This window comes from Bos mutus, chromosome 17 (assembly GCF_027580195.1).
Source record: "Bos mutus isolate GX-2022 chromosome 17, NWIPB_WYAK_1.1, whole genome shotgun sequence".
Classification (NCBI taxonomy): Eukaryota; Metazoa; Chordata; class Mammalia; order Artiodactyla; family Bovidae; genus Bos; species Bos mutus.
In genome coordinates, this window is record NC_091633.1 from 8,333,199 (window position 1) to 8,477,377 (window position 144,179).

Consider the following 144,179-nt stretch of genomic DNA (forward strand, 5'->3'; position numbering starts at 1 on the left):
AGCCATATTCCCTATGGTGTTTCACCACCAACAACAATTTTGCTCACTTAATTAATTGGGTATCAGAACCTTAGAACATTTCTGAATCTTAATAATGAAGGTCTTCAGCAGATTGTGTTGATAAAGAAACACATACAGGCTTGAATATAAACCACTGTAATTATTGTTTTCTTTATATCTCATTATCCACTTGAGTATTTAAAGCACACACGTACACACAAAACCACACCAAACATTCAAATACCCTGAAACTGTGGAGATAGCAATCCCAGGGTTGGCTAAGAACATGGTACCTTTTCTACGTGGACACATGGACAGCTTGCACACGTGGCCCAACCCACCGACACCACACTCTGCCTCAGCCTGGCCCCCTGCTCACAAATTATTCCAGCCAGTCCCGTCCCGGCCCCACGCCCACAGGCACACATGCAAGCGTCCCCACCGTGGTCCCAAAGGCATGACACAATTCCTATTCCATCGCTCAGCTCTTCTAAAAGGGCTCCTTACACCTTTTTTTTCTCAGGCATGCGCTCTGAGAAAATGGAAATGGAGAGGGGTTCCTGCTAACCCAGGAGCGGGGCAGGCCTGGAAGCTCAGTGTCTGGCCCAGGACTAGGCAGCCTCTGGGTTTGGACGCAGCCTTGGAGCCGCTGCAGGGGGCGTGGGTGAGTTTATGTAGAGGGCGCACAAGGACAAGCGACACCATCAAAGCTACAGCAGACGTCTGCTTCCTTCTTGGCCCTTCTCAGTCTCGGTATTCAACAGCACCCTCTGGCCGCAGCTCAGCAGAATGCAGTTAGGACCGAAACGCAAGAGGAGGGAAGCCCTGAGAGGGAGAGCTACATACAGAAGAAGGGAGAAAGGAAGGGCAGGAGCTTCAGGGATGCTGGCGGGGGGGTGGGGGTGGTAAGCTGTCCAGCACAGGACAAGCGGGAAAGCAGAGGATCACACAAGGCGACACGCAGGGCGAACACTCCCCTCTGGGCTCCCTAGTCTGTGTCCCGTCTAACCTTGGGTAAGCTGCTGAAATTGACAAGAAGGAACACTCCACAGCATGTGTGGCTCCTTGTCCTGGACACCCTTGTCAAGTATTGACCAAAACCTGAAATATGACATCAAAAGGGATGAAGGCCATAGATTCTATGTGTGTAACAAAACCGCAGAAACACATGCTAGTTTAGGTTAGATTATAATCATCTGAAGCACAGGATAACCAAGAAGCAAAATTCCATTCTGGTACAACCACCCAATTTCTAGAAAAGAGAAAGAAAATGATTCAATATGAGCCTTTTTTTTTTTTGGACCAGAAGACTCAATGGGAGGGGAAGGGTGGGAATACGAATCCACGTGATCTTTCAAGTCTTCCTTTTGTACAGTCATTAAGATGACCAGGTTTGTGCTGCAGAGAAGTCAGCACCGTGTGGCTACGGCTCTGTTCTCAGATGAATGTTTATACAAAATAATATCTTATCTTCATTTAGTTTATAAACATACACAGTGCTGTCCCTTTCAAATTAAAGGAAAAAAAAAAAAACCCACACACAAATACTGCAAAGTAGCAAAATATAAAGGAAAAAAAAAGCTACTTTTGGTTTTGGCAACATTAAAAAAAAAAGAAATATAAAAAGCAATGTGGCATTGGTCCCTGTTTGTAAAAAAAAAAAAAAAAAAAATAGAAAGGAAAAAAAAGGTGCTTGGGCAGGACACTGAATCAGAATTGGTTGGGTTTCTAAAATTCAGAATATCTGGGATTCTCAAAGTAGCACTTTTGTCTTTTAGAAGTTCACAAGTCACATAACACTTAAAACATCAAAAAAAGTTTTCTGGTAAAAAGCTCAGCTTTTAAATCACATTTTGTTTCTGCAAATTTGGGAGACGAATTGAGTTCTTACTGGAACGTGGCCTGTCGCTGGTCGACAGATCTGAAATGGAATGTCTCCAAAGGCAGTGCCTCCCTTCGCCCTCCCCGGGACCACGCCTTCCTGCTCCCATCTGGGGGGTGGGGTGGACCTTCAAGCTGCGATCTTCGCCATCTGCTGTTCTAACTTGGAAATACGCTCGTCTTGATTGCAGATTGTGTCTTTTATAGATTTGATCTCTTTTAAAATCTCATCCAACTTGGCTTCATTTTGCTAAGGAAACAAAAAAGGGGGGAGGGGAGAGGGTGACTAAAGGCAGCGAAGTCCAGCACAGGCAGCACGTATGGGGCGTGAACGGGATGTTCTCCTTGGAAGTAGCAGGTCGCAGGCTGGGCCTCGTAGGAACGCAATGAGCGCTGGCCAGTTCCCCTGACCCCACAGCAAAGCAACTGTGCATCATGGCTCCTGGCCCCTCACCTGTGCACCTGCCTGGATGGACTCTTGGGATACAGTTAAGCTGTCAGAAGAGACTGAACCCTGCAAGGCTGCCCCACATTCTAGACAGCCCCGTCACCCTCCTCAAGCAGGAACACCCTCTATGGGGCCAGGGTGAGGGTGACCTTCTAGAGGCTGCCGAGCACCCATCAGCTCCTGCGGAAGGTCCTTCCTGGGAATGACATCCCCTGCCCTGTGGCTCCTCTAAGAGCCTGAGTTTCTCCCTCGTGGAGCCGATTCTTCGGGAGGAAACCCTGCTGTCTCCAAAGTCACGGTGCCTCAAGCAGCCTCCTTGGCCACAGCCTGAGGGCACCTGTCCTCTGCTTGCCACTCCTCTCGTCATCGACAACGCCCGGCCCTCCTGGCCCCCAGAACTCCCTTCCACAGCCTGCTGACGCCCCACTCCCTCCCCTCCCTGGCTTGCCCCTGCCCTCCCCAGGGCCACACAGGTCTTCACTGCCAGCCTCTGCTCCCTGACATGACTCTTGCTAAGATACCCAGGGTCATCTCAGCCTCTAAGTCCCACTCACTCCATCACTTGAACACCCAGCAACTCCTACACTCTCTCACCACTCCTTCCTTCAGGGACCTTCCTTCCGGGACCTCCTGTCCCCAACAACAGTAACAGGCTGACTTCTATTCCAGTCATCATAAAAAAAGAACTAAAAGAATCAAACCCATAAATGCCATGTGGTCAAGGTAGTTCCTACAGATAGCGCCTGTTATCACAGCTGAACCCTGCCTGCCTGGTGGGGACAGTACTTGCAGAGGCCCAGGGCTGGCAGGCGCCTCTGGAAGGACCAGGCCCGGACAGCCCACTCCCCCAGGCCGGGCGGTCCTTACCCCACTGGCCGCATCTGCGGTCTTCTTGGGGATGCTGATCAGGTCGCACTTCTTGTTTGCTGTGGGCTTGCTGTCCAGAATGTTCTTCTTGACCACCTTGAGGTCCCTGTTTTTTCCAGGGATGTATCCGTCCTTCAGAGAGATGAGGAGTGGATCGGCATTCTTCCCCTCGAACCACTCTTCTGCCTCCAGGGCCGCCTCAGGCCCTGCCGTGTCGGGGTACAGGTCATCTTGGAAAAGGTCAGACTACATGACACACAGAAGAGAAACTCACAGGTGAGGAAGAAAGGTGTGGAATGCTTAAAATTCTTTTTAAACACAGATCACCTAGACAACTGGGCACTTACCTTTCTGGGGACAGTCATGATAATAGGCTCACACTTTCTCTCGTGAAGTTTGAAGAATCTTCAAAAGAGAGATAAAGGCAAAGTTGTATTAAGTGAAACAGGCCAAGTAACAGGCTTAGTAAGCACTCTTGTACATGCTGCGTTTGCCCATCGCCTCATCTGACAAATCCTGGTGAGCAGGGAGAACTCAGTGTTCCCATCCACAGAGGAGGAAGGGGAAGTGGGAGGAGCTATGCCGGGGAACGGCGGACAGGGCCGTGAACTAGGAGCAGAGGCCGTGCGCTACGGTGACAGTCAAGTGCCACTTATCGGGGGCTGACGAGCTGTGAGGAAATGGTTAACATCACCAATGAGGAACCGCCTGTGAGAAAACTACCAGGTTGACAGCCAGAAGACAACGAACACCCACCACTCTGAGAGTCTCCACGACCTGGATGCCAGGTCTTCCGCCAACATGAAGTGGTTGAACATTCGTAGGTATAAACAGGGTTTTTAAAAAGGAAATGAAAACAATCCTAGGAATTAAATGTTGGCATCTGAGCAAACCACATCAGGGGTAACACTCAAGAAAAATCTGGAATTATTCAGAGCGTGAGAAGAGTAGGAACACCAAGCCCCAAACCTGTGCAGTCAGCTCAGTGGTAGGAAGACAGGCCTGAGCTGGATGGCCAGCTCCACTCCCAGCCCGGGGCTTGTGTCCATCTCAGCCGGCCTTGAGCTCCTCATTCATGAAGGGGGTACACCAGCACCCACCTCACCATGTGGAAAGGGGACCTGGGCCGTGTGGTTAACACAGTGCCCCACACGCAACCAACACCCCAGAAACAGTAAACAGGAGGCGTCCTGACTGACCCACTTAAACGGTCGCTCCTCGGTATCCACGGGGGATGGGTCCAGGACGCCCCAAAACATGGGAATCCAAGGACGCTCTCAAGTCCTTTATACAAAATGGCACATCACTTTACAGTCTAAATCATTCTAGATGACTTACGACACCTAGGGTGACGTAAACGCTGGGTGTAAATCGTGTCCCACATGCCGCAGATTCGAGTTTTGCTTTCTGCAACTCTCTGGAACTTTTTCCCCTCAGTATTTTTAATCCACAGATTCAGAACGTGCAAATTCCAAGGGCTGACTATGGTCTCTTCAAACTTTTAGATGACAGTAGAGTAAACCCATTCCCAAATCCTGAATGTAAATTTAAAGTTCAGATTCAGTCTGTTTTGAACCACGTTTTGCTTCTGGCTGCCCTGGACAGCACGCCTGTTTCCCTGGCCAGGGATCGAACTCGTGGCTCCTGCAGTGGAAGCACAGAGTTTTAACCACTGGGGAAGTCCTTGAACCACATTTTGATTACTTTAATAAAACTGCAATTTAGAAGTATTTGCGACAGCTTCATTATTCTAGCTATAATTGAAGTATTTAATAGTATAGTTGAAATATTTTTTAAAAAAAAAACAACTGTGCGGTGATTATATAAAAATGGGCTCATAAAAATTTCTTTTATTTTTAAAGATGTGTCAGTTATCTGTGTGACCAGCTTAGCACACTTAGAAAAATGTCCATGTAAATGCAGTGTTATAAAGATGTGTGGTATGATCATATGTCTGATAATGTTGTGCTAGTTATTCTGTTGTTCAAAATGGCCAGCAGTCGGTTGGTACTGAGAAAAAAAGCCTGCCCCTTAGGAAAGTCACTAGCATCATGGAATATGCATTTTTAAAAACTCCACAGAGTAGTAGAGAGAAGCAGATGTTACACAACATAGATGAGCTTCCTAAGCCAACTAACCTAACGCCCACTATGGATCTCTGCTTGTCTAGTTTCAGATCCATGAGGTCCATGAGCCAGTTAGGAACCTGGCAGGTCCCCTCACAGGGCAGGAAAACCACCCCTCAGTTCCATCCTGGGGACAGGCTCCCTGGTTGCCTGCCAAGGGACACTGGCCGCAGCTGCAGCCTCAAGACAAGAGACAAAGATTTCACTAAATCAGGGTGTGAGTCACCCCAGCAAAGCCACTTAACTGCTGTATTTCAAGTTTATAATCTGGAGGACGGGGAGGGCACAGTTGGATTAAATGATTTTGAATGGTTCCTTCTTGCTCTCAAATCCCATGTTTCTAAGAAGTAAATGAGACACTAGTTCTAAGATTCTACTGCACACACACAGGCAGAAAGACTGGGCACAGCACAATCACAAGCTCTCCCAGAACACAGATGGTGTAAGCCTTCTAAATGCTCTCCAATACCGATTCTTTTACCTGGCAATCTCACATTTGTTGACATCGAGTCCCCTCTTAGGCATGTAGCCCATCCCCCTCTGAGGCTCCTTGCTGCTGAATGTGTTGAGGTAGTGGACATAAGGGGATTCGTCCGTGATCTCGAAGTAGCGGATACTGCTGTCGCCCTACAAGAAACAGGAGACGTGAGCCAAAACACCTGGCTTAGGTGGGCGTCTCACTCCTCCCTGAACTCAGTGCTGGTTGGGACTCCACTACAGCGCTGACCTCTTCCTCCCCGTAGGAGGCTTGGCCTCAGATGGTTTCACTTTCTGGCAGGGCAAACCCTCACTCGTGCAAGGCTAGCATGCCCTCAAAACGGCCTCTTCTTGAGGGCTCTGACTGTCCTGTGCTGTGTCTGACACCGAGGCAGAGTCGGGGAGGAAAGGTTCATCGCCCAAAGGAATGATTTTAACATTCCTTCATGGCACAGGTCTGAGGGCACTAACACCAGACAACAGGAGAAGAAGTAAGATTTCTCTACTGAAGAAACATTAGTTTCAGCGAGCACCCTTTAACTTCAGATTGGAATGCTATCTCACTGCAATCTGTCAGGTTCTGTGATCATTTTGCGTAGATGGTCCAGAGTTTTTTTGAAGACCTGAGTACACTAGCCTGAGTATAAATAACTATCATGCAGTTACATGAAACTGAGAATGAAGGCAGTCCTGCCTGGCAGAGGGGAGAGAAGAGGTCTGTGGAAGAAGAGATAAAGAGCTGGGCAGTACTCCACCCTCCTCTCCTTTCCCATGATCTCCATCTGTTTCAATGACATAACTATCTAAAGCAATGAAGACAAGCTAAGCACACACTGCTTTTACATACTCACAATAACTTTCCACCCAATGCTAGTAACATCTGGCTGACGATGAGGTCTATGGCTGCTGTTAACATCGCAAATACAACTTTCAAGGAAACAGACAAGATGTCAGTTTCTAACTGACCTATAAAAATGTCAAGCAGGTCTGCAGCTCACTCCATCAGTTGTGAACCAGACGTAATAATAAGACACCCCCAGCTTCACCCAGTGAGGGACTATCTGACAGGTTTGGGGAAGGGAACACATCAACAGATTTATTTTTATTAATTCAATTACTTCAACTACAAAAATTCTACATGATTATTGAGCCTACAAAAAAAGAAGGGATGCTGAGGTCACCACTTTCTAAAATGATGTAACAGTAATGAAGATACAGCTACCAACACTTTAGTCAGGCAGAGATCATCAGGCAGCAGAAAGGGGTTCCGAGTTTCGTGTGGGGTCTTCCTGTAATGACTGTCACCTCTGACACTTGAGTCGGGCTACATAATCCAAGGCCTGGCTCTTAACACAGAACTCCAGGAGTGAGAACCCTCTGGAGAGTCTCTGAGGCCATCAAAAGCGCGCATCTACAAAGCGCTCTATACAACTGCCCATCTACTAAAGCTTTGAAGAATAAACTTTTCTTCTTACAGGATTAAATTTAAGATCAAACAGGAAAATTACTGCTTACCTTGCCACATAAGTAAATGATACTGGTGTCGGGGTCGTAGAAAGGTAGCAAAACCCCATTGCTAGTGTCCATTTCATGAAGAGCAATTGGTTCCTCCATATTTTTCTGGAAGTATATATATATACACACTCACATATATGTATACACACACAAACACACGTACATACACACACATTTTAAAAGATGAATTTTCATAAGATGGTACATTCTTTCATCTCTAAGTTAGCCATTTCCCTATAATAATGAAAGTTTAAAGAACACACATGTAATATTCATATGTGTAATTACTAATGAGAATACCATATGTGATCCAGCTCACTGAAGTGTGTTGACTTGACTGCATAATTACTGCGCCCATCAGTGTGATCCCATGAGAGATGAGAGAGTCCATCTCTTCTGTGACTACTTTCTTTTTAAAGTACTTTTTTCTAGTTAAAAAAAAAAAACTCATATTCTTTAGAAAGCTAAAAGGTATAGGAAAAGTCATTGCATACACCATAATCCCACGGTCCGGTGTGGGGCAACGACTGCTTTGGCTGCTCCCCTCCGGCACACAAGCACACGCAGCGGGGTCAGACCACACATGCAGTTCAGTACTCTCTTCCCACTTGTGCTGCCATGAACACTTTCCCAAGCATGACTATTTTGATTTAGACGTTTGATCACGTTCTTTAGGAAACATTTTAACTAAGTTTAGAACCTATTTCCCAAGTCTAAAACCCTGGATTCTTCATGCATTCTTTCGAAAAACAACAGTAAACATGGACTCCTTGGAGCATCAAGAATGTACTTTTAAAATACACTCAGCAGTGAGTCTCCAGTGAGGAGGAGAACGTCACATCCAATTTAAGACAAGCGGGAGTTCAGCATATGACACCAAGAACCCTATCATCTACTGACCCATCTCAAGGCGCGCTCAGAAAAGGGAGAGCTCGAGGCTGCGAAGCGGTAGCAGGGCCGCGATGGTACATACCGGGTTCCAGAGAGCCAGCTGCCGCTCGCTCATGCGACTGAAGCCAGTGGTGAAGACATTGCCGTCAGCCAGGAAGATGGCTCTCATGGGTCGGGCTCCTTCATGTGCTTTCTCCTTCTCCTGGGTGAGAAAGCAAAGAAGCACTTTACACATAGACTGCAGGAAGGAAAAGTGAGGGAGGGCGGGGGCTCAGTGAACCCAGCTACACCCCACATGCCACTCACATCAAAGGTGTGACTGTGTGTGCGCACCTGTGTGTGCACACGTGCACGTCAGTACTGACCACCTCCCCTCCCTAAAGGAGGAGGAAACAGAGGCACCGAGGGAGCTGGCTGAGGCCCCTCGGCTGGCGAGCAAGCACGCCAGGCCTGGACTGAAAGGCTCAGCCCTTCCACCAGCCCCTGCTACCAACTCCAGTCCAGCCTCTGTAAAAACACGTGAAAGGGTTCTGCCAAACATTTGTTTCTCAAAAGTATGATAATAACCTAAAGGTGGATATACACTATGGCGTCCAGCAATTTCATGGGACAGGAAGTTGAGTCTGGTTAACCCCTTCCTTGGCCTCATCTGTTCAATGGGAGCCCACCAGCTCTGCCCTATGGAAGGTTCTAGTGGAGAAACCACACGCACAGGGCCTTGATAAGCACCAGCCACGCCTGTCGCCTGACTCATAAAAAGCAATGCTGGGCAAGAGCTACCTTCTCAGAACAGGGCTGTGATGGGGCACGGAGTAGGGGAGAAGTGACTGAAGGCCTGACTGTCCATCTCTGTCGTAATGTGTGATTTTGTGGAGGCCTGGCTCAGAGGGCAGGACCGAGGATGCTGCGCTGTGGGAAGAACGCTCGGCATCATCAGGCCCTTTACCAACCAACTGAGGAGCAGGGGAAGGAATCCACTGAGCTACCTGCAGTCCCAGGCCAGCATGCAGTTAAAACTCTGTGGGTTAGCTGATCTAGACTTGCCAAGTCTGTTTTTTTAAGGGTGATACTGTATCTTCAACTTAATTTCTTTTCACTTTATTTACTTATTACTTATTATTTCGGGCCGTGCTAGGTCTTTGTTGTTGCGTGCGGGCCTTCTCTGGCTGTGGGGAGTGGAGGCTGCTCTCTAGGTGCGCTGCGCAGGCTTCTCACTGCGGCGGCTTCCCTTGTGGAGGAGCATGGGCTCGTGGGTGCTTGGGCTTCAGCACTGCGGTCTCGGGCTCTAGAGCACGGGCTCCACAGTTGTCGTGTATGGGCTTAGCTGACCCATAGCATGTGGGCTCTTCCCAGATTCGGGATTGAGCCCATGTCTCCTGCATTGGCAGGTGGATTCTTCACCACTGAGCCACTAGGGAAGCCCTAGACTTGCAAATTCTCAATCGTCTCTCTGTGAGAAATGGTTGCCAACTGAGAGGGAGAAAGTGAAAGAAAGAAAGTGAAGTCGCTCAGTCGTGTCCGACTCCTTGTGACCCCATGGACTGCAGCCTACGAGGCTCCTCCACCCATGGAATTTTCCAGGCAAGAATTCTGGAGTGGGTTGCCATTTCCTTCTCCAGGAGATCTTCCCGACCCAGGGACTGAACCCAGGTCTCCCACATTGTAGGCAGACGCTTTACCATCTGAGCCACCAGGGAAGTCTTACCAGGAAGGCTTGGGTAAAAGCTGCACATGCACAGCTCTGAAGAGAAGGGCGCCTGGGAGACAGAAGCCCGGACAAGCCCTTTCTGATTCACAGTTGGGTCTCTGTATACAGCAAGGGCCCGTGCACTTGCAGCCCAGACTCTCTGGTCTGTGTTAAAAAGCAGAAAGCTCTCACCCACTGGAGCACTACAAATACAGGGGCTGTTGCCCTAAGAATACTTACAGCAACAATCTCCTGTTTCCTCGGATCGATTACTCTCACTTTCTTGTCTTTGGAGGCTGTGCAGATCAGACTGCCGTTCCGGTTCCAGCTGACATTGTAAATCATGTCTGAATGCATGTCGTCCAAGTTTATCAGGGCTTCCCCTGTCCCCACGTTCCAGATGATGATGGCATTATCACAGCCTGCAAGCAAGCACAACCACACCCTCAGGGATGAGAAACGCCTGCACAACAACACATCTGTGAAAATCATAAGCACAGGGAGGATAAACACACATATGTATTGAAATGAAGATGCTAATTATAAGAAGCCCCACTTGTCAGGAGTCAAAACCTGAAATGACCAAAGAAAAAACAGATTTGTGTAAAAGAAACATGGTAAAGGAAAAATACAGCTTGTTAAGTCTGAGTTCATGTGAAACAAACAAGAATACCAAGCAAACAAAAACAAAGAACTGCAGGAAAATGGAATCCTATTTTTTTTTAAATAGAGTTAACTGGGCTGGTGGACCCTGAGTGACTGTAAGTTTCCTTTTCTAGTAAAACATGCATCAGAACGAATACAACTTCTTTCTTTTCCGGAGAAACTAAAAATAAAGGGTTTAAATAACGGTTTAGGAGGCTCAAGACAAAGACTGGATAGGAGGTTACTGCAATCAATGGTGCTGTAAGACATGGTCTTGGACCAAAGCATATAAATTACAATAAGTGAACGGAAATGCCCAGCCATCTCCTCATAGCAGATTTTTATTTTCAAAAAGGAGAGAAAAATAGGCCAAGACTGGCCTGGTTTGAGAAGCACAAACTGCCATCAAATAGGCACATACATTCAGAACCTGATCCCCGAAGAGGCCACAGGTCAACTGAGCCACAGCCCCTCAGCTCATCAACCCACCTTCCCTCCATGGTCAGCCCCCTGTCCCCGAAGCCCCAAGAGGCACCATTTGCTGCTTCCAGGACATTAGCACAAGGAGGAAGCAACATAAAGGATGGACATCCTGAAGGCGAAACTCCTGTCAATAAGCCAATTCTGCAAACACTTACAAAAATTAGCTACTGATAACCAGGACAGCTAAGTTACCTAAGGGTTCAGTCAATTCACTCAGTTGTGTCCGACTCTTGGCAACCCCATGAATTGCAACACGCCAGGCCTCCCTGTCCATCACCAACTCCCGGAGTCTACCCAAACTCATGTCCATTGAGTTGGTGATGCCATCCAACCATCTCATCCTCTGTCATCCCCTTCTGCTCCTGCCCTCAATCTTTCCCAGCATCAGGGTCTTTTCAAATGAGTCAGCTCTTCGCATCAGGGGGCCAAAATATTGGAGTTTCAGCTTCAACATCAGTCCTTCCAATGAACACCCAGGATTGATCTCCTTTAGGACGGACTGGTTGGATCTCCTTGCCATCCAAGGGACTCTCAAGAGTCTTCTCCAACACCACAGTTCAAAAGCATCAATTCTTTGGTGCTCAGCTTTCTTTATAGTCCAACTCTCACATCCATACATGACTACTGGAAAAATCATAGTCTTGACTAGATGGACCTTTTTGACAAAGTAATGTCTCTGCTTTTTAATATGCTGTCTAGAGTGGTCATAATTTTCCTTCCAAGGAGCAAGTGTCTTTTAATTTCATGGCTGCAATCGCCATCTGCAGTGATTTTGAAGCCCCCCAAAATGAAGTCAGCCACTGTTTTCACTGTTTCCCCATCTATTTGCCATGAAGAGATGGGACCGGATGCCATGATCTTCGTTTTCTGAATGTTGAGCTTTAAGCCAACTTTTTCACTCTCCTCTTTCACTTTCATCAAGAGGCTCTTTAGTTCTTCTTCACTTTCTGCCATAAGGGTGGTGTCATCTGCATATCTGAGGTTACTGATATTTCTCCCGGCAATCTTGATTCCAGCTTGTGCTTCCTCCAGCCCAGCGTTTCTCATGATGTACTCTGCACATAAGTTAAGTAAGCAGGGTGACAATATACAGCCTTGACGTCCTCCTTTTCCTATTTGGAACCAGTCTTGTTCCATGTCCAGTTCTAACTGTTGCTTCCTGACTTGCATACAGGTTTCTCAAGAGGCAGGTCAGGTGGTCTGCTATTCCCATTTCTTTAGAAGTAGGAAATGGGTGAAAAAGCTGCACAACAGTATGAAGAGTTGGAACTAAATTCTGGGATGGAGACTTGACCTGTCCTCTTCCTCCTTCATCACAGGCAAATAAGTGACTCCAGCCACTGTGGATGGATCATATAGTCTTAAAATATGCACAACGCTGCAATCAACCATTCTCCTCAGCCTGTACAAGGGAGACTGGGCTTGGTCTGCCGATGATAGCCTAGGTCTGACCTCGATGAGGCAGGCAGTAGGGTATTTTCCATGATGGAATTCCACCTTTGGAATTGTTTTCTCTCCTTATCAGACTGAGGTTCTGAGTTAAACACTGGAAGGCTTCCCAGTTATAGTCAATTGTGATTTTAAAAAACAGAACCTTTTTTTTTTTTTAAAGTAGTTCTTGGTTTCAATAGGCACCAGGCATTAGATTTTTAAATTAACTCACTATATTATAAATACCTTTCATTTCTAGTTAAAAACTGGACTTCTCCCCTCTTTTTTACTGATAAAGTGAAAGACTTTAAAGTTCTACCGCTAACATTAACACTGCATTTTTAATAAGCCAATTTTTTTAAGGTACAGTTTGCATACAAGGCACTCATTTTAAGTATACATTGGTTAAGTTTTGACAGACATATATACTCATCTAGCTACTATCACAGGCGAGATCTAGAACATTTCCATCACCCAACAAAGCTCCTTCCTGTCCTTTGTACTGCTTCTATGATAGTAGATAAACGCTCATATTTTTGAACAAAGAAGAAGATTTCTTTAAGATGAAACTTGGAAACTATACAAGTGGGAAAGCAGTAGGGAACAACTAGGACTTGGTCACAAGATTCACTGCAGTGCTGTTCAACAGTGAAAAAGCAGAAACCACCTCCATGTCCAAAAACAGAGGACTAACTAAATAAACAGAGGTATCCAGACAATGGACTATTAATGGAGTCATTAAAAATATCATACAGTATGTATGAAAAGGACCACAGTGTACCAGCAAGTGCAGAAAGCAGGTCACGTGAAAGAGTCTGAACCTTCTTTGTATGTAAAATCATTTATGCACACAGAAATATCTTTTGGAAACATCAAAATGGGGTAATAATGATGTTTCCTCTGGGTGATGGGGTTATAAGTGATTTTTACTTTCTCCTTTTTGTTTATATATATTCTCTGTAATATACATGGACTACAAGGAGAAACATGGAAGTATTTTTAAAAGGAGAGGGCATATTTAACTAACAAGATCACCCCAACATCAGCAGCAATACCAGAGCTCCTGACTCCTACTCAGGCTCCTTCTAGCACAGCAGGAGTAACTACAACCGAGGGCTATGGGAGCCCCATTTAACTAACAAGATCACCCCAACATCGGCAGCAATGCCAGAGCTGCTGACTCCTACTCGGGCTCCTTCTAGCACAGCAGGAGTAACTACAACCGAGGGCTGTGGGAGCCCCCGCAGGAACCGTTGACTGCTGAGATTCACCAGAGCCACAAAGTGCTAGACGCACTAAGGGAGCGCATGTCCGTCCTGCTTCTAGACAAGAAGTCCACACTTCCACTGGATCTGCCCAAGCGGCCTTAACAGACACACACACACGGGCGCGCGAGTGCACACACGGGTTGGGGGACACCTACACCCCACTCTGGGTTCTTCTGATTTCACAGCCGCCAGCACAGTTGGAACGTATCTATTGCTCCCTCCACACGGGGCCGTGGGGAGTGACGGGGAGGGGAAAGCAGAGGCCGCTCAGCTCCTACCTGCGCTGAGAAGCACGTTGCGGGCCGTCGGGTGCCAGGCTACGATGCCAACTCTCTTTGAGTGGCCTTCTAAGATGACCACGGGCTCAGTCAGGGAAAGGGTGAGTCCGTTTTCTGGGATCTGCCATACCTGTTGGAAGAGGAAGAAAGGTGATCCACATGAAAGAGGTCGGCTTTTGTTATCACATTTACTGTGAGCATCCTGTGGGAAGCCTCGCTGTGAGTAAACAGAACGCACGGTGGTCTCTGGATGAAAGGCAGAATGTGGTGAAACACGAACAGCTGTTCTTCAAATGGAGTAGGATAACAAAGAGCAAAATATCCATAAGCTCTAAAAATGTTAGACCTCTCTGGCTTTTATTTACTATTAGTGGAGATTTTATTTTACATTCACTGTTAAGTTAAAAACTCTCCAGTTAGAAGCATACCAAAAAATTGAAAGAAAAATACAAAATGACTGAAGCAAGCACCCACGAAAAGCAGCACTGGGGTGAAAACCCCTAGGTGAGCCCATGGTCTTGAGGGGAAAGCAAACTCTATCCCAAAGGTTCTTGGGCGGCAGCATAGTTTTTCAAACATCATATTTTCTATAATTTTACATTGGGAAAATAAAAAGATACCTAATAGTTTTGTAACATGTACTGAAGAAATGTTCTCACAAAAGAAAAACCTTAATTGGACTTCATCAAAATTAAAAACTTTTGTGTTTCAAAGGATACTATCAAGAAAGGGACAAGACAACCCACAGAATGAGAGAAAATAATTTATGTCATATATCTGAAAAACAACTTTTATCTAGACCATATAAAGAACACAATGCTGCTGCTGCTAAGTCACGTCAGTTGTGTCCGACTCTGTGCGACCCCAGAGACGGCAGCCCACCAGGCTCCCCCGTCCCTGGGATTCTCCAGGCAAGAACACTGGCGTGGGTTGCCATTTCCTTCTCCAATGCATGAAAGTGAAAAGGGAAAGTGAAGTCGCTCAGTCGTGTCCGACCCTCAGCGACCCCATGGATTGCAGCCCACCAGGCTCCTCCACCCATGGGATTTTCCAGGCAGGAGTACTGGAGTGGGGTGCCATTGCCTGCTCCAAAAGAACGCAATAAGAAAAGAAAAATAATCCCATTTTTTAAATGAGCAAGAAATCTAAATATTTCTTCAAGGAAGATATACAGATGGCAAAAAGGCACATGAAGAGCTGCTCAACATTATGAGCCACCAGGGAAACACAAATCAAAAGCACAGTAACACGTCACTTCACACCCACTACAAGTCTGGAATAAAAGGACATATACCAGCAAGTACTGGGGAGGATGTAGAGAATTCAGAGCCCTCATACACTGCTGGCTAGAATGAAAAATAGTGCAGCTGCTTTGGGCAACAGTTTAGAAATTCACCAAAAGATTAAGCACAAAGTTACTCTATGACCCAGCAATTCCACTTCTAGGTATCTACCCAAGAGAAAGGAAAATATATGTTTTGCACCATACACCTATTATTATTCATCATAGCCAAAAAGTAGAAACAACCCAAATGTCCAGCAACTGACAAATGAATACAAGAAATGTGAAACACAAAGGAATATATGACCAAAGAAAGGATGAAGTTCTGACACACTGGGCTTCCCTGCGGGTTCAGTGGTAAAGAATTCGCCTGTCGATGCAGGTTTGATCCCTGGGTGGGGAAGATTCCCTGGAGGAGGAAATGGCAATTCACTCCAGTATTTTTGCCTGGAAAAATGCCATGGACAGAGGAACCTGCCAGGCTTTTCAGTCCATGGGATTGCAGAGTCGGACACAACTGAGCACGCACGCACTGACAGATGCTACAGTGTGGAGGAAGCTTGACCATGTCAGGCTAAGTAAAAGAAGCCAGTGATGACAACCCACCTACTGTAGGATTCATGCATATGAGATGTCTAGAAAGGAAAATCTATAGAGGCAGAAAGTATATTACTAAATTGCTTCAGTCGTGTCTGACTCTGTGCAACCCCATGGACAGCAGCCCACCAGGCCCCTCTGTCCACGGAACTCCCCAGGCAGAAAGTATATTAGTGGTTGCTTAGTGCTGGGGGTGTATGTGTGCATGTGCAACAGCTTAGAACATGGGGTTTCTTTCTGAGGTGGTGGAAACATTCTAAAATTGTCTGTGGTGATAAGTGGCACATATCTGTGAATATACTAAAGACCATTGAATTGTACACTTTAAATGGGTGAGCTACATGTAAATTAAATCTCAATAAAGCTGTTAAAACCAGATATTAAGTAACATTTAAGCTTTTGAAAAGGTTAAAGATTAAAACAATTATTTTCTTCTGTATTAAGTACATCTTCTACCATAAAAGAGTTTATGCAACTAGTTCATAACAAATTTAGAACTTGCCAGTGGAAAAAATCATGCTCAACAGTGGAACAAGTGAGAAATAGAATTTTCCTTTGTTGGGAGTTTTTAAGGAGGAGACAAACAACTGTGTGTTTTCAATCGCTTAGCGGAGGCAGAGTCTGGATTAGGAGTGGTTAAGGTTCAGCTCGGCTGTTGTCCTGCAAAGAATCAGAGCAAAAAGGGTGCCAGTCTGAGGACTGCAGGTAAGTCGTGAATTACGGGATTATCCATAAACCCGCCTTCTGATGGCTTAAGAAACCACCTAATTTCCCTGAATGCTCCATCAGTCAGCGGGCTTTAAGGCAGATGTGAACCAGCATGGGAAGGCAAGGGGGGTCGACCTTGCTCCTTCTCACCCCTCACCCAGACCAGGCTTCTCTCCTCCGGACAGAACAGACTCTGGCCTGCGGCCCCTCTCCTGGAGTGTGGGTGTCTGCTACCCTCCAGTGTTATCTGTTTGCTTTCCCCTGTTTTTATTCAAGGGTTTATGATCAGTAAAACAGCTCCACATTGAACTTGGCTATTTGAATGTAAAGCAGGACAGAAATTTTGAACAGAAAACACGTACTGATTTAATCAAAGCACGAAGTCAGCACAGAAACAATTAGGAAGTGGGACTTCAATGACTCAACAGGAAATGCATTTTGCAAAATGAATTCTGACCAGGCTTGGGACAGAAAGCATGTAATTCCATATGCTGTCTCCAGGTGGCACTGTGACCGCGGGCTGCCGGGTTTTCCCACAAGGATCGTAAAACCTTCAGTGCCTGACTGACCCCGATTAAATAGTGCATTTTCAAAATCCCTAATGAGGCGTGGAGTGATGGGTGGCTTTGGATATAATCAGCATTTCCTGTCTTAAACATGAGAGCTCATAACAGGACTTCACCTCTTCTTTCTCAAGCTTCTTCATCCATCTTTTCTTTGGATGGCAAGGAGATTTTAGTGATGGAGCATAATATTTACTATATACTTTTAAAAATGAGGAAATTCTTTGTCCCTTCTTTATCTCACTTTTGGCAGACCTCACGGTTCCGTCAACAAGGCTTATGCATTTCACGCAGACACCTAACCCATCTTACTATCTCGGTCACTCACTCAAGAGCATTTTCCTTGAGTAGCCACCATAACACACGCCCATTACCAGGCAAGGAGGGGAAGGGCAACTAAGCTTAGATCTTGCTCTCAAGGGGTTTACAGTCTTAACAAAGCAGAGTGGTCAGTCTATGAGACTGAAAGCAAAAGACAGCAAAGTCAAGCAGACAGCTGGAGCATGGGCTCAGGAACCAAGCAGATCTTGGTTCCACTCCAGCCCAGGCCTCTTACATTGATGGTCAAAGGGCTCAGCGCAGGGAAGCGTCAGACTTCATTTAGTGCCGTAAGGACTAAACGAATTAAGAAAGTCCTGGAACAGTGCCTGACACACAGTCAGTGCCCCCAGTACAGTGCAGGGATGTGGAATATCCTAATTCTACATATCAGCTGTATGACCTTGGGGACATTCACCTAACCTATCTGGACCTCAAGCTTCCTCGCCTATAAAATGGGAATAATAAGGAATTTGCTCTCACTGGGGTTGTCTGGAGACCAATGTGACAACAGCAATCTAAAGCACTCAGAACAATGCCTGGCCTAAGGCAGGCTCTGGGTAAGTGTTAGCTGTACTTATTACTTGTCTTTTTCACTAGGAAACCAGAGTCTACATTACCAACACGACACTGGTGTAAGCTAAGTGGAGTGAAAATTAAGTGTCACGAGGTTGCCTTCCTGCCACCTGAGTCTGGTACATCCAGGAAGATTCCCTGAGGAGACACCTCTAAGGATGAATAGGAGTTAGGTGATAGGCGGAAGCAGGAAAGAAGGAAGGGGAGAGGGAAGGAAGGAAATCAAGGATCTAGTTTCAAAAGAAAACAGCTGTAGGGAGCAATTTTCTAAAGAGTAGATGCTCCAAAGAGGCTGGCTGAGGGGCTGAGAGACAGCAGAGTAAAAAGATAACACTGGTAGGAGAGCCCCAGCAGGAGGGGACAGTGACGGGAACTCCTGTGCGAGGAGACATGAAGACAGCAGCCCTCCAGCCTCTGCAGGGAGGAAGGTGGACTCGGGAAAGGCCTGGCACACCTGTAGGTCCTTGCACATGAAGTGGACACAGCCCTGCTCGGTGCCCGCTGAGCTGGCTCACAGGCCCGCTGGCACGTGGCTCTCTGCCCTTTGCTGGGCTCCCTGCTGCAGCCACAACGGCCTTCCAGTTTGGACTGGAGAGGTCGCGGGAGTCTCATTCAGCCTATGTTTAGTTTCCCTGCGCACGACCCGGGACGCAGCCTGGTGTGGCCGCGGGCCAGGATGTCAGAGGCCAGGTCTCCGCCAGAGCTGGGACGCTAAGTGGCCACGTCAGCATGAAGAAGGGGCTTCACTTCCTGGAGCCTCGATTTCCTTGTTTGATTCAAGGGACAGCAGCAGCTCTACCCTCTGAGGGTAACTGGAAAGGTCAACACGTGGAAACATTCTGCGCCCCCAAGCACCCCCAAGCACCACCCAAAGGTGAACTACTGCGAACGGAGTGACCTTTGACAAAATGTCACCTCTCTTGGGCCTGGGCTTCCTGAGTAGTAAAATGGGACACGCTCCTGCCTCACTGCGCTGTTAACAGTGATTAAAATAAGCACCACGTGAAGGCTTCACACGGTGCCCGGCAAAATAAAAGGATCTATGTTCATGATTCTTCTTCTTGTTGGTAACTGTGACCCTTATGACCCCAATATGTAATTTTAAGTCTCAACAGCAGGATTCTTGGCAATGAAATTAATTTGTCTTCAAATTAATTCAGCCCTTTACCTAACTGCCTAATTTATGTCCAAGATATCACATGTGTGAAAGCTCTAGTTCATGCCTGGGCCAATTAGCACAAATGAGATCAGCTCTGATCTCCAGGCTGGTCCGTTAGCTTCTCTGTGTTCTGTGGCCACGGCAAGGACTCTAATACCACTCGCTCTTCCAGACACATACTCGGGGAGCAGAGAGGAAGAGAGGCATCAGACACCCTCTGCTGAACCCTCAGCGGGCATTCAGCCTGGCAGCCACTACAAGCTATCCCCTCACCTCCTGGCTTTTTTCCTTTTTTAAAATAATACTGTGTATTCCTGGCATTTTCTGTGTGGATGATACATTACTAAGGCAATGTTTTATCTTGTTTCGTTTTGAAAGAAAGGGGGTAAAAATGCCATCAGTCTTTAGGGCTTCCAGACAAAAAAGTGAATCAGTGGGTGAAAAGCCAACATGGTTCTGGAAAAAAACAACTTTAAGCCCCTGTTCAGGAATGACTGTATCACTGGCCTCCTTTTCCCACGTGAATTTCTGAATATGAAAAAGGACAGGTCCAGAGAACAGTTCTAACAGGAAAAAAGTGAGGAAAATTAAGAAAAGCGGATTTCTCTCAAAGCAGTCATTTTAAAGTGTATCTGTTTGACGGTTTTATTTCTCAAACACAGCGCAAATTTAAAGCAAACACAAAGTGTTTCCAGACACCGCTTCTCTGCTTTAATTACCCGTCATGAACTTGCTACTGGGCCAGCTACTGGAGTTACAGCCACAAAAAGGATTCCCCTCAAAGGCCGCGTTTTTTAAATGCAGAAGAAATCAACTCCAAAGGCAGAATGAAGGAAAGCGCTGATCTGAAGGGACAGGGAGAGGCTGAGACCGCAGCCCCTGCAGAGTAGCAGACCCCCCGCAGAAGCTACCTTCCAACCACCCCCGCGGGCAGGATGCAGAGTCAGGACACCCCTCACGAACCATGACACCGAGAACAACGCTGGTCTTCAGAAAACCAAGCACTGAGAGAGGGGTTCCAACGTGCCAAGGAATAGCCACTTGGCCGACGGCCCAGATGCAATCTGGACAGAATGGAAATAACAAGTCCTGCTGGATGACTGAGAGGGGCTGGAGCCCTGGGGAATGCGCTCTCATCACCAACCACGTCACTTCCACCTTTATTTCAAGGCAAAGCCCACAACAGGAAAATTTACAACAGACGCAAAACTGTCTAAACTAGGGAGCTGATCACTGTTGATGCCCACAGGAATGTTAAGACTGATTTGGGAAAAGAGAACAGTGGCCATTTAAGCCTCCTCATCTGGGACCATCAGAGCCTCCAGGTGAAGACACGTAAGAGTGCTCCTCTGCAGGAACATCCCCTCTCCCAGACTCTGAAGGAGCCAGCCAGGTGGCCCCGCTGTCTGGACAGCTGGTCTTTGCATCTGTGTTTGCAGATAAGGGACAGAGTTGAATCGACACAATTCACTACACCTACCTTGGCTGCTCTTTGTATTATATAAGGTGTGGTTATTTTCTTGGAGCTAAAATTTTCCCAAATAAAATACTCAACAGCTGCAATCTCACAGTATCAAAAAATCTGGAAAACCTAGGAGCAGAGTATCGTTTCCCGGAGCAGGGTTTATATCATTGCTATTTGCTTGCACAAAACATCACTTTAAGAAGCAGTGCACCAGGACTTCCCTGGAGGTCCAGTGGTTAAGACTGCGCGCTTCCACTGCAGGGAACACAGCGTCGATCCCTGGTCAGAGAACTAAGATCCCACACTACATGCCAAAGGAGTGGCCAAAAAACGAGAAGAAAAAAACAAGCAGGACATCAAGAGCAAACTATGCCTGCAAAATTTACCTTCAGGTGGCTTCAAGAAGCCATCTCTAAATGATGAAGGGATGTACCATAAGGCTGGTATTTCTTCTCTAAAACTGCGATCAACACTAGTATCACTGCCACAGAATCAATGCTCACACCATGAATTAACCACCACTTAAATGCAGAGGACATCATAGAATTACACCATAAATATAAAAAGCAGTTTTAAAAATTAATTTAATCATTTACTGTTCATTTGGTAAACTGGTTTTGTTGTATTTTTTCCTACTGAATTATCTGCTGAAGATATTATTACTGCCATGAATCCACTCTAAGTATACATCAAAACTCACTGTAAGAAAAATAACTCATTATATATTTATACCTTCCTTGATCCTCTCAATTGGCGTACTTGTGTGTTTATTTATTTAATTTAGTTTTTGAAACAAGTAAGGTAACTAAGGCTGAGAACACAGATATACATAGATCGATAAATAGATAGATGTGGCCTGGGACCTTCTCAGCATCCTTTCTCGAAAAGAGCTGGGCCCTGATAGCAATCTACATTTGCAGCTCCTGGGCTATCACCAGGAGGAAACTACAGCCAACTTTTCTTCTTCTTTTTTTAATTAATAAAAGCTGCTGTTTGAAATTATTTGATCTATTGTATGGTGTTTTTATCTTCAGAACAAGTGGAAAATGAGGTATTAAGAAGCAGGTGGGGTAGGAGATCAAATACTTCTTAAAAACTTTTTTTTTCAACTGCTGAGTTATTAAAGCATTTTGCAATTAGCCCGATAATATCAAATGATTTGAGGCAAATTAAGTGATTAAAATATCAGCCCCATACTTAAGGGACTAAAAAAGAGCTGGAGGAAGATTTATCCCAAATTTACAGAATGTTCACTCTGGCAAAACCAATAAAGGGGCAACACAGGAGGATTCCGGGAAGATGGTGGTGTCAGCGGCAGATCTCCCCAGGTCCCTGCAGAAAAACACAGAGCACCCAGATGACAAAACAAAACACAGGGATCACACTTACAGAAAACGAGGCGACCACCAGATGCAAGTGGGTGGAGGAAAATCACCAACAGCCACACGACCCGTGTGCTGTCGGCCTCTGTGTGAAAACCCCCTGCGGCAGCAACGGGGGCCCCACAGACCTGAGCAGAGCAGGCCGTTAGGAGACCACAACGGAAACAGGAGGGGCTCTGCCTTCCCCAGCAGTGGACGAGAACAGGGTCTTAAACAGCAAAGGTCTGCAGGGGCTGAGAAATCTAGACCCCAATATTCTCGAAGCCAGCCAGAGAGGACTCCCTTCTGAGACAGGCCCACACCGAGAGGCAATTCCAAGGAATGGAAGCAAAGCTGAGCAGGACCGAAGTAAGACGGACAAAGGAATCAGAAAGGTCAAATTAAAAGCAGGTCAGGAAATACAGAGCAAGCCGCGGTGTTCCTCAACACTACCCGAAAACGACAGAAGAGGGCGCTCTGCAGAGTTTGAACAGCTTTATAAAGCAAGCCAGCTTTTGAAAGCTTTGGAAAAACTAAATTCACATTAAAATAAGAGAGAGGGCAAAAATAAATAAATAAATAAAGGCTCCAAAACTACTATGAGAATAAAAGAGAATACGGTACAGAAATAGCACCCTGACAGACAATACAGAACACTAACAAGATCCGCGCCAAAAAACGATTTAAATACTATCACATAGGCTTCAAAAGACATTATTAAGAGAACAAGACAGGAAACGTTATAAGTCTGAACTTGAAAAATTCAAGAACAGGTGGTGGAAATCAAGAAAAAATTAGATCTCAAAGTAAAAGTACTTTAGAAACAAAGGCTAACAAAGAAACTAACAGCTGCTGCTGCTGCTAAGTCGCTTCAGTTGTGTCCGACTCTGTGCGGCCCCACAGACGGCAGCCCAGGCTCCCCCATCCCTGGGATTCTCCAGGCAAGAACACTGGAGTGGGTTGCCACTTCCTTCTCCAATGCATGAAAGTGAAAAGTGAAAGTGAAGTCACTTAGTCGTGTCCAACTCTTAGCGACCCCATGGACTGCAGCCTTTCAGGCTCCTCCGTCCATGGGATTTTCCAGGCAAGAGTACTGGAGTGGGGTGCCATTGCCTTCTCCGAAACTAAGAGCAAACAGACACAAATAACAACCCCAAAGAAATAAAAGGTAAAAAGCAGAAACATTTTAGCCTACAAGAAATGAGTAGGAGGGATGTCTCTGGTACGCCCATGCAGGGGGCCAAGGCCCGCAGACCCCAGTGTGGCTGAAGTCTACAGGTCCCGCCATGTGAGCGCACCCGAGGGGCTCCTGAGCCACCCGCTGCCACCAGGTCCAGTGACCCTGGGATGGAGCCCTCGGAGGATCTGAACCTCTCCACTCCTCTTGCAGGCATCCGGGTTCCTGACCACGCCTTTCAGGCAGGACTCGGCCCAGGCATTTGGGGGACCAGTTGCTTTCACCAGCACCAACCTCAGCCCTCACACTAGCTCTCTGAATGTCGAGGAATTCCAGGACCTCGGGCCTTGTCTGTCACTGGTGATTAGGGACCCACTGGGGACAACCAGAGCCCTGAGGTGTCAGGCTCAACTGTGGTCGACTTGCCTGTGCCTGGAAAGTCTGGCACCCTTTGCCCAGGTGTGCCCTGGAGAATACTGAGCCATCCTCCAGCAATACGGGCTGCTCCCCTCACATGGATCCTGCCTGTGAAACTCCAGGGACGGAGGCCTGGGGCCTGGTGCTGGACACTGTCGTGTCCCACTGCCGGTGGCTAGCAAGGCCTCTTTGCAGAGGCCGCTAGGGCTGCAGTGTTACTGGTCTGACCTTTTAAGGCAAAGTTTCTTTCTGAACACGATAGATAGACCAGGCCTCTGAAGCTGCTGGTTAAGCCTCACACCTGGTTAGGGAGGGGATATTTATTTATCTGTAATTTCATCTTCAGTCACAAGCTGAAGAGAGATTTTATGAACATTCCTAGGATGGCCTTGTTCTCATAAGTTTCTTCTTGTTCTGATTTCTGAAAAATAAATCACAGATTCGGAATCTAGTGAGAGCCTCTTCTCTGGTGCACAGTGGCATTTTGGGTCCAAATCAGCTAACACCATCAGCTGGTGCTTTTTAAAAAGTCTCAAGTGACCAAAGGCATGAGCTTGCGCTCCTGAAGCTGGGGCGGAGTTAGGATATGAACTGTAGAGCCAAACATGTTTCCACTGAACCAGGGGCTGGCTCTGTGCTGTGACTGCCTGGTGGAGAGTCATCATGATGGTTCAATGGTGGGAAGTAATAAGTTCTTGGCGGGGCGGGGGCGTGGTGTGCTGGGTCCAAATGAAAGAATAATGAAAAATAAACCTCTACTGTCTTTTTCAGCCCTTTTTTCTAATTTATTCATAATATAAATTGTAATGAATTATACCTACAACACTTTTATTTAAATCCAATGTCTACTCAGCAGCGTTTCTCTTTATCCAAATGTATATACCAAGTGTTAAACATAATTACTGTTGGGCATTTGAACTCTGTATTTTCTTTAATAGACAGGAGTGCTATTAAACATCTTTGTAAATGCTAAAAAAAGAAGAAGAAGAAGAAAGGTTTGGAGAGAAACTGATAAATATCAAAGCTAGATAGATAATATCAAACATCAAAGAAAGACGATAAAGCACTTGGATAACAGGAGTCCCTGAAGGAAAAAACCAAAGCAAAAGAACAAACTTTGAAGACTTCTAAGTCAAGAAAACTTTCCTGGAGGGTAGGAAAAAAAAAAGAAGACCTGAAGCTACACTGAAAGAGCACATCACATACTCAGAAACACCAACTCAGAATAACCAAAAATAGTCTAGCGAAATTTACTACATTTTAAGAAAAAAAAAACAAAAATCTTATGAACATCTAGGCAAAAATAACATATCTATAAGGAAAAGAAAATTACACCATCATCTGGTTTTTTATAGCAACACTTTATACCAAAATAAGATATTTAAATACTCAAGGAAATGCTGCAAGCCAAGGATTTTATATCCAGAAAAATTTACCTTCAAGTATAAAGGTCAGAAAACTAAGATCATGGCATCTGGTCCCATCACTTCATGGCAAATAGATGGGAAAACAGTGTCAGACTTTATTTTGGGGGGCTCCAAAATCACTGCAGATGGTGATTGCAGCCATGAAATTAAAAGACGCTTACTCCTTGGAAGGAAAGTTATGACCAACCTAGATAGCATATTCAAAAGCAGAGACATTACTGCCAACAAAGGTCCGTCTAGTCAAGGCTATGGTTCCTTCCAGGGGTCATGTATGGATGTGAGAGTTGGACTGTGAAGAAAGCTGAGCGCCGAAGAATCGACGCTTTTGAACTGTGGTGTTGGAGAAGACTCTTGAGAGTCCCTTGGACAGAGATCCAACCAGTCCATCCTAAAGGAGATCAGTCCTGAGTGTTCATTGGAAAGACTGATGCTAAAGCTGAAACTCCAATATTTTGGCCACCTCATGCGAAGAGTTGACTCACTGGAAAAGACCCTGATGCTGGGAGGGATTGGGGGCAGGAGGAGAAGGGGACGACAGAGGATGAGATGGCTGGATGGCATCACCAACTCGATGGACGTGGAGTTGGTGATGGACAGGGAGGCCTGGCGTGCTGTGATTCATGGGGTCACAGAGAGTCGGACACGACTGAGCGACTGAACTGAACTGAACTAATAAATAATAAAGGTCATAACAAGCTGCTGTCAATATAGAAGAGCTTAGAGCGCGTGTTCCCACGAGCCTTTCCTAGTTGATTCCGTCCCTTGGAACTGCTCCTCAGTATGGATCCAGCCCGTCCCAGGAGGGAGCCCTCTCAGATTGGTTTCCAGAGAACTGGGGTCTACAATCGACCAGAGGAGGAGTGTCAGATGATCCAAATGACTTTTTTTTTTTTAAACTGCTTTCAGCAATCATGACAGTGGTGATACTATTGGTATTTTTAGTGTGAGATTACTGTGTGTATACCGTGAAACAGCAAATGAGATAGATTAGAATATTTTAATTCATCTTGACTCCCTGAAAACCAGGATTCTGGGTATGAAAGAAAGGAGACAGATGCATTATTAAAGAAGTCAGATAAAAACTCTACAGTCCTGACTTTGAACTAGAAAGATTAAAACTAAGTCACAAGGTATCATATCTTTAAATATATATGTATATTCTAAACAAATTTACCACACGGTCTTATAAACAATGATCACCACAGTAACAATGAGCATCCCTAAGCACCCGGACAGTGACCGAGAAATCCCATTTTCCATTCAAAGAAACCAGGGCCTCTGAGAGAAAGGCCGATTCGAGGCGTGGGGCTAGAGATGTCCAGGATGGGCCTTGGACACTTCGACATACCAAAGAGTAAGGAAGCCACAGAAACAAGTAGGGTCATGTCAGAAGGACTCGGGAACTGCAGACAGGTTTCCATTAACAAAGACTGAATGAGCTGAGCTTTGAAAGAAGAACCGTAATGGATCAAAAACTGTGAAATAAGTTCAAATCCATGAGTTCCATATGAAATGAAAGGGGAAGAAAACCTCCAAAGGAAAAACTAATTGGTCACCTTCTGAGGAAGACCGAGAACCAATTCATTATCTTGAAAACTGGGTAAATAAAAGGAAAGAATCAAATGTTTACCCTGCTTTCCTGTATGAACTGTACTCCTGGGTAACTAAATAGATAAGAGGTAGGACCAGCTTACAACTTCTACCAGCTGAAAACTGAAAACAACTGATACCCAGTAACTGTGCAAATTAAAAAAAAGAGAAAAAAACAAAAAAACAGGCATCTTGAGACCTCGTGCCTTGAAGGAGACCAGAGCTGGAGCTCTAGGCTTGTCAAAGGGTTGGAATCTGAATCTAATCACACTCTAGGATGCAGCTGCCAACTCGCAGGGAATCTGAAAGACAGAGAAGCAGGTTGAACTGGACCATGAGGGTGCAATCAGCAGAATCTGGACTGCTGGAAGCTTCAGGTCGAAGGTCAGGCATCTTCAACAAGGAAAGGATGGAGGAGGAACTCCTCCTGTAGACTAGGAAAGACTTAAAAGACCTATCAAGCTCTTAAAACTTGGAAGGCTGAGCTCTAGCATCATCCAGAGATGCACGTTTACATGATTAAAACCACAAAGAGAGGCAAGGAGGTGAATTTACTGGTTACTTGTGGAGGGAGGGGTGGCTCAGGATTGGGGTGGGCATAGGAAGAGTCTGAGAGGGCTGGGAGAATCCCACTTCTTGACCTGGGTGGTGGTCACAGGATGTTCACTCTGTCATAAATCTCTCAATTCACTTTTTCACTTAACTGTTCAGTGTGTTTTATAACACAAAGGTGGTTTGTTTGTTTTTTTTTAAGGGCAACATGAACAATAATGCTGGAGATGAGGAGAGATGTGTCAAACACCCTTCTCTAAGAAAGGTTAAGGTTTCCTAGATTAAGATTTGGCATTGGGTCTGAACACTGTTCTTCTCCCTTAGCTAAAATGTGTCTGTAGCCATTCAAATGATCAGTTTAGCAAGGCATGTTAAATGGAACAATTCCTTTTAATAGCAGCATATTTCTTTAATATGCTTTGGCTGCCAAAATCATGAGATCACAGGAGGAGTTATTCTCAGCCAAAAGTCCATGAGAAAAATTGGTAAATGTTTAAATGGCACAGTTCAGGAATTAATTTGTGTTTATGTAAAATAATTATAATTAACAAAGCCTTCCAAACAATGTTTCTAGGTCTGGTTCAGTGCACAGAAAACCAAGAGGGAGCTACCCGAGTGCGGTTCTTGCAGCTCTCCACTGCCAAGTGAGAGGCTGCCTTAGGGAAGACCTGCTCCCATCCAGACCTGACTTCAGGACTCCCCTTCCGCGCTCAGGCTCAACCTTTCCAGCAGATGTTGGGATAGGGTTAAAAATGCATTCAAACCCATAATTACACTTGAAGGCTAAGAAGAACATAATCAAGAACAAGAAGCTTCACTTTCAAAAGTACTCCTTCCTTCCACCAAAGCCTGGTTTCACACATAACCTACTCTCAGAACCTAGGGAACATAAAGAACTTACTTTAAAAATCTTTCAAGTTGGATGTCTGTACACCTGCAGAGAAAGGACTTTCTTAATCAGGGTCCACAAACATTAGCTTGGAAACAAGCACTTGCAAAAAATTCATTACTATCTCTCAGTATCTGTTTCATGTCCCATTTATCTGTATAACCTCTGGCATCATATTTCACTGGAATATGCAATTCATGCGAACAATTTTCTCTGCCTTTTTGGTGGGGAGGAAGGTTATGCTGTCCAATGGCATTCACGGAAATATTTGAAAGTCACTTTATCTTTTCTAAAATCTTCCCAACCAAGCAGATGTGTCAACTGTTAACAAGGAAGAACACACACACACACACACACACACACTCACACGAAAGAAGAAAAAAAGACAACAGAGTACAACTCCTTGATATAAGGGCTTGTAAAATGATTTACCAAAGTTAAACTTTGATGTTGCTAAATTCTTACATAATACAATGGACAATCAAAGCTACCACGATTTTCTGCATTTCAAACCTCCTCACACACACTCTTGGGAGGCAGCATGTGAGCTGCGCTGGCTGGCGTGCCCACCACACCACGGGGACTTACCATAACAGTGCAGTCCTCCGAGCCGCTGGCAATGACCTGGTCGTTGTGTGGGCACCAGTCTATGTCCAACACTGGTCCTGTGTGGCCACATACTGTTGGGTAGGATTTGTCAATTCGACCAGTCTGAAAGGAGAGAGAAACATACCTATTAGGTATCATCAAGGCCACAGAGTCTGTATGTTTTCTCAGATCTATTTTTCCTTTATTACCTCTACCCTGAACTCTCAACACTCTACCAATGATAATGTTCATTCAGATCAGCCAACGTCAACCAATAAGAACTGTCAACTTGCATTTCTAGAAATAGTTACTACTGCTACTGCTGCTGCTACTAAGTCACTTCAGTCGTGTCCGACTCTGTGCAACCCCATAGACGGCAGCCCACCAGGCTCCGCCGTCCCTGGGATTCTCCAGGCAAGAACACTGGAGTGGGTTGCCATTTCCTTCTCCAATGCATGAAAGTGAAAAGTGAAAGTGAAGTCACTCAGTCGTGTCCGACTCTTAGCAACCCCATGGACTGCAGCCCACCAGGCTCCTCCGTCCATGGGATTTTCCAGACTGGAGTTGGGGTGCCATTGCCTTCTCTGAGTTACTACTGGGGACACTCTATCAAACAAAGGAGCTACATTTCCAGAACCAGAGATTTAATTAATCAATGGCATTAAGAGACACAACAAAAAAGAAAAAGTCTTTTTACCAAAATACAATTCTAACAAACAGCTGAATTGTAAATTATAGGTGTTTCTACTGTTTAAAAAAAAAACAAACACCCGAGTACTACTCAAAGTGTAAAATATAACCTTTAATATAATAAGCTAATACCCTTGAATATATACAAATTAACAGCTCTGGAAGTGGATGGCACTGTGAGCAAGCAAGTGAAGGTAATACAAAGAAAAGCCTTCACCACTGCTCAGGGGCTGAAGGACATAGGATGTGCCCAGGTCTCTGCTGTCTTCAATCAACAGAAGACCACTTTAGCACTCAGTCACTACAGATCCACATCGCATTAAGAGCACCACTTTTAAGATTGGTCATAGCAACCGTCACAGTGTGCTCACGTTACACACTTGAACCTAACGAGCCAATGTGGCTTACTGGACCAATTCAGTGTTAACCAAGACAAACGCTAGTACAACAGGTGTATAAAAGCCACTTCCTTTTTAAAAGCTTAATGCCAGTCCTTTCTGAGGTTCTTCTACATGTGCTAACACAGGTGGACAGAAAGGGATCACCACAGTGCAAAACCGAACCTCTCCTGTTATGGCCAATTGTCACAACACAGGGGCAGGCTTTTTGGAAAATGTTTAAGATCAGTGAATTTGGATTTCTCCACTGACTATGGAAATCTCCAGGGAAGCAGTGTGCTAAAACAGAGATCACAGGCTCAGAGTCAGAGAGATATGGGTTCAAACCCAGGCTCTCTTGGTTAAACAGCATATGATCTCAGACAAGTAATTTCTGTAAGCTTCAGCTCATCACCTATGAAATGAGTAATAATAATACTTACCTCCTAGGATTACCATGAAGAGGAAATGAGAAATGAGGTAAATCACAGCCCAGCATTACAATGATCTATATAAGATCTATAAAAAAAAATTGTAGTACCTGGAATACAGTAAACACTCAATGAAAAACTGGCACTTATTACTAGTTTTTCCTGCATAACATATTCACTCACTCCATCACTAAGAGTTACAAATGTGTGTTATCTGTGAACTTTGGGCCAGATACTGAGCTGAGTGTTGGAGACATAGAGGTAAGCAGGGAGGCCTGGCCTGGCCAAGCGTGGAATCCATCTAAAGCTCCAGTTACAGCGCAGCACAAGACGTTGCGGCAGCAGGAGAGGCCCCGGGCGGCGGGGACACAGGAAGACGGTCAGCCAGAGGCGTCGGGCTTAGTCTCTGGGAGGGTTTTCTGCTGAGAAACGCGAGTTCTCAGTTGAGGGGTGAAGATGGACCAGCCTACAGAATTGAGGCCTGGGTTTTTTCACACACTCTCCCTTTCTCTTGCAAAACTAATTCAACCCAGAGTGTGTGTGGGTCCTGAATTAGTATTATAGAGAAGCTGGGTCATATATGAGAAGCCATGTGGGTCACTGACAGGCCACAAAGCAGCAAAAGTCAGGGACCAGGTGCCAGGGCTGGGGTGTGGCATTGCCGTTTTCTCCCTGAGGCCCTGGCCAAGCCTCAGGTCCTCACCTGTAAAACGAGAACCCTAGACTTCTTTCTTCCAGAACGGATGTGAGAACGGACTGACACAATCAAGGGAAAGCACGTGGTACTGTCCCAACACTTCGAACGCTCAGAAAATGTTGCCAGAATTCAGCTGCTGGAACCCACTCTATCAGCATCCCTGACCACACCCTTCCATAAAGAAGGAACTGTCACTAAGCACCTAGGCCGGGAGTTCTCAGCCTGACTCTCCCTGTGAGCACTCCTCCCTGGAGCTCCTGCCCAGGTAACAGTCTACTGCTCAAGGTGCTGGCGGTGAACTTACACGTGTTTGTTTTCTAATATTATCATCATATTATGCATTATTATCATTATTTAAACTATATAGTAGTTACTCTCTTGAATGTGTGGTATTTTGTAATTTAAAACATTCTGAGACAGGAAGCCCAAGGTGGGACCTGATACACATTGCAACAGACATCGCAGAAGGACAGGATGCAAGAAAGACAAAAACTGAAGAGATGAGAGCGGAGGATTTTCCCGGTTTAACTGAAGGTCAAATCTTCAGACTGAAGAGGCACAAGTCCCAAGGAGAAAAAGAACAAATCCACATCTATTCACATCCTAGTGCAACTCCGAAACACCTAAAACAAAGACAAAATCTCAGACAAAAGCAGCCAGAGGGAGAAGACAAATTACTTGGAGAGAGCATGCCTAGGTCAACTGTGGGCAGACTTCTCAAAAGCAAGTACAGAAACACAGATGTGGGGGAATATCTTGGAAACGCTAAGAAAAACAACCACCTGTGCATTCTATACCCAGATAAACTATCATTCAAAAGTGATGGACGGCCAAAAAAACGAGACATTTTAAACAAAAAGATACTGAGAACTTAGCATTTAAAGACTCTTATGCAAAGAATCAAGTTCTTGGACTTATTTCAAAGATAATTTCAAAGAATTAAGTTCAAGGGGTTATTTCAGGAAAAAGAAAGTTAACCAAAAGAAAGAGCTGGGATCCCAAATCAAGCAGTGAGCAAAAAAACTGGTAAATGTGATCAGTGTAAATGAGCACTGACTGTATAGAACAGTAGTAATTATGAGTAACTGCAACAGAGGTAAGACAAGGCACATATTAACATCGTTTCCAAACACACATTAAATATTTATTTTTAAAATAACCAATTAGGATACCACAAAGTAAATCTCCAAATATACCAAGGAATCAAGATCCTAAAGTGCATGTTCTGAGTACAATGCAATACAATTAAAAATTAACAGAAAAATATAAACCAAAAATCTCCAATGCATCCAAATTACTCAATAATTCACATAGAAAATCAAAACTGGCCAACAGCCAATAGAAAAAGGTTAAAAAAAGAAAAGTGAAAGTGTAAGAAAAAGGTTAAAACTGGTCAGTAAATACATGCCGTATCAAAACTTGTAGAATATAGCTAAAACAAATCTTAAAATTCCAGACAAAATAAGCCATCTCCTAGAAAATATGTGATGTATCAAAAGTTTTTCAATAAACAGGAAACCTAGAGAGACCCAGAACCATAAAAGAACCAGTACTGTAAACTCCATATTTCACTGCCCACTCAAAACCAATCAGTTAGTAAATTCCAAATGTAACAGAGCTGGATGGTTGTACAGATGAGTTTTACCCAACATTCAAGGAAGAACTCATCTCCAACCAACATTCCCAGAGAACAGAAAATCAAGGCACACTGCTGAAGCCATAACCTAAGGAATGTACCACCTGACATGAAGGAAACCTACAGGACATAAATATTGATGCCAACATCCCTCAAAATGGGGGGAAAATGTAAACTAAACTCAGCAGTGTGGGTTGTTCTCAAAAAACATAAGTAAAAAGATATGTTGCAGAATGGGAGAAGATTTAATATTTACATCTGTATTTGTACACTATTATATGCATGTATACATAAAATGTATATCTGACAAAATCAACAACACTTTAACAGAATAAGGGGCAAATGACAGGAACAGGGATCCACAGGGAAGGAAGCCTGAAGAGCCAACAGATGTATGGAAAGCACTCCATCTCAATGGTAATCAGGGGACTGCAAATTAAAACAATAAGGTAATAATATTTGACCCCTATTAAAACTGGCAAGAATTTAGAAATCTAAATACAAGTGCTAGCAAAGATGTTGGGAAAGGGGAACTCATAAAAACTGCACCCAGGAGAGTATCCTGCCACAATTCCTTTGAGAGCAGTCTGGAAACAACTGGAGTGGAAGATGCCCACCCTCAGCAATACCACTTCTACATGGTCTGTCCCATATTTTGCACAAGAAGGGTATTCATGGCAGCACTGTTGGAAATAGTGAAAAAAGCAGAAGCAATTTAACTGTCCTTTGGTATAAGAATAAACCTCACTTACATAAAAGTTTAATACATAGAAAATAACAGTCTGTGTTACAGGTGTATGTACATGTAATAAAAGTACAAACATATGATACACAGCAACTTTGAGAAGATGATTACCTCTGGGGAAGGAAAAAAGATGAAAAGGGGAATGGTGTTTTAGCTACATCTGTTATGCTTTACTGTTTTTCAAAAACAGAGATGAAACAAACATGGCAAAATTTTAACATCTGTTTAATCTTGTGGGTGAGCACAGGAGTGTTCTATTATGTATGACTTGTTTCCTAGTTTTAAAAATAATTAAAATATAATAAGGTTGAGAAACACACTAATGCATTGCTACTAATTTACATTTTTTTTTAAATGTTTAACTTTAGAAAATTTTTCTACCTGAATTGTTTTATTTGATCTCAGGGTCTCTGCATTCTGGGGCTCTCCCTAGCAAACCACTTGTGGCATTCTTAATGGTAGAGTACAGTCACTAAGCTCTCAAAAGCTAAGGACACCAAATAATTTTTTTCAATCTGAGCTAAGAAGAGCTTTTGCTTAGGTATACAGCAATCTTGAGGGGAATCTGGGAGTACATTAATGCTGTGCTATGCGTGCTCAGTTGCTCAGTCCTGTCCAACTCTTTGCGACCCCATGGACTGCAGCCCACCAGGCTCCTCTGTCCATGGGGATTCTCCAGGCAAGAATACTGAAGTGGGTTGCCACGCCCTCCTCCAGGGGCTCTTCCTGACCCAGGGATTGAACCCAGGTTTCCCGCATTGCAGGCTAACTCTTTACCAGCTGAGCCACCAGGGAACTAATTGTTCTTATATACTCAGAAGCTTATTAAATGACTTTTCTTTTTTAGGTTAAAATTACACAACCCTGGCCAAAAGTTAATAGCTACTTACCAGTATTCTTCAGTTAAGTAAGGTACCTGAGAATAGTAAGACGCATTTCTGCATTCTCAGCTCAGCCCCAACAAGTCTACAGGATAAAAGTACTAAAGGGCCCAACATTTTCACAGGGACTTGGATGTCATTTAAAGGACACGTGCCACTTATTTCCCTCCTTTCTATTAAAAAAATCAGTAATAAAAATCATTAGTGCTTTCAGAAGACTTACATTACATGCTAAGAACTGTATGAAGATCTTTAATCTGCATTAGCACAACTTCCTGCATGATAGAGCAACTCTATTATTCCCATTTTCTAGATAAAGAAATACCAACAGAGAAAGCCAAGAAGCACAGATCGAAAACATCACTGACAATCCTACAAGGTTTCTACAGGGAAAGATAATTTCCACTATGCCATGAGGTTGTGAAAAAGGCACGAGAGTAAAGTGGAAATTATTGGCAGCTGGTCATCAGAAACCCAAAGTTAATCAAAACTGATACCCTGCAAACAGCTGCTTCCTCTGGTTATAACATCGCCCTAAATCCTTACGACAAATAAAGCAGGGAAAGTCACATCCTCCTACAGCATGGCAGGAAGGGAATCGACTCAAAGTCTGGTAGTGATAAAGGAACACAAGGCAGAGCGTGTGAGGAACACTGCCGTTTTCAGTGTGCACTGGTGGTTTCACACGCAGGATGCTCTCCACACACGGTCAGGCATCAGCCCTTGATTCCAAGGGCTTGCACATCCAAATAGTTTCTTACCCGCAATAAAATCAAACCCAAAGCACAACAACATATTTCACCCATGAGTATGTATCTTTAAAAGGGCGGAGCTGGGGAATTACAAATTGCTGAGAGCTCAAGTCCCTGGAAACCGAAGGAAACCATACAATAACGGCCTTATATGGTAAAGATGAGGGCATATCGTTTCTGAAAGTCCTTCTGCACCGGGACCTAATGCGAATGCACTTCTCATTCATAATCATGACACATCCTCATTTATCATCCAGTGAATAAACTGAGGAATCCATGTCTAACTCTAGATTGTGAAGGGCCATTCAGAAAGACATGACTACAAGTCATGGTGACAACATGGCTTACCTGCACATCTAAGCAGCAAACTTAAATGAATGCAGAGGATGGAAGGAAGACTGACAAGAACTTAATAACAGCTTTTAAAGTATCATCTCTGGCTAAACAGTGATTTAAGAACTACTCATCAATTTCCCAAGGCTTATATATAGAATAATTTCATTTACTAACAAATCAGTCCACTGTTTCATTAAGGATGCGTCACCTCAGTTACATCATCTAGAATATTACTGCTTTGCTAGCATGGAATTCAAAGCTTAGCTGAGACTAGCCAGTCAGATGTAAATTTCCTGCTTTAAATAATTGTTTAAATATATTGATTATTTACTAGTTATCCCCATCACATGCCATAGGACAACTTCTACTGTACCTCTCCAGCTAAAACTCCAAGTGATGAGAATTACCAGCAAGTCAACTTAAGTGGCGAAAATGACCAACACCAAGGTTCCCAAAGGCTCTGGCTCAGACCCCACTGCATACACCTGTGGGACATATCAGTGAAATAGGTCAGAGCACTGGCTTACAGACTATTATTATCTAAAGGACTCAGTGGCCCGCCGGAGATCCAGCAATATGAGCCCCGGGTAAAATGTAGCTCCGAAGTGCATGTGTGGCTGGCACCAGGGACAGCTGTGACAGCAGTTTCCACGTGGCGGCCCTGGCTGAGGTTGGCAGTTCCGACAGGTTCCAGCCAGCACTCCTGTAGCTGAGAACCACCAGGACACTGGCACTGTCGTTTACTCTGGATTTGGGAAAAGTTCTCAAATATTTCAAAGGGGCTATAAGCCTCAGCACAGCTCCTGGAGACTGACGCTTCACTAAACCCACAGAGTTTGGGAACACTTTCCTCCCATAGGCTTTCTTTTCTCTTTTGGGGGGGTGGTGAAAAATCAAAATTTAAGCATTAGTAAATACATCTTTGTAAAACTGCTCTAGGAAGGAATGCTTGCAATTTTAAATAAGTTGGCAAAAACATTCCTCCTTAGGCATAAAAAGTTCAACATAACTAAATATTCCTAATTGCAAAGGTATTTCCCATTAGCTTGAATAGGAAACCACAACTGATTCCACTTACATCTAATAGTATCTTACTTATGTGTCATAGAGTGGAGTGTTAGTTGCTCAGTCATGTCCAACTCTTTGCAACCCCACGGACTGTAGCCTGCCAGGCTCCTCCGTTCATGGGATTCCCCAGGCAAAAATACTGGAATGGATTGCCATTCCCTTCTCCAGAGGCTCTTCCCGACCTTACCTTTTGTATCTCCTTTCAAAAAAGAATCCACGTTTAGGAAGTGCACTCATCGCAGTCACTGAAGACACTACCACGCAATCAAAGCCCTTTGGATACATACAAAACAGACACATGCAAAAATCTTGTCACAGACGTTTCTATAAAGGAGTTCCACTCTGGGATGTATTTTCAAGGAAGCTAATGGTGTATTTTACAGGTGCAGACATTTCACCCTCCCAAAGTCTCAAAATACAACTCTGGAACGCTTCCATAAGACCTTTGCATTAATCATTTAAGTGACTGTTTCTTGATTTAAGACCGACCGCCTGACATGGTAACTGCTTTCAATCCACACATTAGCTCGCTTAATATTAAATTGAAGATGCTACCAAACTGGTGCCAAGGAGGCTCAATCTGATAATTACTGGTTACTTCCAAAAGCGACTTTTGGTAAAAGCCATACAACACTTTACCCGGCAGGCTTATTCTTTCTCACAACTAACATGTTTCTGTAAAGTTTAAAAAAAACAAAACTCCCATGGTGTCAAAAAGTGACACGTTAGTTCTATCATTCAAATCAGATATTCCTTTTTAAGATGCTGAGAGTATTCCACACACTATGTCCTTCTGGTCTACCCTCTGGATTCAGTCAGACATGCAGGCTGTTACGGGGTGATGGGTTCTGCCTGCTTCCTCAGCAGTCTCCCTCAGTCAGTCCAGTACAGGCAGCTCCCACGACTGCCCTCCAAACTTCTCATCTGCAGTCGTCTTATAATTCAGCCATTTTATAATCCATTATGATAATCTGAGTTTATTATCCAGACTGGTTACACCATCCTCAGATGTAAGGCCCAAACAGCTTCCCCCCATACCCTGGCTCAAGGAACAAAGATTTTTCCAAACTGTTCATCCCTACTTTATATTCATACAGGTTTTCATTTTAGGGAAAAATGCTGATCAAAATCACTTGACGTGTCCAAAGTTCAGTAACTATCATACTGTTGATACATCAGAAGATCTTTTCAGAGGCACGGTCATCTCTCACCACCAGCCTTGGAATAATTCCCTGAAAACTCATTCTCCACAAGGAGAATGGTAAGTTAAACATGTGCTCAGACGCAAAGGAAAAGTTTGCAGAGCCTGGGCATAAGGCCTCCATTCACACTGTGCAGAGTTCAAAGGAGTCAAAAAAGGGTAACTATTGAAGTGGGTTTTTTTTTTTTTTTTTTTTTCAACTTCCTTTTTCTTAGAGCAGTATTATTTATGTGGATATGCGTTCTATTGAAATCTCTTCAGGCCCTACTCCTCCACAGGAAGGAGCTACAGTGACTGGTGGGGGGCAGGGGGTGGTGCAGGGAGAGTGGTCCACAGGGCAAGGCTAGGCGCCCAGCAGCTGGCCGGGGAGACCAATGCACACGACACAGGGCCTGCAGACAGGCGGTCACCAAGAGTGACAGCTCATACATGGCCCAGGAATGGAACATTCTGAGGAGGTTTTACCTTAAGGGAACCAGAAACGCCAGCCTTAGGTGGAGGTGAGAGGAGGGGCTCAGGAAGAGCACACACAGATTGGGTTACCAGGCACTGGAAAGTAAGCTGGCCACCACAGCCGCCAGGCACGGTGTGGGAGCCCTCACCTGCATGTGAGCAAAAAGAAACAGTCTCTATGGGCACAAGTGAAAATGCCAAGCAAACCATTCTGGCACTGCAGGTCCTCTTTAAAAACTGGGTTGAAGAGTGAGGAGACCATTTTAAAAGTCCATGAAGAATCTGGCGGCAGTTACTGTAAAAATATGGATATTTTATCATCAGAAAGCAGAAAGGTAGAAGAGTTGGCATTTCCTGGCTCAGCCACGCCTAAATATACAACAGCAAACGGAGAGGCTCTATCTCCTAACTTCTTGACTTAACAGAAAATTTATAAAGCAAAAACCTCATCACTGCAGACAAATAATTCCATATACTACCTCTGGTCTGAGAACAAAGAAAAACTAGGAACCCATGATGAGGTAGAAATGAGTCAAAACACAGTTCAGCTTGAAAGGAAAAGCTGGAGAGCAAAAGAACTATCCATGTAAGAGCAACTACAGGAAACTAAAACAAAGTATTTTACACCCACTCAGAAAGGAGGGGAACTGGTTGCCGAACCCCTGTCCTGAGTGTCATCTCCCTGACCCTGGGGGTTCCTCCCACAGGACCCTCCACGAATGGGGAAAAGCCCCAGAACCACCCCTTCCAATCCCAGCTCTGCACTGGTTTACCCACAAGCCTCAGAGCAGAAACCCACCCTTCCTTGAAGTGGGGATGAAAACCAGAAAAATATCACAGCTCTTTTTTTTTTTCTTTCTTTCTTTAGGCAAATGCTTTGGGCTGCATGGCCAACGCAGCTGACATCTTGCAGTGGTTGTAAACAAGCGGGAGCACCAGAGCAGAGACCCAATTCAGTAGCCTGTATCATTTACTCCCGACTTATAGCTCAGCCAGAAAGGAAACCCAAGTCCCCGCTCCTCCGAGAAGGCCAACACGTGCTCATCACTGCCCTCTGGCTCAGCCTGGACTCAGCTCAGGTCCCACCCCCAGTCAGCGCGGAATTCAACTTGGCGAGAGCAGAACGTCTACTACATATGGTTACAAAGAGGCTTCTGGACAAGCGGGGACGGCAGGAGTCTGTCTACGGCACCTGGAGTCTATTTCAGTAGCGTAATTGGTATGTAGAAACCTGCTCCTCGCTGCCTGCCCAACGTGGGGTCATCGTCACATTTATACACAGAGGCCTCTGCCAGCAGCACTGCCTGTGTGCTCAGCCCGGGCTCACACGCTCCAGAAAACCAGGAAAGAGTTAAATGTTCTTTGCACTTGACTCAGTGGCTTCCCCTCACCACAGACTCCCAGATCCCACCATTCTCCAAGCCCGCTGCGCAGCCAATCAAAGCAAAGGAAGGAAACGATGCTGGCCGGCTGACAGCCCCAGAGCTCTGATGGCCATATATGGTAAAAACCACTGTCAGAGCCTGTCAGGCCTGCGGGCCGGCTGCTGTGGACATATCAGTGAACTGCAGCAGCGCCAGAGGCCAGCCAAGGAAACGCACAAAGGACAGGCTGCCTGCTCATCTCCAGGAGAGGGCGGAGGGTGAGGGGCGGGGGCGCGGCGTCATCTGCCAGGGCATACTCTGAGACACAGCCAGCCACTCGCTGTAATCAAAAATAGCCCCCGGGTACACGGTGAGGTTCCTTCTGCCAGGACTTTGTGCTCCACTGTTAATAACTGGGGGTGAGGAGGGTGTCCCCCCGGCCCCCCACCCCCAGCACGACTGTGGAGAACAGTCACTGGGAGAAAATGAAAAGGTCCTTCTGTGGCGCTTCATGTGGTAATGAGGCTGTGCGGCGCTCATGGGGCTGGCAGCTCGGGACACAATTTGGAAGTCATTGTTCTGCACCTGGTGCCCGCCACCGCCACCGCCACCCCCAGCCCCACCCCCTGGCCCTTCACAGTTGTCCGTACAACCGACAGTTAAGGTGCTCAGGGCAGCAGACAGCATCTACTTCAGGAGGCAGTGAATGGGCATCCCGGGACACATCAGGACACTGGCCCTGCGTAAAAGCTCTGGCCCGTCACACCAAAGTTACCCTGTGCCAAACGTCCACATCGGTACAAAGGGCTACCAGCATCGCCAGCCCTCTCCAAAACGGGGCACCGCTATTTGTGGGAATGGAAATTGCCTGTCAGCGGCGTACAGTCAGGGGGAGTCACAGCCAATGCAAATCCAGCAGGTGCTGGCAGTGACTGGGGGTCAGAGAGAAAAAGCGCCATCGGGAGACTGCCGTTCCTTTTGAACTAGTCCATGAAAGAAGGCACTTATCAGCACGACGCCTGGCACTTAGAGGAAGCCTTCAATGATGTGAGCTGCTGCGACTCCATCATAGCCGCTGTCTGCGTGCGAGCGCGGCGGAGACCAAGCACTTTCCGAACCTCAAGACAATTCTCAAGCTGCCAGCATCGGAGCCCTGACAGGCTAGTGTTTTTTGTTATTAAGCCTTCCAACCCCAGAGAAACAATGCAAAGGATTAAGTGTCAATTAGGCCATGGTTTCTTTTTTTTTTTTTAAATCTTTCACCCTCAGTGGAAAAAATAAATGTTAATCAAAAATATACATGTACAAATCAAATAGAGACTCAAAGTTCTAATCCACGGAAGAACTCAGAGCTCTGGGCAGTCACTCGGTCTGAGTTTCAATTTCTGCAGCTGTAGAACAGGTGTATGACAGCAACCCCACTGTATGCAAAAACCAAGACATGATGTGTGAATGGGGCCCGCCAAGCACATTGTTGATGTCGTGAATATGACATGAAGTCACCACCGCTTTCTGAAGCTGAAACAGTGCAAAGATGCTATATGGATCCACTTTTAACAATAATCCTAAAATTCAGAGCAATGCTTACTCTGGTTTTCCTTCATATAATGGTGAAGGAAAATACCACTTCTGCACTATTTATACTGGAAGTGAAGGGAAAAACGGCCCAAAAGCGTGAGATTTTTCTACCAAAAGGCTGTTCTACAGCTCCTCCAAATTCCCCCCTAATCAAACATTCCATTTCTCCAACACTAGAAAAGGTCCTCCCGACGCAGGGAGGAGGGACAGGGCTCTCCCTGGTTCTCTGCCCTCCTGGGAACAGGGCCCCTCTTCTCACCCATGAGTTTAGTGAGTTGGCTGCGCTCCTCTTCTGTTTCACCTCTGGCTCCCACGCTCAGGAGAAACCCAACTTGCAGTATTCTATCCTGGAAGACTTTATTTTCACAGACTATACATATTCTCTGTGACATCTTCCTTGACTTCTGAGGCTTGGTGAGAACTCATTTCCCATCACTGTGTCAAGAGCCCTTTAGGCACAAACATATCTCCCCACTGCAGGGATCACCGTCAACTGCTGGCAAAGCCTTTTTAAGAGCAAGAATCCAACACACGTTCTGGCAGAGCAGGTGTTCAAATGTCTCATAAATAAGCATGTGAATGAATTAATGTAATTTTTCTAAAGTACTGATTTAGCTTTCATTAAAGTTTAAACAACAAGTAGCTCTTCATATACACTTTGGTAATATTAATGAGAATGCTTTTTAAAAATAATATTTACATGTAATAAATTCATTATAAAACATTTTGAAAGAAGTACAGATAATTATAAAGAAGAAAATAATCACCTTTAGTCCCACCATCTATGTTAACATTACAGTTTTCCCCCAAAATTAATAACATAATTTGAAGTTACACATAAGGCAGACTATAACCTTATAACACATTTTTAGGTTGTATAACAAAATCACAGAACATAGGATAAAAGTACCTTGCCATCCAACATAAATTTCTCTTGCTACTGTACATAATCCCTCAATATTCATTTAAGATTTATTAAAGAATGCTATGTATCTATATATTTATCTACATATATTTTTTTAAAAGGAGAGGTGGAAAGAGTATCTAAAATTACCCAAAAGGCCTTTGAGCCTCGTAAGAGACATGGGTTCAATGGCTGGGTTGGGAAGATCCCCGGAGGAGGGCATGGCAACCCCCACCATTATTCCTGCTTGGAGAAAGCCCATGGACAGAGGAGCCTGGCAGGCTACAGGCCATAGAGTCACAAAGAGTCAGACACAACCAAAGTGACTGAGCATGCACGCAAAGGACATTTAGGCTATTTTGAGTTATTTATTTACGCACTGTGTGATCTAACATTATGAGTCAAGTAAGCATCATATTCTGAGAATACACCTGATCCTTGAACAACATGGGTTTAAACTAGGCAGGTCCCCTTAGGATGCAGATTTTTTTCAATGAGTATGTACTACAAGATCCATAGTTGGTTGAATCCACAGATGCAGAACCATGAATACAAAGGACCAACTGTAACCTTAAACGTGTATTTTCAACTGCCTGGGGGCTCTGTGCCTGTAACCCTAGTTGTTCAAGCGTCAACTGTACAATGTTTCAGTTATCATTACTGCTTAATTGTTGTTGCTCAGTCACTCAGTTGTGTCCAAGTCTTTGCGACCCCATGGACTGCAGCATGTTAGGTTCCCCTGTCCTTCACTACTTCCCGGAGTTTGCTCAAACTCATGTCCATTGAGTCGACAATGCCATCCAGCCATCTCATCCTCTGCCGCTCCCTCCTCCTCCTGCCCTCAATCTTTCCAAGCATTAGGTCTTTTCCAATGAGTTGGCTCTTCATATTAAGTGGCCAAAGTATTGGAGCTTCAGTTTCAGCATCAGTCCTTCCAATGAATATTCTGGGTTTATTTCCCTTATGATTGTCTGGTTTGATCTTGCTGGCCAAGTGTCTTGGACTGCTTAATGAGTCATCCTAAAATTTAGCTACTTAAAACAATAAATATTTCTTATCTCACAAAGTTTCTGTGGGGTCAGGAGTGCAAAAGCAGCTTATCTGGGTGGTTCCAGCTGAGGGTTTTCAAAAGTCAAGGTGTCAGCCAGGGCTGCAGGGATCCACCTTCAAGACGGCACACTCACGAGGTTGGTCAGTCGGTGCTGGCCACTGGCAGGCAGTCCCGAGGACCTCTCCATAAGGCCAACTGAGGGTCTTTACAACATGGCAGCTCCAAAAGAAACAAAGCGGAAGTCAATATGCTTTTAAGGCCTAGTCTCGGAAGCCACACTCCATCAGTTCCTCCATATCCCAACGGCGAGAAAGGTCACTTCCATTTAATGTGGGAGGAAACCGCCTGACGGCGAGACACGAGGAGGTGAGGCCCACTGGAGGCCACTCTGGAGGCTGCCGCCCACAGGGAGTGAGGCGAGACGACGGAGAGCCCTGCCACACAGCCGGCCAGCCAGCCTGCACACCACCCCAACCACCCTCCCTCTATCTGTCAGGTGGCTAAAAGCATAATTACCTGACAGCTTGAGGATGCAGCCTGAGACAAGCAGCTCAGGAAATCCAAAGTCTGATTTCCACTGTCTCAGTGAATCAGAGGTAAACTCTGAGTTGGATACTAAATATCAAGCAGCAGCACTTAGAATACTGACTACAATGAATCAAGATTTCTTCCTCAATAAATTTCTTCTTCAATAAATATGACAGAAAAGTACTCTAAAGCAGCCCTTGCCAACCTGAGTCCATGGAAGAATTAAGTCCTAACGCCCTGAGGCAGCTACTTACATAGTGGATTAATTTCTTTCCTATGCATCTACAAGGCTTAGCAATGTCCATTCCTTGAGAGAACTAAGAAAATATTCACGGAGATGATTTCTGTAGGGCCGAATTCTTTCACAAAACTCTAGTTGTAAAGGGCTACAAATGAATTGAAAAGATAGTTCATGGACATAAAGAAAGCAAGATCCCAAATACTCCCACAAAATATATGGGAGAAACATAACGATGTATAAGAAGGCAGACACAGCTAACACCAGAGGAACAAGAGCAGAGGGGAGACAGAGGCCCAGAGGGTTAGCAAAGACTGAGCCACATCCACCCCAGCATGGCCAAGAGCAGACCTGCTCTCCAAGGCAATTGCTGGGAAGAAGAAATCAGCAATCACGCCAATCCTCTGAAGTAAGACCGTCAAGGGAGGAAGGAAGACAGGAGCCCTCCACTTTGCATCCTACACCCGAGTGGGTAAGAGATCGCGAGCAAAAATTCTAACCAACTTCCTCAACCCCTGTTTAGGTTAGGATTTCCAGGTTCTCTGTGATCGGCAGCTTTAGTGTGTGTGTGTGTACACACGTGCACACACACACCTACCCACAAACACTGCCGTGTTCATGTAAGCCACAGTGGCTCACAACAGGGATGGGAGTGCCTCAGTCCCACATCATGAGTGTGGCTCCCATACTCAGGAAGGCTTGTTCAGCCCACGTGGTAGAGCGCACGGGGGGCCAAAACCTGCATGCTTCTGACATGGCAGCTTGTGCAGTTGTGGGAAAACTCCATGGCCAAAACCACAGAGCCAACTTCTGTTCGGCAAGACAGCTATTATTCATCCTCTGAAAGACCAAAGAACCAGAAAACGTACTAGGCCACACCTCGAGAAGTCATGACAGGACAGCATGCCGCAGCTTGATGGAAGCATTAAGGAAGAAACCCTGAATCATGCGTACTAATCTAAATTGCCCCACCTCGGGGCTCAGTACTTTCCACATTCCCCCAGCAGTGACCCTTTAAAATCCTATAAAATCTTCTGGACAAAAACCTCATAAACCAATACACTTAAACAAACATATTCCTTCCTAAGCTTATCTCTTGCTGTGTACACGTCAATGTATTTGTCTCTAATACTCTTTCCATTTCTAAAATCCTGGAAGACAGAGACCATGATTCTCCTAGAATCTAACCACAAGCCTCATGAGGCTGCAGTCAGTCGTATTTACTGCTGACACTAACTTTGAAGAAAAACTCACAGAGGCCATGTTTTAAAATGGGGAGCCTTTCAGAAAGAGTCACAATACATCTTAAAATCAATACACACTTATTCAATATTAATATGGACAGAAAACCTCCAAAGCACCACCAAAACCAGCCTGGCTGACTATAAGAAGGGGTAAAAACTGCAGCCGCAGAGGGCATGAGGGGAGGACGTGGCGGGTGGGGAGCAGGGGGCGACGCACATTACCAGAAATCTCTGAGATATTTATTTAAAACCATACGCATCCCCTTAAGTTCATGTTTAGAGAAATCCTAGACTGCCATCCTCACACACAGGAGCCCAACACACACCCAGAGCATCATTCCCTGCAATCTTCACTTCAAGCATCACTTCATATTACATGTGGGAATTTGGTTTTCCCTTCCCTTTAAACAAAAGCAGCACCTCATTATAAAACAATTTCAAAGTTGCCAAGACACTGAAGTTGCAGGATCTCTTTTCCAGGACAGAATCCTGTTCAGGATCAAGGGTTCAACATGCACTCGGGGTCCCTAGTGTTTTCCTCCTTCAAGGCTGCACTTCTAAAGGGAAGACAAACATCTCAGTACCAGCAATCTTCGGGGGATGGGGGAGGGTGTCAGGAAACTGACCACAATAAAAGGTAGACACAGCACTCCTGGAGGACAGAGATTACAGACGATCAAACCAACTGATCACATGCGCATCTAACCAACTGTGCACATCTACCAATGAACTATCACTTGTGAAAACGTAAAACTTATGATCCTCATTCAAATATATACTATTAAACTAAAATTAAAAGGAAAGAGATATCTGGGGGCAGTCGGCCCTACAAAGCAGGCAGAAATGTAGGTTTCCTGACAATGTGGAACAGAGTTCTATTTTCTAAAAGCACAGGTAGTAAGTAGTTAAGGGACAGGGTCTTAGGAAGAAAAGAAAGGGGAGTGTTACCTGACACTCCAGGGCTCTGGGCTAGGCCCTGCCATCCTAGCAGAGCCTTTCAAGAGCTGCTGAGACACAGGACTGTCTACAGAGGCCAAGGATTACTTTTCTTTGCTTGGCTCAGCCTTGCCTTTGGTAGAAAAGCAACCAGGAGTAAACAGGCATCTACTTCGCAAAGTTACATGTTGGCACTAAGGAGGGAAAAAAAGGAACAACAGCATTTCCCTTGCTGACTTCTGGGTAGCAAAATGAGAAGTCATATTAACATTGAGTGCCACAGGAGACGAGAAATACTTCCAAGATCATCTGGAACTGCCAAAGCAGAAAATCACTTTCGTATAATACAGAGCCTTTCACATTCCAGATAGAGAAATGGGAGAGAAGGACAGAGTGAGGAATCCACGCCCTACCAGAAGTCAGTGACCGAGGCAGCACTGAGCGGCCGGCTCCCCGACTCCCGGGCCCATGTTCCTTCCTCAACACCACACTGATCCTAAGGACGCAACACACATGCTTTAATACACAAAAATCCCAGAGTATGTGTGAACCCATTGATTATAAAATTTGGTAACCCCAAGTACTGGATTTATTTCCAATGGGTGTCACTGGGCTTAGTTCATGCCAATGTCACCTCCTCCAACACAAATTAATATTTAAGGAGCAAAGAATGCTATTTATAAGCCTGGGAAATACAGGCCCTGGAGGCTCCTCCAAAACCACCACTTTGCTCAAACATGATAATTTCTGAAGCAACTCATTCTATCCTAATTCCTACACAGTTGCTTAAAGAACAAAATGCTAAAATCTACTTATTGACCACTTCATGTTAAAAACCAAAGCACAAGATCCAGCTGGCTTTGGACCTGCACACGAGTCTCCCTTACATGGTATAAGCAGAACCCTAAGCTTCCCATGGTTGGTGAAAGCTAAAGTGGACTCACAAAGCCTTCTGTGGATGTAGGACTTGAAGAGAACTGTCTGAACTCAGAGGAAGATTAGCCACTCGGAAGTTTATTTTGGGCTTCTTAATTGGCTTGTTCCATTTCTTTGAAGCAAAAAAAAAAAAACAACCCCAAAAGTCTTAAATTTATCCTCTTGAACTCAAAAGAGATCACGGTGCCTCAGAGCCTGATCTTAGTCAACAAGCTATCTTCTCAGCTAGCCACCATTAAGACACCACTGAAAGTCAAGTTTTCAAGTGCTCCTTGCTCTTGGTGGACAAATCAACTAAAAAGTCGTGGCAATCAAATGCAAAACTGGCATTAGATTCCAAATCCCACTCCAAAATCAGGTAAGTACAGATGTAACAGTGTAATGTATTATTCTGCTGGGAAAGATTGAAGGCAGAAGGAGAAGGGGATGACAGAGGATGAGATGGTTGGATGGCATCACTGACTTCAATGGACACGAGTTTGAGCAAGCTACAGAAGTTGGTGATGGACTGGGGAGCCTGATGTGCTGCAGTCGATGGGCTCGAAAAGAGTTGGACATGACTGAGCGGCTGAACTGAACTGAATGTATTATTCACCACCAAAGCAGACGTTTTCTCCACAAAAGCGAAAGTATCTGAGTACAAAATAATTTCAATTTAATGAAGAGTCTTCTTTAAAAAATGATAAGACAACTTTGCCAATAAGAAAGTACATGTGGAGACATATATCAGATTTGTTCCCCAAAGGCATCCATGTCCTGTTTCTGTAGTGAGATGGTTCTGTTGTACAATACCACATCAATCCAGTCACCGAGGTGCAGATCAGATGCTAAAATAAAACAAGTTTGGTCATGAGCATCTGAGAGAATGAAAAGTCAAAAAAAACTGGAAGCTTTCCCAGCAGGAGTCTTCCTAAGAAAAAAAAACACCAAAATACAATGGGAAACAAACTTTGACAGAAATTCACGGACCGTAACCATTTCAGGATCACACGGCCCATCATGAGGACACACGCCCCTAACAGGCATGGCTCGGGCTCAGGGAGATCCACTGTTTCCAGCAGAGTGGAAACAGCTGTGACGTGACCCAGCCTCTGCATCCTTATCATGAGGGCTCAGGACTCACCAAACCTATTTTCCTCCTAAAAGCTAATCAGAAAATGACTCTTTCCAGGCTCTCTCTTCACAGTGTTTCCCGCCCGCCCACCCCTCCATTATTTGCAATTCTGGGATTTCCTGTTAAAGCTCACACGGACCTCATCTACAATTTTCAAGAACGGTCAGAAAGTTACAAACCGCCTATCTGCTCCCCTATATCAGAGAGGGTTCTCTGGAAGGATGAAGTCAGAAGGGAGAACTAGGAAGCCCAGCAAGGCTGAAAATCACATGGAACCACTTTCAGTAGATAGCCTTTATTTCTACCACTTGTGAATGCTGTTTAGATCCTATGCTGAAACTTACTACTGCACAGACTTGCAATTTGCATTGTTTGGGGACATTTTCTTGGGCTCTCATCCCATTTACCATTCAAAAACAAAACAAAACCAAGGAGTCTCATTCCTCATGATCACTCACACATACACACATACACACGAGTTTCTTATATATCTTTTACAATTTCTGCCCATTTAAAAACATTACTGCTTTTAAAGTTGCACTTTGGGTGGGAATCTTTTAAGGCAAGCGGATGGTTACTAACAAAATCATTAAGTCCCTGTGCCTGTCCACACTCACAGCGTCACTGTAAGAATCTTTCCTATCCATAGAGGGCATGTCCAGAACAGAGTTCACCATTCTGTTTAATGATTCTCTGTCAAAGAAAAACTAATGTGGTTAGTAAAGCGTGTGGAACTTAACGTCAATTACAGCAGAGTCTAATGGTCCCAGAAATCACACAATGCTTAGTGAACTATCAATCTCCAAAATCAATCCATTATAGGCTAAGCAGAGATTACTGGAGGGTGTCATCTCACAGGACGGAAAGTCAGATGACTTACCTTGTGCAAAGGGAGTACAAGGAACGCTCCTCCCCCGCTCGCTTCTATGATTATGGCAACGAATCTGGGATTGACAGCGCAAAAGGAACTGTCCCAGGTCACTCGAGAAACCCGGATGTCGTCGTAACACTGGTCATTTTTCACTGCTTGTCCAAATACATGCCGAAACTTGCTCTGTCGTACCACTCGCCTCATCGTGTCTGTGGGAGGACAAAAAGTAAGTTAAAATCATGCCCCTGAGAGAAAGTTTACTTTCACAAATGAAGAGCTCCAAGTCAGGGGAAAAAAACAGAACAGTAGAGCATTTTGTCTGCTCTCTTAAATGGTGGCCAAATGGCAAATCCAAATTTCCTTTAGCAGCACGTACTCAGAGAGAACTGCAAAATGCGTCAGGGAAAGAATTACAAAGAAATGAAAAATTCCAAATTCGAGATCCAGAAACAGCTCATTAGTTTTAATTTTAAGAGAAAGATCAAGGTAAAGAATGAAAGAAATTAGCCTTTCAGGGCTGGGTGGGACTGAAAAGACAATCCACTATGACCCCCACCCCTTTATGGATAAGAAAAACTCCAAAGTGAAGTCATTTGCTTGATTTGAAGCTGAGGAATGCCCTCCTCTCCCAAATTATGATACTGTGGCTTTTTCCTTAGTCTGCCAAGGTAATTTTTCCATTTTTAAGCATTTTCCCCAGACATCAGCACTCTGCCGTCTGAGAGCAGTGTCTGCTCACGAGTGTTTCCACAAGACCAGCTACAAACAGTGGAGAATTCAACACAAACAAACCGCCCTTGCCTTCAAGAGGCTTCCAACACAAGCAGAACAGTCAGAGCAACTGAGAACCACATCTCTGGTGATGTCACCTGCAGTCTGACTACTTCTGCTATCATGGGGCCAAAGCCAGGCTGAGGAAGAGAAAAAGCAAGGCAAAAGTTTTCATGAAAGTGGAGATGAACTGGATGATAAGAGGGGTGCCGCCAGCACACCGGACTGATCAGGCAGAAAGGGGCTGGGCTAAGAAGCTGCTGTGATGGAGAAAGGCCTGGGGTCATCACGGCAGCAGCCATGAGCAGAGGAAAAGAAAAACTCAAGGAAGGGAAAGGAAACCAGTATGTCAGAGCTGACCACTCAGCACAGCCACTTCCCAAGGGGCCCAGGGGACCTGGGGACAGAAAGGGACACCAAGCCGGTGTTCCCGGGCTTCCTCGGGGGTCATTTTAGACCCCAAATTCCACTGGGTTGTCCAACACTGAAAGCAGTCAGGCTTTAGGAGCAGCAGGCTCCACCTGACTGAGGTCTCCTGGGCTGCACCGCAGTGTCATCTTCCTGTCCGCTAACACAGGACATTCCATTCATGCTGGCCAGGGAGGAAGGAGCCCCCGGAAAACACGTGACGATGAAACACAGGCAAACCTTCACAACTCAGCTGCAAACTAGTTCCCCTGTCCCCAAGGACAGAGGAGGGCACATAATACCTGTCCACTCGTGCCAAATGGGACATATGTGGGGGGCCGCTAATTACCACCAGCCCCCACCCTTGAATCCCCTTCCTCACGGCTCTGGGCCCACTGCTAAGTGCAGAAGCCCAGGGCATGTGGCTGGGCTGAGGCAGCAAAGCCTTGGCAGGCTGCTGAGCACCCGTGTTCCTCAGTGCAGCAGCTGCCAGACCTTCCCAGCTGACCAGGAAGAGCAGATGCCGAAAGCCCTCAGTGAGGAGACGGTAAATTATTTCCTCCCACTTGGCCGGGGCCCTCCATCCGTGCAACAGAATGAATTCGTCTCAAGCTGGAGAAGACAAGACAGCTTCCACAAGGTGGTGAAACCTAAAGAAAAGCACGTCCATACAAAAAGCAACGTACAGTCAGCTGGTCTCAGGGTCCACTTCCCTCCCTGACCACCTACACAAGTCGCAGAAGCCGGAATCCCCGCCATGACCTTCTAGCAGGCGTTTCAGAAGTGCAGTTAACGCAGAGGAAGGGAGACCTGCACTATGTGCCAAAGAGTTGATCCCGCTTAAGTAATGATTTTACAGATTTCAAACATGAAAATCCCAATGGGAAATCACACAAAGGACACGATGAGGTAATTTACAAAAGAAATTCACAAATGGCATTTCTCTCCACTCCTTCCTGAAATCCTAATAAAATGACAGTAAAGGAATAAACACAGGTATAAACGCCAAAAGAGAAGCAAAGACACTGGAAAGGAGCCTACAGAGAGCAAGCGGGACCACGAGCCTGTGCAAGAGGAATGCTGTCGAGCCCGTGGAGCTGACAGAAGTGAGTGCTCTCCCCGCAGCAGAGGTCTCGGAGGAGCAGCTCACAGGACGCCAGGCCCAGCGCTCAGAAGGGAAACTGATGTCGGTGCGTGGCCGGCGGGGTAGGGGGGGGGTGCTGCAGGGAAAACTGACCGACAGCCTAGTTAGGAGCAGCCAGACACCCAGCTCTGCTCCTCCCATGTGGCACAGTCAGGCGCTGCCCCCACCCGCTCCAGAAGCCACACAGGGGCCCTGGACAGGACAACACAGCACAAGTGAGCAGAGGTACCAGCAGGTGCCACCCAGACAGCCTGAGTCTGCACAGTGGAGCCTCCAGCCCCAGTGTCCCAGCAGGTCCCAAACACTGGCTGCTAAGCCGAGACAGCTCTCGTCGCCCTCTGGGAAGTCGTCCACCCACCCAGCCCCTCCACCCACATGGGCACTGGGTCAGCTTTTCGGGCCACCATTCAGTCAGTGTGAACAGACGTGTGAGGAAGCCCTCTACCTTGAAAAATGGAGACAGTTTTTCCTCTTCAGTCAAACAGGCCAGGATACCATCTAATCTCACCAACAATGTGAATATTAATATAAATATGCTTTGAATGTCTTCACTGGAAAACATCTCACAAAGCTGCTGGCTGTCTGACGTACTAAAATACCTTTAAAAGTCACGTCTGTATTACACAGAGTGACATATGTTACACAAATTTCCATCCCAAGTACACGAAGTCTGAGTGAGAGGTTCTTCTGCTACAACCACGGAGCAGAGTGTTAGTGACAGAGCAGACAGGGCGAAGGCCAGGGCTTTGGCCGTGCTGCGCTGTCTGGGCCAGGCCATCCACACCCGAGGTCGGACCTCATCTGGGCTCAGCTGCCCACGTGTGGCACGGCTGCTCACACTGCACACAACAGAGAAGAGCAGTGAACAGGGCGGGCTCGCAAGTCGGGCAGCTGTGTGAGCGCAAAGCACTCCGTTTACCTCCTGGCTGGGGTTCAGCAGGGCAAGTCATAACCTCCTTCAGGGTCAGAGTCTCTGCCTGGAAATGGACACAATACACATAAAGTTGCAGTGACCATTAAACGAGCCCCTGTTACCGGGACTGCAGCAGGATCGCATTTTATTACACTGCCCTATACAGTCAGAGACACACAGCTGTCTTTATCATCCTGGTCCTTGACATAAGGTAATCCGGATTCAAGTTCCACTCCTGCCACTAACCTTTCTGAGCCTCAGTTTCCTCACCTATGGAAGAGGATGATACCTTATAATAAGAATTAAAAACGATATTTGACATACCGGGTCCAGATGACTTCAATGCTGAAGTCTATCAAATGTTAAGGAATCAATACCAGTTCTTCACCAATTACTTCCAAACTAATTTTATAAGGCCAGTATTACTCTGATACCAAAATCAGACAAAGACATCCCAAGAAAACTAGACTAATATCTTTTATAAATATGGACGCAAAAATCCTCAACTGAATACTAGCAGACCAAATCTAGCAACATGTGAAAAGGATTCTACACTGTGACCAAGTGGGACTTTTCCCACAATGCAAGGTTGGTGTGACATTTGAAAATCAATTAATGTAACGTGTCAATCAAATAAAAAACAAAAATCACATGACCATCTCACAGAAAAAGTATCTGACAAAATCAGAACAAGGACAGACATATAAGTTAATGGAATAGAACTGACAGTTCTTCCTACATCTTTGATCAAGCGATTTCAACAAGGGTACCAAGATGATTCAATGTGGGGAATAAGACTCTTTTTTTCAACAACTGGTGCTGAGACCGCACAACAGACACAAAAGAAGCTGGAAGCGGAACTCTATGTAACTTTGTTCTGTATTTTCCAAGTCTTTTGTAAATGTGTTACCATATTTTCATAATAAACGCATGATTTTAAAAAAAAGGCTGGACCCTGACCTCACATAATATAAAATAATTAACTCAAAATGGATCAAAGATATAACTCTAAGAGCTAAAATTTTAAAACTCTTCGAAGAAAACACAGGAGTAAATCTTCATGACCTTGGATCTGGCAAAGGATTCTTAGATATGACACCAAAAACACAAGCAACAAAAATAAAAAGTATACAAAATGGACTGCGTCGAAACTAAAAACCTTTATGCTTCAAAGTCACCATCAAGAAAGTAAAAAGACAACTCACAGAATGGGAGAAAATTTTTGGAAATAATATATCTGATAAAGTACTTGTCTCTAGTATAAAGAGTTCCTACAACTTAGTAATAAAAAAGACAAACAATCTAATTTCAAAATGAGCAAAAGACTTGAATAGGTCTTTCCAAAAGAGAAATGTCCAAAAACACAAGAAAAGATGCTGGATATTTTTGGTCACTGGGGAAATGTAAATCAAAATCACATTGAAATACCACTTCACACCCACCAGGATGGCTAGAATCAGGCCAGAGAATAAGTGTCAATGAGGACGCAGAGAAATCTGAACCCTCAGACACAGGTAGTGGGCTGCTTGGGAGGGCAGTCTGGCAGTTCTGAAATGATTCAACAGAGTTACACTATTACCCTGAAATTCCACAACTAGGAACTTACCTCAAAGAGCTAAAAACAGGTAGTCAGACAAATATTTGTACAAGAATTTTAAGAGCAGCCCATTTGCAACAGCCAAAGGGTGAAAACAATTCAAATGCTCGATCCCCACTGGACAATGAATGGACAAACAAAATGGCATATATCCACACAAAGGGATATTATTTGGCAATGTAAAAAAATACTAATACATGCTACAACTTAAATAAACCTTATTATGCTAAGCAGCTAAATACAAAAGCTTACATATTATGATTCCTATTCACACAAAGGCCCAGAATAGGCGAACCCATGGACACAGAAAGCAAATTAGTGATTGCCTGTGGGGAGAAAGGGGTATCACAGAATAGGAGGTTATAGCTAAAGAGTACAGCCTTTCTTTCTGAAGTGATGAAAATATTCTACGATTTGTGGTGACAGCTCTACATATTTGTACATATTTGTGAATATATTAAAAACCATTGAACTGTATACTTTAAGTAGGGTGAATTGTATATGTGAATTATCTCTCAATAAAAATGTTTTTTAAAAATATGCAATGTGCCTAGTATAGAGTCTGAAACATAGTAAGCACTGTCTGATAAATGTCTGCAACTGTTATTTCAGAGCCTGCTAATAGGTTTCCCTACCCCAAGGGAAAAAAAACAAGTCAACTTCCTGCCAATTTATGAGCCAAAAGTACGATTTCACATTAATGACCTAGCAACAGTTATCAACGAACCTTTACAAAACTCTATATTCTCCCACGGCAGCATGGTGTTCACTACAGAAAAACAAACCTCTTCCTGATAAAGAAGCCTGTAGTATACATTAGTGTTTCACCAATTTCTTAGATGTTCAGCTATAAATTTCCAAAGTGTCATACCATCAAACTTAGGTGTTCTTTTATTAAATATCGTATCCCAAATTACACAACTAAAGCATCCCCCAAATGAAGGCATTTTATAAGTAAATTTAATTTTCAGTTATATTAAAAAGAATAGATGAAACAATGCTGAACAAATACACAGACACAAAGCCCAAGGATAGAATACATTCAATTTCAAATATCTTATCAGAGTTCACTCTTGGAGAGGTTGTCTGCCCATTAGTCTTTCAAGTGTAGTTCTTGGAACTGCATAGGGCCTTTTCTTTCCAACTGTCACAGTAATTAAGGTCCTCGTGGTAATAAAGAGGGAGACAACGCAGCAATCATTAAGCAATCAATGTTTACAAATTTCAAAATAAACTGATTTTAGATAGAAAAAATGCAATGTGGTTTTTGTTCTGTTTGCAATGTGTTTTTTAATTTCCACAAAATGTTGGGAATTATGAACCTTACTCAAGGCCTTATAATAAGCAATTGATCATTCTGCCCAAATTTCCAGTAAGACTGGGACTGTTCTAGAATGATTTTCATTATAATAAAAACTGATGAATATCTGAAAGACAAAGACTGTAAGAACAGGCTGAGAGCACAGGTTCAACTATAAAACACTCTCACAGACACATCTCCTCTGCCCGAGTCTCTAGATGATACTGAAAGCCAAGCAAGCAGATTAAAAGTTAAGTCTTGACTGTTGAGCAGCCATCATGGCAGCCTCTTTTCAGTTCATTTACCCTTTTTGTAGCTGACAGGCTGCATATTAGGACTCGCTTATATTACAACCAGAAGCTTGCACCTTCAGACCCCTTCACCCGTTTCACCCGCCCACCTAACCCACCACCTCTGGAAGCCCCCAAATGTGCTATTTGCTTAGAGTTTGGGTTTTGTGTTGGCTTTCGTTTTTAAGATTCAGCATGTAAGCGATAAAGAGTATTTGTCTCTGATTTACTTCACTTAGAATAACGCCCTCAAGATCCATCCATCTTGTCACAAATGGCAGAATTTCCTTCTCTTTAATGGCTGAATAATATTCCACAATACTACACTTTCTCATCCATTTATCTGTCAGACATCTGCGTTGTTTCCATTATCTTGGCTATTGTAAATAATATTGCAATGAACACAGGGGTACAGATACCTTTTCAAGATAATGATTTAGTTTCCTCTGGATAAATACCCAGAAGTAGAATTGCTGGATCATATGGTAGTTCGATTTTTACCTTTTTGAGGAACGTCCATACCATCTTCCATACTGATTACACCAATTTACATTCCCGCACAAATTTCTAATCAGTAGATAATATGTCCTTGTTTTCAGCTTCATGAAGAAAATCTAGGGCTTCCCTGATGGTCCAGTGGTTAAGAATCCACCTGCCAATGCTGGGGACACAGGTTTTTGACTCCTGCTCTGGTAAGACCCCACATGCTGTGGGGCAACTAAGCCCATGCACCTCAACTGCTGAAGCCCGAGTGTGCTAGAGCCTGGGAGCCGCAACAAGAGAAGCCACCACAAAGAGAGGCACAGGAGCTGCTACCAAAAGTGTTCCCACTCCCCGCACTAGAGAAAGCCCAAGTGTAGCAACTAAGGCCGGCACAGCCAGAGATAAATAAAGCTGATCTGTAAAGAAAGACTCTTAAAAAAAGAAAGAAAACCTACAAGCTATTGATGCCCACAATACTTAACAGTTCATCTAAGGAAACAAAAAATTATTAAAATTTTCTTTACATGTTGGGTAAACATTTTAACCAAGAACAAACTGTGAAAAATAAGGTCCATGTTTTAAGGACCTATTTTATAGGCATCAGAGCAAAGTTTGCTAAAAATCATTCTCAGAAGAAAACTTCCATCTCACAGTCAGCTGATCATCATCAACCTCGACGAGAGTGTAAAGGCATGCTTCTTGTGGTAATGCCTAGTCAAGTTAACAGAGAAAACATATTTCAAAGGCCATAAAAGAAATGTGTTGGGTGTTTACAGGGGGAAACGTAGACAAAACAGGGTGTTTATAATGGCACCAAATAAAACACTCAAACACCTGAGTAAATGTCACTGCGTTTTTTCTCCATTCTCTCTGCTTCCATCAATCTCATAAAAAAGGGACCACAATTTTGACATTTTCCTGTTTATTGAGAAGTTATCTGTTTAAAGATTCCAGCAGATGCACTTCTGTGGTGTGTATGAAAGGAAGCACATCCTGCTAGGAACACATACAGGAAAACCCCTACTAGCAGCAAAATCCTGCTCGGCACATGTGCGGAGACCATTCCAGAGGCCAGACCGCTCAAGGGCTCAGGAGGCTGAGCAGCAGCAACCACAGGAAGACTCCAGAGTGTCCCTACAGGGAAAGGACATGTTCCCTGAGCTGCTGTTTTTCTGGCCCTTTTAGATGTGGGGAGAGATCAGACACGTTATTTAATAGAAAGTGGCAAGCAGGACAGCAGGGGAGGAAACAAGGGTCCCCAAATCCGCTATTTAAACGGCAGCACCAACAGTTAAAAAGTCTTTGTGAGAAGCTGTAAAGGTATCACACAAGCCTATGTAGGATGCACATTCCTAAGACAGCAGACACCAGGAGCAAATACGGGAGATACTCTGATTAAATACAGAAATTCAAGGTTCATCACTTTTGGATATGAGATGGCTTGGCTTTTTTGAATTGCCTTAAACCAAACCCACCAGTGATACTTGAAGAGTTCACCTAACAAATTACTTTTATTGCATCCAATCCCTTAATAGATCCATATATGAGATCCTCAAAAAAAAAAAAAAAAAAAAAAGCCTAATTTACTTACTTTAATAGAAGCTGTTTTACAAAGAAAGAAAAAAAAGACCACATGCAACAATCTGCTTTATGTAAAGCACAGCAGAAAGTCAGACAGACACACAACATTCCTCACACACAGCAGCTAAGGGTGAAAGTTTGCACTCCAGAGATGTTGGAAATTATTTTTTAGAAAAACTGCTGACCACTTAAGACAACTGACTGCAACTATGAAACAGCCTTGATGTTGGTTCAATTCATCATGACATGAGGAATGGTGACAGGGCTTCCCTGGCAGTCCAGTGGTTGCGACTCTGCCTTCCAATGCAGGGGTGTGGGTTCCATCTCTGGTCAGAGCTAAGATCCCACAGGCCTCTTTGCCAAAAAACATAAGACAGAGGCAATATTGTAACAAATTCAATAAAAGACTTAAAAAAAAAGGGCAAAAGTAATGGGTGAAAATTCACCCATAATAGCTTTCCAAACACTGACGTCCCCTTATCCACTCAGGTTCTAGGTCAAATGCCACAAATGAGGCATACCAACAATAAGTGCACTTTGCTCTGACCCAAGAATCCTACAACATTTTGGTTTTTAAATGCTTCTTGGAAAGAAAATACGAAGAAATGCAAGTAGGATTTACCAAGAAGTATCCAGATGGGCCCCACAGAAGAAGCCTGGAGTAAAAAGGGTCATCTGTTCCAGGCCCTTCATTTTTAGTCCAGAGACACTGCGTGACTCGCCCAAAGATAAAGGACTCCAGAGAGACAGTTTGACCTCGAACCACAAAGTACAGGGCAGTTCAACTTCTCACCCCCTGAACTTTCATACTTTTTCAGTGATAAACTCCACACACACATTCAGTTTGGGTTTCCCACATCAGCCAGCAACGCCTCTCAGAACTCCTTCAGGCGGTGCCTCCACAGTTCACAGTTCCACTTGGCCCGCTGGTGCCATTTTTAAATAGGAAATGACACTGGGCTCACACTTTATAAACTATAGAAGCTGGCTGTTTACATTCAAATACACTGAGACGAATGACAGAACACATCAGGTATGCCGAAGGAAACCCATCTTTGCTTCTGATTGAAAACCCTTAGGTTTAAGTCAAGGGACTCTGTGCTCAAATGTCCAAGAGAAGAGCCGGGCATGTATAAAAAGCTGGAGATCTACATGTCAAGAATAGTTTCTGGGCTTCCCTGGGAGCTGCTCAGTTGCAGGAGACATGGGTTCAATCCCTGATCCTGGAAGATCCCACATGCCTTGGGGCAGCTAAGCCCGAGTGCCTCAACTCCTGAAGCCACGAGCCCAGGGCCCGTGCTCCACAAGAGAAGCCACCGCGGTGAAAAGCCCATGTACCGCAACTAGGGAGCAGCCCCCGCGCGCCCAGTCTAGAGAAAAGCCTGCACAGCAACCAAGATCTGGCACGGTTGAAAATAAGATAAATTAGTTTTTTAAAAAGAATACTTTCTAAAAGGTGAGGTACTGAGCTTTCTAAGAAAAGAACTCCTGCTTTTACAGTTTATAACTTTGTACTCACAGGACCTGGTTACAGAGTCTCTAAAATGAAATCAGTAGGCGCTCCCCGATGACACAGAGTACGATGGGCAGCTCAGAGTGACAGCAAAAAATGCAGCGGCAAGGGACCAAGCAAGCCGTCATCTGCACCAGATCACCACGAGGCAGGCTTCAGACACCTTACAAGTAACTGTCAACACACTCAACAAGGCTGTAATTTTTAAAAAAGAAATGAGCATGACGTGAACAGCAACACAGCAACAGAAAAAGATCCTAAATACAAAAACTCGAAATCCCACTTCAGCTCTTGCATGCTCGTCTCTTTAAAGAAAGACCCTTCGTCAACCAAAGAGGTCTGTGTTGGAACTCCCTTAAAATGAAGAAGAATTACATGCCATGAATTTTAGTTACTAAATCAAGAACTTTTAAAAGGTCGCAAGGCTCATCTCTAGCTCTTTAATGACAGAATTTTTTTTATTACTTTATCAAAGGAAGGGCAGGTTTCCCCCAAGATTACATATAAGGACGACAGTCCCTTGTATCTCCCAGCTTTTTGCTATCACCAGCATCTTTATGGAGAAGGCAATGGCACCCCACTCCAGTACTCTTGCCTGGAAAATCCCATGGATGGAGGAGCCTGGTAGGCTGCAGTCCATGGGGTCGCTGAGGGTCGGACACGACTGAGCGACTTCACTTTCACTTTTCACTTTCATGCATTGGAGAAGGAAATGGCAACCCACTCCAGTGTTCTTGCCTGGAGAATCCCAGGGACGGGGGAGCCTGGTGGGCTGCCGTCTCTGGGGTCGCACAGAGTCGGACACGACTGAAGCGACTTAGCAGCAGCAGCATCTTTATAAATGCACCATGCTATGCTTCCCTGGAGCTTTAAGAAAGGATCGCTGAAGAATCCCCCATCCAAGAGACAGGCACCGCCTGCCCAGACAACACGATGGAACCAAATAAAATCCTCTGAGCTGAAGCATCTCCCTGAAGTGCCCCACAGGAGACCAGGCTCGGAAGCTTGGTTCTGCCTCCCTCTTCAAAGAGCCAAATTAATCCCAAGAGTGCTCATCCCAATTGCAGAACCTTTACCGACATGACTGACCCAGCACTCTCACTTAAAAATTAATGACAAGTGTGTTTTGAAATGCTCTTTCTATACTGATGACCTACTTTTCTTATCAACAGCTGGGGGAAAAGCACATTGTGTATGACTGTTCAAACTTGCTAAGTCTGTTCCAACTACTGAGATGGAGTTTCTCTTGGAATAAAATTTTAATGATTCTTTAGCTATATACTTAGAGCAGGAAATGAAATTATCAGACTCCCAGATCTTTCTGTGGGTTTTTAAAGGCATTTTTATGAAGACCCTCATAAGGCTGCTGCTGTTGCTAAGTCACTTCAGTCGTGTCCGACTCTGTGCGACCCCATAGACGGCAGCCCACCAGGCTCCCCCGTCCCTGGGATTCTCCAGGCAAGAACACTGGAGTGGGTTGCCATTTCCTTCTCCAATGCATGAAAGTGAACAGTGAAAGTGAAGTCGCTCAGTCATGCCCAACTCTTCGAGACCCCATGGACTGCAGCCTACCAGGCTCCTCCATCCATGGGATTTTCCAGGCAAGAGTACTAGAGTGGGGTGCCATTGCCTTCTCCCTCATAAAGCTAGCCATAGGAAAAAGTAGCAATGTCAAAAAAAAAAAACCCACTAATCTCCTTCAACTGAAGAACTGCCGTCTTCCCTTTTTAATACCATATACCCTAGGCAAACAGTGATCAAATAAACACACTCCTGACCCTGTTTCAAGGGAGGTAGAGTAGGAATAACTCTGGCCTGATGCAAGATAAACTTAACCTGACACAGTCACCTAACCACTAAATCAATTCAGTCCTATGGTTGGTTGTTTCTTCATCTAAAAGTGGGAGAACTAAAATAAATTATTTCTAGGGTGCTATTACTAATACAATTATTATTAAATGTATTAATCTAAAGCCTACAAGTCTATACAGAACGTTTCTTTCACTGGGATGCAATCTACATCCCCCCATAAAACACACACAATTCAAGGAGAATGGAGTTACCAGCACCCATACGGTTATACTCATAACACACATGCTCGACTGTGAATGCTGAAGAGGTCTTTAATCCCAGTCATTCATCATGCATTTATTCACCAACTATTTACTGAGCTCTGACCATATGTCTGGCATGATGCTAAGAAGAGGAGCCAGGCTCTCATGGAGCTGACAGTCTCCAAGAGGAGACACTGCAATAGAATATTCACACCAAAGTCACTGTGCTGCTGGGACGCAAAGTACATGGGGCAGGGAGTCAATTCAGGGTGAACCACCTTTTTAGGAGGAGTTCCCAAGAGCCTTCTCTTTATAAGCAGGGTATCTGAAAACAGCAAAAACTAGGGGAAAATATTTAAATTACTTATTGTGACTTTTCAGATTAGTAACAATCTGTGGCTAACAAACTAAGGTAGTTTGCCCACAGAGGTGCCCCAGAGCTTGAAGGTAAACATACAGAACAAGCTATTTGAAAACAAAACTAACATTGTTTAAAATAAAAAAATCTCCCTGTTTCCAGAATTTTCAGCCATTTTATAGAGACAGGAAAGTGCACAGGTGTACACAGCTCAAAGATAATGCAGGTTCAGTTTCAAAGCACTGCAACAAAGCACATCTCAAAGTAAAGTGAGTCACAAGAATTTTAGGGTTTCCCAGTGCACGTAACAGTTCCGTTCACGTTATCCATAGGACAAAGGAGCCTGGCAGGCTACAGTCCACAGGGTCACAGAGTCAGATGCGACTGAAGCGACTTAGCGTGCACACAGTCTACTGAGCGCACAACAGCATAATGTCTGAAAACAACGTATACATCTTTATTTAAAAATACCTAATTGCCTTTTTGAAAAACTAGCTATCATCTGAGCCTTCAGTGAGTGATAACCCTTTTTGGTTGATGGCTGACAGGTCAGGGTGGTAGTTTCGAAAGGCTGGGTGGCTGTGGCAATTTCTTAAGACAACAGCCTGCCACATCAATTGATTCTTCCTTTCACAAAAGATTTCTCTGTAGCACACGAAGCTGTTAGAGAGCATCTTACCAATGATAGAACTTTTTTCAAAATTGGGGTCAATCCTCTCAAACCCGGCTGCTGCCTTATCATCTAAATCTATGTAATATTCTAAATAAAACCTTTGTTGTCATATCAACAATCTTCACATCTTTACCAGGTACAGAATCCACCTCAAGAAACCATTTTCTTTGCTCCCCTGTGAGAAGCCCCTCTTCATCTGTCCAAGTCCGATCATGAGACGGCAGCAATCCAGGCCCATCTTGAGGCTCCAGTTCTAGCTTTCTTGCTATTTCCATCACATCTGCAGTTACTTCCTCCACTGAAGTCATCCATGACGACTGGAATTAACTTCTTCCAAACTCTTGTTAATGTTGGTATTCTGACCTCTTCCCATGAATCATGAATGATCTAAGTGGCATCTAGAATGGTGAGTCCTTTCCGGAAAGTTCCCAATTGACTTTGCCACAATCCATCAGAGTACTCACCATCTATGGCAGCTATAGCCTTACAAAAACGTATGTCTTCAATAGTAAGATCTGAAAGTCGAAACTACTCCTTGATCTGTGGGCTAAAGAGCTGAAGCTGTGTTGGCAGGCAGGAAAACAACATTCACCTCATTCTACCTCTCCACCAGAGCTCTGGAGTGACCAAGTATGTCAGCAACAAGCAGTAATATTTTGAAAGGAATGTTTTTCTGCACAGTTGGTCTCAACAGTAGGCTTAAAATGTTCAGGAAACCACGTTGTAAACAGCTGTGCTGTCATCCAGGCTTTGTTGTTCCATTTATAGAGCACAGGCGGAGTAGATTTAGAGTGATTCTTCACGGCCCTAGGATATTCAGGATGGTAAACGAGCGCTGCCTTCACCTTAGGTCACGAGCTGCGTTAGCCACTGAGAGTCAGCCTGCCCCTGAAGCTCTGACGCTAGGCGCTGACCCCTCCTCTCTTGCTACGACAGTCCTAGGTGGCATCCTCTTCCATTAGAAGAGTGCTTCATCCGTGCTGAGAATCTGTTGTCCAGTGTAGTCACCTTCGTTAACAACCTGCGCTCGATCTTCGGGATAACTTGCTCCAGCTCTCCATCAGCACTTGCTGCCTCACCCTGCACTCTGATGTTACAGTGACACTTTCTTTCCTTAAAGTTCATGAAGAAACCTCTGCTAGCTTCAAATTTTTCTTCTGCAGTTTCTTCACTTCAAGCCTTCACAGAACTGAAGAGAGTTAGGGCCTTGCTCGAGATTAGGCTCTGGCTTAAGGGAATGCTGTGGCTGGTTTGGTATTCTCTCCAGACCACCAAAACTGTCTCCATATCAGCAGTAAGACTGCTTTACTTTCTTATCATTCCAGGTTCACGAGCAAGCTTCAAGAACTTTTCCTTTGCATTCACAACTGGACGAACCGGCCCAAGAAGTCTGTTAGCCTCCCTCACTGAGCTTAATTATTTCTAACTTTTGATTTAAAGTGAGAGACCTAACACTCTTCCTCTCACGTGGACACTTAGAAGCCACTGCAAGGTTATTAACGGGCCTAATTTCAACACTGCTGTGTCTCAGGGAATAGGGCGGCGCACGGAGAGAGGGACGAGGGAGCAGCCAGGTAGTGGCGCAGTCAGAAAACCCCTTGACTAAGTTCACCACTTACATGGGCGTGATTCGTGATGCTCCACAACAACTGCAGCAGGACCATCAAAGACCACTGATCACAGAGCGTCATACCAAGTATAACAGTGAAGAAGTCTGAAATTCTGCAAGAATCACCAAACTGCGAACACATACGTGAAGTGCTCAAACGCTGTTGGAAAAACGGTGCTGACAGACTTCCTGGATGCGAGGCTTCCACAAACCTTCCACTTTGTGAAAAAACTGTATCTGTGAAGTGCGATAAGGAAATGACAACCCACTCTATATCCTTGCCTGGAAAATCCCATGGTCAGAGGAGCCTGGTGGGTGATGGCCCATGCGGTCGCAGAGCATCGGACCCAACTGAGCAACTGAGCGTGAGCATGCCGGTACCTCGTGAAGTCTTACTGCACCTTTGGACAGGTCATTTTGTCTAATCCTTTTTGGTAAAATTACAAACTACTTCCTCATCAGCATACCTCTCTTCCAAAGGGGGGAAACACAAAAAAATCAGAATATCAGTGTCTACAACCAAGAAACTGTAAAATGTAACATCACTAGGGAAAATGTAATTACTATCAAAAAAATACTTTACCACCACTCAAAACCTTTAGAAGGTCTCAGTTCTTTAAGTGGGAAATGTCACACATCTTCTTTTACTAATAAAATGAAAATACCTCCGGGGAAGTGGAGACAAATAAAGCTCACTTTCAGAAGCAAAATGAGCTTTCATTTGGGCTAAGTATTTTGGGAGTGAATTCTATTACTAGAAGCTTTTACCAGACTTAGCTGGTAAAACTGTAACCTCATCCATTCCAAATCCAATTTCCCTCCAAACTGGATAAAGATTTGAAAAGAAAATCATAGTCCTTAATCCTTTATGTTAAATTAATTGGACTACATAATAGTAACTAAAAGAGAATTTTCAAATGCCTCAAATGAAACCAGGAAGAATCCTTTAGGCATTGTGAGTAGAAGGCCAGCAGGAAGGTCAGAGGTGCCCCACCCCCTAACACTACTTGTCTAAAAACTACATTTATAACAAGCTTACATGTATAGTTTGCAGGAACCTCTAAAAATGGCCAAAAATAACACACACAAAAATGCAGCTACAAAATGATTCTTTTTTTGTGATCGCATGTTATAACGGGATATAAACCAAAGCCTATGGATTTTCAAATTTTAATACTGCACAAATGAACTCCTAAATGATTCAACAGCTGGAAGGGTGCCCAATTCACCCTACATTAATGTACTTGGTTCTTGTCAATTTTTCAAGTGAAATGAACCCAAACATATTAAATTCTTGGAGATCTAGGAGCCACTGAAATGAGCTGAGACCTGCCCTGTGACTCCCCGGGGCTGGCTTGGGAGCCCTGCAGCGTCCACTCTGGGCACTTTACAGCAAGTATATTAAAGGACAGGAAACTGGACAGAAGGAGAAAGACAATAAAGGGAAACTCCATTTCTTCAAGGGCTACCTTAACTACAAATCCTCACCTTGGTACAGATCAGGTTTCTTCCCACACCTGTTTTGACAGAAACTCTCCAGCCGAAGGCACACTTCCACTAGGACGTTTCTTCAGATTTTTTCTGAAGTCACAGTTGCAAGAATAAAGGAGTGGGGTGCCATTTCCTACTCCAGAAGAGCTTCCCAACCCAGGGATCAAACCTGCAGCTCTTGTGTCTCCTGCATTGGCAGGCAGCTTCTTTACCACTAGTGCCACCTGGGAAGCCCCAGAGTTGCTAACCAAACCACAAATCAAAGCCCTAAGAACTCCATGCTACCAGTACTTTCAATTTACTCAATAAATTCGTTCATCAGAATTCATGCTTTAAATAACTAGAACTCCAAAATCTGCTTCACAGATAAAACATGTTTCAGTACGTAAATGTGTATATATATGCTAACACATTTATTTAAATGAAAATGATGACTAGCTTATCATAATTTAACCAGCAAATGTTTACAATCAGCAGTACTATACCACAGAAAATTCCCTCTATTCCTTTCATCTTCTAGCAAAATAGGAAGACTAACAATTCCTAGCACAAGTATAACATGCAAAACTGAAGTTCAATTATTTGACTAGCATTTACTGAACACCTACTGTATGCCAGGCACATGGCAGCGGACTGGGAAATGAAGGCCCAAAAAACCTGAGACTTCCCTGCCTTTGAGGAACATGGCATATAGTGGTGCCAGTGTTCACTTTCACAAACTGGAAAATAATAATTCCACACTTGTTTTAAACTTTCTACTCGTTTAGCTCAAAATGTAATTGCTATTAGCACAGAAATCAGCACCGTTAGTGACAGCCATAAATTACATTTCCCTCTGCCTTTATAACCCCACAGCTAACCCACACTTCCATTTTACTCAAATGCACCGTATGAACGTGTGCTCTGTTCTCACGACCTCGGACAATCTGGGTCATCTGCCTTGTCCATCGACGTTACTCTTCCCCTGTTACACCTGCCCTGAGTCAGCACACTGCCATTTCGTGAACCCCAGGGCAGGGCCTCAACCCAGTGTCCCAGAGACACTGACTCTCCACCGCCCTGTCCTTTCAACCCCCACAGGGCTCAGGCCCCACACCGAGAATTCAGCATCAAGAACTGTATACTTGGGGGCTAGAGGAAGCTTGTATTTTTATGACTATTACACATTTTAAAAGTAAATCAAAACATTAAGCCTGCCATTAACACTTTGTGAAGAAGTCTTTTCTACCTGCACCAGAAAAATCAAGTCCCTAATCCTTATTATAGTTTCATAAAATGTTGAAGATGTTTTCCAAACCCTTTAAAGAGGTAATAACAAAAAGGTAAGATCAATTATTTCCCTTTGTTTGAGGAAAGAAGGGGCTTTGTGATGAGTTTATAAAGGATTAGAAATACAGGTGGAGACTAGCACACAGCTCTGGCCAGCACAAGTCACCCCAACTTACAGCCATTACCCTGACCTGATCTACCACTACTCCAAGATTCCAGAAACCAAGTCACTGCTAAAACTTAAAACCCTTTCAAGCCGCGGGTCCCAAATGAAAAGAGAAAAAAAAAAAAAAAAAGGATCATGAGAGTTTTGAATGAGGAAGTTTTCTTTTTCTTGAGTTTAAATGCATTTTATTTTTAGACTACGTACACGACATGTTTGCTTAAAAACAATGCCTTTGCGCCAAATAAATCACCGTTCAGAACAAATGAAGAGCTTGAGATGACATCAGTCCCATTTGTCTAAGCCCTGGTGCTGTGTGGATGAAAAGCAGCAGCCAGCCAGTTATGACGACAGGTGACGGACCCACAGTGACTGTCAACTGTATCAACATATTCCATCTCTAAACCATCCCTAAAGAAAATCATATACGGGGTCACACCACGCTCACGGCAGTCCAGCAGAGCAACCTGCCATATTCATGTTTTCATCAATAAAGAACTGACAGTTTTTAAATTAGCAAGGATGTGCTTGATGTGTTCTGCAGCCCCTAAGATAAAGGGTTTTACTCTTTCTGGTCTCTGTTCTTCAAGTTTCCCTCTGATTGACTTTATATCACCTTTGATGTACTTTTTGTAGGCTTCTTTTGTGAAGCTGGTTTTCTGCAAGTGATGGTTCAAGACAATATCAACACCAGTGATTACTCTGCTTTCAGCACCTTTGCCCTTGGGGACTTCAGCAGAGGCACAGCCACCAAGGAGCGAGTCACCAGTGTTACCCTCTGTCCTACTGACCATATTCCCCTCCACCTCCAGACACAGCCCGTCCACAACCTCCCAGGTCTTGTGGATGTGGGAGAGTATGTCATCATCTGCTCTCCAGAAGCAACCTTTCTAAAGCAGACAAGGCTTCTTCCCAATTCCAGGAACCAGGGCTGCCTCCTACATGGGCTCTGCCTGAGCCCGCTCAAATTCCCTCAACCTTTCCCTTGAAACTCTGTTACACTGACTACAGGCCAACATTTCACAGAGATGATGTTTATCAGTAAGGAATCTCCTTTGTAAAAATAATAATACTGTATCTCTAAGAGGGGCAAGAGACATGAGCAAAATAAGCTGAGACAATTAAGGCCACAGTTGTTCTAGCACTGAGTAACAGCAGTCTCATAGGAACTGTGGCCCTCCAGAAGCACATTAGTTAGTAGAAACACATTTGAACCACCTGCTTTGCAACTTCTATTTAAAGGACATCAGCTGAACAGGGGAGTGGAAGCTTCAAGTCAAGAGAGAAGGAAGCTGAACTTGGAGGCCTGCTGTGGCCTGAGGCTGCGGGATGTCCCTGCACAGACAGGCATGGGCTGGGCACCGGGGAGAGCTGGGTTCCTTCCTTACTCGACTCCCAGCTCCCAAGACCCGGAATTCAGCTATCATCACTAACACTTTAAAAAGTTGTGCTGAGACTTAAACAGATTTCTTCAGTCTAGGCTGGGAACTTACCCACCACTATAACACTGAATCTATACCAAAAACATGCCTTCTCGGTTCCAAATAACTGAGTTAGACTTGGGAATGCAACCCAATCCTGGGTTGGGGACTGAATGGACACGCTGCCTCCAGAACAGAAGTTGTAGCTGAACCCTTCAGGGTCAGGGAACCACGTGACTCACAACTATCCTTTGCAGGTAAGACATATCACTTGTTCCACTTGACATTGTAATTCAGCCCAGGGCATGCAAGACAGCTCTATACTACATAAAACAAAGGACATCTCAGAGTTAAAATAAACAAACAAACACACTTCCAGTTTCCCTTTTCCTCTGTAACACGGTAAAGCAACAGCGGTTCACATAAAAGACAGGGAGCCTAAGGGGACAGTTACTTTATTTCTAAACCAGACAACACGCAGCTTATTAAGTGTCACCCCAAAGAGCGATGGCCAACACTTGTTGGCTCTGGCCTCTCGCCTGCTTGCCAAGAAAAACTAGGATGACAATGTTAAACTAAAGACACTACTAACCGCAAAATTAATTTACCATCTAGCTTGTAAAGTGACTAGTCTCCTAATAAATCCTTCGGCTTAACGGAGATGATAGCGCAAGTTTACATGTGTTTCTCAGTCACCGCTCAGGCAGCGCTTGAGTTCTTATATTAATAAATCGGCCTCAATTCTTTAAGTTCCTAAGAATGAAAGGAATTAGAGTCTTTAACTAGAAAAGAATGCTTGACCATCATGAAAAGGAATTTAAGTATCTTTCATGGGAAGCAAGCAAATAATGGTGAGTAAACATTCATCCTACAGAGGGGGAGCCTGTGAATTTTGTCAAGAACCCTGATAATGTCAAGAGTGGAAAATACACCCCCAAAGGCTTCACTCTCCCAACACTTTCTTTCCAACGTGTGTTTATGGCCATTTACAAAAGTGAAAAAACTATGGCTTTGTTCACACAGGATGAAGACCTCAGCAGCTGTCAGAACACAAGGACATACTTTGAGTTCACAATGAGGCAAAAAAGGCTCCTACACTGAATGGCCACCTGCCCAGGCTCCCAGGCCATCCTGGCTCCCCAGAGACATAATGACCACTCTGGGGAGCAGTGATCAACTTCTGCCAACCCTGTGGGGTTTTCATTACACCTGTCTATAGTCCCAGTACCCGTCGGATCTTGTTCCTGTCAAAATGAGCCTTTTCATGTATGGATGGCCTAATGGGGCTGACCTTTGCAATATTAATTGGTCTTTGAAACACCCAAGATAAATCCTTACCATAACTACATACTATAACGGTCAGATTACAAGATTGAGGACACAAAAAGGGGTCAATAAAATACTGTCAAGGAGCTTTACATGAAAACTGGGACGTCTACCAAAGGCTTATCTGAGAGATTCCATGTATTTTCAAGTTTCCCCAAACTACATCTAAAAAGAAACCCTGAAAATCTGGACCAAGCTTCCTAGTTTAATACGTGTACAATCTGAAGATGAGAAGCGGAAAAAAGAAATTGGTGCTTACTACCAATCTTTATGATGAACTGAAGCAAACAACAGTGAGTGGGCTCACTGTGTAAATCTGGCAAAAGACCATGGTGGAAGCTTAAGAGGGAATCGCTGCATTGTGTCAAGGACTAAAAATTAAGGAAAGCCCATCAGGGTTCACACTGTAAAAAAAAAATCCACACTATAGTATAAATCAACACCACCAATTACAAAAATGAACTTACACCATCCATGAAGGGAGGTGGAGGCAGAAGGGAGGGACAGTCAAATTCCTGGACTTCCCAAGAATGCCAGGACTTCTCAAGCGCCTGTGACCACAGTCCCCTGGTCGTCAGATGAGGAACAAGGCAGCGAGGTACTTTCCGCTTGAGCTGTGATTCAGAGTCACCAGGGAGCTGGAGCCCAGGCAGCTGGACTGACCAAGCTGAACCTCACGGGCATCAAGTTGAGGACCTCTGGGCCTGAGAAATAATCTCCCAAACCCACTAAAACGATACATTCGTCAAAAGACAGTGACCTACCAGTGCTAAAATTACGATCCATTATTGATAATTTTAATGTAGATAATTGCATGACCAAAGGGGGAAAAATATGTATTGTGAAATTCCCACCTTCAGTCATGCAAAACACAAGCGTTTCTACTCCCACTTAGAGTACACCTTCACCCCAACCTCCGCGTTAATTTGATTTCTCTTGACTATGGCAAACCGAAGGAACGATTTTTGTCATTAATATAAGATTCAAGTGACAGGCCTAATTTAACATCCCATGAGACAACAGAGGCTCTATTCCCACACAGAACGTTACACTTGATCACAACACTGCCACTCACAGCGTACTCCATCCCGTGAGCATCTCACACACTGCAGCACAATCTCCTTCCAAATCCTAAAAAGATCAATTTTTTTGCCAGTAGCTAAACCTTTCTCCTTAAAATACACAGACCTAATACAGCCTAAGGCCTGCATAAGAGAAGCTCGTCTGAATAGACAGATCCAATTCAGACCGATGGCCAAAAACTGTCTCATTTTTAACACTACCTTCCTATCCTAAAATTAAACACTTTTTTCCTCTCCAGAGATTCAAGTTTGATATGAAGTCTAAAATGCAGAGGTAGGAGTGAGAATCCATATACTAATAGCTTAACATCAAAAATAAAATGTGTTAAACTGCCCCTCGTTGATTCTCCCCAATTCCATTCATTAATAGACATTTAAGAGTGAAGACAGAAGGAACACAAATTTATTTGGAGTCTACTCAAAACCTAGCAAGGTACCGTTAGCATCTCTGTATCACAGAAGAGGAAACTAAGGCTCAGGGAGGTCAGGTAATTGACAAAATCACAGCTATTAAAAACAGGAGTAGAGAGTGAAACCCCCTCAGTCTGGCTCTGAAGGTCTGCATTCTTCGTTGCTTCAACTTCTCTAAAGACAAAACTCTCAGAGCAAGAAACAATGTAAGAACAGATAGCTCATTGAGCCTGATGAGACAAAGAACAAATGTGAAATTTATTCTTATTAGTTTTAAAGCATTTATTTATTTATTTGGCTGCGTCAGGTCTTAGTTGCAGCACACGGGATCTTTGTTGCGTCATGAGGGATCCGCTCCAGACTCTCTAGTTGTGGAGCACAGGCTCAGTAGTCGAGGCACCCCGGCTTAGGTGCCCCTTGGCGTGTGGGATCTTATTAATAGTTTCCCAACCAGGGATCAAACCCATGACCCCTGCACTGCAAGGCAGATTCTTAACCACTGGACCACCAAGGAAGTCCTAGAAATTTACCTCACTCCACTCCAATCACTTCAGTGACCACACGAAAAAGAAAACATAACCTCAAATGGCCAACTGCTTTTTTTCTAATTCTTAGGAAGATACTAAATGGAGTATTTTTAATTAAAGTGTTAATCGGATGCTCTGAGAGAAGCAAGAGCAAGTGAAAAGGAAGGCAGTATGCACCTTTAAAACTCAACCTACACCCACCATCAGGGGTGCACACGAGCAGTTCCAGCACTGACTGACTGACTCAACACCATCAGGGTAGGCCTGCTTGCACTTGGTGGGGCTAAATCATACCAACCAAATGTGTTCCCTGGCCATCTGCCCTGCTGAGAAGGCTGTGAGCCAGTCATCACTGTTTATTAGGGGGAAAGAGCCTGGATGAGAATATTCTGCCCTCAGGAAAATGTTTCAGACACTCAGTTTACATCTGAGCAATTTTTTGGTAAGAGTTGGACTCAGGTGCCAGAAAGGCAGAGGGGAATTACCTCTGTACTTCATGTTATTTTAACATAGGCAACAAAGGTGTAACTAATAACCAGAGAAACAAACCACTGACCTCAGGATCTTGCCAGTTAACTTCAATAAAAATAATCATTCAGCACTAGAGACCGCGCTGTGAGCAAGCGAATCTCGATCTGCCTTCCGTGTCCATTTCTCTCTCACATTCTGCCTTCTATAGGAAGGCGCCTTTCAGACAGTGAGCTCAAGTTCAGATACAGTTCCTTGTAGCAGATGGGAGTGATGAATGTCGGAGGCATGAGGACAGGGACAGCGTCTGCCTGCGAGGACTAAGGCAGGTTTCACGGAGGATCCCAAAGGACAAGAGGGAAATGCAAATCAAAACCACAATGAGATACCACTTCACACCCACTAGGACGCCTAGTATCAAACAGTCAGAGGATAACAAGTGTTGGCAAAGATGCAGAGAAACCAAAACCTTTATACGCTGCGGGTGGGATTGTAAAATGGTGCAACTGCTTTGGAAAAATCTGGCAGTTCTTCTAACAGTTAAACACAGAGTAACCAATATGACCCAGTAATTCCCAAGAGAAAGGAAAACATATGTCCATACAGAAACTTGTACACAAATGTTCACAGAGCATTATTCATAATAGTCAAAAAGGAGAAACACCCAAATGTCCATCAACTGATGAATGGATAAACAATGGAACAGAGTATTTTTCAACTATTAGAAAAAGAATGAAGTACTTACACATTCTGCAGCAGAGATAAATCTTCCATACACTATGCTTAATAAAAGACACAAAAGACCACATATAATAGATTCTATTTATAGAAAATGTCCAAAACAAGGGAAATCCATAGAGACAAAAAGTAGATATGTAGTTGTCTGGAGCAGCGGGGGAGAAGAATTGAGGGACGGGGGTAAGACTGACTGTTAATGGGTACAGGGTTTCTTTTGGGTCGATGAAAATATTCTAAAATTGTTATGATGACTGTACAACTCTGTGGATATACTAAACATCATTGGATTCTACACTTTAAATGGGTGAATTATATGATATGTGGATTATAGCTCCATAAAGTAGTTATAAAACAAAAAGGATTGCATTTTGTGCCACTGAAATACAAAATAAACTCTCAAAAGGAGCATAGAATCTTGTTCACTCATTTTAAAGGATCTGAACTAGGGCAATGAAAACCCAGAGAGATTCTATTACTTAACATTCTGGGTACTAGGTCATACTAAAATATTCATGAGTATTTCCACGTTTTAATAGAGAAAAGGCATCTTATGTTTAAAAAGATATACACGTGTCAGAAAAGAGTTCTTATAACTCAGGAACAGGATGCATCCAAAGGAAAACAAACCTGGATTTGTACCCTGCATCTGAAAATACCACGCAAAATTTATTATTGTTCCACTTCTGAAAAAGAAATCAAAGGTAAAACAACTTGGTTCCAAAATATAATATTTCTAAAATACTGTTTGCAACAAAACACAGTATTAAGAAATAATCTGCCATCTTACAGAAATGAATTTCCACACCCCCAGTGACATAACATAAGAACTGATCGCTTCTCCTTTTGTACATTCCATTTCGTAGGTATCTGAGTGACTCTCTTCATGGGTGGAGTGAATCTCAACAGCGACAGCTGTGGTAAGCATAAAACTTCAATCAAAAAATCCAAGTATTTAAAAAGGGCTATATGTCAGGAGTGAATGGAGTCAAGAAGTACAAACTTCTAGTAACAACATGCATAAGTCATGGGATTTTACAGACAACAGTAACTACAGTCAATAACCTAGCACATATTTAAAAGTTGTCAAGAGACTAAATCTTAAAAGTTCTCATCACAAAGAAAACAGAAATGTAACTTTGTATGGTGACGAATGGTAACTAGGTTTATTACGGTGATCATTTCAGTGTATACAAATGTCAAATCATTATGCTGTACACATGAAACTAACAATGTTACATGTCAATTACATCTTAATTAAAAAAAAAAAAATGAAGCAGCATACACATCAAAAGTCTTGTCTGTCAACCCTGAATCTGATCCCAAACTATATATAAAGTAATAGACATAACTTTTGATTAGCACAATCTGCATGCAAAGAAACAAACGGTCATGAAAAATGTAATACTTTGTGCAGTGATCTCTCGTTAGTATGTGTCCGTCAGAATCCATCAGGCTTTAATGCACCTTCCACAAATAACTGAAAACAAACACAGACAGGGCACATTCCTGATTGGTCAAAAAGGTGTGTACCCAACCTTTATACTAATCTTTGTTCAATCCCCAGCACACACGACAAACATCTACCACAGAACGTGGCACCTGGAGGCCTAATATACAACACAATTCCCAGTTTTATTTCACTTTCTCCCCCTATTTATTTATGCAAACTCTCAGATTCAAGAGTTACTATTAGGCTTCATATCCAAACATGGTGCTGTGACTCTGAAATGTACCTCCAAGGCAAAAGAAAAAAAAAAAGTTTCCTTTAAATTAATTTTCTGAAATACATAGAATCAAGTCCAAAATAGAGTCTTCCCATGTCTTCAGTTTTACAGGCAGTGCAGAAAGTGCAGTCCTATAAACAGATATCTATTTGCCTTCACAATTGAACAGCAGACGGTACAAAGCAACTGCTTATACTTAATCATGTTTCTGTCTATTCTAGCAGGCTGGTGTCAGGAGAGAGTTCTGCCAGATAAGGACAATGAAATGTATTATTATAGAGTGACTACCAGCCCTACAAGTGTTGTCTGAGGATGGAACCCGGGGCAGGAAGGCTGAAGTGAGAGGGCCTACTATTTTGTTGTAACCATTTCCAAAAGTAAATACATTCGTTCCCCAAACGCGCACTATATTCAATTCTGCTTAAATGCCGTATAGGAAAGAAAGGCCTCTGTATCTTGCTCCCCTGGGGAAGATGAGCGACTTGCAATTTGCTTTGCTTCGTACCCTGAATCCCACGTTTGCAACATGTAGAGCAAGGACTTCAGACACCACAAAACAAGGACAGCCTACATTAAAGCCAAATATAGGATGTGATTCTAAACCGCGATGCAGTAAAGGCTACGTTTCCTTTTCCAGCCATCAAAACCCTTTGAACACTCCCAAAAAAGGACGGGAGGACCAGCGCCTCTCCTGCAAGAGGAAGCCCCTTTCTTCTCGGCTCTCCCCGCAGCCGGCCACTTGCCCCCAACACATTCATATCATTCGAGACGGAGGGCAGCGTGTGCGCGCCCGTGTGGACAGGCGGGAGGGCTCGGTTCCCGTATTTCCAGCCTCTACATTTGAGCTCATCCTCAGTCATTTAGGCGCAGCGGAGCCCCACCTGCACCGCGCTCCGTCTTAACTGCGTCCCTCGCCAGCTGCTCCGCTCTCATCCGAGCCTAGCTCTGAATCACCCAGCGCACGCGGACGCTCCAGGCCCCCGACCCTGCCGCCTTCCTGCCCCATTCTTCCTCTCCCAACCTGCCCCCTCGCCCCTCCCCCGCCAGTCCCAGATCTCGGCTCCCACCGCCCGGCTCAGCCTCCTCTCAAACAGCCCCCACCCACATCAGTCCAGCCCCAGCCCTGCCCCGCCCTTCCCGACCCCTTACCCAGAGCTCTTCAGGGTCCAGAGCCGGCCTCTCACCCCAAAGCAGGCACCCCGAGGCCAGACCGCCGCCCTCACCTCTCCCAAGCAGAACCCAGCTCCCCCAGACCCTACTCGAGCCCGGCCCCCGGCACCCCCCCAACTCGCTCCCCAGGGCGGCTCAAGCCCCGCCTCCAGGCCTGGCGCCCCCGGGCTCAGCGCCTTGGCCTCTCGCAGCCCCACCCCACCCAAGACCCCACCCAACCCGGCGGAGCCCTGACCCCTACAATCCTTCCCGGGGTAGCCCCATTCCCACGCGGCTTCTCACCCGTCCAGGAGGGTTCCGGACCCCTAAAAGTCTCCCCTGAGCAGCCTCCTCCCCACAGGCGACCTGGGTTCACTCTCCTCAGGCCGAGCGGTTCGGTCCTCAACTCCCCGCCCCGCCGGACCCCAAGTCTCCCGAAGCAGCCCCGACCCCTGCCTCTTGCACACCGGCCAGGGCGGGCCCCCGACCCAGGGACCCGCGCTGCGCGCGCCCACCCAGCCCTGTCCGCTCCACCGGGCCCTGCCCTACGGCCCGCCGGCTCCTGTCAGCCGGCGCCCGCACATGCTGAGAGGACAGATCCGTCCACCCGCCCCGCTTGCTCCCAAGCGGCCCTGCCGGGCGCGCGCAGCTCACCAGGGCCGAGGTGCCTGAGGCGCCGCTGCCGAAGTCCCCACTGCAAAGCCCGGCAAAGCCTCCAACCGCTACCGCCTCCCGCCTGGCACTGAGCGCAGCGCGGGGGAGGGGCGCGGACAGCCGCCACCGCCCCCGCCGCCGCACGCAGGCCCCGCCCCCGCGCCGTGCCGCGCCCAACCAGGGCCGCTGCGCTGCGGCACGCCACGCCTACTTCCGGGAGGGGTAGCCCGCTTCCCACCCCGCGTTCCACGCCTCACTCTCCCTAGCGCCTCCTCTGGTCGCGCCGAGGGATGCAGGTGGGCCTTGGAAGAAGGCGGTGCCCAAGCGCAAGCACCGCCCACTAGCCCTCGGAGTGACCGGAGAGCCACGCCCACCGCTCCCTCAGAACAGGGAGCGGCGACCTTAGAGCCCGCCCACTGACCTGCTTGGTTCGGCCGAGCCACATTCCCTGGCTCCTCAAAAATTCCCCCAGAGTCCCTTAAAACTGGAACATCAGCTCCTCTAAGCTCCGCCCACTGCCCCATCCGAACCCTTCGCCGGCTTCTTGGGTCCTTAAGCCTAGCTCCCCTCCCATTCCTTCAGAACTGTCCCTTCTGCGTCACAAACCCAGTCCCAACTTCTAGAAGCTCCGCCCACGGGCGAACTACCCTTATTTGTGGCATCGCAATTCCCGCCCGGGAGTTGGTGATGGACAGGGAGGCCTGGCGTGCTGCGGCCCATGGGGTCGCAAAGAGTCGGACACGACTGAATTCCCGCCCAGGGCCCATCTAACTGTTTTAAATATCAAGCTCCGCCCAGAACCCTCGAATCCCCGCCTCTGGCTCCCGAAGCTCCGCCTCTGCAGCCAGCACACCCTCCCACCGCTCTGGGAACTCCTGAGGCTGATCTTCATTCCACTACACCTTGTCACTTTGCTAGCACAAGGTGGCGGCCCCTGGACTCCCACACTCGCGTATCCCCCACCACTACACAGGAGGGCCTATCTTGACCCAATTTCGCAGGTGGGGAAATGAAGGATTACAGGGTCTCTCCCTTTCTTTTCCTGGCCGAAGTCCCTCACTTAATAACTGGGCGACCCAGGCCTAAAAAAGTCAGAGCGCGGGGCTTCGGGTCCATCTCTGCTGCCGTCAGACTGTGTGTCCTGGGGCAGTTGCCTTCATCTCTCTCGACCTGAATTTCCTGATCTATAGCGTGAAGCTGTCCTCTTGATAGCCAGAGTCCCTTTCTCAAATACCAAGCTCTGAAATGTCAAGATTTGGGGAAGCTAATCTTCAGGCCTGGTAAACTGAACTGACAAAGCAGATCTTCTGATGGGGTAGGCTATTTACTTCCCAAAGCAAAACACCTTTGCAGTTAACAGTGAGGAATTTTTCATTTTCAGCATCAGCCAGAGAAGTGTGTGTTATGTAAAGCAGGGTCCACCTGAACCAAAACAGCTATCAAAGCAAATTATGTTTCCTCTCTAAGCCTCAGGGTTTTGGGGGGTGAGCAGGCTGCACTGTACAGTATATGGAATCTTAGTTCCCCAGGGATCAAACCAGCACCCCCTACATTGGACCCACAGCCCTAACCACTGGCCCACCTAAGCCTCAGTAAAATAGAGACAGATAATAGACGCACCTTAGGAAGGATTCCATGAGGTCCCAGTTAGTAATACACTTATCAAGCAGCCTGACTTGGCATAAGCCCTCAGTTAGTCATTACGCTAAACATTAAAACGCCTCTCTGGCAACATGACAGAATAGAAAAAACATGGACTTTAGATTCTGACAGACTTGGCTCTAAATCCAGGCTCTACTTCTTACCAGTTGTGTGACCTCGGGCAAGTCACTTCCCCTCTCTGCACCCAGCCCTCCGCCTTTATATAGTGGGATTCATCCAAGTGCTTACTTCAGGGAATGGTTTTGAAGATTCAGGAGTTTAGAGTCAATGAATTAAGGCATGGCAAAGCATCCAGCATAGTGCCTGGCATTCAGAAGGTATTTAAAATGTGTTGATTCCCATCTCCCAGTTCTATAAATGATAAAATTAAAGCAAAATTTCCCAGAACATCAATTCCCCACAGATGACACCACCATACCACAACCATGAAATATACTGAGAAGGATCCCAAGGCATCTGTCTTCCAGTTTTATCCTTAGGGTGAGGAAGATGATTCTTGGACAGAAAGGATCCAAAGCCAGAAGCAATGCCACATCCCCAGCTCACCCCACACCTGACCCAAATGTGCTCAGTGGAGAGCTGCTACTTCCAGAAGCAGCTGGAAAATTGCATAACTCTTTGAGGAAAAAAAAATCATCCCATTGTTCTTGAATCCATAGCAACCTCTTCAAGGGTTCGAAAGGAAACCTTGGGTCTGTCCAAGTTGGCCCCAAATGGAGAGATTTAGGTGCAGGTAAGATGCGTGATTTGTAAGTCTTCTGCTCTCAAAAGCTGCTGATTTCTGAAATAGCCTTAAAAGATAGACGCTAAATGACGGTGAATTTAGTGATCAGGAAAAAGAAGAATGGTCCCATATCCTACATGATACACATGCCAGCTCATGTATGAAGAAGAAAGAACTGTGAGACCTGCATTTGGAAGCGCCTAAGAAAATCTTTTTTTCTAGTTTCTCTTAGTAGCAAATGGGGACCTTAGTCTTAGGTTGCCAGGGCAACATGGAAGCTGAGCTGGATTAGCCCCATGGAAGCATTAACAAATGATAAAACAATTAAATGAAAGACTGGAAGTAATCTCAGATTACTGGAATAATAGTAGGCAAGACCCCTGCTTGAGTGACAGAAGGGGACAAAACTTGGGGAATATAAAAATTCACCCTCCATTGATCAATTTTGATTCTCACTGCTTGGAGTGCTGCTTTCTGCAAAATAGAACTAGAAATCATTGATTGGCAATGGGTAGGATGTCTTTTTCAAAAATTTATTTTACTGAAGTATAGCTGATTTATAATGTGTTAATTTCTACTGTATAGTGATTCAGTTATACATGCATATACATTCTTTTTCATATTCTTTTCCATTAGGGCTCATCACAGGACATTGAATATAGTTCCCTGTGCTATACAGTAAGATCTTATTGTTTATCCATTCTATATATAATAGTCTGGAATGCCTTTCTTAATTTAAATGTTCGATTTTGTGATAATCGTAGGTACACATGTAAATATAAGAAATAATACAAAGAGATCATGTGCTTTTTACCCCAATGGTGTGTGCTTTGCTAAGTCCCTTCAGTTGTGTCCAATTCTTTGCAACCCATGGACTCTAGCCTGCCAGGGTCCTGAGTCCATGGGATTCTCCAGGCAAGACTACTGGAGTGGGTTACTATTTCCTCCTCCAGAGGATCTTTCTGACCCAGGGATTGAACCAGTGTCTCTTACATCTCCTGCACTGGCAGGTAGGTTCTTTGACCACTAGCACCACCTGGGAAGCTCTCCCCCGGTGGTAACATCTTGCAAAACTGGAGTATAATCTCACACTCTGGATATTTATATCTTGATACAAGACAGAATATTTCCACCACCAGGAAGATCCCTGACATTGCCCTTTTACAGCCACCCCCACTTCCCTCCTGCCCCCATTCCCTCCTAACCTCGGGCAATTTCTATAATCTTTGTGATTTTAAGAATGACAAATGGGACTTCCCTGGTATTCCCCTGATTAAGAATCCACCTGTCAATGCGGGGGACCCAGCTTTGATCCTTGGTCCAGGAAGATCCCATATGCTGAGGGGCAACTAGGCCCAAGTCCCACAGCTACTGAGCCTCTGGGCCCTAGAGCCCATGCTCTGCAACAAGAGAAGTCATTGCAATGGAAAACCTGTGCACCACAATGAAGGGTAGCCCCGCTGGCTACAACCAGAGAACACCCACTCACAGCAATGAAAGACCCCGTGCAGCCAAAAAGTACATGTGTGTGTGTGTGTGAAGTCGCTCAGTCGTGTCCGACTCTTTGCGACCCTGTGGACTGTAGCCTGCCAGGCTGCTCTATCCGTGGGATTCTTCAGGCAAGAATACTGGAGTGGGTTGCCATTTCCTTCTCCAGGGGATCTTCCCAACCCAGGGATCGAACCCAGGTCTCCTGCATTATAGGCAGACGCTTTATCCTCTGAGCTACCAGGGAAGCCCTTAAAAAGTACATAAATGTTTAAAAAAAAAGAATGACAAATGAATTCATATATTGTATGAACACTCCAGTACTCTTGCCTGGAAAATCCCATGGATGGAGGAGCCTGGTAGGCTGCAGTCCATGGGATGGCTAAGAGTCGGGCACGACTGAGCAACTTCACTTTCACTTTTCACTTTCATGCATTGGAGAAGGAAATGGCAACCCACTCCAGTTTTCTTGCCTGGAGTATCCCAGGGACAGAGGAGCCTAGTGGGTTGCCGTCTATGGGGTTGCACAGAGTCAGACACGACTAAAGCGACTTAACAGCAGCAGCCGCAGCCGCAGCAGCAGCTGAGGGCTGGCTTTTTCTCACTCAGTATAACTCTCTGGAGATGGCACCTACACTGTTACATGTTTGTTCCTTATTTCTTTTTGTTGTTAGTTTTTCATTTTTCCTTTGTCCCTTATTATGACTAAGTAATATTCCATAGAGAGCAGAATTTGTTTAACCCTTTATCCATTGAAGAACATCTGGGCTGTTTCCTGTTTGGAATCATTTGTTATGAATAAAGCTGCTATGAACACTATACACATTCATGTACAGGTTTTTGTGTGAACACAGGTCCTCATTTCTCCTGGAAAAATGTCCAGGAGTTTAATTGCTGGGTCATATGGTACAGGCAGACCTCAGAGATACTGTGGGTTCAGTCTTAGACCATCATAATGAGTCCATGCACAACAGCCCTATTGGACTGAGCTGACGGTAGAAACTCTGATGTAATGACTGGTCCTGCCATTTCCTGGCTCTGACATCTTAGACAAGTCGTGTTACCTCCCTGGGCTTCACCTTCCTTATCTCTTCAATGGGGAGAAATAACAATAACCTATGATTATGTTTGTGTGTGTACCTGCTACAGATCTTCAATACAAATAAATGCTATGATGGAGCTTGTACTTATTAACCACATACTGCTCACCAGGCCCAGAGTTAACCAACTTGCCAAACACTAACTCTTTGACTCCTCGTAAGTTGACGGGAAATAATATGGCTTTTTAAAAATCAGTGTTTTACAGAGGTGGAAACAGGTTTGTTACGCAGTAAGAACTAACTGATACAAACTGAAAAGACCTCGGTAGAGGCATTCTATATGGGCTCAGTAATTCCATTCTCAGAAATTTAACCTAAGGCAATAATCATGGTGACATGCAAAAACACAATCAACTCTCATTACTCAAGAGATATATTCTATAAAATCACCACACACACTAAATGAGTGAATATTGAATCATTAATTCTGGGAGAAATATAAAATAAGGTTCCTACAGGCTTCTGGTCACATGTTCGCCAACCAATCATATATAACATGGTTTTATATATAACGTGTGCTTCTGCTTGAAGACATCTTATTTAACATGTACATTGTTGAGATATATATATGTGAGTGTGTGTGTGTGTGTGTAGTTGATTCAACTTTCCAGGCGGTACAGTGGTAAAGAATCTGCCTGCCAATGCAGGAGATGCGGGTTTGATCCCTGGGTTGGAAAGAATCATCCCTGGAGAAGGAAATGACAACCCACTTCTTGCCTGGGAAATTCCATGGACAGAGGTCCCTGGCGGGCTACAGTCCATGGGGTCTCAAAGAGTTGGACATGACTGAGCAACTGAGCACACACGCACGCACAGAGTTGATTCACCAACACTGAACTGACAGCCAGTAACAGCACAGCTCATGCCCGAATGAAACGAACACATGTATTTTCTCCATAAGGCACCGTACATCCCTCTTGTCCTCAGTTACTCTAAACAGCACTTCATCACTATACTTGGGTGCCATTATAAGTAGCAAAATCATGCCACAACACACAAATGCTAAAAATGTGGTACTCGATTTATAGGGAAAGGATACTTGTTTACAGTACGAACTGAAACAAGAAGACAGAGCTTTACCTCCTTCAACCTCAGCTGGCAACCTGTGCATTGAGTAACTCAAATTTTTCTCCACTCTGAATGCGCACATGCCCACAAATGACTAATAAAGGACAGTGAGTATGGTTTTGTGGGGGGGTCACAAATTTTAACGAGTAGCTGAATTTGAAAATATAGAGTCCACAAATAATGAAGATTAACTGTTTATATGTGGAAGAATGCTTATCACACCACTATCTGCTAGGGAAACAGCCCTCAAGGGAAACAGTGAGACGAGATGGATTAGTATCAATACACTCCAGGGTAGGAACTGGACAGAAGGCTATAAATGAGGGACACGATCAGAAAGACAGATAGGGCTAGGCACTGGAGACAATGCACAATAGCCAGAAATGTCTGCACCTCGCCCTGGAGGCAAAAATGACTTCCCAGAACCCAACCACTGCCCTCTCCTTTCATGGGGTCCATGGTCTCTGCCTCCACGTGTCCAGGTAAAACCTGGACAACATGAGTCAAGGAGTATGGCTTCAGCCTTTTCCCCTGTGAATCCTGACTATTTCCAGGCTGCCAGGAGCCACAGGAGATTTTTAAGCAGTAAAAGTAAAAAAATTTTATGGAAGAATATTTGTTGTTTAATGATACATAAAAATATTCCAGACGCTGTTAGATGAAAAAGGCAGGTCAAAAAACAGTATGTCCTGTTTTTATAAAACACACATTTTGTAATAGTATTTTTGCATCTATGCTCATCAGTGATACTGGCCGGTAATTTTCTTTACACATACTATAATAGAAATGATCTCTGAGTGACAGGATCCACGTTATGGGTGAGTTTCCATGTTACACTTCCTGTTTTGTGTTTTCTACTTCTTTTGCAAAGTTCATTCAATGATATACATTTTGAAAAACATTATCTTTTTAAAGGGAAAGGAGAAATTCTATAAATTCAAGGTGTTCTCTCCAGACTCCAAGCCCAGTGTCACCCTCTGACAACCTCAGCAGAACCCCAGCTGGAACAATTTCTCCACACAATGCTCCTGTAAAGTTTCCAAAATTTAAACATGAATTTTGGGGAAAAAAAAAAAATCACTCAACCGTGTCAATCTCATTACTGAAATTGAGGTTTATTACAAACCTTGCAAACTGCCCAGGCAGTCTGCAGCAGCAAGAGCTGCAGCTTCCAAAGCTCAACCTGGCCTCCCCTTGCAAACCAGGTGCCTCAGCCTCACCTGAGAAGGGAACTCTTGTTCATAATAGCAACAAGAAAGGCTTAGACCAGAGGTTCTCAACCAGGCCGGGGGCAGTTTTGCTCCCCACTTCCTGCCCGGGGACATCTGGCATTGTCTGGAGACATTTTTGGTTGTCACAGCTGCTGTCACAGCTAGGAGGGCGCTGCTGGCATCTAATGTATATAATAATGAGAGATGCGCTTGATATCCTGCAGTGCACAGAACAGGCCCCATCCCAGCCCACAACAAAAAAGGCTTAGGTCCCAGGAGTCAGTGGTGGTGAGATCGAGAAACCCTGGGTCAAACATGTACTGTGCTGTGCTTAGTTGCTCAGTCGTTGTCCGACTCTTGGCGACCCCATGGACTGTAGCCCACCAGGATCCTCTGTCCATGGGGATTCTCCAGGCAAGAATACTGGAAAGGGTTGCCATGCCTTCCTCCAGGGGATCTTCCCAACCTAGGGATCAAACCCAGATCTCCCATATTGCAGGTGGATTCTTTACCATCTGAGTCACCAGGGAAGCCAACACAGAACCTTATTAAGTCTGGCTGCACCAGGGGATTTACAGGAAAGATTCCATTTAATCCTCATAGCAATCCTACCTAGGAGATAGGGCCCATTATTCGCCCATTTTACAGAAGAAGAAACTGAGGCGTCTGCTCGGCAGGAAACCTGAGATTATGACTCCATCTTGCAGAATCAGGAATCGTGTTGAAGGAAGGGGACTTCCCTGGGTGGTCCCGTGGTTAAGATTCCACACTTCCAATGCAGGATATGCAGGTTTGATCCCTGGCCGGGGAACTAAGATCCCACATGCTGCGAGGTGCAGTCAAAAACAAAACAAGAATCATGTTGCAGGAATTCGTGGTCAGTCCAATGATTGGGACCAGGGACCATGGGTCCTGGTTGGGACCTGGTTGGGTCCAGTGCTTTCACTGGCAAGGATGAGGTTGATCCCTGGTCGGGGAACTAAGATCCCACGTGCCACACAGCGTGGTACAGCTAAAAAAAAAAAAATTTTTCCTAACTCAGCACCTACACTCTTCTCTCCCCACACCCTGTACCCAAACTGCTGAGACACTGTTGTCTCAGGGCTGCATTTGGAACTTAACGGGTGCTGTGCTCTCGTGCAGAATCAGAACTCCCTGAACACGCAGAGGGACATCACACCAGCCTGCAGTTCTCGGGGCCACAGGAGCCCCTGTCGAGTGGTTTGGATTTGTTCCCTTTTTCTTTACAAGTTTTGATGTTAGTCCCCATCAGTGGCTACCTTTCCCAGCAGAAGAGCTGGATGGAGGATCATCTCTCTTCCCCAAGGAAGTGTACCTCCATTTCTGAGAGGCGAGAAAAATGGCTTTTCCCAAAGGGAGGCTGAGATGGGAGAACAAATGCTCTGAGACACAGACGCTTTTGCCTCCCAAACTGCTAGTAGTAGGAAGGAACCGTGTGATGTGGGGTCTAGGGAGCTCTCCTTCCGTGTCTGCAGGATGCAGAAATTCTTCCAACTGATGTATTCCCGGTGCCTAGAACAGTGCCTGGCAATAGTATGTGTTCGTTGCTCAGTTGTGTCCGACTCTTTGTGACCCCATGGACGGTAGCCTGCCAGGCTTCTCTGCCTATGGAATTCTTCAGGCAATAATACTGGAGTGGGTAGCTATTCCCTTCTCCAGTAGATCTTCCCAACCCAGGCATGGTACCATTTCACTGGGGGACCCTCAAATGTTGACCAGTCCCCTCTGTGTCCTAGTCACCTGTTCTGTGTATCTCATGGCCAGCAATGGAGGAATGTAGGACCTTTCTGAAATATGGATCAATGAAAAAATACTTTCCTTGTAGAAGGTGGAATAAAACAGCAAAAAAAAAAAAAAAGTACACAGCAACTTCCTTTACAGGGCACACGCTATGCCACAGACTTTGGGTACAGCTCTCTTCATGCTTTGCCTCATTTAATCCTTCCCTAAACCCCATGAAATGAAAGTCGCTCAGTCGTGTCTGACTCTTCGAGACCCCATGGATTCTCCAGGCCAGAATACTGGAGTGGGTAGCCTTTCCCTTCTCCAGGGGATCTTCCCAACCCAGGTCTCCTGCATTGCAGGCAGATTCTTTACCATTTGAGCCACCAGGGAAGCCCAAGAATACTGGAGTGGGCAGCCTATCCCTTCTCCAGTGGATCTTCCCGACCCAGGAATCAAACCAGGGTCTCCTGCATTGCAGGTGGATTCTTTACCAGCTGAGCTAACAGGGAAGCCCAGTAGTGTGAGAAGTAGCTGGAATATGGACGTTATATTAAATATTATTTTTTTAAAAAATAAAGCTGCAGAGTTAAAAGGGCTTCCCAGGTAGCACAGTGATAAAGAATGTGCCTACCAATGCAGGAGACACAAGAGATGCAGGTTCACTCCCTGGGTGAGGAAGATCCCCTGGAGAAGGGAATGGCAACCCACTCCAGTATTCTTGCCTGGGAAGTCCCATGGACGGAGGAGCCTGGCGGGCTACAGTCAATGGGGTCACAGAGAGCTGGACACAACTGAGCAACTGAGCACACGCACACACACAGAGTTAAAAGAACGCTGGCTGAGGACTCAGACTGCCTGGGTTTATATCCTGGCCAGGCCATTTACCAGTGAAAGAGCTAACCTCCCTGGGCCACGCCTTCCCTGTCTGCAAAATGGGAATGTGATACTAGCAGCAGCTTCATAGGGCTGTTATGAAGATTAAGTGAGTGAAGGAATATAAACACTGAAAACAAGGTCCGGCACATAGCTGGCCCTCAGTGCATGCCAACTGTCGTCATTAACACGACTTCACAGATGAAGACACTGAGGTTCAAAGTCGTGACTGCATTGATTAATTTCACTTGGCTAGTTGATGGTGCGCAGAATCGTGGACCCTGGTCTGACAAATTCTTGTAACAGCTCCATCATTCCTGGAAGTTCCAGGACCATCTGCCCACCACCCAGGGTCCTGCCTCTGCAGCCAGAGTTCCAGCTCCAGAGTCAGTGAGGACTTGCTCAGTCAGTTCCTAGCTACACAAAAGGATTACAGAATGATTCCTCAGAAATCCATGCCCAGTCTCAAAACCCATGGGAAAGACCTGGTTACAGCAATTATAAAACTGCATTGCAATAATTTGCTTTTCTGATCATCTTCCCTCACAGAAATAGCTACCGACCATTACAGGTCTGTGTGCTGAGTGTCCGTAGGCAGACACTGTCTTATTTAATCTGCACAATAGCTGGGAAGGTGCATTGATTAGACCTAGTCTACAGATCAAGAATAGAGGCTCTGACTGCTGCAGGCATGCGTGTGCAGTCACACAGTTGGGATTCAAATAAGAATCTGTCTTGTTTTGTGATGCGGACTCATTCAAGGCTATATTACCAATAGTAACAAAGTCAGTACTCGTTAGAAACAGACTCACAGACCCAGGGAACAGATTTGTGGTTGCCACGGGGCAGGGGGAGGGATGAATAAAGAGTTTGGGATTAGGAGATGCAAACTATTATATATAGTATGAATGAACAACAAGGTTCTATACTGTACTGTACTGTATAGCACGGGAAACTATAATCAATACCCTGTGATAAGCCATAATGGGAAAGGATATGAAAAAGAATATATATTATAGACAGATATATAACCAAATCGCTTTACTATACTGCAGAAATTAACACAACATTGTAAATCAACTATACTTCAACAAAATTAAAAATATACGTATATGAATCTGTCGTGTTTCCTGATGTGAGCTCATTCGAGGCCCTGTGGGACCTTTTACTACCAACCGTAAGAAACTCAGTACTTGTTAATTCATGCCAGGTTCTAGGTCCAGAACCAGTTGTTTCATAGGCATAGCTCATGTAAACCTCAAACCATTGCAACAGATTCTACTGTCATCTTTTCCTTTTGGAAAGGCAACTGAAGCTCAGAGAAGGGCAGAAAGCATTCCAGGGTCACACGGTTTGTTAGATAGGCTAGCTGGGATTTGAACCCAGTACATACTGTTACAACTATGGACTTTTTACACTATTTGCTGCCTCTGTGAATGACTCTAAGCGCAAAAACCATGACTTACACACCTCTGAATCATCTCAACAGTGTCTGAGATGCTGAATAAATATTTACTGAGCATACTAATGATCGAATGAATGGAGCCCTTGGTATTTCTCCAAGTGCTCAGGCAGGTTCCCCAGGTCTGTACATCACGTGGGGAATCTTCAGAGCACATGAGTCAGAGACATGGAAGCCGCTTTGCTCATGATAACCCTTATTCGAGTTGTATGTCCTCTGGTGAAATAGTCCTCGTGAGCCACATGTTTTTATCTTTGACACTTTCAAAAGCTTTTGAGAATCTAGAGAAAGCAAGGAGCAATTAACTGACAACAGACTGGGCTTTCTCTGTTGTGCAACTCAGGTTATTAGAAGTTTTAGCCGGGCACAGAAGCAAATTGTGAACATCTTTCTCTGGAAGGGCTCAAGGCCACAAATCAAAAACCAATCTGCATATGGGAACAGCCTGGAAAGGGCTGTTGGTCACATACATGCGTGTATGTGTGTTCAGTCATTTCAGTCGTGTCTGACTCTTTGTGACCCCACGGACTGTAGCCCACCAGGATCCTTTGTCCATGGGGATTCTCCAGGCAAGAATACTGGAGTGGGTTGCCACTTCCTCCTTCAGGGAATATTCCTGACCCAGGGATCAAACCAGCGTCTCTTGATTCTCCTGCATTGGCAGGTGGATTCTTTACCACTAGCGCCACCTGGGAAGCTTTGGTCACATATGGGGCCTTCCAATATACTCCGCATTTCCAGGTGGCTCAGATGGTAAAGCGTCTGCATGCAATGCGGGAGACCTGGGTTCAATCCCTGGGTTGGGAAGATCCCCTGGAGAAGGAAATGGCAACCCACTCCAGTATGCTTGCCTGGAAAATTCCATGGACAGAGGAGCCTGGTAGGCTACAGTCCATGGGATTGCAAAGAGTCGGACACAACTGAGAAACTTCACTCACTCACTCCGCATTTCCAGAGCTAATGGGAACTCCTGTCAAGAGGCCACTTTCAATCATTAGGTCAATTACATGTCAAAGTCAGTGCTGACAATCTGACAATATAAAAAGGGAAGAAAAAAACTGGCACTCTCCATCACGCGTCTAAAGAATGCTCTGGTCTTCGGTTCAGCATATTATTTACCTATGGCTGTGAAACAAATCACCCAAAACAGGTTAGCTTAAAACAGAAATATCATTTATCATGTCTGGGGGACTGGAGATCTGAAAGAAGCCTTCACTGCGTGGTTCTGGCTCAGGGCTTCTCATGAGTTTGAAGTCGGGTGAAAGCCAGGGCTGCAGTCAGTGGAAGGCTTGCCTGAGACCCCACTTCCATTTCCAAATTGGCCCACATGCATGGTTGACAAACAGGGGGGCTGTTGGGGTGAGGCCTCAGTTCCTCCTCAGGTCTGACTGAGTGCCCTCGGGACATGGTGGCTGGCTTCCCCGGATTGAGCGATTCAGGAAACCAAGACAGAGGCTACAATGCGTTTTGTAACTTAGCCTTGAAAGTCACACGCTGTTGGGACTTCCCAGGTGGTCCAGTGACTAAGACTCCTCCCTCCCAAAGCAGGGGGCCTGGGTTTGATCCCTGGTCAGGGAACTAGATCTCACAAGCCAAAACTAAGATCCCACGTGCTCCAGCTAAGACCCGGTGCAGCCAAATAGATTAAATAAAAATGTGAAAAAGAAAGTCACACTGTCCACTCAGGTCAGCATAATTCAGTATGGAAGACGACATAAAGGCTGGGACTATTAGGAGGTGTGGATGGCTGGGGGGCCCCCTTGGAGGTAGGTTGCCATTTCTGAGAACCAGGTCGAAGGAAAGATGGCAAGTGCTACAAAGGATTTTAGGCACAGAGTTGTTTATCACAGCATTGTTTACAATAGTAAGCGATTGTAAACAATCTATGTGTTCTTCTACATTAAGGCAGGCTGAGTTGGCTTCAGCACAGATACCCAGAGAGGAACTGGGAGGACGTTATCTCACTTTGAGCAATGGCTATTTCTGCAGGTGGGCGTGGGACTGAGTCGCATAGGTAAGAAACTGAGGTTCAGAGTGCCCCGATGTGGGACTGAATGAAGTAGGAAGGAGGACAGCTCTTCATTGACAAATCCATCCTGCTAGGTTCTTTCTCCTCAATACCCCCAGGAAACTGAAACCAAGCACTTCAGCTTCTGAGCACCTGTATGGCTGAAACACCCTCTTAACCAGGCTATCTTTCCAGAGGCTTAGCAGCCTGCTATAGGGTTTGATCCCAAGAAGCAGACTGCCCAGCTCAATGTCAGGGGTCAGCTCTCATCCACTTCTCCAATCTTCTCTGTCACCTATGCTGATTAAGACACCAAGGGTTCTCCCCGGTATCCAGGGCTGGAAGGGCCACCGGAGATGCTTTCTCCTGTTAATTACCAACAGACATTTATCCCTTACTCCCTCTCCCTCCACCAGTCCAGTGGAAAATGACCAGCCATTTTCCTGACCTCCCTCCCTACCCCTGCCTCCAACACAGTAATTATCAGAGGTTGCAAAGAAAATGAGACCATTTCTGGAAGAAATCTATGGCTCCATCTGTCCCTATTTCCCTACGGCTTCCAGATCTCAAAAAGCTTTCAGTGGATGCAAACACAGGTTTTTCCAACCAGACTGCTGCAGTCTCCCTGCAGATAAAACTGAGTCCTACCCCCAGAGCCTGGGAGAATTCCATCCCTAAGGGAGAAGAGAATGAGAGCCTGAGAGAGCTGGATGCCAACTCTTACTCTGCCTCAGTCAGCAAACCAGAGGTGAGACAGAAAAAGAAGAAGCCTTCCTACTATAATCTGAACAGAGATGAAGCAGGTTGGCACATGAGCACAGGTTTTGGCAGCAAATGGACCTCATTTTGATTTCCGTCTCTGCCAAAGACATGCTGAGTGGCCTTGGGCAGGTTGCTTTGTCTCTCTGTGCCTCCCTTGCCTCTCCTTAAAAAGGGCAGGGTAAGAGGGTCTACATGGGCTTCCCTGGTGGTTCAGCGGTAAAGAATCCGCCTGCCAATGCAGGAGACGTGGATTTGATCCCTGGGTTGGGAAGATCCCCTGGAGGAGGGCACGGCAACCCACTTCAGTATTCTTGCCTGGAGAATCCCCATGGACAGAGGAGCCTGGCGGGCTACAGTTTGTGGAGTCTCAGAGATTCTGACACGACTGAGCACACACGCACACACGCTGAAGAGTGTCTACCTCTCACGGTGTTGTGAGGTGTAACGAGATCGCATTTAAAGGCTCAGCAAAGTGTATGGCACAAAATGTGAGCATGGTGAATGGTCCTCGGGATTAAAATGGGGCAGTACCAGGAAAGAAGGGCTTCCCTTGTGGCTCAGCTGCTACAGAATCCACCTGCAATGTGGGAGACCTGGGTTCGATCCCTGGGTTGGGAAGATCCCCTGGAGAAGGGAACGGCTACCCACTCCAGTATTCTGGCCTGAAGAATTCCATGGACTATACAGTCCATGGGGTTGCAAAGAGTCAGGCATGACTGAGCGACTTCCACTTCAGACCCACGGGACACCAGACTCGGGAACGGTGCCGAGAGCATACATGTGTTGTGAGTCTGGAAATAACAGCACTAAATGAATGGCATCTCTTGTTCTTTCTCTCTGGCTAAATGATTCCCACTTGGGAATCGTGGTGCTCCTTTATCACTTTATGGTTTGTTGAGCTCCAGAGGAGGAAGAGTCTGGGACGCATCCTGGGGTCAGAGCCGGAGGAGCTGGATTCAAGACCAGGCCCTGCTGGCCTAGACGGAGCCTCTGCAGAATTAGGAGAAGGTGACCAGGGTGACGGGGGCAAATTGTTGAATGCCCCTGACCTCACTTCTTCATTTCTGAAGTGGGGATAAATAAGACACAGCCACTTGGCTGGGATGTTGAGGTCAGCCACTAGATCGCTTGTAGATGGTCAAGCAGGGTTCAAACCCCACTTACCGGACCTCACTGAATTAACTGCACCTGTTCCTCCCCCTAGTCTTTAACACACCCCATCCCATTTCCCCGTGACCTGTGATCAAGCTTGGGCTTTTCCCATCTCCAAGAAAAAAATTCCCTTCCTCCACCCAGCATCGCCTTCAGTAACAGCCTTAACTCTTTCACCAACAAGCTTCTCGAGACTTGCAGCCATTTCTTCAATTCCAGTTGGCCGGGCCAGCTGTCACTGTCCTCTTCTCTCTCTCTCTCCCTCCCCGACCCCGAATCATCTCTTTCCAAAGTCACCAGAAACCTGGCTGCACCCAGGGCTGGCTGGTCCTGGTTGACAGGTGCCTAGTGATCCTGGCCCTTCAAGCACTGCTTGCCCCTGGCTTTGCTGCTGCTGCTGCTCTGGCTATATCATCTTCCGGGTACCCCCACCCCCAAGCCCCTTCTTCTTTATCTGCGTCCTTTCCTACGATGGGGGCAGGGCGTCTCTTCTCAAACCTCTACTTGGCCCACACCTCACTGCCGGCCTCCGGGCACCAAAATCCAATGGCCTCCCAGACATCTCCACGTGGCCACGGCACCAGCACCCAGACGTGAGCTCATCCTTGTCCCCCACCACCCACCTGCCTCCCTCCCAGGTCCCCACCTTAGACAACAGCCCCACCGTCCACTCAGCTGCCCGAGCCAGAACCTTGGCTCTTGAACCAGTCACCTCACGCTATCAGTTCAGCCTCCTGATGGCCTCCCGAGGTCATTGTCTCATCTTCATCCCCGTGACCTCACTCAAATCCAGCCCATTCGTCCGTTCAGTGGTCATTTACTGACTGTCTGCTGTGTTTCCAGCAGCATGGGAGGCGCTGGTCACCGGCACCTCTCACTGGATTCCTGGTACCCCGTCTTCACTGGTCTCCTCCTCCAACAACATTTTCCTCCCAGAACCCTGAGTGACCTCTCCAGCACAGCGCTGTCCACAGAACTTCCTGCAGCGATGAAAATATTCTGTATCTGTACTGTCCAATATGGTGACCAATGTAGGCACTGGCGCCTGAAATGTGACTAGTGCAGTGAGGCACTGAAACACTAAAACAAATACTCATTATTTGGCTGCTCCAGGTTTTAGCTGAGACAGTTCAGTTGTGGCAATCAAACTCTTAGCTGCGGCATGTGGGATCTAATTCCCTGACCAGGGATGGAACCCGGGTCCCTTGTATTGGGAGCTCAGAGTCGTAGCCACTGGACCACCAGGGAAGTCCCAAGAAACTGAATTTTTACTTTAGTGAACCACGTGTGTGTTAGTCATCTTGGGCTGACGTATGACTAATACAGTCATAAAAAAGATCACACTGGGAGACTTAAACAAAAGAAGTTTATTGGAACTTCCCTGATGGCTCAGTGGTTAAGACTCCACATTTTCAATGCAGGGGGCACAGGTTCAATCCCTGGCTGGGGAAGTTATCATGCTGCATGGTAGAGCCAAAAAAAAAGGAAAGAAACTTTTTGTCTTAGAGTTCCAAAAGCTGGGGAGTCCAAATTTAAGGTGCCAATTCAGTTCCTGGTTTGACCTGTTTTCCTGGCTTATAAACAATATCCTCACATGATAGAAAGCTCTGAGTCTCTTCCAGTTCTTATAAGGGCACCAGCCCTATACAGTTAGGGGTTTACACGTGTTGTTGTTTAGTTGCTAAGTCATGTCCGACTCTTTTGCAACCCCATGGGCTGTAGCCCGCCAGGCTCACCTGTCCGTGGGGTTTCCCAGGCAAGAATACTCGAGCGGGTGGCTGTCTCCTTCTCCAGGGCATCTTCCCAACCCAGGGACTGAACCCAGGTCTCCTGGATTCTTTACCACTGAGCCACCAGGGAAGTTCCAGGGCCTCATACCCTTATGACCAGATTTACTCTTTATCACTCTCACAGGTCCCATACATGGGTACTTGGCTTCAACATGACTTTGGGAGAGTCCATGACAATGGGCCTGGGGGCAACCACACTGAACAATGGGGCTCAGGAGGGAAAGTCAATCATGTCCTTCCAGAGTCTGCAACCTTCTCAGCTCCTCAGCACCCTCAGGATCAAGGCCAGGCCCCAGACAGCAGCCTACAAGGCCCTGCAGAGTCTGCACCTGGATCATCATTCTAGCCCAGGGGTCCCCAACCTCGGGGATCAAATGCCTAGTGCTCTGAGGTGGAAGTGATGTACTAATAATAGAAATACAGTACACAATAAATGTAATGCGCTTGAATCATCCCCAAATCATCCCCCCATCCCTGTCTGCAGAAACAGTCTTCCACGAAACTTGGTCCCTGGTGCCAAAAAGGTTGGGGAGCGCTGCTCTAGCCTCTACTTGCTGTCTTGATTGCTGAGAGTCTGTAGAAGCCAGAGCGCTGGCCCCCATCGCTGGGCCTCTACACCAGAAACCCCCTCCGCCCAGAACATGTTTCACCTCCCGCTCCCCACACAACCCCCACTTCTTCACCTCACTCTGATTCCCGAGTCGGGGATCCCCCTTAGACATCTGTGAGGGGCCCTCCTCCTGTGTGTGTGGAAGCTGTGAGCGGCAGTGACAGGCTGGGCCAGTAACACAATGCCCACATCTGTGGTCCCTCCCCCCAAGCATGTTCCCCAGGGATAAGGCAGGAAGGTGGTCTCAGGGACCTGAGGGTGCTGACCGGAAACAGGAGCAAGGACCCCTTGATCTTTCCTCTGGGAAGCCAGCCCTTGTGGGGTTCAAGCAGATGATCTGAGGAGGAAGTGTTTCAGTGGGATGAACATGGGGCTTTGAAGTCAGGCCTCGGGGGTGGGGGTTTCTGGGCCCCATTTCTGCACCTCTCATCCACCCACTCAATCCTAAAGGAAATTAACCCTGAATATTCATTGGAAGGACTGATGCTGAAGCTCCAATAGTTTGGTCACATAATGCAAAGAACTGACTCATTGGAAAAGACCCTGATGCTGTGAAAGATTGAAGGCAGGAGGAGGAGGGGATGACAGAGGACAAGATGGTTAGATGGCATCACCGATTCAATGGACACGAGTTTGAGCAAGCTCCAGGAGACGGTGAAAGACAGGGAAGCCTGGTGTGCTGCAGTCCATGTGGTTGCAAAGAGTCGGACAGGACTGAGTGACTGAACAACATCCATCCACTCACGACCCTCTTTTGGTGGGGGGCGAGGGCATGCCAAGTGGCATGTGGGATCTAGTTCCTCCACCAGGGATCAAACCCATGGTCCCTCCAGTAGAAGTGCAGAGACTTAAGCATTAAACCAGCAGGGAAGTCCCATGATCTCATTTACGTATTAGTAAAATGGGTAACAGCACCTCTCAGGAGGGTTACTGTGAGAATTCAATAACGGAAAGGAGGTTCGAATGGATCAGGCACTATTATAATCCTACAGGTAGAGCCTTCACAAAATGAAGTCACCTCTTTGAGTTTTAAGGTGGAAGGCCTAGCTCCAAGCCATGGTAGCAGAGAAAAGGAAACTGAGGGTCAGAGAGGACCTGAAGTCACGGACAAATGGGCAGCGGTACTGAGAACGCAGGTGTCCAGATACCCTCGAGGATTAACTGCCCAAGCAGCCTGTAGGTCCAATGGAGGGAAGGGACACTCCCCACAGTGCTCACCTTTTCGAGTGGAGGGTTCTGCCTTCTACCTTTCGGACCTCGAAACTAGTGGGTCCTCGCGTGGGGAGACCGAGATGGCTCCCGCTGTACCCTGGTGGGCTCCCTGGAGACGGTGTACCTGGATGCCAGGAGTTCGGGAGGCGCACTGAGAGTGCTCTCTTCTCCAGATTGTACACTACTGACCCGGTGGGTCCGGGGCGGGGTAGTCCCAGGGAGGGTTAGCGTCTGCTTGGGCCTGGGCGGTGCTGCTCTGGCCGCACCCCATGGGCGGGGCTGCAGGAGGTAACGCCCCCCCCGCCCGCCCCGCCCCACCCTGAGACTGCAGAAGACAGCTGGAGGCTCATTTGCCACCCCTGAGAGAGAAGGCAATGGCAACCCACTCCAGTGTTCTTGCCTTGAGAATCCCAGGGACTGGGGACCCTGGTGGGCTGCCGTCTATGGGGTCGCACAGAGTCGGTCACGACTGAAGCGACTTAGCAGCAGCAGCAGAGAGGCTTCTTGACTCAGGGGTGGTCGATAAGGATGACAGGTTCCCCCTTCCCATACTTTGGGAGCTACTAACAATACCTCTACCCTAGATGCTGCTGATATGGTGTCCACCACCCCCACCTCTCATCCCAGGGTTGGGGAGGCAACCGGCCCAACCCACATAACTCAGGGTTCCTCCACTGTCCACTGTCTCCTTCTTTATTCAACAAACAGATATGGGGCTGCGATCAAGACCCTTCTTCCCACCACTGTGTGACTGGAGCAAGTACTTAACTTCACCTCGCTGAGCCTCAGTCTCCTCATTTGTAAAATCATAGCTTTTTCAGGATTTATTGAGAAAACGAGTAAGGCCCTCAACGAGGGAGGCTATTCCTGTTGACACTGTGCTCCATTCCACCTCTCCCCATCAACTCAGCCCAGGAGACCCCCTGTCTGTCCACTCAGAGGCCCAGCCCTGCTGATATTTGGGGTTGTGCAGGGAAAATACCTAAAGCCACAGCTGAAACCAGCAAGATAATAGTCTCTGTGACCTTGGACAAGACACTGGCCCTCTCTGGGTCTCAGCTTCTCCATCTATGGAAGACAAGAGCTGTACTATAAAAAATGAGAGACAGCTGTGCCAGTGCACCTGTGACGTGCCAGCCGTGTGCTCCACGCTTCACCTGCATCCCAGCAACCCTAGGGGGCTTGCCAGCAGCAGCAGCAGCCGCATTGTACAGGAAGAGGGGCTCAGAGAGGTGGGGTGATGTGTCCACAGGCACACAGCCAGGAGTAGGGGTGCTGGGCTTGAAGCCCCCCACTTTCCTGTCTGAGGAGCTTGGGCCCCTGGGAAAGCAGGGCTAACTCTGGAGGGGCTTCGTCTTGCCCTCCTTCCCAGTGCCCACTGGGAGGTGCACCCTGGAGGAGCAGCCACCACCCTGCCTCCACCAGGCTCAGCACAAAGCAGGGGCAGAGCTGGTGCTCCGACTCCAGCTCATCGGAAATGAGATGGAAAAACACAGGAGAGTTGGCCTGGGAGGGGAGGGTGCTCAGGAGCCAGCGCTGGCTCTCTGGGGCTGCATCTCAAACAGCTGAAACAAGATTCCATTCCTTTGAGCGTGTGAGGACCTACTGTGTGCCTGGCACTGAGCGGGGCCAGAGGGTGGGTGGGAGAGTTAGGAGCCGTCCCCGCCCCCAGAGAGCTCACGCTCCATCACACGAGCCCCCCAAAGCATCACTTGCATAGGATGCTCACCGTGTCCCTTCACTCTCACCACCCTGAAGCTATGGGTGCTGGCATCACCCCCAAGGAATGTGTCTGGAAAATGAAGCCCAGAGAAGGAAAGTGATTTGTCCAAGGTCACACAGCTAGTCTGTGTTGGAGCTTGACATTGGGCCTGAATTGTCTCTCTATAGGGCTGTTTACTGAGCATCTACCATTAATACGTGTAGTCATGGTAGGCCATCTCCAACTCTCCCCCTAGAAGGAAACAAGCTCAGAGAGGTTAGGTAACTGGTCAAGGTCACACAGCCAGGAGGTGGCAGAGGAATGAATCAAACTCAGGCCTGATTCTCCCAAACTTCTCCTGGCCCAAGTGGGGAAAAGAGAACAGCTCCACCATTCACTCATTTAATTGTTTATTCATTCAACAAATGTTTATTGAGCACCTCCTCTGTCAGGTACAGGGACAGGGTGGACCACAAAAACTTGAGCCAGCCTCTGTCCTCAGGGGGTTCATGGTCTTTTTTAATATTTATTTTATTTTGGCTGCACCAGGTCTTGGCTGTGGCATGCAGGATCTTTAGTGGTGGCATGTGGGATCAGTTCCCGGAGAGCGTGCTCAGTCACTCAGTTGTGTCCAACTCTGCAACCCCATGGACAGGTTCCTCTGTCCATGGGATTATCCTGGCAAGAATACTGGAGTGGGTGGCCATTTCCTCCTCCAGTTCTATGACCAAGGATCGAACCGGGCCCCCTGCATTGGGAGCATGGAGTCTTAGCCACTGGACAGCCGGGGAAGTTCCAGGATCCTGGTCTTGAGCGTGCCCATGGGGTACTGGGACAGAACAGCCATTTCTTCTAGAATTGGGGCGGGAGGAGGGGCTGCTGGGGATGGCTTCCTGGAGTTGACTCTGGAATTGTCTACCTTCTGGCTGGGCCACCTGGCCCCAAAGTCATTTACCTTCTGAGTCTCATCTGAAAAACGGTGATAACAAAGTCCACCTTGTCCAGTATGGCTCAAGAAATGTCACTGTTATTACTAGTATTATAGTCTCAACCAAGCCCGCACGGCAGGGCACAGCAAGTGGGCAGAGGAAAGGGGTGTGAGCCACCAGTGTCTAGGCCTTGGGGAGAGGCAGAGAGTGCCAGCATCCTGAGAACGTGGCCACAAACCTGTGAAACGAATCCCCAAAGGCCTCAGACCTGGGGTGGCTGCAGAGAGTCTAGGGCCGGGTCTGTGGCCTTGGCTGGACCCCTGGGGCCTCCAGCAGGAATGCGGTCAGGGCTGGGGCCTGTGATCAGAGGGGTGGAAGGGAGCCTGCAAGGCGTTCAGGAAGCAGCAAAGGGTGGGGGTGTGACAGGGTGGAGGAATCTGGGCTTGGGGCACTAAGGCTGGCATAACTTGGGTTCAGATCCCACTGGGCACCTCTAGGCCTCAGTTTCCTCCTCTAGAAAATGTGTTCCTGACACCTGCATGGCAAGATGGAATCAGATCATGCCAACAAATTGTTTTATTTAACAGACACGTGTATAGTGTGTGCTGTGGGTCAGGTGCCGCTCCATGGACCTTCTGCCCGGGTATTTTTAAGTATACCTGTTTTATTTCTTTGGCTGTGCCAGGTCTTAGTTGTGGCATGCAGGATCTGCGTTGCTACCTGCAGGATCTTCTTGTTTCGGCAGGAAGACTCTTAGTTGCGGTATGTGGGATCTAGTTCCCTGAGCAGGGATCGAACCCTGGGCCCCCTGCATTGGGAGTGCAAAGTCTTAGCCACTGGACCACCAGGGAAAAGTCCCTGCCGGTGTATTTTTAATGAGAGGTACGTGCTCCTACACCACGAGGGCAGTGGCTACATCATGTGATGGTGCTACAACGACCGGGTTTTACTTTCAAATCAGGAAAAGCAGTAACAGCCAGGAAAGTGAATTCCATTTCGGGAGCAGACCGGGACCTGGGAGGCTGGCTGTGGGCTGGACCAGGATGAGAATTCAGGACAGCCCGGTCCCTGCCAGGGCTGCTCTCCAGGAAGAGAACTGGAAACCCTTCTCTAAGGGAAATCGGCCTGTCCTGGAAAGCCAACTTGCGTGCGTGCGTGCGTGCGTGCGTCTGCACATGGGTGTGAGTCTGTGCGTGCGTGTGTGTCGGTGTGTGCGTCTGCACATGGGTGTGAGTCTGTGCGTGCGTGTGTGTCGGTGTGTGCGTTTGCACATGGATGTGAGTCTGTGCGTGCGTGTGTGTCGGGGTGGGGGTGGCGGGGGGATGTCCCGGCCCTCACCCTCCGCGGCCTCGCTGCCAGCCGCCAGCCCCACCGTCTGTTGTGGCAGATGTTTGGCTGTGCCATGGCAACGCCGGAACAGGATGTACCTCTGGATTGCAGCAGGGACAAGCCCAAGCTCACAGGCCGCCCACACCGTTCCCCTCCCCAAAGGCCTGCTGCGGAGAAGAACCGCTTGGGTCCAGGTTGGGGACAAATGGTGCTTGTGTCGGGAGGGAGGCAGAGATGGTATCCTCCGTGGGGTCAGCGGTGGGGAGGGGAGGGGAGGAGGAGGAAGACATACGTGTGCACAGCCCAGCCGAGGCCCTCCTCTGGGAGCTCGCAGCGGCTTCCCTCTGCCCAACAGAGGATGCTAAGGAAACAGTGTGGGAAGAGGAGCTGCCGTCAACAGGGCTGGTCTGCGGGCGGCTGATCGCTGTCTTTCCCACGATTACAGTGGCTCCTCACGGAGGGAGGGCTTTGTGCCAGGACATGTGCTCAGTACTTCGTCTAGCAAATATCTACCTTCACAGGTCTCTGCTGTGTGCCGATGACACAGCGCACATCTTTGTGGCAGCCCTATGAGGTCATCTCTGTTCTTCAAATGAGGAAAAGGGGGCACGGAGAGGTGAAAGCCAGCGCTCTGGGTCACAGAGTGGGTGAATTAGGGGGCAAGACCTCGGGCTGTCTTGCTCCCAAGCCCTTGATTAAGTGTGGTGACGCTGCCAGGACTGGCCACATCCTCTGCGGGGCCCAGTGGGAAATGAAAAGGCCTGGCCCTCGTTAAAGAATTAAAGACGGCGAGAGCATCAGACCAGACCAGTCGCGGGGCCCTTGTAAGTGCAGGGTTCTATGCAGCTGCCCAGGAAGCCAGGCCCCAAGGGCTCGGAGGGTGGGCACAAGTGGCTTGGAGAAGCATACAGACCAGGATAGTGAGCCCCAGCCTGGCCCCTCTGAGCTGCAGTGATCTGAGTGTGATCTCTGCTCCAGGCAGCCCATGGTTCCCCATCAGAGGGAAGAAAGGACCACCCACCCTGCCCAAATGCTGTGCTGAATTCCCTAGAACCAGAAGCCTGGGAGATTGGAGGCCAAATCTTAGCTCAGTGCTAAAGTTCCTCTGTCCTTGGGGATTCTCCAGGCAAGAATACTGGAGTAGGTTGCTATGCCCTCCTCCAGGGGATCTTCCCAACCCAGAGATCAAACCCAGGTCTCCCACACTGTAGGCAGATTCTTTACTGTCTGAGCCACCAAGGAAGCCCATGAATACTGGAGAGGGTAGCCTATTCCTTCTCCAGGGAATCTTCCAGACCCAGGAATTGAACCAGGGTCTCCTGCATTGCAGGTGGATTCTTGACCAGGCTGAGCTACCAGGGAAGCCCATTGTTTTATGAAATCTTTACATTTTCCTTTTAAAGTATGAAAGTAACAACAATCCTATTGGAGAGATTCTGGGATTGATAAAGGGAGGGGAAAACGCCTACCTGGACTCCTAACCGCCTAGCCCCACTGCCATTGGTAGGTTGTGTATTTTCTTCCTGACTTTCACAGGCGGGCTTTCTCTCAGGACCCCCGGGGTGAAACAGAGGCTCCTCTCTGCCTCAGGCAGGAGCACATGAATGGGGGAGAATGACTGAATGGATGGATGTTTCAAAGGAGTCTGGTCTGGATGACCTTTCAGATTCTTCTGGACTCTAACTAAACTCCGGATTCGTTGAGGGGAAGAGGGGGGTGGGCAGGGTGGGGTGGGGGGGCGGGGCCCAGTCCAATGAGCCAAGCCCAGTGTGCTGGGGCCCCGAGGTGGTCGATTCTGGGCCCAGTCCTGCAAGGATGTAGTTTAGGCAGTTGTGAGTGCCCCCAAGCTTTCCCAGCTGTGGGGTGTGTGTGTGTGTTGGTTTAGGCAGTCGTGGGTGCCCCCAAGCTTTCCCAGCCATGGTGAATGACACTTGGCACTCATTTTCACAGCATATTTCATTCATTTACGCTCATTTGATACCGACTGAGTGCTTGTTATGCACTGGGCTTCCCCAGTGGCTCAGCGGTAAAGAATCCGCCAACAATACAGGAGATGCAGGTTCCGTCCCTGGGTTGGGAAGATCCCCTGGAGGAGGGCATGGCAACCCGCTCCAGTATTCTTGCCTGGAGAATCCCCATGGACAGAGGAGCCTGGCAGTTGCAAAGAGTCTGCCCATGGGGTTGCAAAGAGTCGGACACAACTGAAGCACATACTATGTACAAAGCCCACGAGGGGCTGGCTCTTTTGGAGAGAAGATGCGGAGGTAGAAAGTGTAAGAATTTGGAGTCAGGTACCCTGAGCTTCTGTCCCTTCCTGGCTGTGTGGCCTTAATCCGGGTGACCTAACCTCTCTGGAGCTTCCACCTCTTCATTTGCAAAACAGTCACCTCTACCGTGAGGATCGTCTCAGTAACAGACATGAAACATCTGCACCCAGATGCTGGGTGCACTTGACTTCCTTCTCCCCTCCCGCCAGTGCCAGCAGTAGCAGCCACTGACTTAGCAAGTGGTGTGCCAGCAGAGAAGAGGTTTGCATACATTCTCAGCTAATTCTCAAATTATTGGCCCCACGAGGTCGGTAGCACTGTCCTTCACCTGTTGTGAGATCCAATTTCAAAACCAGAGGGAGCTCTGTGCCTCCAGCTGCCTGTGGGAGAATCTGTCTCTTAGCATCCAATTCCCAAGCATCCTTTCCTGTGCTAGGGCTTCTGCTGACACTTCACTTGCAGAAACAGTTAACAACAGCAAAGAGGAATTTGGGGCTGACACCGGACCCTTTGCCAGAATACTTCAGGGTGTGTAAGCAGCTTCCCTTTAAAGGTCAAATACAGAGAATTCGATCTGGGGGCGAGAAACACACCTTGTACCACCAGCCAAGGTAGCCTTTGAAGTGGGTCAGATTTCCCCGGGGCTGGAGGCTTCATTTCTGACTTGATGTTTTCCTGCTGGTACCTACAGGGAGATTAGATGCTGCTTCAAGTTTGCTGCTTTCTACTTCTGCGGTGGGGGAACAGCTCTGGGAGGGTTTTGGGTGAAGGAACAGTAGTACCTCCTGGCTTCACCCCCTTTTAGAGGTCACTGTGGCCAAATGACTTACACCCTGCAGGCCTGATTCTTGCACTAAAAACTGAGAGTAACATCAAAGGGCCTTTAGAGGGTTCCACGGGGTTCATTGAAGTGCTGGGTGCGTGGAAGTCTCAGGAATATAGTTCTGCTTCCTCGTGTGAGGGCATAGGGGTGGGTGGATGGCCTGTCCTGGGCAGGGCTGACTTGATGCACTGCTGCCAGACACCTTTGGACAGGGTTTCCCTTTGATGCAGTGAATCCTTCTGAAATTCCGGGAACTCCTCCACGCTCTGCCTCCTGGAGCTTCTTGAGGTCTAGCCAGGAAGGGCTTCCACGAGCATGTGGCTGCTCCCCTGCCTGCCCACAGCCCCTGGAGGCGAGATCTGGGGCCCCACGCAACCTCAGGCTTGCTACTCTGAGGACAAGATCAGGTTGTCAGTCACAGGAAGGTTCTCCGGGGACCTGAGTGAACAGAGTATCTGGTGATCTGAGAACACCCACATTCTGGAAGGGCCATGTGGAAGGGTGGGTGTTGTCTGCAGAAAACATGTGTGGAATGTAATTATAACTGGTGGAGGGAAAACCTACTCAACTGCACCGCATTCCTATTGCAATAGTTTTCTAGACGTGGCCATCACAATTCCCAGGGAATCCACGGGAATCGCAAGGAGTGCTGGACCCCCTGCTCCGGCTCAGATTCACCTTGGGAGCCTGAATAGAATGTGTTAGGGGTCTCCACCTTGCCTAGGAGTGTCCTGAATCATGACCCTCGTGGTTCAGTTCCAAAAACCTCATATAGAGAGGGGCTGCATTACAGCTTGATGGGACCAGTCAGCAGTCACCCCACTCACCTTCTGCTTTAATTTTCTACTGAATAAGCATTTCCTAACCATGATTTGGACTTCCTAGGTGGCTCAGTGGTAAAGAATCTGCCTGCCAATGCAGGAGAGGTGAGTACAATCCCTGGGTCAGGATGATCCCCTGGAGGAGACAATGGCAACACACTCCAGTATTCTTGCCTGGAGAATCCCATGGACAAGTCATGCAGGCTACAGTCCATGGGGTCAGAGTCAGACAACTGAGTGACTGAGCACAGCAACCACAATCTGGCTTCAAGTGCAGATGTTCCTAGAACGACTCAATGTGCTAATCGGCAAATGAGAGTAATCTGGTCGGGTTGATGCTTATAGTACTTTTTTTTTAAATTTTTTAATTTTACAATATTCATTATCTATTTTTGCTGATGGCACGTAGGACTTTAGTTACCCAGGGATCCAACCAGTGTCCCCTGCATTGAAAGGTGGATTCTTAACCACTAGATTGCCAGGGAAGTTCCCATTGATGGTTATAATTCTGATTGTAAAGTGGAAAACTTGCATCCTGTTTATCCACCCATCTCCTGTGAGTACAGGGGAGGAGTGGAGTAAGTCTAGATGAACTAAATGGAGTGTGTACTGTTTTTGGACCCACAGGCTCTGGAATTTCGTAGTCCTGTCAAGGCACTAGTGGCAGAAGGATGACACTCATGTGACCTGCCTGTGGGACGGGCAGCTATGGCACCAAAGACAGCGAAGAGGAATTATGAGCGCCGTTTGCCCTGCCAGATGCACAGAACCCCAGGAAGGCAGGGTTTTCCTTTGGCAGCAGCCTGGCTTGGCTCAGACACCATGGGAGGAAAGCCCCCAGAGCTCTATCTGCAGTGAACTGTGGCCTGAGCTCGGCCTAAGCCTTTGCTGTGTCTGGTGACTGGGGTCCCCTGGGGTTCCTGTCTTGGCTGTTAGCCATGATGAGCCCCCTCCGCCCCATCCCCTCTTGTGTGTGAGCAGTTAAGGTGGTGAATTTCTCCAGCACACCCCTCAAGTTCAAGTCCCACCCAAGGTGGGGGCAGACAGGACAGGTTTTTTTGGGATACAAGTGACCACCTTGTATACCAAAAGTTGGCCCGCTCTTTCTTACTGGCAAAATCAGGAAGAAAAAAAAGACGATTCCTGCAGCAGCTGACCTTTCTCCTGGTTCTTTCTCTGGTCTCACTTGTCCAGCTGTTTAGCACGGGGCCAGAAGACAGCTGTGTCCCGACTTTCCTGGCCAGGGCTGGAGGGGCTGCTGCTTTGTTTTTTGTGCACAAGTTCAGAGGTCATCGAGCATTTATAAAGAAAGTTTATTTTCCTCACAAGAAGCACACAGACTATATACAGTACACACCAACAGAAGTAAAAAAAAAAAAAAAGTGCATTATGCATCTTCTACTGCAAATTCACAGTACAAAAGATACTGCCTTTTAAATAGATAATGTAAAAAAACCAAGAAGAAAAACAATATATAATAAAAAAAATCATTGATATCGTAACCCAACACACTGGCACCCACTGGCAGCTTCTGGAAACCAAAGGGCAGGCCATCTTGGGGGGAGGGGAGCTCCTGACTGGAGGGAGATCTGTACCTGCATTTTGTTGCAAAGAGCTCAGGACACCAAAAGAGAGGAAAACGGGGCGGGGGAGACAAGATGGTAAGAAAAACTACTGAACAGGAGAACAGCTGTGTGATGGGGAGGGTAGAGGAGACGGGCAGGGCTGTGGTCCAGAGGGGGCCAGAGCTGGCTGGCCTACCAATCCTGGCTTTTCTTCGTTTACTACGGGCCCTCGGCTGAAACAGCGCCTGCCTCGCCCATAGGGACCGCCAGCCAGCGCTGTTTCTAGCGATGCCCCTGGCCTGGCTGTGGGCAGGCTGCCCAGCAGATCAGCCCAAGTATGGGGCAGGCAAATTTCAGCCCCAGCGCCAACCACCGCAGACAAGGCAAAGTACCCAATCACAGAAGGCGAAAGCGGAACGGCTGCCCATAAATACACAGTATTTGTAAACTATTATTAAGGCACTCGATTGTAAAACAATAATTACAGTGTTGAAGAGGAGGCAGGGAGAGGCCATCTCCTTGAACGGTGTGGCTGACAGAGGGACAGTGGAGGATGGGGGTCTGGCTTTAAAGGGTCCCGCTAGGAGAATGACACCAGCCGGGGCCAGGGGGGTCTACTACAGGATAAAAAAATGAGGCGGTCACGTCCAGATCCACCGCACGGTGTCGCTCCAGACCATTCAAGGTGACCCACTCCACAGCTTGGGTGACAGGCGTGTGTGTGGATGAGGGAAGGGGAACGCACGTGATGCTCTCGTTCAAATGACAGATGTATAGACTCAAATATATGTATCTGTGCAGAACGATCTCACACACACAGGTATGCATCTGCAGAAAGAAAGTGAAGTCACTCAGTCGTGTCCGACTCCTTGCGACCCCATGGACTGTAGCCTACCAGGCTCCTCCATCCATGGGATTTACCAGGCAAGAATACTGGAGTGGGTTGCCATTTCCTTCTCCAGAGCAGATGATAAAAAGACCAAGTAGCTGAATACGGGGATCCGTGAGGACCTTCGTCTGGCCAAGATGCTGGGGTAGGACAGGAGCAGGTGAACCTGCACCGTGCTGGCCGGACGTCCCAATCTCCCACCACCTGGCTCCCCTGCCGGAGGGACCCAGAGGGACTCGCTGCCCGCGCGCGTCCAGGGAAGCCCTGCTGGATGGCAAGCCAGAGCAGTGTTTCCAGGCGGCAGACAGTGCGCTGGTCTTCTAACACCTTGGGTGAGATTCTGCACATGACCTCGACTAGATGCCAGCACTTCCTCTCACTAAGGAGCAGGGGCCCCCCTGGGATGGGGCCTGAGTGCAGGGCTGACATACAGGGTTGTCCTGATGTTAATTCTATGGCTGTTCTGGCTCCATCCTAGGTATCCATCCTCTGGGCTTATCCAGGAGGGAAAATGCTTAGAAAGGGCTGGAATGCTTTCTTAGCTGGAAAGGGTGGGATGGATGGAGCACAAGGGGACTGGACAGAGTAGACTCTTGCCCAATGGAATGGGTGGCCCCACCCAGCAGAGAGCTGTTTGGCAGCCTGGAGGTTGGCACGGGTGCCTGCACTGAGACCAAGGAGGCAGGGGAGACTGGGGGCAAGAACCCTGTTCTCAAGACATTCATGCAGTGATGCACGCTGCCACGAGACAAAGATACGGAAATCGGCAAGGTCAAGTGCCAACTAGAGGGCAGCACTGTATCCCCTCTCTCTGTGACCAGTTCCCCGCTTTTACTCAACAAAACTCAATGAGAAGACCTCCGTGTGTCAATGCGAGAGAGAGATCTAGACATGAATCTCCTGCTGGCATGCCACGCGAATGAGAGGGAAAATGGTGGGGAGGTGGAGGAGGAAGAGGAAACACAGCTGAATTTATGGGGTACCAAGCTGATTCAGCATTCCATGAAGATAGCTGGTCACCAAAATCCATGACTTTTACAGCATAAACCTCTGCCGCCCACATTCAGAATTTCCCCCATCCGCTAAGTGTACAGACAAAGCATTGGTCAAGAAGCTTATGGTGCAAGGTTTCTTTTCGGAGACCACTAATGCATCTGTCTTTGTCGAGATGCCCCCAAGCCTGGTAGAACACTCTGGTCTTATTAGCTAACATTTAAAATAGTAATCCATATTGGTCTCTATGCCACTGATCTGGGAGAAAAACCTTCATTCTCTTCTCCAGGCTAGAATGTTACCCATCAAGAAGGCTTCGCTTTGTTCTGATGGTGGGGACCTGGGCCCTAGTTTCATTAACAGACAAACTTCTGACAATGAATGGATAACTCTGCCAAAAGCCAAAGACCCTCTCATCTTTGTAATCCTCTTCCCATCCTTTACCTGGATAAAAAAAATCTATGGCTTTCAAAATGAAGGTCTTCAAGAATATATCATACCCAGGCATGGTTAAAAGAAAAAAAAAAAAAAAATCCAACATAAGCCTGTCATCATCAAATCTACAGGATTCTTTTGATACAAAAATTGACCCACCACACGAAATGCAATTTGGCAAAACACTGAACCTGATACGTTTTTTATGAGACTATGCTCTTGTGTTGGCTGAGAGAGGCAGAGACCCATCTGGGTTTTCTGGAATAAGTGGATCATATTAGGTGATTTCAATTGATAGTGGTGGGGAAACAAATTCCTATTAGGTGAAATAACATATACTTAAAAAGATAAAAAAAAAAAAAAAAAAGGTCAGGGAGAAAAAATTTCTGGAGAGAGGGTTTTTTGCAAAAGCTCTACCCACGAGTTGAAACATGGACTGGCCTTGGGTTGCTCTGAGAGGCCCAGTTTGGACCAACATAAGATGGAGACTCAATTACCCACTTCTGGAATTCGGCTGGCCCTTGAAGGATGTCTAGTTTCACTGAAATAATCCGGTGGACCCATCTGAGGGCAAGCTGCAACTGTGGGAAAGCTTCAGCCAGTAGGGGTCCCCCGATGCCCAGGGGACAGACACTGGGGGTGGGCTGGCAAGGACTGGGTCGGGAGGAGGGCAGGGTTTGGCCTGAGGTGACAAAAGAGGCGGGGAGGCCTTCTAACTCCCCGGAGTTTCTTCCCCAAGGGCCTGGGCAAGCCCTGGGTTTTCAAGTAAAACCAGGGCTCAGGAAAGGTTTTCTATAAAGGGCCTGATTATAAAGTATCTTCAGTTTTGCAGGCTACATGGTCTCTGTTGCCTGTTTGGTAATGTTTGGCTAACCCTTTGAAAATATGAAAAAAAAAAAAACAACAACCCATCTTAGCTCATGGGGCAACACACCCCAGCCATGGTTGGCTGACCCCTGCATGAAATCTAACCAACCTCTTTTCTCTCTCCAAAATGTTTTAACACCCTGTCTTGCCTGCTGACATCAGAGGAGTCCCTCTACTCAAGATCCTGAGGGGCTACCCCTGGAGCCGGGCGGGACCTCAAGCCTTCCCGGCCTGCTGGGAAGAGCCATGGAGAAGCAGGAAGCAGCGTTCTCACCGCAGGAAGGGGCGACTTGTAAACATCTGAGCAGCTTCCCACCAGTCCCGCTTCTCGGAGAAGCTGCTGCCGAGCTGTTCGTCGAGTGACTGAGCATCTCTCACTGCTGAGCTCTCCCTTTCCTCCCCAGACTTGAGTACGTGTGACCTAATGAACCTGAGTGTCGAAGCTCCAGTGGGGTGACCCATGTCTCCGAACCCCTTCCCCAGCCCTGCCAGATGCTCGAGCGCCTTCAAAATCCTCGTAGGACCTTGTGGCCTTCTGCAGCAGGTGAGACTCAACGATAACTTTGTGGGTCCTTCTCCCCAGATGGGGGGACAACGAGGACCACACACATGCACTCTGCCCCTGCCTCCGCCAGGGCTGGCCAGACCCGCATCACTCAGCTGTGACAACACACCAGCACCGGGAAGTCAAAGCTCAGAGGACCTCCACACGCCCCGGGGTCGGTCTGACGACGGTGTCTGTGCCTTCCTGTCGCTTTAAGTAGCGGTGTTTGGTGCGGGCAACTTTAAAAGTCTTGATGCTTTTGGGGGAGGGGGGCGTGGGTCCTGACAGCAACAACAGAAAAGTTCTCTTTAGGAAAAAAAAAACCTTTTCTGACACAGCATTTTCCCCTGGAACAAGCCTTGGTCATTACTGGATTTTTAAAAATAAAAAACGTGCACAGCAGGATTAGAGGTAGGAATTCTAGTGCCATCCACGGGTTTCCCCACGAGGGCCCGCATGAGCGAAGATGAGCCCCTGCGGTGCCGACGCGACACCACGGCCATTCGTTTGCAGGTTGTGCATGGAGCGGTTTTTGATGCGTGCACATCTCCGTATAAATGCTCTTCTTAAAACACGAGTCTTCTTGGAAACACTCACTTTGGGGTCAGAGTCTACTGGCCGACAGCTGCTGGTTCTCACAGGCCACGAACACCCAGGCTCCCCTCTCTCTTCTTGTGCTGTATTTCGGCAATTTTGTTGCTTCTTCTCCCCTCTGCAAAGAGGCGGGGAGGAAAAATGAGGATAACGCCAATTGCTTAAGGGACATCCAGACGCAGGGGCGGACCAGAAACCCACAGGGAGGCTAAGGGAGGGATCGCACAAGTCCAAACGCAGCCAGAGGTGGGTCAGCTTTTGCCCAGCCACGGAGGGCTCTTCAAGTTTTCTGGGGCAGATTTCCCTGATGGTTTCGAGGTGGCGGCCGGACTCCTGGCGGCCGGTGGGGGCTCGTGCAAGAGGGAAGACTCGCTCAACCTGGCGTCCTGGGAGTCGGCCGCGCTGGACACGTCGGCCTCGCTGGACAGGTCCTCGGTCGAGAGGTTGAGGCTGCCGAGCTTGGCCAGGGAGTGGGAGCGCTTGAGCGGGGACGAGACGGTGAGGCCCGCCAGCCGGAGCCGGGTCTCGATCTCCTGCGTGCGCTGCTTCACCAGCCCCGGCTTCCCGCGGACGCTGTGGATGCTGTCGCTGCTCGAGCTCCGAGTCAGGTTGGAGCTCATGGAGGACGAGGTGGGGGTGTAGCAGATGGTCTTCAGGAAGTCTCTGGAGAAGTGACTGGCGTGGTCCGGGCGGCATAGGAAGGGCGGGGGGCTCTTCAGCGGGGCTCCCTCCAGCAGAGAGGGGCCGGGCTCGGGCTTCTCAGGGCCCGGGGCTTGGCCTGGAAGAGGCAAGTCCTGGTTCTCCTCGGGGATGGCGGCCGGGCCGTCCCGGCACAGGGCCCCTGGCTCGGCGGGCGTGCCCTTCAGCCTCTCCAGCTCTTTGGTGTGCTTGCGGACCAGGCCCGCCTTCTGCAGCTGGATGATGGACTCCTGGTGCTGCATCAAGTAGCTGTTGCTCGTGGGTTTCTCGGCCTCTTTACTGAACAGGAGCCGCAGGTCCTTGGCCGGCTTCGGATCTTTCTTGGGTGACAAGTCTTCCTTCGCTGCTTCCGAGCCGGGAGGGTTCTTATCACAGTGAGAATTCTTCACGAGGAGGGACTTTGGCAGGGCTTTGTGAGTCTCTCTGGAAGGTTCCGGAAGGCTGGCTGGGGGCTCCGGGGCAGCTCCGGCCCCTGGGCCGCCGGTGTCTGGCCTCCTTGAGCCTGTTGGTGGTAGGAAGAGGGCAGTATCGGTTGGGCCAGAGGCCAGTTTTTCCAAAGCTCGGGACCTGCCGGCCACAGGGGAAGACGTGAGTTGGGGCAGGAAGGTGGGCTGGGTGCAGATGGCGGCAGCACCGGGGTTCTTGCATCGCTCCCCGAAGGCCTCGGGGGTCCCGCCGGCTGCAGGGTACATGCAGTCAGCGCAGGATTTGTAGGAAGGCTTCACTTTGTTAAGGATCCCGAAGATCGCGTCATGCTGAAAGGGGCAAGAACATGGTGAGGATGCAGTACAAGCTGAAGACAGAAAAACACAAGGAGGGTGGTGGGCAGTGCTCTCCCTTCAGCTGGTGTTGGGACAGAGAGCTCTCAGAACCGGAACCTGCTCGACTGTGACTGATGCAGGTTCAGAGACGAGTTAGAGACACTCAACTTCCTGGAAGCTATGAACCCATGATCCTGGACAAATCCCTGGCTACACAGCCAGGAGTGGTACCTCCAAGGGCCTCCCTTCTCACCTTCTCAACCCCTGCCTCTGCCACCTGCACCAAATGACCCTTTCCAGTGCCCCGATTTCGCCTGGAAACCAGGGTGACTTTGCCCTCAGAGGATCGTTGCTGTTGCTGTCACCCAGTCATGTCTTAACTCTTTTGTGACCCTACCAAGCTCCTCTGTCCATGAGATTTCCCTGTCCATGAGGCAGGCATACTGGAGTGGGTTGCCATTTCCTTCTCCAGAGGATCTTCCCGAACCAGCAAAGAAGTGTCTCCTGCACTGGCAGGTGGATTCTTTACCACTGAGCCACCAGGGAAGCCCTCAGAGCATCGTGCGAATTAGTGAAATAACATTTCTGGCACAGTAACTGGGTTTACATTTCAGAAAGGGCCTGGAGTCTGCAGCCTGGTGACGACCCCGCACGTCTTGCACAACAGAGCGTGGCTCCGAGAAACCATCACCCGACTGTGTTCTTCGCAGAGAGGTGGCGAAGAGCAAAGACGGCTTGGGAATGACGCTAATACAGACCCGAACGCGGGTGCCTACGGCCTCGACGAGGGAACCAGCCGGAGGTGGGTTTCATACACCAACGGGGTCTGTAAGGCTATGTAAGATGGTGCTGCGGGATTGCTATCCATTTTCCCAAGGTGGCAGGGGACTGCGGTCCTGATATACACGCAAGCACTTGTGATGGGAACGACAGACTGGGGATTTGATTTGTTTCCACCTGATGTCAAGAGCCAACTCACTGGAAACAACCCTGAGGCTGGCAAAGATTGAAGGCAGGAGGAGAAGGGGGCGACAGGGGATGAGATAGGGCTGGATGGCATCATCGACTCGATGGACACGAGTCTGAATAACCTCCAGGAGATGGTGATGGACAGGGAAGCCTGGCATGCTGCAGTCCATGGGGTCGCAAAGAGTCGGACACCACTGAGCAACTGAACAACAATCTGGGGTATGGGAAAGTGTACGGGGGTGAGATGAAACAGCCACACACTGGTAAAGATCAAAGCCGGGTAACAATTTATATGTCTTACATTTTACGTAAGAAAAAAAGATTTAGAAGCCTTGCCTGACACAGCAACGGGGCAGCGGGGTCAAGGGAGTGGTGTGCAGACATTCCTTGGGGCCTCTGGTCCTCCCATGTCTACCCTCCACAAGGGCCTGCAGAACCTCTCGGAAATCCACCCAGGGGCTGCATGAGGGGGGCTGCCCCCAGGCGGAATGGAAGTAGCAGGCACGCCCCCCCCCCACCCCCGACCCCACGCCTACCTCGAGGTCGTCCGGGCAGCTCCTCTTGCTGTTGTTGTTATTTAGGTTTTCCCGGTTGAGCAGGTTATCGAGCTGGGCTGCCGGCTGCCTCCACCTCCTGGCTCCCAGGGCCTCCTCCCTTTCCATCTCCTCTGCCTGCGACTCAGGCTCTGGTTTCTTCGTCACTTCCCTCTCGCAGAGTTCCGGACCTTCTGGGGGGTGTCTGGCTGGCTGGGACACCTCTGCCAGCTGAGCAGCTTCCTCCAGCAGAGCGTCCCTCTCCAGATCCTCCAGGTGGACGGGGCCGCCCGTCTCGTCGCCTGGGGCCCGCAGCAGGGGGTCTGAGAGTCGCCGGAAACAGCAGGGCAGAGCAGCGCCCCCCAGGGCCCCGCTGCCCGGGAACTCAGGCAACGGGGCGGTGGCGTCCAAGCAGGGCGGTGGGGCTTCCGGGGTGCTGTCCAGGGTCTCTGGCTGGAAGTCCCCGGGCCCCACGGGGTCGTCCACAGGCTGCTGGAGGCAGCTGTCATCGGTCTGCTGGCGCCACAGCTTGTTGTGCCGCTGTTTGCTGGGGGAAGGAGGGAGGAGGAAGGTGAGCCGAGGCCAGTGCCCAGAGGGTCTTTGGAAGGGGCTGGTGGGGCAGGGGGGGGCAGCCCAAGGCTTGGGTGTATGCCAGGGGCTCACCTGGGTGAAGCCTCTCTGGGATCATTTATTCCCATGACATTCAAGGGTGATGGCAAAGGCCCTGGGACCCAAGCCATAGTGGCTCCCATAGGAGCGATCTGTGGATGGCCACGTAAACAGCTTTGTCACGTGATGAGGATGTTGCAGACACGGGGGTCCGGACCTGAAATCCCATCACGGCCCCAGTGCCCCAGCTCCCTGTGTTGAACCTGGTTACACCCCTGATGCTCAGTCTCTGTTCCCCCATCAGTCAAATAAGAAACTGTATCTTTTCCTACTGCCTATGTAGGGAAATAATGCAGATGAAAGCAGAGAGTTGGTAAGAAATTACACACATTCATGTGACCACGTGAACACGTGATGCACCTGAATAAAACTGGGAAGACGCCAGAAAATCGGAAATATTTGTGTAGGTCAGAGAGATTACAGGTCAGTTTTTTTAAAAGTCTTATAGCACTATAGTATTATTTTTATATAACAATTTTTAAACATAAAGGGTTAAAAAAAAATAAGAGGCTCATAATGAAATAAGGTCAACGAGTCACCTCCGTGAGTCTTAAGAGACTCACCGCCGTCACGGGGCTGAGGGTTAAGAGATATAAACGTAAAGGCTGTGCAAACTATGGGCTTGCTCTTGTTTTCGGCTGTCTGCTCTGCGTGCGTGGGCCAGGCCAGGCCCGGCAGGCCCTCAGATGGGGCTGCGATCCAAGGTCAAAACGCTGTGCTGCTGTGAACCTGGCCTGGAGAGCCCTGGCTGGGCTTCAGACCGATGATGGCAGCAAGTGACTGAAGGGCTAAAGGAGCTGATGTGTCCATCCGCTCCCCCTCTGCCCTGCCTGCACATCTGTCCAGCTGCTCTCCGGCTGACAGTGAAGGAGTCCAGAGACGTCCAGAGCTATTCTCCAGACCCCTGGTTGCTTCCTCAGATGTGGCCAAGAAGCTGGTGGACTTAGCCTGCGGCCTCCCCATGGCACCGAGCAGAAACAGCTGTCAGGGAGGCCTTGGGCAGACAGCAGAAAGGAACAGGGAAAGTGAGTGGATCCACCTGGGTCACTGGGGACCCCCCGCCGTGGGGGCAGGATCACCCTGCATGGGATCCCCAGAGGCCGACAGGCCTGGGGAATGCCCCGCCTCCCTGGGCCACCCTCTGGCTGTGTGACATGGGATAGGCGGGATCCTCTGTCCTTTGCAGACCTTTCTCGTGGCGGGGTAGGTAGGTAGGTGGGTGGTGGTGGTGGTTGGAGAATTGAAAAGCAGCTGCATCACCACTGACCACGAGATGGCCTACTAAAGCATCTGGATGGTGCTCGTGGGAACTTTACAACCCTGTGAGGGTAGTGAAAATCGCTCAGTTGTGTCTGATTCTTTACAATCCCATGGGCTGTAGCCTGCCAGGCTCCTCTGTCCATATGGCTTCTCCATGCAAGAATACTGGAGTGGGTGGCCGTTCCCTTCTTCAGAAGATCTTTTGAATCCAGGTCTCGCATTGCAGGTGGACTCTTTACCATCTGAGCCACCAGGGAAGCCCAAGAATACTGGAGTGGGTAGTCTATCCCTTCTCCAGGGGCTCTTCCTGACCTAGGAATTGAACCAGGGTCTCCTGCATTGCAGGCGGATTCTTTACAAGCTGAGCCACCAGGGAAGAGGAGGAGGAGGGGCAGGGGGAATGGGATCAATTCTTAACTCAGGAGAGGAGACTGTGACCAGGGCAGATGGATAAGACAGGCCTGAGCTGCCAGCTTGGTGGTGGCAGGCCTGGGTCTGCCCCTGTGGTCCCTGGAGCTGCCCTGCGTTGAAACCTGGCACGGGGCTGGGCACAGAGCAGATGCTTAGGAAACGGGGCAGCCCCGGGCCGAGCCGCACGTGGGAGTCCCGCCTTGGATCAGAAGCCGTGCCCTGCTCCCTCCAGCCGCAGAACAGCTTTCTGTGCGTGCCAACACAATCAACACAGATCCCTCCTGGAAACTGCTAATCAAACCCCAAACAATAGCTGTTTTGCTCAGACGGGCTCCCCTCCACCCCTCCAACCCCGAGGCAGGATTTCTGGCTGTGGAAGCCAACCCTGGACCGGACAGGAGCACAGCTGGGCAGCAGAGCTCACGGAGCTCGGCTTTGCTGGTCGGTTCTTCCCAGCTCATGGTCACCCACCTGGCGTCCAGGATGCCTTCATACTCAGACAGCTGCCTCATAAAGCCCGCGTTGGGGCGCGTGATGCTGCGTTTCTGCTTCACGTAGTTGTAGGCTTTCTCCAGAGTCCAGCCGAACTCCTTCATCGCGTAGGCTATGACCGTGGAAGCCGAGCGGCTGACACCCATCTTGCAGTGGACTAGGCACTTGGAGTGGTTCCTCCTGCGGTGGCGGGGGCAGGGGGAGAGGGCACGAGCTGGTGCAACTGCATTCTCTCAGGCTCCATGAGACAGGTATTTTTAAAACAAAAAACCCCGAGGTTATCTCATTGCCCAAACCCTCCACGGTCCTGAGGGTTAGGTAGCAGGTGTCCACAGACCCTCAGAAGGAAATAACTTGGCTGCCATTGATTAGCACATAATGGAAAGTCGAGACAGAGCTCTCTGGCTGGGCCCAAGTTTGGCAGGGAGAGAGCTCCTGAATTAGGCCATCTCCAGCAAAGAAGCAGGAGTCTTCCCAGGTTGGCTAGGACAGGACAGGAGACCAGAGCCCCTTGGGCAGGAAGCAACCAGGCAGCAGCGAAAGGGGTTATCTGCAGAGCAGATGGAGACAAGCAGTGGGTTACTGCAGAAAAATGGGGTCAGCAGACAGAAAGCTCCAGGGCCCCGGGACAGAGAGCGCCTTTGCAGACAGGAAAGTCAAGGAGCCACCAGAGAAAGAAGCCAAAGGAAACAGATGGGCCGATAGGCTTTTTCTAAGGAGACGGTGTGGGTCCAGGCAGGGCAGATTTAACAGACACGGCAAGGCCAGGAACACTATTGCTCTAGCTGCCGCTGCTCCATAAAGGTGAGGGGGAACAGGCTGAGGGGGGCGGGAGTGGGCACAGGCTGGGGAGGCCACACCTGTGAGGGTTTATTTGTACAGGAGGTAGGCGCCAGCCTGCCTGTTTACATTAGAAGCAGCCCACCTGTCAGGTAGGGACAGGCTCACTTCCTTTACCCCAGGCTTGAAATTCGTCCTCAGATTTCAGTTTGTTTTTTTTGGACTGCTGAAGTCTATGCCCCAGGAACCCAGGGGAACTAAGATTTGGTCCCACATCACAGAGCTTTGAGCTGGAGGGGTGCAAAGCAGAAGGGGTGGGGGTGTCTCTTGATAGCGTCTCAAAAGAGTTGTTTCCTGCTGGTCCTACTTCAGGGAGACAGATGTTCCTTGGGAGGGTAAGGTGAGGACAAGACAGGCTGACGCTGGAGACAGGCTTGACGGCACTAGGGGATGGGTGACCCCATCCTACGTGAACGGGAATCCAGCAAACTCAGGTGGAGGCGGCCACGGCTCCAGGAACTTGCTCGAGTAGATGTCTGGGCAGATTCCTCCGGAGTAGGAGGAGGAATGCCCGCGTGCCCCCCTCCCGTCCTCCAGCTCAGCAACCCCCCACAGGCAGAGCGCCTGAGAGTGTGCGCTTGATACAGAAGCCGTGCCTGGAGCCAGAGCTGATGATGAAATGGGGGTCCAATGGTGCGGCAGGTGGGAGAGGAGGTGCTCATCTGGGGCCCCGGAGAAGATGAACGACTTGGCCCTACCGGTGCCTGGGGTCCTGTGCTCTACAACCGGAGGATCGTGACGCGCCGCTGGCTCCTCGAGCCAGGAGGTGGCTGTGTCTGGGGTCCCCATGAATGTCTGCCCAACCCGTGGCTGCCAGTCAGCTTCTTTCCCACCCTGGTTTCTCTGGCTTCTCCGCCCACTTACTTTGCTTTGTTTATAAAATGGTACGCCTCGTTCCAGTGGGCGAGGAGGTCTGTGGTCTCTTCATCATAGACTCGGATGTTATGGTACGCAAATAAGCCAGGAAAAAATTATCTATTTCTCTAGTGACGTTTAAAATATAGTCAACACTGCAATGAGAAAAAAAAAGATAAAGAACGTATTTGGAGAATCAGAACGAGGATTGACAAAAAAGAGTAATAAAAAATTGCGCATGTAAAATTAGATAGTCAACGGGAATTTGCTGTCTGGCTCAGGAAACTCAAACAGGGGCTCTGTATCAACCAAGGGGGGTGGGATGGGGAGGGAGATGGGAGGGAGGTTCAAAAGGGAGGGGATATATGTATACCTATCGCTGATTCATGTTGACGTTTCACAGAAAACAACAGAATTCTATAAAGTAATTATCCTTCAAAAGAAATAATTAAAAAAAAGATAACACAAAAGGAAAAAATCCTGTGCAGAGAGAACATTAAATACACATTTATAAAAGATCTGTGTTTTCATGGCAGAGTTTCATAGTGGGGTTTTTTTGTTTGTTTGTTTGTTTTGAAAGTGAAAGTCTGTCGTTAAGTCATCTCCGATTCACTGCAACTCCCTGAACTGCCTGCCAGGCTCCTATGTCTGTGGGATTCTCCAGGCAAAAATACTGGAGTGGGTTGCCATTCTGGTATCTTTTAAATGCCCTCTGTATGATAAGAATATATTATATTTATGATAAAAACAAATTTCTGCATTAAAAAACTTATAAAAAGAAAGTTTCATTCAAAGCATTGTCAAGCAGTGTTAATTCTAGAAATTCATCATATATATTACTTAAACAGATTTTTTAAGTCTCTTAAAGCTTCAAAATTCATAACTATTATGAGTATACAGAGGCTTAAAAAAAAACCCCAGTGTCTCCACTTTTAAGTAGTTAAGCTGAATATATCCATCCATTATTTATGCCCTTGGGAACTGCCTTAAATCCTTTTTCAAACAAGACAGGCTATAAATAAATAAATAGTCTGGAGGGTTTGCTAACCCAGTTAACCCAGGCTCTATAGTTCTCTACTTAATACTCACATTCCTGGAAGACCAAAATAATTTCAGGAGTTTGAAAACACCTCAAATAGATCTCATAAGAGAATACTTATAAATGCTTTAGAAAAAAAAAGAGAAAAACCTTTAAAATCATTTTATTCCCAGCAAGATAAAGCATAGACAGGATCACCCTCCACTTCAAGATCCCTTTCTGTTGAAAGAACACATCTTAACCAGTAGCTCTGAAGATATATTTTAAGATTTGTTTAGTCTTAACTTTTAAATGCAGTAATTCAAGAATGCCATCATGTCAGACACACAGGATGGTGATTTTGTGGCTGTGTTGTTTTTTAAAAAGATGTCCAGACATTTGTTCTTAATGGTCTAGATTTATACATTTTTTTATTCCTGCTGCTGAGTGTTTCTCAGACTGAGGCATATGTTTCTGGCCAACACTGAGTACCTAACTGCGGGTGTCAGGCTCAAAAGCACCACCTCAGATAGAACCGGGAGTGGTCCGGGGACCACTGCTGACTGGCTCACAGGTACCGCGATGCTCAGCATCCCTGCCGGGCGGTGGGGCAGTGGAGGCGGCTTGTGGCCCTCCCAGCATCCAGCACGCCCTGTACAGTTCGCGGGTGGCTCAGAACCGTCCTCCCTGACACCCACATTTCCAAACCCCAGTAACACCTAAAGCCCCTGAATCATTCAAGGAGGTGGCATTCTGAAGCACATCTGGTTTAGCTGTGCCAATCCAGCAAGCCAGCAGCCGCCGTGGAGACAGGTGCAGGCAGTCCCAGGCGGGCGGGTGGGCAGCAGCAGGGCTCGGCCTTGACGGGATGGCTGAGCTGAGGGTTTCTAAGCTGCCTGGAAGGACGAGGGAAGACAAGGGGAGCAGACTCACCCTGAGCCCTGCAGTTCCTCCAGGTTGGATGCATTCCATTCAGAGCCCTGGGGGACAGATCACACAGACCCCCATGAGTGTTGCACGTCAGCTCAGGGCTGCCTGCGGGATGCGCGGTGCATGCCAGCCCTGATGGTGGTGCAGAATCTCGACAGCCCCTGGCCTCAGAGGAAGCCCACTGAAGGAGGCCAGTATCAAGGCAGGTTCCCTGAGAATTCGAGGCATCGTCGGGGAGAAGGGCAGGTCGAGGAAACCCTGCCCCCTCCCCTTCACCACTCCTTTTCCTAGGTCTCCGGCAGGGTCCTGGGCACTAGAAGCAGTGACCTCTGACCTCCCAGGCAGGAGAGGGCACTTCTACACGCCACTCACTGCAGGCAGCAATGGGTTTACCTTTTCTGGAAAGTATTTGGCAATGTTAAAAAAGTTCCCCCTCTCTGACCTAGAAATTCCACTTATAAAAGGCTACCCCGAGGAAACACCCAGAATTCACATAGGAATATGCGTGCAGGGATATTTATGGTTATTTATAACAACACATCAGTGGAAACCACCCCCGGGTTCAACAGGAAGAAATCAGTAACACAAATGATGATGGGTCCGTGTGAAATAAATCCTACTTTTGCAGGGTATTTAATGACACAAGGAAAGGCCACATAGTGAAAAAGGGTTTTCTAAAGCAGGAATCAAAACTACAGAATCAACTAGTATGGTTCCTTTCCTTTTCTTTCTCTTTCTTTTTTAAGAAGTTATAAATGCATTAAAAAAAAAAAAAAAAACCACCCAGAAGACAGAAAAACAAACATTCCAGAGTATTAACAGTGACTGCCTCCAGATTAGTGAAATTGAGAATGCTTTTTCTTCCTTAGACTTGTCCTTCCTGGTAGGGATGCAGTCACGCAGTCGTGTCCGACTCTGCGACCCCCTGGACTGTACCTGACGGGCTCCTCTGTGCGTGGGATTTCCCACCAAGGATTCTGGAGTGGACTGCCGCTCCAGGGGCTCTTCCCAAGCCAGGGGTCAAACCCACAGCCCCTGCACTGCAGGTAGCCTCTTTACTGCTGAGCCATCAGGGAAGCCCTTCATATTTACTAACCCTCTATATCATGTTTTTGTTTTTCTTTCCAGCTACTCTGTGCAGCACACAGGATCTTAGCTCCATAACCTGGGACTGAACCCAAGGTCCCTGCATTGGGAGCTCAGACTTCCCTGGACCGTCAGGGAAGTCACACACGTTGGTAACTTCATATTTTAAAAATGGTTTTTTACAAAAACAAACCCTCCATTTCCAAGGAAGCAAAAAAAAAAAAACCCCAAAGATAAAAACACCACTTTGCTCTTAGGAAATGCGATGGACAGAGAGTCACAAGAGCAGCAGCACCCTCGTGGTCTCCCTATAAACTTCCCTTCCCGAGAGGGCGGACCCCTCTGGAGGCCACGGCCCCAATGGAGCTGCCAGTGTGCGGGCAACTAGCTAGATTTTTCATACTGGAGGGAGAGGCTCAAATATAAAAATTCCTTTGGTATCTCTCATGGAAAAAGTGACATAAAGCACCGAGCCACACCGAAAAAAATAACGAGAGCTCCGCTAGGGCTGTGAGTATCCCCTTGCCGTGATCACCACCTAGTGGAGAGGCCAGCTGAGGTACATCTGGCTGTGTGTCCACCAGGGAAGATAATCCACTCCGCAGGGAAAAGAGTAGAGACAGGGCTGCTTTCAACATTCGGGCTTCAAATCCACACACTTATAACCAGTTTACATACATACTACATTAAATATTTACAGATCAGTGCTATAGATCAATATATAAAAACACGTTAAACATATATATACTCTGTTAAGTATATATCACAACATACACATTTGGGGAACTACTGGTTACTTCCTACAGGCAGAAAACAGTCGGTCAGGCCTTCAGCAGCCAATATGCTCTCTCAACTTTCCCAAGGAAGTAACTTCTGCTCTGACCAGGGGTATCACTTACGAGTGCCTGCAGACACTACACTTGTGCTTTAAACACACACTAACTGAAGCTTCGTAAAGGTCTGCTGAGCTACGTGGGTGCCTGCTCAGTCACTCAGGGTGACTCTGTGACTCTTTGCGACCCCATGGACTGTAGCCTGCCAGGCTCCTCTGTTCTTGGGATTTTCCAGGCAAGAATACCAGAGTGGGTTGCCATTTCCTCCTCCAGGGGATCTTCCCAACCCAGGGATCAAACCCTGAGCCACCTGGGGAGGCTCTTCTGCCCTGAGGTATAGGATGAAGGAAAACTGAGGCCAAAAGGGTTGCTCCCAGGCACCCAGCTGCTCAGGCTGTGGAACCGGAACCTGCTTGCGGTTGGCGGGGGCGGGGACGGGGGGTGGTTTCCAGTCTGCATCATGCCCTGTGGACCCCTCGCTGTAGGAACGTGCCTTCCTCTACGGTCCCCCTGACTTTGAAAACGTGCCGGTTGCCTTCTATGGAGATGGGACAGCTTTATGAAAATCTGAGCGAGACACGGGGCGGAGGGAGCGATGGATGTGCAGACCCCGCTGGCTGAGTGTCAGCAGGGTCTGCGCCCTCCAGGGGCTCTGGGAGCAGGGCCGGAGCTGCATGTGCACCAGTGGGGAGGGTGGGGCACTGCTGCCGCCTCTGCCTTTTCTCACATCTTGGGTCGCCTAGGCCTAATTTTGGGGTTAGGCATGTGTGCTTCCTGCGGTAACCGGGCTTTTTTTTTCCATCCCGAAGACCATTTGGAGGGGTTTTCTGGTAGTGACCGAGGAAGGCGGGAAGGTGGTGTGCGTCTGCAAAGGGCAGCCAGTCTCTGACGCCAGAGAGCTCTTCAGACAACTCCCCTCAGCTCAGCTGGGAGCCTCGGCTCCAACGTCTGGCTCGGTAAGCAAACCAATAGGCTGCAGGCCAGAGAAAAGGGTCAAGAGGGGAGTTCCCGTAAAAGTCAGGACGGAGGCTCCAGGAACTCAAGTTTCTCCCCCTTCATGACTTGCTGCAAACTCTAAACAAATCCCGGTCTGATTTACATCCCCTGCCCCGAGCCAGGCCCCGCCGGGCGCTGTGCCTCTTACGAGATAAAGATGGTCGAAGATGAGAGAGGGCTTGTCCATCTGTCCCAAGATAAGGAGCATCTCGTTGTCTATGAATTCCTTGAATTCTTTCAGGTTACAGTTCATCTGTTTCTCTAATTCATTACGAATCTGCAGAGTGGAAAATATTAGGAGGGTTTAAAAAAACAAAAAAACCCCACAACAAACCAGTTCCTTCAAAGAAGTCAAGTCACGACATGAACTATGCTGTTGCTGCTGTTCAGTCTCAGTCGTGTCTGACTCTTTGCAACCCCCTGAACTGCAGCCCCTCAGGCTCCTCTGTCCATGGGATTTCCCAGGCAAGAATACAGAGTGGGTTGCCATTTCCTTCTCCAAAGGATCTTCCTGACCCTGGCATCGAACCCGTGTTTTCTGCATTGGCAGGCAGATTCGTTACCTCTGAGCATCCTGAGAAGCCCAACTGTGGCTGTTTTCAAAAGAAGTATTTGGGGGCTTTTTTCAAGAGTCATCACATATGCATTTAGACATAGCAAACACACGCATGGGTGGCAGGAACACAGGCTGCTGCTGCTGCAAAGTCGCTTCAGTCGTGTCCAACTCTGTGCGACCCCAGTAGACAGCAGCCCACCAGGCTCCCCCGTCCCTGGGATTCTCCAGGCAAGAACACTGGAGTGGGTGCAGGCTACTCGGCCTCAAAGTGACTCTGACTGGGGGACGTTTATTATTTCAAAGAAGGAATCTGATTCCCTGGAATCTTTTCTACTGAGTTGAAAGCACTTAATGCTTTTCCAATGCTCAAATCTATCACCATGAAAACATAAGATCAGTTTCATCTCGCTTTGAAAGATACCACGATGGGCTTCATTATGTGTTATTTCATAAGAAAACTGTTTTGTACACCGTCAACCTGCTACTGAATTCAGCTGTTACTATAATTCACAGCATTCCGTGGACGAAAAGCAACAGAAAGAAGAAAACAAGTCATCCAGAAAAACGTTAAAGTGTGGTTTCATCTGGCTTTGGAAGGAGTTTTTCACACGTGCTAATTCGTAAACAGATTATGTGTGACTTTTTTACAATGGCAGCTTCAACCTCTCGGCTCTACTCAACCAGAAGCAGGGACACCCACGACCTCAGCCTGCCCAGCAGGGATGCACTCTTACTTCTTTGGACGTCACATTCTCCAGGTCTTGACTCATCATGATGCTCCGGAGTTTGGCTTTGATGAGACGCTCCGTCCTCTCCCCTTCGGTCGGCCTGGGGAGAAGCCATGTTTAGGGACGTGCAGAACTGAAGAGGCCTGTGGTCGGCGTTCACAGAAACCCCAGCTGCGCCTGGGCAGCACGGGGCACAGCTCAGGCACGTTCTCACTGAGAAGGGGAGAGGGGAAGGGACGTCCCCCCAAGGATGCAAACGGTGGTGGCGAGGCACCCTCACTCCTCGTGCGGGTCTGCAGAGCCCCAGACTCTCAGGGCTGGAGGCTGGAATCCCCAGGGCCCTCAGGCAGCCCGTGGCCCAGCTGCAAACGGCTCCTTAGCTCCTTACACGTTTAAACAGAACCAACATCTGCGAGCCTCCCTGCATCTTCCACAGGCCATCCTGATCCTGGGGCCACACGGACTGACCAGGACAATCCTTCTCGCACGTGACGCGCCTTCATTATACTCGAAGGCACATATTCTCGCCAACGCTCTGGTACTTTCTTGGAGGCCTCATACACATGGCTTCTGATCCTCCCCACATTTGCAGGGCTCCCCTCCATCTGCAGCTCTCCTACATGTGATGTCCCTGAGGAACAGGACACTCAGGACGAGGATCCTACCAGGAGAGAAGGGGCGAGTGCCTCCCTCCTCCTGGGACTGGAGCTGACCGAGTGTGGCCTCGGGGCGCGCGGGGGCACCTCTGCCCTCCCTCCTCCTGGGACTGGAGCTGACCGAGTGTGGCCTCGGGGCGCGCGGGGGCACCTCTGCCCTCCCTCCTCCTGGGACTGGAGCTGACCGAGTGTGGCCTCGGGGCGCGCGGGGGCACCTCTGCCCTCCCTCCTCCTGGGACTGGAGCTGACTGAGTGTGGCCTCGGGGCGCGCGGGGGCACCTCTGCCCTCCCTCCTCCTGGGACTGGAGCTGACCGAGTGTGGCCTCGGGGCGCGCGGGGGCACCTCTGCGGCCTCTGAGAGGCGACCCGGGCCTGCTTGCACGCAGTCGTGTTTCGGGACCCGAGGAACCAGACGTTACATTCATCTTATAAACTCATTCACTCTTACAAGCAGAGGAAGAGGCTTTGCAAACCCCATCTGTGGCCCTGGGGAAGAGGGGCTGGAGCACCGGCACAGGGAGGCTGATGAACAGTTATGGAGCCGCTCCCCAGAAATGCATTCACACCTGAACTCGTCTATAATTTCCAAAGGGGGAGTGGAAGTCACAGATCCTCCCCCAGCCAAGGACAAACCCCGGGGCTGCAGGTCAGGAAGCCCTGCCTGTGGTGCTGGTTCTGGGACATGACGGGGCTGGGATGCTGTGCGGGCCAGGGTCCGGGGGTCGGGTACTCACTTGTCTGCGAACAGGGCGGGGGAGTCGGGCCGCGTGGACTCGAGGTCCTGCATGGCGTTCCACTCGTTGATGCAGCTCTGCTCGGAGCCGATGCAGCTCTCATAGTAGGAGGCCCAGAGCAGCGCCACGCCCCCTGGGAAGTAGTTGTGCCGCCGCGCCACCTCGCAGGCCTTGTGCAGGACCTGCAGGGCAGACCTGGGGCCAGGGGAGGGGGAGAGGGTCAGGGACAGGAGACCCGAGGCGCCGCACGGCCGCCAGGCACCTCTGCGGGCCGCCAGGACATGGGGCAGTGACCCTGAGGGCCAAAATAGCACCTGCCATCAGCCCCCAGGAGGGAACAACAAAGCTTCCTAACTCGCCCAGTCCGGCAGCCTCCCAGGTCACGTTCCATCCGCGGGTGGGCTCCCAAGGATGGATTCACTGCTGAGGCTGCGGTTACCTTGAAGGCAGGGACCCCAGTTTAGCAGAGCAGTTGGCAGGAGTTTCCTCAACACGCGGCACAGAGGGCTGGTTGTGTCCTTAGTCAGTTAATTTTCAGCTCCCTCCCATCAATGTCAGAATAGCTTAGATGCTCAGATTTCCTAGGGAAATGAGTTCTAGAAACTAATTTTAATATGAGAACTGCAGAAGAGATTTGGGAAGGCAGAGTGGGGCGGAAGAAACGAAACTGCAGATGCATATGCTGGCAGCCAATTTACTTATCCTTTTCCTACTTCTTTTTACAAAAATATCTGCTGAGTATTTCTCAGTGAATGGGGTGAATCAGGTATCAATGAAGGGTGGACGAACGAGGCCTTGGATGGAAAAATTATCAGAGAATGAAAGGCTACAGTGTAAGACAGTGTGTCGGGGGCATCCCTTAAAAGACTGGACACAGAATTACCACATGATCTAGAGATTCCACTCCCAGGTACGTTCCCCAAAGAACTGAAAGCAGGGATTCAGCAGATACTTTGTCCGCCAGAGGTCACAGCAGCTCTATTCACAGCCGCCAAAAGGAGGAAGTAACCCAAATGTCCATTAAAAGACGAACAGACAAACAAAAGCAGTATATCCATATAATAAACTTACTGTTCAGCCTTAAAAAGGAATGAAGTACTGCAACATGGATGAACCCTGAAAGCATCGTGCTAGGCACAAGAAGCCAGACACAAAAGGACGGATGCTGTATGATCCCACTTCCATGAGGGACCCAGAACAGGCAAAGTCATAGAGAGAGAGAAAAATAGAGGCTACCAGGCGCTGGGAGAGGGGGCAATGGGGAATTAACGTTGAATAAACGCAGAGCTTCTGTTTCAAGTGATGAAAAAGTTCTGGAAATGGAGAGTGATGATGGTGGACAACACTAAATGTACTTAATGTCACTGAACTGCAACCTTTAAAAATGCTTAAGGGACTTCCCTGGTGGTCCAGTGGTTAAGACTCCGAGCTCCCAATGCAAAGGGTGTGGGTTCAATGCCCCAGTTGGGGAACTGATATCCCACATACTGACTACACAGAGTGGCCAAAAAAAAAAAAAAAGCTTAAAATGGTAAATTTTATGTTACATGTACTTTGCCACACACATAAAATAAACATACCTAAATGTGCTTCTAAGGAGATGGAGTTTTTTAATTAGTGCTGTCAGCTAGGAAAATATTTGTGAGGAGTTAAAAGTCCCTGAAACCACACTTACCACATGGCCTGGACAGACACAGGCTTGAAGACATGCATCCTCCCAGCGGTGCTGACGCTGAATCCACTGAGAATGAAAAACAAAGACGGTGCGGTGAGAAGGCGGAGCCCCGACCACATCCCTGCCAGGTGCTGGGGGACACCCTGAGGACAAGTCTGTCTCATACTGTCTGACGAGGGACCATAGGCCACAGGGACAAGGGCAAATGCGGAAAAAAAAAAAGAGAGAGAGAGATAGGTTCTCAGATCTGGAAGACTGGCTTTTAACCCAGCAACGTAAAGTCAGCCAAAAACCGAAAACCCAGCAAAGGGCAACCCCAACACTAGACACTCTCGCTTCACTTGCACACCCTGCTCCCCCACTTCGGGCCCCACACACACTATCTAGGTGTTTTTTTTTCATTAGGGTCTTAGTTGCAGGCATGTGGGATCTAGTTCTCTGACTAGGGATCAAACCAGGGGCTCTCTGCATTGGGAGCTTGGAGTCAGCCACTGGACCATCAGGGAAGTCCCCATCCATGTTTTTTAGAGTTGCATAAGAAACACATTAACTAAAGATAAAAGTTTAAAAGGGAAATATATATGGTAATTCCCTGGAGGTTCAATGGCTAAGACTCCTTGCTTTCATTACAGGGGGCACAGGTTCGATCCTGGTTGAGGAACTAAGATCTTGCAAGCTGCGTGGAAGCGCCAAAGATTTTTTTAAAAGTAAACAAATAAAAATTTTAAAAAATTAGAAAAGTAATCGTAAGCCCATGTCTTCAGTAAATCTCATTTTCATTTTTCCCTCCCAGTTTTATCTACACAGCCACATAACTTTTCTTGCTGGAATCTCAGGTGGAGATCATTTTCTCCCCTGCTTCTTCCCACTCGTGGCCATACCTGAGGTCTCCCCACCTGGCTGCCGCTCTAGGATCTGGACCACCCTCGGGCCCTGGTCTACCTGCCTGGCCCGCTGGGATGATTCCACCTCTTCAGCGCCCCCAAGGGGCACCCGAAACACACTGCACCTGCTGGTGTGTGTCTCCCCTCAGCCCTCAGAGACCTGGAACTCCAGCCACACCACGTCACCCGTGCACTTGCAGGGACCAGCCGCCGCGAGGGCACCCGGCGCGTGTTCATTTAACAACTCAAAGCAAATGGAGGAACGTCTGTTTAATGCTATTCTTGAACTTCATACAGCAGAAGATCTCCCCAAAAGCAGACTGTTTCTGTTGGTACCTCGTGACCCAGACTCCCTTCTCATTAGAGGAGTGTGCGTGCTCAGTTGTGCCTGACTCTTTTCGACCAAATGGACTGTAGCCTGCCAGGTTCCTCTGTCCATGGGATTTCCCAGGCAAGAATACTGGGGTGGGTTGCCGTTTCCTCCTCCAGGGAATCTTCCTGACCCAGGGATCTAACCCATGTGCCCTGTACTGGCAGGTGGATTCTTTACCACTAAGCCATCAGGAAAGCCCAAACTCCCTTGTATCACGTCCCAAATGGACCCTGCCTTGTGAGCCTCACGGGAGGGCAATGTTACTCCTCCTGACGCGATAAACATGTCACACGTGGAGACTGTGTTAATGATTACCCAACAGGTCCAAACTGACTTGTGTTTCAAAGTCTACGGTGAAACAAGACTTTTTAAAGAGGTCTCCTTACCCATCTCCATCGAGGTGGATTTTTGTGTCGCTCCACAGTCGGAGAACCATCCCGATGGTACAGCTTTTACTACACAGGAGGGAAGAGGAGACGTCTGGAGTTAGGGTCCACCCTCCTGCACGAGGCCTTCCCTCGCTGTGTCTCCACCCAGCTGGTCCAGCTCATGGGGGGGAACCACCACCTGCCCCTGGTCCCACTGCCTAGGGGTGTATCTGTCTGCAGGGACAGCCCACCACTGAATTCGAGAAGACGCGGGCCTCGGATGGCCAGAAAGCCCAGCTTAGAGACAGTCTCGGGGGACCACGACTCCACAAGTGCTAGGCCTCAGCTGCAGCTCTCGGGGCCAGGGGCAACCAGCGGGCCACGCCCACAGCGCAGCAGGGGGGAGCCGGCAACGGCAGGCACACGCTTGGCGTGAGGCTACACGGTCTAGGGGACACGGGCAAATCGTGGCAGCTGCCCTCAGTCTCCTGTCCTGGGGTGGCAGGGGTGGGGAAAGTGCCAACACCAGGACTGGAGTTCACTTCTGGACCTCTGTTTCTGTAGCTGCTGTGCAGTTGGTGTTTTAAAATTGAGCGTAATCTGTGGGTTTTTTTTTTTTTGCATATCCTAACAGCGATATGATACCTGACCACTTCAGAGCCTGGCACTGCTGAGAAACACAGATGGAAAGAAAAGGCTTTATCCGAGGGTCTCTTCAGATCACTATGAAAATTCTTCAGGAATGTGAAAAAGAGTCGGCTTGTGAGAAACAGCTGTCACTTCCAGGGTCAGCTCAGACCACCCCCAGGGACCCTACACGGACATCTCTCTGTTATGGGCTAATAGCCCCCAAGGGACTACGGCTATGCACACAAAACCATGCCACAGACAGTCCTCAGGTTCACGAAACCCACTCGATCCTCTGAGTATCAGCAGCCGTGGGGGATCTTCTCAACCCTCCGCTTCTGTATCTGCCTTCCTTTTACTTCATTTACTTGTAACAAGCAATGGAGTCTTGGTCACAAGGGTGGGACTAATGGCAGCCCCCTCGCAAGAACAAGACAAGACAGCACAGTCTCCACCCAACCACTGCCTCTGCGGCTTGTGATTTCTGCTATTAGTTCTGCCTGAAATGCTCTTCCAACGCACCCTCTGACCTGCCCCAATCCCAGACTCACCTGACAAGCCCGTTTGTCCTCTAAGACTGGGCTTAGCCATCGCCTGCTCCTGAAGGCCTCTGGCAGGCTGCCTGCCAGGCCCGTGCCTCTCCTGGGTTCCCATGACCACCCCACACTTCTCCATCACTGGGTACATCACCCTGACTTCTGGTCACGGCTCTCTCCCCGCTGAGCTTACAGGCTCCTTGAGGCCGAGAACTGTGGATACTCTTGCTGCCCTGTGTGCCGGGCTGAGCCTATTGCCTCATACTCAGGAGATGGCTTGCTTAATGAAGAGCAGGTTAATGAGGAATAAAGAGAGTCTACTCTAATCCACTTTTAACAAATTCAGGTTCTGCAAAGATCTCACTCGCATTAAGTTCTCTGATATGTAAGGAGAGTCGTTCACCTCCATTTAACACACATAATAAGATCTATGATATAACTATTAGAAACTTGGCCTCCAGTTACTGGGAAATTCCCAACCTCTCTTCAAGCCTCTGACCTAGGACCCATCAACAAGTACTTGGGAATCCACGGGATATTAATACTGAATCAGGCCCTTGATATAATGCCCATCGATCACATACTTTCATATGGGATGGTCAGCCTGGAAGGCGCCTTCCAGCTTTACCTGGTCCTGCTCCTGCTTGCCCTGGGGTATTCACCATAGCTGTCACCTCCTCCAGGAAGCCCTCCTGGTTAAAGTGCCCTCTTCTAGGGCACCCCTGGGACCCAGGGTTAAATCTCTAAGCAGAGTGTAGACCCTAAGCTCAGCACAGCACACGAGAGCTAAAACGAGGGGCTCCACGGTCCCCAGGGCCTGACCACCTTGTCATCTACTGTCCCCACCATGGGTGTGGGACCCTGGAAACCTTTTTCCAGCAGCAACTCCTGGCCATGCCGCAGAGGGGAGCCACCGTGCAGAGCAGACTCACCTCTCCTTACTGGAAAAGTCGACTCCCAGCAGGATACTCTCCTCCGTGTCCTGGCGCCCACTGCTGTCCACCACCACCATGTACCGGACCCGCTCCGCCCAGGCACTCTCCAAGCGCACGGCCTAGACGGGCGGACATGCTCTCGCTGCCTGCCTTTCCAGGCGGCCGCCCCTTCCTCCACCAGCCCAAGACCGGAGACTTTTGTTTTTATCTTTCCCCTGAGAGTTTTGGAATTAAGATCAAAGTCTTACATCTGGTTTATATCCCCAGCATGAGGGACAGCGCCTGGCTCAGAGGAGACCCTCAAACTTCGTTAAATACGGGTGAACAAATAAAACCCAGAGAAAGACGATTTCAGCTCAGCACAGACTGACCCAGAAACCTTATCCACCCTTTCCTGCACCTTCTGGGGGACAGAGGAGCAGATGGGGATTTGGCCTTAGTGAACAGCTTGGGAGAATTTGCTATAATGTAAGAGAGCCAACCCCCTCCACCCCCTCATTCCCCAACCTCCCTTCCAACTCCCTGATCGTCAGTAAGTGCTACCAAATGTCACCATTAAAAACGAAAACTTGCCACTCTCATCTCTTCTTACCAGCTTGATTCTATCTTCACAACGCAGAAGGTTGATCATGACTTGAAGATGTTGAGGCAGGTCCCCTGCTGGACAAACGGAGGACGTTTAGAATGGGTCACCCACCCACGCTCTAGGCAGACAACCAGGAGGCTGGTTTTGAGGGTCGGGAAGACATGGACTTCCCTTAGTCCACTCCTGAATGCCGCGATGAGTATGCGTGAGAGAGAGTTCACTGCCAGGTTTTTTAAAGTTGCTCTTGTTTTCTGAACTAATTGCAATACGGGTTGTTTTTTTTTTTTATTACATACAAAATCTGAAAAATACAGACAAGCCTAGAGAAGAAATGTTATTAAATTCAAGCAAATGTGACTTTGCAGGGGTGGGGGCAGCAGAAACTATAGACACAGCTGAAGAGACGGATTTGCTGAGGGTTGGTCTGAAAGAAAAAGGACTTGGCGTTATTTTCTGTTTAAAAAATCTGCCTTCAGTGCAGGAGACGTGGGTTTGATCCCTGGGTCAGGAAGATCCCTGGGAGAAGAGAATGTGTTCCAATATTCTTGCCTGGGGAATTCCATGGACAGAGGAGTCTGATGGTACTACAGTCCATGGGGTCTCAAAGAGCTGGACATGACTGAGTGACTAACACGCACACACCACTTTCCTTAAAAGAGGGTGAAAGACATGACTTCTATAACAGGAGGGAAAATGTGTTAAGTCACTGCACAGAGAGAAGGGATGTGCTGGGTACCCAGAGATATAATTTGAGTAAACAGCAATGGCATTTTTTTTTTCCTGCTAAAAATCATGTATTCTTTTTTGGTTTGTTTACCCCAGGTGATTGAAAAGAGACAGGAATCCAGGGTCAGCCTCCGAACATCACTAAGTGGCTGCAGGGTCCCTGGGGGGTGCCTCTGGGCTGCAGGGAGGGGAAGAGAGTTTCCTGGAGGTGGTGAGTTTCCACAGCCACACAGGATCCAACCCACAGAAGGGCTGCGTGTCCCAGGCACAGGGGACCCCATCACTGAGCTTCATAACTAGAAAGTAGTGAGGGTACTTCCAATGCCGCTTTTTTCCCTAGCTTATGTATATTTCAAATATGTCTGTGTGGGGATCGTTCTGAAGAAATGGTTCAACTGTAAAGATGCTGATGCGGAAGAAAAGTGCAAGGAGTAATTCACAGAAAATCCATAATCATTTCAGTTGTGCAACACTCCTAAGAAACAACTGTCTTAAGAAAAAAAATGACCCTACAGATCATGATTAGAACCTAGAGGGATTAATCCACTGGACGTGTTCCTTTTTTTTTAACTTGATTTTCCCATATAATTTTTTTAAGTTGGTATGCTGCATTTTCATTTTTTATTTAGTTCAAGAAATTTTCCTTTTTATGGCCATGCGGCATGTGGGATCTTAGTTCCCTGACCAGAGATTAGACCCCTTGCATCCTGCTGTGGAAGTGCAGAGTCTCAACCACTGGACCGCCAGGGAAGCCCTGGGCATGTTCCTTTGGCAAAAAGCATCTTTTTAATCTTAAAGAAGGTTGATGAATGATGCACAAACGGCACTTCCAGCCTCAGAGAGGAGTCGAGTTTGTTGGAAACCTGCCCCCTTGTCTTCTCTCTTCCAGGATCCCACAGAGTACCACACCCTACACCGGCACCACGTCCCATGAGAAACGACTTGGAGTGGACGATCCTCGTTCCTTTTCTCTACCCAGCAGCACGCTCACCTGTCGTGTCACCAACGTCAGGATGGCACACAACCACCACGGCTGGTTCCCAACTCGCCTGGGTGCCCCTGCCCCCTACTCTGAGTCACAGAAGCACATGGATCAAGGCGGACACCAGTCCCTTGTCTGATGAGTGGCTCAGTGAAAACGAAGCTTTCCACACAGATAGAGGCCTTTCCGGAAAGGCAATGGTACTCCACACCAGTACTCTTGCCTGGAAAATCCCATGGATGGAGGAGCCTGGTGGGCTGTAATCCATGGGGTCACTATGAGCTGGACACGACTGAGGGACTTCACTTTCACTTCCATGCATTGGAGAAGGAAATGGCAACCCGCTCCAGTGTTCTTGCCTGGAGAATCCCAGGGATGGGGGAGCCTCGTGGGCTGCCGTCTATGGGATCGCATAGAGTTGGACACGACTGAAGTAACTTAGCAGCAGCAGCAGCAGAGGCCTTTCAGTGGGACTGTCTGCTGAGACGTGGAATTGCTGACAGAGAGAAATCCCAACCCCAGGCCTGGCAGCCTCACACAGTCTCTGTATGTTAAAGTGTTTAGTAAGCACTCGAAAAAAAAAAAAAAGCAGAGAATGTGAGCCTGAAGTATAGGTTGGCCCTGGAAAGGAAGAGTCTCGGCCCGACTGGACTGGCTAACATGAGCAGAATTACTCGACGTGGAGTAATGTCCTCAGCTTGGCTGAGGTTTGCTTAGGGGCCTGTGGGTCGTCTGGGGGACTTGCCGTGAAGTCCAGTGTGTGCCTGACCCCCAGTCATGTACTGAGCATCTGTGGCCAGTGGGCAAGCCCTGCTTTTTTGAGCTCATGGCTCCCCCAGACCCCAGGGCAGAAAAGCCAACATATCAGGCTCCTTTCCCATCCTTGTGTTACCTTCCAGAGATGCACCAACCAGGTGGAATGAGGGATTTTACAAGACGGTTTTGTAGTCACTTCCCCAAGATTGCGCACAGTATGCAAATATTCGCTGAATTTGAGGAAGGAGACATTTAATAATCAGGGAACAAAACTGAGCATTGGCTTTGCTCATGCATTATGGTTAAGCCACGAACAACAATTTACACTCCTTACAGGGCAGAACTGCTAGCAGATTAAAGAGCAAAGGTTCCGTTTGTAGTTTTATTGTACCAGCAGTCACTGTAGCAATAATTACAGCTAAGCAGGCAGAGCACCAAGGAGAAGGTAGGCCTGTTAACGTGCATAAATTTTACATTTCTCGTCATCTGAGTTACGGATATTTGATGTCCATTGTAAAAATTAGGAGACCAAAGCTCAGAAACTGACTCTGAAAGTTCTGTATGCTTGCGGAACTGGGGTCAGAAGCCAGGTCTGTCTGGCTCCAGAATAAATATTCTTTCCACAAAACACACTGCCTCCCTGCGCAGAAGGATTGTTTACTTAGCTTACGACAGACCTAAATCTTGATTGTAAATATCAGCATGTGACAATATTGACTGAGCCTTGCGGGTTGCTATAAAATCTAAGACAGGAAATTCTAGCCTAGAGACTCAGCTCCCAGATGAGGCTTGACTGACTTGACGTTAGACAAGCAAGATGACCGAAGTCACAACAGAACCGGCCCCAACTGCCAGCGCCTTTGATTCGCTGTTGTTCTGAGAGGCGAGGTCTTTCCAGCACCTATTCAGAAGTGAGCTGCCCATCCAAGAAGCGCCTGGAGAGGCTCCCCACTGGCTACAAAGGTCCACTTGGACGCAAATGCCTCGCTAATCCTTTCCTCCCAAATGCCTTCAGGTTCAGGGTCAAGTCACCTAAGAAAACCAGTCCTGTTACTTTGCTGCTGCTGTGCAGTCACTCAGTCCGACTGCAACCCCAGGGACTGCAGTGTGTCAGGCTTCCCTGACTTTCACTTCGTGGGCATTTTTCTTTTTATTGAAGGTTGTTTTTTTTTTTTTAATGTAGACCATTTTTAAAGTCTTTACTGAACTGGTCACAGTATTGCTCCTGTTTCTCTGTTTTGGTTTTTGGTCACGAGGCACATGGGATCTCAGTTCCCCAACCAGGGACTGAACCCGTGCCCTCTGCACTGGAAGGCGAAGTCTTAACCCCCAGACTGCCGCGCCTATGGACATTTGTACACGTTTCTTATTTCCTTGCTTTTGTGCCTCAGTGAATACTCAGTTTGATGCCATTTTATAATTTCTGTCTACTTCCAAAAAACCACCCACCATTAAAGAATAAAGACTTCCCAACCCAGTATGTGCCCAAGGTTTATAAAAAAATTCCCCAAATGAGAGCTTTCCAAACGCTCAGAGCAATGACAGACTAGGCATCTCGTACCCCAAGGCAGTACTTTTCAAGGGGACAACGTCTGGCTATAAGGTGCTCTGGTGCATTTGTTAAAAAGGCATGTGAAGAAAGTCAGTGTTAGCTGCTTAGTCATGTCCGAGTCTTTGCAGTCCCATGAACTACAGCCCACCAGGCTCCTCTGTCCATGGCATTCTCCAGGCAAGAATACTAGAGTGGGCAGCCATTCCCTTCTCCAGGGAATGTTCCTAAACCAGGGATCAAACCCGGGTCTTCTGCAAGGCAGGCAACTTCTTTATTGTCTGAGCCACCAGGAGAAGCCCAGGATACCGTAACTTAAAATCTGCAGTTAACTGATAGACTGAGTAGGGAAACTTCACATCCAAACAGAAAGCTGCTGACCTTATAAGGGTGCTGGCTCCCAGTGCCGTCAGGAAAACACACATGGCCTCAAGAAAAGAGCCTCTGACCTGCACCTGTCATCACCAACCTGTGCTGCGCTATTTCCCTGGCCTTGAAAACCAGCCAAGTGCTGAACACCAGTGTTGGAGGGTTGCTCAGTCGCATAGAAGATAACTCCCTGGGTAAGAGCATCAGTTTAGAGCCATCACCTGCATGCTTGTGGGGGTGCTGAAGACTCCGCTGGCCTTGAGGGCTGCTTCCCTGCTGTAGGAAGAGGGCTGCTCCTTTCACCATGAAAAAGCTCTCACTTAAGCTGGGGAGAGGAAAAAAAACAGAGCACAGTTAGGCTGGAATTCACAGAGGAAAATGGGCAAAGACGAGCTGCAGAAGAAAGGCTAGAGAGTGGCATGTAAAACGCCAACGGGATGAAATAGCTCCTATGGTAATCTCACACAGTACTCCCCCCAAACCTCTGCCACAAGCCTGCTGCTGGAGAGTTTACGGGACAAAGCAGGATACTTCGGCTACAACACCGAGGTTCTCCATGGGCTCCTCCAGCACTCAGAGCCCCTTCCTGCAGGACACTGTGAAGGGACACCACTGTAATACGATGTCTTCTAGAAACAGAGACCGACTCTCTGATGAGCAGAGGATGGTTCCTTTTGTGAATTTTTCAGACTTTTGCTGTTGATCTCTGCCCCCAGCACTCTGAACTTTTAACAACCTCACTGCTTCCTGGTGTCTTCGGTTCATAGAGCATAAGGAAGATGAAATCACACTTTCACTATCTGTTTGCACCTTAAGAAAAATGGGTGGCTGTGACCACTATTCCCATAGAAAAGCTCAAGTTAACCCAATGAACTTCTCAGCAGAGGGAATCTTTGGTCTTTGTTATTTTAACAGGCAATAATATCCATATTTAACATATGACTTTAAGAATTACAATAAAAAATTTCACTTTCATGACTTGGCTACCAAGAAAATCTTTAGCTTATGCAGAAATCCACCCTGTATGAGCTGATAGACTATATTAGCTATTAATTACCACCAATTACTTAGAAAAAACCATCATCTCTGAAAACTACACATAAGGCACACCAAAATTATTAATAGTGCTAAGGTTATCTTTTTTCTACTTCTTAGCATCTTCCAAATTTACTGTATTGAGCAAATATTAACTTTTGTAAATGATATTTTAACTTTCAAAGTCACAATGCAAAACATTTCATTTTTATTAATTTTGTGAAAGACTGCAGTTCAAATTATAGGGAGCTATATATATTATTCATTCTCTCTTGAGCAACCAATTAACATATTTGATTGAAAGAAAAATCTCTAAGAAACAGAAGCACTTAAAAAAAAAACAAAAACAAATCAATTCTTGACAGAAACACAAGGACATCTTGTGTAACATAAAACAACAAAACCATCATTGCCCAGGACAGCTAAAGTTGGTAGTTAAACATTCTCATCCTGGAATATTCAGCTAAGTCTAAAATACAACTCCAGGAGCTAAGAAACCTCACTGCAGGGGCCAGTGTCAAGTCAGCAGTTTCTGGAATTGGAAAAAAAAAAAAAAAAAAAAAAGTTATCTTCCATACTGTGAAGACTGCCAACGAAATCTGTTCGTTTTTCTGCCTCGCACGCTAAAAAATCACAATGGCTCAAATAGCAAACGTTAAGGTTTTAGTTCTGCCCCTCTTATCCTACTGACAACTGGCTTTATCTCTTTCCTGTGGGCAACAGCTCACACCTGGACGGCGCCTCTTCTTCATCGTCACATACTGCCAAGTCACCCTTTCCACCCTGTGAGTCCTGTACCTGTGGTGCCAGTTTCAAGCGCTGAGGAGTCTAGGACTGTAAATAATGGAAGAAACGAGATGCCCCCTTTCTGCGAGCCTCACTGACCCATGGCAGGCAAAAAGCTCATTAGCATCCACTGGCCGACAGACATCCCAGGCTGTCTAGTTCGAGCAAATGGCAGAGAACTGCCCAACACTTTTCTACCCCTGAAACTTGTCACTCACCCTTTCCTTAAAATCTTACAACTGAGTTTGTTTTCTGAACTATGCTGTTTTAGGTAAGACATGGATCACTTACTACCTACTTTCATCGCTGCCCGAGAGACTCCAACAAAACGCACGAAACTTCAAACAGCAATCAGTTCATCGAAGCAGCTGGCGGGGCGGGGGGAGGCGGGGAGAAACTTTGCAAGGCATCATCAACCTCTTTTTGTTCATGAGTTTAAAAAAAAAAAAGAAAAAAAAAAAAAATCCATAGTGACCAGAAACCTGAGCCCTCTGGAAGCAGCCAGCCAGTGACGGTGACCTTTGCCTTGGAAATCATGGGCAAAAATTCCCCTTGGTTTCCCTTATATTTCCTTGGGGGGTGGGGTGGGGGTGGAGGAGGAACAACGCAAAATAGGCTGGTTTTATCCCGTGATCGCTTTCGAGGCCAGTTGTTCCTCAGTGTTTCTGAGGCTGTTAAAGAATCAAGAGCCTTGAGGCTACATGTCAATTCAGGGGGCTGTGTGCCTGGGCTCCCCGGGAACACTCTGCCTCTGTCCTCCTCTGGGCAGGGCAAGATCTGAAGCTGCAGGTGGGGAGGCTCAGAGAACACACCCTCCCCAGCCTCAGAGACGGCCCTGTGGCTCAGACAGTAAGCAGATGGGGCACAAGGAAAAAACGTCGGTGGATGACTCCCGGGGCCCAGAGGCCACAGAGCCTGGCAGTCATGGGACCTACGAAAATGAGACGGATATTCTTTATGGCCCTGCTTCCTGTCTTCTGCTCTGAGCTCACTCTGGGCTCAGAGCCTCCCTTGCCTGCTGGGTCGCTGATGTGAACAACTGTCTCCTGCAGCCAGGGCTCTGACACCATACAGTCCCCGGGTTCATCAGTCTCCAGACACCCCCATTTCGGGGATGGCGCACCTCCTTTTCAAGGTTCTCCAGATGAGGAAAACACACCCACAAACTACCCATCATCATTCCAGTGAAATCAGCCTTTTCCCCAAAGATACTGGTCCCCAGAAAGACAGCTCTTTAGACTAAAGCTCTGGGAAGTCAGATGCAGGCAAACGAAACGGAAATGTTTCCCTTGGTTGCCGCGAGAAAAATCCCAACGGGGGATTAAGAACAAGTTCAGCCCCCCACCCTCCCTGCTTTTTATCTCCACAATACAGAGGAGTCTCAGAGGCCGGTTTTAGGAGATGACATGGGGTCATAATTTGTACAGGGCACTGCAGACGGACGGGGTCCTCCGGAAAACCCCACCCTCCGAGCAGCAACAGCCAGTGTCACCCAGAAACCCAGACGCAGGAGGGAAACAGAAATCGGCGGTGGCGATACATACTAGCTTTGCTGGAAACCTCTGAGGAGCAGAAGTAGTGGGGGTGGCTGGCTGGAGAGGCAGATGTCAGCACCACAGAAGAGGTCCCGGACCGCCCGCCGTGGTCACATCGTGTGATCTGAACTGCCCCCAGCCCCTGCCCTCCCCGCTCCCCGGAGAAGGATGGACGTCTGAACAGGAAGCTGGACGGAGCCCTCCAGGGAAGCGGCAGAGTGCCCGTCCTGATGGAAGGAAGGATGGCATTCCCACCCAGACGGCAAATGGCTCTGCTGGAACCCTCGTTCTTCCCTGATATTTGGGTTTAAAAAAGGCCCTTGTCCCTGCCTATCCTGATGAAAGAGGGCTATTCAGAGGGAGCAAAACAGCTGAAGTTCCTCTAATCACTTTTACTCCTACGGCTTTTTGTGGGCCTCGGGAACAAGCGATAGGGTGTGCGTTAGAAACTGCGAGGAAAAACAGCTGGCGGCCCAGAAACCTGCCCCAAGCCATGAGGACCCCATTCTTGTTCAAACCGACAGACCGAAGGATTTCTGTTTCTTTCAAATCACCATCCATTCGCCCAACAGGGACCATGGGCAGCTGCCACGGTTGTTGGGTGTTTTTTAAAAGCACAGATACATCCTGGAAGTCCTTCAGTTATGCTAATCGCTCCTCGAGGCAGATCTGGTATGTGTGTGTGGGAGGATGGCATTCCAGGTAGAGGGAAGGGGAGGGGCTCTGAGACCCTTTCGCAGGGGGCACAGGGTGGGCTTTGGAGGAAGAGCAGGTGGGTGTCCCAGAGAGTGGGATGAGACGCTGAAACCCACCTGGCGGAAGCCAGCTCTGCTTTTCCTGCTTCTTTTGGCAGAGGAAATACTTATGTTAAGGATGCAACTAACTATATACGAAGCCAGGCAGGACGGGATGAACTCCCTGAGAAAGGAACCCTGGAGGGCTGGGAAGAGAGTGCGTCTGAGCGGTGGGTTCTGCAATGTTCTGTGAAGGAAGGGCTCTGAGACTTCTGGGAAGGCCTCACCTGCAAGGTTCTCCCAGCTACGAATGGTAAAATTAACCTTTACAAGAGGATCAAGGGAAACACACGCTACGATCGTTCTTGTTCTATGGTTGAGGAAACTTCAGCCGCAGGAGCATAATCTTTATGAGATGGGCTGAGACCCACGTCTCTCTGGCCCACGCCCACCTTCTTAACCCCTGGAACGCCCTCGCAGCTGCCTGTCCCAGAGGGAGGACCGGAGTGGAGTCCCTGCAGCGCCCTCTGGGGCCAGGCCTAGCAGCGCTGAGGAGTCAGGAGAGGACCCGTCCCTGGTCCTTCTTCCCAGCATGTGGACGCATCAGGTGCTGGAGAGAGATGGGAAACAGCCTCAGAAAGAGAAGACCCAGTGTCAGCCCCAGGGGTGCCACCATCACCGTTACGGGACAGGACATGTCACCCGGTCCTTCTGGACTGAATGCGGGTCCTGGGCAGGCGGCTGGGGAGGGGCAGAGCCACGCTGGTCAAGAAGCTGCTTCTCACCAACAGCACCGCCACTGCCCGAGCACCCACCACGTGCCACCCCGTCTCCTCCCCAAGCTCTGCAGGAAGACATTCTCTTCTTTCTCACAAATGAAGGAGGGCAGTCCGGCTCCTGAAAGCGTCCGGAGGAGAGTCTGGGCAACCTCATTTTTTAACCCACTGCCTCGATGCCTCTAAGTGCATGTCGAAGTTTAAAAACATACAATGCACTGGTCTGGGAATCCATATTTCTGGGTTCTGACACCTGGTCTATTATGTGGATGTTCTGATAGTCACTTACAGGGCTCTGCTCAGCCATTCAAATAGCCAAGTATTTGCAGAATAAGGAGAACCACAGTACACCAAGCCCAAATGAGTGCTGACCAGGTAAAGACAACAATCTTTAAGGGATGGGTCCGCATTTGGGCAGTCTGGATGTGTGCCAGGCCACTTAGAAACATAATTCCTTGAAGAAGGGATACACTCGGCATAGAGACATCGCACAATAGAATATGATAGTAATGCTTCTAATTTCCACTTCTGGCTGTACGTGGGAACAATCTACAAAACTTCTAAAACGTTCACGTCCAGGTCTAATACCAGCCGGTTCTAATTTGGAAGGTCTGTGACGAGTCCTCGGCACCTGCTTTTTTTTTCTAAAGTCCCAAAACGGCTACTGAAGCACAGTCAGGGCTAAGAACCCCTGCACTTAGCAATCACAGAAGACACAGAGGAAGCTGCTGCCTTCATAAGAGTTCCTTACACACAGCAAGTACACAACACATGTTTTTGCTGGTGAAACATAACACCCATAAAAACCTGTGCTCCTCTCGGAAGGATACAAACACGATTAGGTGCAATGAAGGAAGGCCACGCCAGGTCAAAAAAAAAACAAAAACAAAAACAAAATAATACCATCCTCGGAAGTAGCACAACAGGTTAGCAAATAACTACACATGGCCTTTTCCCACCAAATGCTTTCAGAGTAACAGGTGTTCCTGCCCTTGAAAGGCAGTCCTGCATCACAGTCATCTGAGATGACAATCATAACAATGAATCAGACCTCTGATAAGCCCAGCTGTTGACAAAGCTCTCTGGATGATGTCAGCCTATTTGATCTTCAAGAAGCTCTCCTATGGAGAACCCAGCAGGCATTATGACACTCATTTTATAGAAGAGGATACAAGAAGTTACTTAACTGATTATGATTTTAGGATTTCTGATGCTACATCTTGGGGGGGGGGGCGGGGAATAAAACCAGAGAACATGGGCTTAAAAGTATAGACTCTAAGAAAGGTTGAAATGAACACAACACTGTCAAGCAACTATGCTTCAATTTTTAAAAAAAAGGTTTCATATTGACTGGACTGTTTGAAATGAACTGAATAACTTCTGCATGGATAGAATTAACCCTCGATTGCACACAGCTCTGCCCAGTGATTACGGAATAGACTGGTTTGTCCAGTGGACTTGACGATAATTCTTTACGGAATGCTCGTAAAGCTGTCACTATAGGAAAGATGGTCCCCATGTACACTCCAAGAGGGGGTTCCATTAATTCCATCGAGATTAACAAATACTGGGTTTTCCTGGTGGCTCAGATGGTAAAGAAACCTGCCTGCAGTGAGGGAGACCTGGGTTCGATCCCTGGGTCAGGAAGATCCCCTGGAAAAAGGAATGACCACCCACTCCAGTATTCTTGCCTGGAGAATCCCATGGACAGAGGAGCCTGGGGGGCTACAGCGCATGGGATCTCTAAACAGTTGGACGTGACTTAGTGGTTCAACAACAACAAAGCCGATGGAAGACTTATCACAGGAGTGAGGCAGGCACCCTGCAGATGGAGACAGAACACTCTCTCCCCCGTTCCCCCGCAGACGTTTCTCTCATTTTGAACTCAAGTTCAAAAGTCACAGAGACCCCGGGGTGTACCAGCACGTTATTTCCATTTTGTGCTTCACGGGGCCATTGGGTAAGGCCTCGTCCCGAAGGCCGTTCTCCAGGCTCTAAGTGTAGACCACAGCTCACCTGATTCACCTGCCAGTCAGAGCCCTCTCCTCAAAGGCTCCGCTCCACACAGAGTGCTGACCACAGGGAAACTCCAGCTCTGCAGGGCCCTATACTCAGGGAATGGGGTCACCAGCAAGAAATGCTGGCAGGGCTCCTTACAAATGTCTCTGCTGCTGGGGCATGTATTGTTTGGCTAGAAGGCGTGGGCTTCTCTCAGAGAGAAGGAATGTCCCAAGTATTTTGGACAGTAAGAGACATTCTCTGCAGCCAGCTACACAGCGCGCCTTCATAGCAACGGGCGGGAGCGAGCAGCTGAATACACCAGCCAGCTTGCAAAAGCAGAATTTCCCCCTAAGTAGGACAGCAGATACCCTGCTTTGGGTTGGCTCCGCAAACCTCGGGAGGGCTCCTCGATGGCCCCCATGAGCCCTCAGGCCCTGTCTGTGGAGGCTGGAGCTGGTGTCTCTGCCCGTGAATGTCTGGTACACCGGGACTGAAGCCCCCTTCGTGAGCACGGAGAGAGAAAGGCCGCATTGTGCAGGAAATGCAATGGCAGCAGAGACAACCTAGCCAGCCAGAAATAACAGGCACATGAAGGAAACGCTTTCTGAAACAACTCAGAAATTCCAAGAATGGACTGTCTCAACTGTCCCCAGTTCCCAGCCCTTTCTTTCTTTGGGAGGCAGCCCCATCCCATATTCATGGGTCGCCCGGTCCTAACCTGGCGAGGGCACCCTTTCCTTCCCAGGCCCCCGGCCCCGTGAGCCGTGCGATGTCCACTCCCCGTGTGCCTGGCTCTGTGTGGGGTCCTCGGCATCCCTGCGGGGCAATGCTGTCCAAGAGGAAGGAGACCTCCTCCACTTGTGCCGTCTGATATGGCAGCCGGAGAGGCCTATGGTCTGAACGCTTGAAAGGTGATGAATGAGGCAGATGAGCTGAATTTGTCTTATTTGACTTTAGTAGTGAAATTCGCTCAGTTGTGTCCAATTCTTTGAGACCCCATGGACTGTAGCTCACCAGGCTCCTCTGACCATGGGATTTCCCAGGCAAGAATAGTGGAGTGGGTAGCCGTTCCCTTCCCCAGGGGATCTTTCCGACCCAGGGATGGAACCCTGGTCTCCTGCATTGCAGGTGGATTCTTTACTGTCTGAGCCACCAGGAAAGCCCAGGAATACTGGGCTTTAATCAGCCACGTGTGGTGAGCAGCTATGATCCAGATGGCACAGCTATGCTGGGAGCCTGCAGCCTAGTGGGAATCAGGGTGGAGAACAGAGGACCCCTGGCCTCTAACCTGCTCCATGCCATTCCCAGCCACTGCCCTTGTTGCGTAGATCCCAGCTCCAGGGCTTTCGATGATGCGGCCTCATCATTTGCACTTGCTTGCTGTGGCAGCCCCAGCCATTCATGTTGCTAACCTAAGCTTTACACGCTCTGACCTCAAGGCTTATAGTGCAGTTAGCAAAAGTGACTTATAATAAAAAGCTTCCTTGTATCGCCTCTTACACTCTTCCTCCCACACTCCACATGCTCTCTGCTCCACCCCACCTGTCACTGCTCTTGTCAGCTCTCCTACTCTGTGTCTCTACACACAGCCTCCTCATGTCCTGCCCACCTGCCAACGTTCACACCTCCTCCAGGAAGCCCCCCGTTGCCGCCCTGGCTGCAAGCCATGCTTTTCAACATCTTACAGCACCTTCTCTCACTGAGCACTGAGAGGGTGAGTCATTCGTTCAAGGTCATATGCTTAGAAAGGGACAGGACCCCAAGGACCCAAACTGTGTTTCTGGCCCTGTTTACCTACTAACTGGTGGTGATATTATCTTCACGCCAGCGTATTTAACTTCACGATGGGACTCTAGGGCCAGGACACACATAATTATTTAAGTCTCCCTCTCTGCCTGACATACAGCAGAGTCTATACTCAGAAGTAAATACTCACAAACTGAGCTATGTACCTCCTCCAGCCTCAAAGCCATTTTGTGACTAACTCACCTTGGTCGTCTCTGAGTGGCTACGACACTGGGTGCTCAACATGTACAGGATGGACAGAACACATAAGAACCACAGATACAGAGAACAAACCTGTGGTTACTACCAGTGGGGAGGGGCAACCCAGGGGCAGAGGATCAAGAGGTACAAACTATTACGTGCACAATAAGCAGCAAGGACGTATGGTACAACGTGGCAAACACAGCCAGAGGCTGATAATAACTACACATGGAGCACAATCTTTAAAAAGTGTGCATCACTGTACTGTACACCTGTAACTGATACATAATGTCATTCATCAATCAAACTTCAATTCAAAAACAATCAATTAAAGGGCTTCCCTGGTGGCTCAGTGGTTAAGAATCTGCCTGTCAACGCAGGAGACACAGGTTCAATCCCTGGCCTGGGAAGATCCCACATGCCGCAGGACAACTAAGCCCGTGCACCTCAACTACTGAGCCCACGCACCCCAGAGCTTGTGCTCCTCAACAGGAGAAGCCACTGCAATGAGAAGCCGGCGCACCGCAGCTCGAGAGGAGCTCCCACTCGCCGGAACTGGAGAAGGTGGCGAGGTGCGGCAACAGAGACCCACCGCAGCCTAAAATAATAAATTAATGCAAATCTTTTAAAAAAATAAATTAACAAGATGTCCAGTTATTCAATGAAAACGTGTGACCTGGGAAAATATTTCTCAAGCTTCAGTCAATTATCAGACACCTCTGATTAAGCATTACAACCTTTGGGGAAAAAAAAAGATTCGCCGCTGCATAAATGCTGTTAGAGCCACAGGGAGGTCGGGTCCTCCTGGCAACCAAGTGCTTCCAACAACACGACAACCAAGTTGCCCACGTCACAGAGTCTGGAGTGTCAAAGCTGTGACTTCTCCATCTCTCAGCGCCCAGAAGGTAATGTGCACTCAGCCAAGGTAAGGTCAGTAATAAACATGTTTGCTGTGTCCTGCTGGGCACGTCATGGATACCCTTAGCATCCGTCAGTCTCTCAGACACAGGGAAACCAAGGCTCGGAGAGGTTACATGGCTTATCCAAGTTCTAGTGGCCCAGAAGGGGAAAAGCCAGGAAACGACACCACAAGTCTCTCCAGAAAGCGCCAAACCTCTGCTGAGTGGACGCCTTGGGAAAACAGCATCAAGAGAGCAAGTCTGCTTCTTTTTCCCAACAAGTCAGGCTGAAAACCCTCTGGTAGGCAGAGCAGGGAGGGCCTCCAGGTTGGGGAGGGGGTGTGGTAAGGAGCGGAGAGGTGGCCGCAAAGATGAGGGGCTGGTGGCAGACAAGGGGGTTGATCAGACAAGTAAACACTTTAGGGACAATGGGAGGCAGGTTTCTCTCCCTCTGAGAAAAGGGATTACAAATATGGAGCGAGAAAAAACTAGAATGAACACGGAGATGTTGGATCGGAATTGAAGCTATCAGTTTGAACTCATGGTTTTCAACATAAATAGAGTAACATAGATGCAAATGTGTAACACCTGTGTG

At 47.6% G+C, this 144,179-nt stretch overlaps 2 protein-coding genes, 1 non-coding gene and 1 pseudogene across 3 annotated transcripts in view; all 4 read right to left on the reverse strand.

Moving 5' to 3' along the window:
- Positions 1-903: 903 nt before the first annotated feature.
- On the reverse strand, positions 904-75,938 carry CORO1C (coronin 1C). Its single transcript, XM_070385973.1, has 11 exons — positions 75,815-75,938; positions 48,707-48,906; positions 28,667-28,789; positions 13,998-14,127; positions 10,133-10,314; positions 8,288-8,407; positions 7,315-7,419; positions 5,804-5,949; positions 3,544-3,601; positions 3,197-3,442; positions 904-2,131 (listed from the first exon to the last, which is right to left on the reverse strand). Exons 2-11 carry the CDS (start codon positions 48,899-48,901, stop codon positions 2,012-2,014), a joined length of 1,425 nt encoding a protein of 474 aa, XP_070242074.1. The 5' UTR covers positions 48,902-48,906; positions 75,815-75,938; the 3' UTR covers positions 904-2,011.
- On the reverse strand, positions 66,614-74,934 carry LOC102266419 (translationally-controlled tumor protein-like; annotated as a pseudogene).
- Positions 75,939-98,090: 22,152 nt separating the features above from the next.
- Positions 98,091-98,164, reverse strand: TRNAG-CCC (transfer RNA glycine (anticodon CCC)). Its single transcript has one exon. It is a non-coding gene; the product is annotated as a tRNA-Gly (tRNA).
- Positions 98,165-103,847: 5,683 nt separating this feature from the next.
- SSH1 (slingshot protein phosphatase 1) overlaps positions 103,848-144,179 on the reverse strand; it is a 56,392-nt gene continuing 16,060 nt past the window's right edge. The window contains 14 exon segments of the mRNA XM_070385974.1: positions 103,848-109,894; positions 111,406-111,949; positions 114,214-114,414; positions 115,939-116,047; positions 116,050-116,084; positions 117,881-117,927; positions 120,941-121,069; positions 122,083-122,176; positions 123,467-123,661; positions 125,142-125,207; positions 126,785-126,853; positions 128,862-128,983; positions 129,457-129,521; positions 134,054-134,157. Of these exon segments, the coding sequence (XP_070242075.1) occupies positions 108,692-109,894; positions 111,406-111,949; positions 114,214-114,414; positions 115,939-116,047; positions 116,050-116,084; positions 117,881-117,927; positions 120,941-121,069; positions 122,083-122,176; positions 123,467-123,661; positions 125,142-125,207; positions 126,785-126,853; positions 128,862-128,983; positions 129,457-129,521; positions 134,054-134,157 (2,983 nt within the window). The 3' untranslated portion in view covers positions 103,848-108,691.

Excerpts from the sequence above, each read along its gene's own strand:
- CORO1C (XM_070385973.1), bottom strand. The coding sequence starts at position 48,901 with ATGAGGCGAGTGGTACGACAGAGCAAGTTTCGGCATGTATTTGGACAA. Across the intron at positions 7,420-8,287 it reads AGCTGGCTCTCTGGAACCCG|AAAAATATGGAGGAACCAAT; the intron begins GTATGTACCATC and ends ATATACTTCCAG. Across the intron at positions 5,950-7,314 it reads TCATTTACTTATGTGGCAAG|GGCGACAGCAGTATCCGCTA; the intron begins GTAAGCAGTAAT and ends TGTTTCTTGTAG.